This window comes from Aulonocara sp. 'chitande type north' Nkhata Bay, linkage group LG18, assembly GCF_057382095.1.
Source record: "Aulonocara sp. 'chitande type north' Nkhata Bay isolate Kocher_YH1m ecotype deep benthic linkage group LG18, A_spYH_male_GT1.1, whole genome shotgun sequence".
In the NCBI taxonomy this organism is placed as follows: Eukaryota; Metazoa; Chordata; class Actinopteri; order Cichliformes; family Cichlidae; genus Aulonocara; species Aulonocara sp. 'chitande type north' Nkhata Bay.
The window spans coordinates 38,353,942-38,494,355 of NC_141361.1; the positions used below are offsets into that span (position 1 = coordinate 38,353,942).

At 41.0% G+C, this 140,414-nt stretch overlaps 5 protein-coding genes and 1 long non-coding RNA gene across 8 annotated transcripts; 4 read left to right on the forward strand and 2 right to left on the reverse strand.

Moving 5' to 3' along the window:
• The first annotated feature begins 10,838 nt into the window (after positions 1 to 10,838).
• On the forward strand, positions 10,839 to 36,074 carry LOC147309143 (uncharacterized). Its single transcript, XR_015126113.1, has 6 exons — positions 10,839 to 10,972; positions 28,392 to 28,501; positions 33,260 to 34,314; positions 34,403 to 34,553; positions 34,968 to 35,060; positions 35,265 to 36,074. It is a non-coding gene; the product is annotated as an uncharacterized LOC147309143 (long non-coding RNA).
• Positions 36,075 to 38,025: 1,951 nt separating this feature from the next.
• On the reverse strand, positions 38,026 to 51,114 carry LOC147309144 (cysteine-rich secretory protein LCCL domain-containing 1-like). Its single transcript, XM_086271126.1, has 14 exons — positions 50,824 to 51,114; positions 44,627 to 44,745; positions 44,005 to 44,137; positions 43,540 to 43,655; positions 43,075 to 43,175; positions 41,025 to 41,192; positions 40,881 to 40,941; positions 40,700 to 40,766; positions 40,484 to 40,614; positions 40,325 to 40,368; positions 40,169 to 40,241; positions 39,847 to 39,916; positions 39,430 to 39,563; positions 38,026 to 39,308 (listed from the first exon to the last, which is right to left on the reverse strand). Exons 1-14 carry the CDS (start codon positions 51,088 to 51,090, stop codon positions 39,257 to 39,259), a joined length of 1,536 nt encoding a protein of 511 aa, XP_086127252.1. The 5' UTR covers positions 51,091 to 51,114; the 3' UTR covers positions 38,026 to 39,256.
• Positions 51,115 to 65,176: 14,062 nt separating this feature from the next.
• On the forward strand, positions 65,177 to 102,699 carry LOC147309145 (glutamate decarboxylase 1-like). The gene is made up of 16 exons (XM_086271584.1): positions 65,177 to 65,370; positions 66,775 to 66,879; positions 72,161 to 72,267; positions 75,154 to 75,289; positions 77,391 to 77,481; positions 83,881 to 83,993; positions 84,331 to 84,446; positions 85,537 to 85,616; positions 85,971 to 86,025; positions 86,102 to 86,218; positions 86,967 to 87,031; positions 89,047 to 89,125; positions 94,864 to 95,013; positions 95,299 to 95,406; positions 100,194 to 100,283; positions 100,616 to 102,699. Exons 1-16 carry the CDS (start codon positions 65,349 to 65,351, stop codon positions 100,787 to 100,789), a joined length of 1,608 nt encoding a protein of 535 aa, XP_086127710.1. The 5' UTR covers positions 65,177 to 65,348; the 3' UTR covers positions 100,790 to 102,699.
• LOC147309146 (uncharacterized) lies at positions 79,807 to 81,247 on the forward strand. The gene has a single exon (XM_086271368.1). The coding sequence runs from the start codon at positions 79,945 to 79,947 to the stop codon at positions 80,551 to 80,553; it is 609 nt and encodes a 202-aa protein (XP_086127494.1). The 5' UTR covers positions 79,807 to 79,944; the 3' UTR covers positions 80,554 to 81,247.
• Positions 102,700 to 107,552: 4,853 nt separating the features above from the next.
• On the reverse strand, positions 107,553 to 114,316 carry LOC147309147 (uncharacterized). Of its 3 annotated transcripts, none has more exons than XM_086272863.1 (7): positions 114,249 to 114,316; positions 113,218 to 113,499; positions 110,016 to 110,813; positions 108,891 to 109,895; positions 108,721 to 108,810; positions 108,245 to 108,307; positions 107,553 to 107,687 (listed from the first exon to the last, which is right to left on the reverse strand). In XM_086272863.1, the coding sequence occupies exons 2-7, from the start codon at positions 113,486 to 113,488 to the stop codon at positions 107,659 to 107,661; spliced, it is 2,256 nt and encodes a 751-aa protein (XP_086128989.1). In that variant the 5' UTR covers positions 113,489 to 113,499; positions 114,249 to 114,316; the 3' UTR covers positions 107,553 to 107,658. The 3 variants fall into 3 exon arrangements, with proteins under 3 accessions (XP_086128989.1, XP_086128988.1, XP_086128987.1); XM_086272862.1 differs by adding an exon at positions 113,692 to 113,755 and having other exon boundaries at positions 108,891 to 110,813; positions 114,249 to 114,272; XM_086272861.1 differs by having other exon boundaries at positions 108,891 to 110,813.
• Positions 114,317 to 121,344: 7,028 nt separating this feature from the next.
• On the forward strand, positions 121,345 to 123,506 carry LOC147309148 (uncharacterized). Its single transcript, XM_086270670.1, has 2 exons — positions 121,345 to 121,950; positions 122,218 to 123,506. Exons 1-2 carry the CDS (start codon positions 121,471 to 121,473, stop codon positions 123,499 to 123,501), a joined length of 1,764 nt encoding a protein of 587 aa, XP_086126796.1. The 5' UTR covers positions 121,345 to 121,470; the 3' UTR covers positions 123,502 to 123,506.
• The last annotated feature ends 16,908 nt before the right edge of the window (positions 123,507 to 140,414 follow it).

The following is a 140,414-nucleotide window of genomic DNA, read 5'->3' on the forward strand; positions in this document are numbered from 1 at the left end:
TGCATCGATCGCTAGCAGTGTGACTCTGAAGTGCAGTGCTTTATGTCCACGATGTCCACCAAACGTTTTGCACCGTCAAAAAATAAAATCGGCTACTTGATTTCACCTATCCTGGTTATTTTTAGAACATAACACCCGCGATAAACGAGGGACAGCTGAGAAATATAACATTTGAATCCCTTTTCTCTTTTGCTCTGAGGCGCAGGAAAAAATATAAACAAGTCGATGAACATCATTTACAGATATATTGGGTAAATGCCCGAGACATCTATAGAAATGTAAATCGCCACTTGATTCATTCATTTGCTAAACTTGTTTTGGACCGTAAACCAGGCGCAAATAGGACACCGGAAACAAAGCTCCCCACAGGAGTTTCCGCACCGGAAGTAGCATATGCTAACGTGCACACAGTCAATTAACCCACTAAATGTTGTAGTTGGATTGCCAGTGAGCATAATATATGTCAAAATAAAGTAATAAAATGTAAATCAACACAGTAACATCAATAAGGAACAAAATTAAATAAAATTATGTTTTGAAATCCACTCCTGTGGATTCAAAAAGGTGAAAGGGGAGCACCATCTCAGAATCGAAGAGGGGGCCTGAGAGTACATCTTTTCATCTTATAATGCTGTGACCACCCATGGTACTCATGGCTATTTGTCACTGGTCATGACGATTTTCATTTTAATGATAATATGAATCAAATTGACCTCATCGTCCAAAGTCATGCTTTCCCCAGGCAGTATCACTTAGAAGGCATAGCGTGTATTTTTTGACTGCTATGCAGATGATACCCAGCTTTCTCTATCCATGAGGCCAGATAACAAACACACTTAAACTACAGAAATGCCTTCAAGATACAAAGACCTGGATAACCTCTAATTTCCTACTTAATTCATATAAAACTGAGGTTATTGTACTTGGCCCTAATAATCTTAGAAATATAGTTTCTAACCACATGCTTACTCTTACTGGTATTGCATTTAAAATCCTTCTTATCACATACAAGATCTTGAATAATCAGTCCACCCACACATGCAGGGCCTTGGAGTAGGGGTATGTCACCAGGGTGCAGAGGAGGCTATGGTGCAATAGGCCCATAATTAATGGGCCTAATGCAATACCTTCCCACTGTTGCCAAAGCACTTTCTCACAGGGGTTCATCTGATTGTTGGGATTTTGTTTGTATTATTGTAGGGTTTTTACCTTAGAATATAAAGCCTTTACAACAACAGTTGCCTTGAGTCAACGTTATTTTTATTTGTTGCTATATAAATAAAATTTAATTGAGTTGGTGCCATTGTTAGTCTCTTCAAAGTCATCAAATGATAAGTACTAAGGTCACACCATATAATGCCAGCAGAGGGTGCTGCAGGTTCATGAGGCCTTGAACCTGCAGCGCTGACAGTGAAGTGCGAAGAGATGGCAACTCAGTGTCCAAGTCACAGGGAATGATATTTATAATTTGCAAGCAGCCAGTGGTGGACTAGCTGCACATATGCTTTGGTTCACAGGAGGATGGCGCAAAGAGCACCTGAATCTGAACAGAGCTGTAGAAAATGATATACAGTTATTTAAGATAAGTCCTGCTTGTTTAATGAGGTGAGATGCAAATTTTGTATCTACAAAACCCCATTTTTTCCTTCATATCATTTGTGTGTGATATTGCTATGCCTATGCCTGAACCAGCACAGATTCTCCTTCCTGGACAAAACTGCCATTTTATCCTCAGATGGCTCATGTGTGAATGTTGAAAAAAAGGTAAAACCTAGAGAAGTAGAGGTGAAATCAAATCCCTTTAGCAAACAGTAAAAAGGTCAGTGCTGACGCAGACCTGGGAGCAGGCTGTCCTCCCTCAAGACTATATTCTTAAGTGGCTATAGATTCTATTTGTAGCATTTTACCTGTTTACTGACTCCCCCACTCCAAAACCAGGTAGCTGCACAAACATACTGCAGGGTTTGGATGACCTCTTGTGACATCACACAAGGTATAAATTTCAATTGCCTGCACTGTGCTGTCAGACCACAAAATGCAACATCAAGAGCAACAGAACTCGTGTTTGTCCAAGTTTTCATATAGTCAGAGTATTTGACGAAATCCAGAGATATTGAATATATGAACAATGCTTCTAATTATATACACACACACCCAATGAAAAGTAATTCCTTCTATATTAAACAAAAGTGTTGCTGAGATTGTGTTAAATGCTAAATACACTCACCAGTTATTTTATTAGGTACATCTTGTAAGTACCAGAACTGTCTTAATTCTTTGCAGCATAGATTCTATAAGACATTGGAAACATTAATCAGAGATTCAGGTCTATATTGACATGACAGCATCACTCAGTTGCTGCAGAGTTGTAGGTTGCAAATCCGTGAGGTAAATCTCCTATTGCACCACATCCCAAAGGTGCTCTATTAGATTGAGATCCGCCTGTGGAGGCCGAGTACAGTGAACTCATTGTCATGTTCAAGTGTGCACTCTATCATGCAAATGTCAGAGCAGAAACTGAGACTCATCAGACCAGTCAACACGCTTCCAATCTTTTATTGTCCAGTTTAAGCCTGTGCTAATTGTTGCCTCATTTTCTTGTTTTTACCAGGTTTAAGCACCCGATGTGGTCGTCTGCTGTTTCTTCTCTGATCTCTGGCATGAATAGAGATCAGAGAAGATCTTCTCTGATCAGAGATCTTCAACAAGGGAACTGCCAATGGTGCATACAGATTTTCTATTGTTTGGACCATTCTCCATACACCCTTCTCTGATGTCTTCATACTTGAGGAACAAAGAAAATAATAATTCCAACTGACAAACATAAAAAACCATTGACATTTTTTCCAAAAAAGTTTATCTTCCTCTAACATGTAAGGTTAGGATAGGGTTACCACCAACAGTGACTTAGACTGTAAACTGTTAAAGAAACAACCACACATCATGGTGATGCCTAACTTTGAATTATACTATTAAATAAACTCAACTAAAGTTTCTGAACCAAAAATCTTTTTGGAACTGCTATACTGTATAGTAGCATTGAAGATCATATAATGCCTCCCTTGTCCGCATCACTCTTCTCCTTTTAGAGACATGACCACTTGCTCAACATGCAGCAATCTCCAGAACACCCAAGAATAACCCGCTCGGTCCTTCTTCACACTTTAACTTAAACACCGAGTTCTCCTTCGTTATGGAAAAAACCAAAAATGAATATCTTAACTATTAGGATTCACTGTGTGTACTCAGCCTACCGTAACCAACAGGGGGGCTCCAGGCAAGCATGGGCAGCAGTCAGACAACTATTTTTGGTATAAGTGGAAAATTTTGTTTTTGAATGGGGACCAACAGCAAAGGATCAGGAGAAAGTCTGTGACTCCTGGGGGACTGTGGGAAACAGTGACCCTCTGCAACACTCTGCTGGCGCTGAAATTCTGCATGTGGGTTACCAACAAAACAGCAGGCGAGGGAGGGTTGCCAAGCCCATAATTTGACTTTGGGATCAGTATGTGTGTGCGAGTGTGTTTGGCTGGTGGGAGGTGCAGAGCCAGAATTCATCATCCTTAAAATGCTTTCCACCTGCAGATGAAAAAAAAAAGTCCAAAATCAAGTCAGTTTTCTTCTTTGTGTCAGCATTTTACACGAAAACAGATGAGGTGAACCACTCCTTAAGCTAGAAACACTGCAGAGGAAACCGGTGGGAGGAAAATGTAAAATGTGGAGAAACGAAAAAAAGGCAAATGATTAAATGAGTGGGTGATAACTAAAACTGACAGACTAGCAACAAAATGTGGGTCTGGAATCTGCTCAAAAATTCGCTGAATTTTTGGAGGGACTTTAGCACAGGAGGCCAAGAGCAGTTGTAGTTTCAATCAGTAAAAGCAGGACAAGGAGACTCTTGCCAAACATGAGGCAAGATTTCAGACCAATTAATTTCTTTGAAGTGTGACTGCTTACTGTACATAGTCCAGTAGACATGTTTGCTTAAGGGAGTTTAGAAACAGTCTGACTGAGTGATATATCGCTCTCGCCCATATTTCTGCCACTTGTCATCGCCCACTCCCTTTCCTCCAGAGTGGGCAGAGCATTGGCACCAACCCTCTTTCCAGCTGGTGCAACCTGTAGGGTGTGCATTCGAAACCACTCATGGTGTTTTTGGCCACTGATTTAGCTAAAATAAATAGATATGTCAGCAACTCAAATAGAAAATATAGAACATAAAAACAAACAAAAAGAAAATTCATATAATCTGTAAATCAGGATTTAAAATATAATTTGGTACCCCAAGAGTGCCTCTTTGATGTACGCAAGATGTATCCCAAATAAACTGAAAATGCTAAAGGCTTTGTGGGGAAGGCTTTGCCACATTGCAGCTGAGGAGGTAGAACAGGTCATTAACAAACTGGAAGGTTGGTGGTTCGATCCCTGGCTGCTCCAGTCCACATGCCAAAGTATCCTTGGGTAAGAGACCAACCCCAAGCTGCTGTGCAGTGTGCTTATGAGATACAGTGTGAATGTTGAACAGAAAAGCAGAAGCATAGAAAAAAGTGTTTGTGTGAGTGAGAACCCGTCCATTTACTAATCACTTACTTGTTTCTAGCAAAATACATTCAGCATCCAACATCCTCAGAATGTGTTCTCTGACACAAGAGGCTTGTAAAAACACAACTGCTCACTGTACCCTTTGGGCTGGGGACCCTGGTCAGTGCCTGAGAAGCTGTCCTTTGGTAAAATTTCTTATAGGTATGGTTCTGGGGAAAATTCATTTTCTAATTCTGTAAAGTAGATGACCTGAGAGGAGGATGCTACCAAAGTCAGGAACCAACAGTGTTGGTCAAGTTACTTGAAAAAAGTAATCAGTAACTAATTACTGATTACTTCCCGAAAAAAGTAATCCCGTTATTTTACTGATTACTTATTTTCAAAAGTAATTAGTTACTTAGTTACTTTTTAAAACATGATTTATCCCCTAAATAGGTAATAAAGCGATAGATCTTTCAGCCAAATTCTACTTTTCCTGCATAATCCATCATATAAAATGTAATCAAATGAAAAAGTCTCTTTTAAAAATTGTTTTATTAGTTTTAATCTTTTAACTTTATGCATCAGGCAAACATTAAATTATCTGCAACATTCTCTGACTGGAAGAAATTTGTTTAACATTTAAACCTATTTTCTGCATATTCCAGCATATAAAATAAAATCGTTTATGCTTACGGGAAAATAAAGGTAATCGAATTACCTTTTTTGCAATAGTAATTCCTTACTGTACTCGTTACTCGGAAAAAGTAATCTGATTACAGTAACCCATCTCTGGGAACCAACAGCATAAACAACGAACCTAGCCATCTTGATGTCACCCACTGGTTTCAAGAGCCTGCATTTTGAGGCTTCGGTGTTAGTGTTCTTCCTGCAGCCACGTTTGTTTATGGAACCAGAAGGTACCTTGTTTGGATGAAAGCATGGAGTGCAAAGTTATATTTGGGTTGATTTGTACCATGCAACAAACCACAATATTAGCCAGATAATGATGAATGATGAATTAAAATGATGAAAATGACAATGACACCAGTCAGCTCCAGCTGCCTGTATCAGGATACTTGGCAGTCCACAAGGTGGATGGATGGGTACAGGTGGATGAGTTATGACTTGTTACCAGGGAGGATACTATCTATAGAGACCAAAACTGATGGAGATTTTAACATGGGAGTCTAAGGGGATTTACTGACTTCTGAAGCTTACCTTGAGTGGTCACTTCACTCCTGAGGTTGTCCTTTGGAGTTAACCAGTAAAAAGAAAAGTCACCAAAACATAACAGAAATACAATTTATTTTATGATGATGGCAAATTTTAAAAAAAAAAGAACCCAAGTGAGAATAACTATTAAAAGAACGCTGAGTTCAGTGTGTCACAGTTCACTGAGGACTCACATGCAGGACTCTTTGGTTTGAGGAGACCAGTGGGGTTTATTTCACATTCACCAGGTGTACAGACAGTGAAGGGAATTGTGCTACATACAAATGTGACAGGGGTCCGGGCTCCAGGGAATCCAAGGTGGGGAGGACAGGGGAAAACACTCGCTCGAGCTGAGATACACTGATGCGAGTCACGCAATGATCCAGTGATGAATGGCTGCCATCCCTCTGCTTAAATGCAGTGAGACTCAGGTGTTTCCATTTCACGGGTGCCGTGAAACTGCAACGAGTTCCACCCCGGCACAAGAGAGAGAACAATAATGCAGATCAGCTACCTGCTGATCCACCGGGCCGTGACACGATTATTTTTGGCATTAGAAACATACACATCTCTGTGACGAACATTAAAAGTTCTTTTTTCCAGGACCAACTCTTCCTGTACATTTACACTGAAATTGAAGCATAACCGACATATTAATGTAGTTTAATGATTTGCCCCTAATGATTCTTTCAGGCTTAATAGATTGACACAAAGGCTAACCGAGTATGACTTTGAGAAGCTTCCAGATCTGTGTTGTGTCATGAGAAAGAAGACTGAAACTCCCCACCGTTATAAATACACCTCAGCCATCAGAAAGCCCTGCGGCCGTGAGATGATTACCATGTTTCGCCACCAAAACACAGCTGCTAACTATGTTAAAATAATAACAACGTCTAAATCTATGAGTGGTGGAGGGCTGAGAGGAGGAAGTCCAACCGCACACTCACACAGCAGCGTGCACACACACACACACACACACACACACACACACACACACACACACACACACACACACACACACACACACACACACACACACACACACACACGCCTCTCATCCTGTCACGCAGTGATTGTTAGCCCACATGCTTGGTGTGTGTCCACCCAGGAGTCAACCGCCAGCAGCGACGGGCTATAAAGCATGCGAGTGATTGCACGAGTCATATTTAGAAAGTGCCTGACTTTTACACACGCACAGTTACCCATTTGTACGTAGATGTGGACACACACAAACACACACACACATTTTACCCATGCACTTCAGTGTTATTCAGGCATGACCAGATGTGTCCAAATTTCAAACATATCTCACAAAGCCTCATAATTGCTATGTCTATTTGATGTTTCTGTATTTTTTTGACCAACACACACAATCAAAAAGGTTTTATTGCTAAAACGGGCAACACAGGAGTATGTTGTTAGACTTACACAAATACAAGCTGGGACTATTTATTCATTTGCCATGAAAAGACTCATACTTTTCTTTACAGTTCAGTTTTGTGGATTAAATGTTCCAGGTCTCTGTCTATCATTATTTAAAGATTCATGAGATGGCAGTTATGATTACAAGGGGTAACTAAGTTTAGCACGAGGGGAGAGTGAACACTGTGAAGGCTTTGAGTCTGATGCAGATTGACTGAAGCATTTGACGTATGCAGTTCCTAGCTGAGAAGTGTGGCACACAGAGTGGAGAATATGTCCTCCATGTCTGTGGGGCCCTTCTCAATGGGGGCAGGTTAGATTGTGCTAAGCTCAGCATATCCTAGTCAAAAACCTAGATTTCTTACCAGTGCACCTGGGTCCATTTAAATGCTGCAAAGTCGCCATGTTTTATGGAGATATGCTGGAGGCACGGTAAATGGTAAACGGACTGGTTCTTGTATAAAAGCCCTCTTCTACTCTAACTGAGGACTCGAAGTTCTTTATGCATTTACAAAAGCACTTTTTACTCTTTCTGTGTAAGTGCTTTCTATCTAACATTCACACACATTCATATTCGGGTGGATGTACTGGAGAGCGTTTGGGGTTCTTGGGTATGTTGCCCAAAGATATTTGGCATGCAGACTGGAGCAGACGGGGATCGAACCAACCTACCGATTGGTAGGTGAGCTGCTCTATCTGTGGAGCTACAGCCACCCCACATACAGGTTAATAAGCATATGTGTGTGTTTTATAAATACATGTCACTGTCAGTCGCTGCACACAATAAATAATAAAAAAGAAAACAACCCCCCCCCCCCCCCCCCCCCCCACACACAAAATATTCATATTAAATAAACCTGTGCATTTTTTGTTGATGAAACATGATTGAAACATGTTTAGATGAAGTAAGTTCAGCTCTTGGAATATTTTAATCCTTCACAATTTTGTAATTTTATTCCAACACTATTCAATAATTTTTACCCCAATACTACTTGGTCACTTTAATACTACATGTTGTCTTCATATTACATAATATTCAACAAAGTGTAGAGTGTGGTTAACATAAAAAGTAAATGGATTTACAACTACCATCCTGTCTTTATCCGGGTTGCAGAGGGGCTGGGGCATGTCCCCAAAGAGATAGGTTAAGAGGCAGGGTACTCCCTGGACAGTTTACCAGTCTGTCACATAGAGACAAACAACCATTTGCGCTCACATTCACGGGTAATTTAGAATCACCAATTGACCTAACTCTAATTGCATGAGTTCTTACTGTAGGAGGAAACCAGAATACCCAGAGAGAAACCACTGCAAATGTCAATAGAAAATTGTGCTTAGTCTGCATATGATAGAATACTGCATGATGACCTTTTGATGACTCAGACTGTTGTTCACTACAAGACTTGTTCTGTTCCCTCTTATCATACAAAGAAGGAGCAGTTTCTTCTTCTAGCGATAATAAGAGCTGAACAAGCACACGGTTCCAAAAAATAGTAATGTCAAAGTATCTTACTGTATATTTTACAGCTTTGTACTGTCTTTCTAGAATATCATGAAATTTACATAAGTAGACGGTGATTTTACATGTCAAAGGTAAAATAACATAACATCACTGTAAATATAGTAAAACACAATTTACTTGTTTTTAAATATATTTTTTGTACATATGCGTATTTAGATTGTAAAAATACATTCAGAAATGTATCATCATTTCACAAATATTTGTCTGTTATGTGAGAGAATGATCTGTTAAATTCAAATGTAATACTATGGAAAAATATATAAAATGATCGAAAATTAATGAGAATAATCAATAATTAAAGGAGTATTTGAATTATAATTGTGCTGAACATGTCATGTCATCTAGGTCTGATTCAATAATTCAGAGGTAACAAGTGAAAATATAATTAATAGGAATAAAAACAAAAAAAAAACATATAAAACATTGCACGGCCACGCTGTGCTAATTATATATTTTAAAAAATAAATGTAGAGGTAGGAATTGCAATTAATATAAATCTCAAAGTATTCACAACATTCCTGAACAGAAATAGGCCTCTGCACCTGGGGTTAGGGTGTGGCCATGAAAACAATGTGACATGCCATTAGATGTTGGGACACATGACGCTAAGCATCGGCCAATGAATGTGAACTAACAACCACAAGCTCGCGGGTATGGCTGCACTGTAGGAAAACATCCTAATATGAAAGTATTTTACTGCATTTTACAGTTTTGTTCTTCTAGAATATCATTAAAGTTACGTAAATAGACTGATTTCACATTTCAAATGTAAATTAACGTTAAATCACTGTAATGTAATAAAACATAATTTTCACGATTATTAAATGTATTTGTCTGTACATATGCATATTTAGATTGTTAAAATACATTCACAAATGTATCATGATTTCACAAATATCTGTCCGTTATTTGAAAGATTGAACTGTTGAATTCAAATGTAATGCTATGGAAAAGTATATAACATGAGTCCTATAAGCTTGTGTTACATCACATAAGTATTATTATTATTGCTGTGCGATATGGCAGCCTCGCCTCTGTCAGTCTGTCCCAGGGCATGCAATCCATTATTATTTAAACCAACTGTTAACTGTATATTTCTGTACATTTACGTACTATGATTCATATTGCCACATTCATTGACCTTGTTTATAGGTAATTTCATTGTTTGATCACGTTAAAATGTTCCTAATTTAATGTCTAAAAGCACTTGGAAAAGGCAGAATCCCATGTAAAATTAGTGCAACAAACTGTATTTTCATTACTGAAAATGACTGTATTTTCATGAGGAAGTTATTTTCTGTTATTTTATGATAGTATTTTGGCGCCCAGCTGCCGGAATATTACTGTGTTTTTAAGATTTGTTTTTTTCCCCTATTTATAGATAATTTCATTGTTTAATCACATTAACATGTTCCTAATTTAATGTTTAAAATCACTTTAAAAGGCAAGATCGCATGTAAAATTAGCACAACAAACTGTATTGTCATTACTGGAAATAAACGTATTTTTATGAGGAAGTTATTTTCTGTTATTTTACGGTAGTATTTTGGCGCCCCAGCTGCCGGAATATTACAGTTTTTTTAAGATGTTTTTTTAACAGTGCAGTTTCACTCCCTACCAGGAAGAGGAGCCGCCTCTTACAGAAACACACACATACGCACATACTTAAGCACCAATATTCCTCTGTCATGAACAAACGTACTTACTGTTGTATTACCCTTGTATATAAATAAAGACCAGAGTAGAAACAGAGTGCAAGTCCCTGAGCCCCCGCTCTCGTGCGGGTGCTCTGTGACTGCCCTTGCTGCAAGTACTCCCCCCCCCCCCCCCCAATTTATCTAACTCGAAACTTAAAAAGCTTGGATGGATAGTGTGGAGTTTTTGTGTTTGGAATAAAAATGCCCAGAAAATTTAAGAAAAAGGACGTAAGGTAACGTAGTGAAGTGGAAGAAGATGCTTTGTCGCAAGCTAGTAGTAATATGGAGGACGACCAGCAATCCGATGCTAATGCTAGTGCAAAAGACTACCCAGCTACGATGGATATGATATTAAAAGAATTCTGTGCTTTCAGAAAAGACACAAATGAGCAGTTTAATACCATAAGGGAGAATGTGGACGGCATTGGTAAAAGACTCGATGAAGCAGAGGGACGCATAGACGTTGTGGAGACTCGAATTCAGGTTTCGGAGGAGATGCTAATGGAATTAGCAAATCAAGGAGCGTCTCCAGGTATTTAGGAACCAAGATGACCGTGGATAACCAGGCTGTTTGTGACGGAGCATCATATTAGAGGTAAACTCAAGAGTATAGAGACTTAAGATGAACTGAGACTACGAACTTTATTTTGATAAAGATGTTTTTGTTATATAATTAAGTAATTCCATAAAGAGGGCATATAAAAGTACATTAAAGTCGGGTCATTTATATGCATAGTAAGATGGACCCTACAGACCACTGGGCTTCCGGCCTGTGTGCCGAAGAGGGCGCTCTTCCACAAGTGGACAGAAGAGTTTTTCCCTCACTAATTACAGCTAATAGAGCGTTTATGTTTCTGGAAGTCAATATGATTGTATGTTTTTGTTGTATAATGTTTTTTTTTCTCTTTTTTTTCTCATCGGGGTGTACTTTTCGATTTCTGGTCATGTGCAGAGATTAAAATCATATAAGGCCGTATAATAATGCCTCGCAAGGTAACTAAAGTAGTGTCATTTAATGTAAATGGTTTGGGGAATCATATTAAAAGAAGCAAAATTATGTCAAAAATAAAAAGAGAAGGAATAGAAGTTGCCTTTCTACAGGGATCTCACTTACCACAGTTTGAGCATGAAAAACTTAAGAAATGGAAATTCTACCAGTATTCTTCTTCTTGTCCTCAGAGTTCAAAAAGGGGTGTGGTAATTTTAATTTTGAGTAGGTTAAATTTTGAATGCATTCAAGAAATAGGCGATAAGGAGGGGAGGTTTGTGTTAGTAAAGGGGTATCTGGAGGGTATACTGACTACTCTTATAAATGTATATGCTCCCCCAGGATCAGAGTTAAATTTTTTTAAACAGGTTTTTGAAATAATTGTTGTAGAGGCACAAGGTATTCTAATTTTGGGAGGAGATTTGAATGCTCGACTCAATCCGTCTTATTAAATTAATGTTAAAGGATTTAGGGCTTATAGATGTTTGGAGAGAGTTAAACCCCCAAAAAAGGACTATACCTTTTTCTCTCACCCACATTCATTTTATTCTAGATTGGACTATTTCTTTATGTTTCAAAAAGACTTTAACAGTGTGGTCAATTGCAGGATAGGAGTGATGGATTTATCGTATCATGCCCCACTGCATCTGGAAGTAGTGCTAGGATACGAAAGAAGAGATACATCTTGGAGATTAAATACAAGTATTCTATGTCTGTTGAAAGAGCAAATTAGCCAAGATATAATAGATTATGTAGCTGAAAATGATAATGAAGAAGTCTCTCCGAGTATTTTATGGGATGCCCTAAAAGCGGGAGTATGGGGTGTCTGGCCCATTGCTACGGGCCATTCGATCCCTATACAACCGTTGCAAGAGCTTGGTTCGCATTGCCAGCAATAAGTCGGACTCATTCCCGGTGGGTGATGGGCTCTGCCAGGGCTGCCCTTTGTCTCCGGTTCTGTTCATAATTTTTATGGACAGGATTTCTAGGTGCAGCCAAGTGGCGGAGGGCTTTCGCTTTGGTGGCCTCAGAATCTCATCTCTGCTTTTCGCGGATGATGTGGTTCTGTTGGCTTCATCGGGTGAGGGCCTCCAGCTTGCACTGGAACGGTTCGCAGCCGAGTGTGAAGCAGCGGGAATGAGGATCAGCACCTCCAAATCTGAGGCCATGGTTCTCAGCCGGAAAAGGGTGGAGTGCCCACTCCGGGTTGGGCATGAGTTCCTGCCCCAAGTGGAGGAGTTCAAGTATCTCGGGGTCTTGTTCGCGAGTGATGGGAGAAGGGAGCCGGAGATCGACAGACGGATTGGGGCTGCAGCTGCAGTAATGCAGACGCTGCACCGGTCCGTCGTGGTGAAGAGGGAGCTGAGTGTAAAAGCGAAGCTCTCAATTTACCGGTCGATCTACATCCCTACCCTCACCTATGGCCACGAGCTGTGGGTAGTGACCGAAAGAACGAGATCGCGGATACAAGCGACGGAAATAAGCTTCCTCCGAAGGGTGGCTGGCCTCTCCCTTAGAGATAGGGTGAGAAGTTCGGCCATCCGGGAGGGGCTCAGAGTAGAGCCGCTGCTGCTCCACATTGAAAAGAGCCAGCTGAGGTGGTTCGGGCATCTGACAAGGATGCCCCCTGGGCGCCTCCTGGGTAGGGATGGGTATCGTTTAGGTTTTATCCGATATCGGTACTTTTGAAACGGTGCCGGTGCTTAAACGGTGCTCAAACCGGTGCTTAAAGAATGGAGAACACAAAATTGGTCCAAAAACCTCTCATGTTCAGCTGTTTTTTGTAAAGCTTTTTCTGCAGCTATGGGGCATATATGGTATCACTCTTGGCTGGAAGCAGTGCTTAAACAATGGAAAAAACACAAACTTTGTCCAAAAACCTCTCATGTTCAGCTGTTTCCCTCTTTTTCTTTGGTCATTTTAGCCTTTTTGGCCAGGGTGAAGGGAGTATCTGCCATCAAACAAGAAGACAGCTGCATGTAGCTATGATGGTGTTTGCTAGTTCACCTTACATGCATTAATGTAATAATGTGGTTAGCCTACTCCACGTAAATTACACACGAACAACATTAAGATACTCACGCAGAGAAGAACGGCTGCTGCTGCCATCATCATCCGTCATCATTTCTGCTACACTGGCAGGGCTAGGGGCCAGGACTCTCCTCTTTGGGTTTTTGGGTATGTTGCTAACTCCGGGTCTGATAACAGGCAACCCACCCGCAGTAGATGTGCTCGGTGTGAGGTCTCGCAGCAAGCTATCAAATACGGCGCATTTCTCGGCTTTTAATAAAAAAAACGCCATGCGTCGCCAGGTGTTTCATCGGATTTGAGGTGTTACCTCCTTTGACAGTTAAAGCACTTGTTGCTGCTGAGTTTGCATCTTTTGCTGTGAAGTACAGCCAGACTTTTGACCGCTTCGCCTTGAGCATTTTTAATCTGTAGCTCTGCTCTAAAAGAACGTACGTACCTGGGCCCGCCTACTATCCTCGGAAACGTAAAATGATTGGCTAGAAGTGTATCACAGCTCAGGAAAAAAAAGCACCGAAATAAAGCACCGAAATGTGCGCTGCTTTTCGGTCTGGTTACTACCGTTTATGTCAGAACCGGTGCCATCATGGCACCGGACACCGGTACCCATCCCTACTCCTGGGTGAGGTGTTCCAGGCATGTCCCACCGGGAGGAGGCCCCGGGGCAGACCCAGGACATGCTGGAGAGATTATATCTCTCGGCTGGCCTGGGAATGCCTTGGTGTTCCCCTGGATAAGCTGGAGGAGGTGGCTGGGGAGAGGGAGGTCTGGGCCTCTTTGCTTAGGCTGCTGCCCCCACGACCCGGCCTCGGATAAAGCGGATGAGGATGGATGGATGGATGGATGGCCCTGAAAGCGGTTATACGAGGAAAACTTATAGGCTACAGCACCAACTTAAAAAAAGAAGAGAAATGAGCACTTAAGAAAACTCCAGGCGCAATTACAATATCTTGAAGATGTCCATAAAACAACACAAATCTGTTTTGGGTTATGTCAAGGGCATCGGGCGTAAAACAAACACATGGAGATACCTGCTTTTGGTGACCCCTTTTGGCAAGGGAGCAGCCAAATGTAGCTTAATGGCACTCTTTCTCTGTTTTCAACGCTCGGTGTCAAGTACATTCCTGTGTAACAGTATCAAATCTGAAATTAATATTCAGGTAGTGTGACAACTCTAGTCCTTACTCATTTTAAAATGCTAACACAACGTTGTCTAGTTCAGCGCATGGTTATTCTAATAGTATTTTTAAGCTGTTTCCACAAATCATATTGTTTGGTGGTCTACATGATTCCATGTCATCGCTAAACTGCATTTAATACCAACATGTCTCCATTTGGCCTGAAATACTTTTAAATTCTTTTTTCTTTTTTTTTTACCCAAATGTTTCCAGCTGTCATCATGACCTACTGTTACTAAGACACTGCAGAGGTTCTGAAATATAGGAGTTTGAAAGGACATTTAGCCAGTCGACTTATGTAAAATGCTGAATGTGTCACAGCTAGAATTACAGCAAAACCCCAGCCATGGCTATAGTCATTATCTCACTGTTATGTCATCCCAAGGCTGAAGTCCATGTCTAATCTATAGTTTAACTTGTCAGACATTGGTGAAAGAACCAGTGAACTATCTCCTTTAGTGCAGACTTGTGTCTGACAAATTTAAAAAACTTTACAAAACTTGGTGAGCTAATACAAAAACAGTCCTCAGAAAAGTCCTATCACGAACTTTAACGGGATCAATAGGTAAGTAAGAAAATGTCTTATTTGGATGAATCGACCCCTTGAAGGTCAGTTTGGCTCATTCGTTCAGCAGAATCTTTGTTTGCTGCCTCCCAGGCCTGATATTTAGTCAACTGGCACATGAAAGCTAGTTAATAATCGGTCAGCTAATTTGTTCTCCTTGAATGAGCACCATTTCTAATAAGTACCACTGATGGAAAAGTTTGGGGGAAAAAGTTACCCACAACTGACACTTTAGCCCATTGCGAGGTGAATCGTTACAGCAATTAATTTCATGGATCTGTGTTTCTGCCACATCAACTGGGGATTAAAGAACAAAGGGTGGAATAAAGGAAAGCGAGTGCGGGGTTTAAAGGACGACATGTCACTGCAGCGGTGTCTTAAATTCTGACGAGGAACAGAATATGACAGGCACCATCTCCCTGACACTAGAGAGGTTTAATCATCTCTCATGGTTTCACACATCATCACTCATTCCTCCAGATTAGATAAATCACTCCTTTTAATAAAGCTTTTCTGGGAGTTTGCAGACTCTAAGAAGAAATTGTGATCTATAGTGTCTCAGACTGCGGTAATGTCAAATATATACATAAGCTCCTTACCAATAATACACTCATGTACCGTTATTACCTTGTTGGTGACAGGAGGTCACAGCACTGATGACTGTTACCATTTTTTTTTCTGCAAAAATGAGGCTGGTGGTAGAATCAGACTGGCAGCTCTGACACACAGACTGCGTGGAGTCATCAAACCCCACCTGCTTGCATTTAGGAAAAGCCACTGGTGGAGTTATTAGTTCACGTACTCTTTGTAATCAATGAGGTGACAGGAACCTGTCAGGTGGATTGAAAAGGAAGTCCTGTTTAAGTTCATACTGTTTGCATTGAACTTTTTCTGCCCCAAATCCCATTATAACTCTAACAATGCAACGAGACTGCAAACCGTAAGTGTGCTGTCAGGTAAAGGATATCGGTGTAAGCTCTCATTTTGCTCTAACTCGTGTCTCTTGTTCATGGAAGGTCATATTCAGGTCAACTGAGTTCCTAGTCAGTTACAATTCATCCATCCATTGTATGACACCATACATAGATGGTTTGGCAACAGCTTGTCCAAATGTCCTTTATTTAAGCTGCAACCTCCAGGATCCCTCAGGAAATCCCAAGATCCCCCATCCCTGGATTTTCATACATTATCCCGCTGTTTTCAGTTCCATCCACTTGTCTCCTACTAGATACCAAACCACCACATTCAAGTTTAGATAAGCTGCACGGATACTCTGAGCTCCCCATGGATGAGAGCACATAATCTACAACTCAAACAAGTTTTGGCCTTTTACATTTTACAATTTCACTCTGTTTGTTTGAAGCCAGAGTCAGTGCAGAACAGATACTGATAAATTGAGACTTTCCACTTGAGCTCTCCACTCACAAACACACTTTGGTACACCACATTCATCACTGCAGACATGGCACCAATTGTTTAGCAAGAGTAATTCATTCAACAGAATGTCAAAACAAGGGCAGGGCAGCCAAGCTGCAAGAAGTTCAACAATTTGAACACCGGTGTAAAAGTTTCACTCTGTGTCTGCAATAGCTGCTCTTCCAGGCAATATCCTTCCCCTTTGGATTTGGAAACGGGATCAATTGTCTTGCAAAGTTCGAGTTCAAATCAAATCAAAAAGAAAATAGAAGAAAGAAAAAAAAGAGAGAGAAAAAAAAAAGAAGATGTCCATAAAATAAGCGCAGATATACATTTGAAATTAGAAATACAAAAGAAGAAAAATGAAATTGATCAATCAATCAATCTTTATTTATAAAGCACTTTTCATACAAAAAAAAATGTAGCACAAAGTGCTTTACATAGTTAAAAGCAGCCCACCCCACCCTCCAACTCACTCCCCACACTCTCATTAACATAAATGATGTGAATACACACATATCTCCCCCCCCCCCCCCCCCCCCCACACACACACACACACACACACATACACACACGTGCACACTTAAAGAGTAAAAATTGGGCTGGGCTCGCATGAGCCAAGTGAGGAAACACTATAACAGGGAGCCGTCTGCACCGGGAGCCGGTCACAGACCGCAGCCTCCGGGCTGGGCACACAGCAGGAGGGAGGCCAAGGAGCCCCCCAGCCAGGCTGAGAGGACCCCCAGAGACCCAGCAGCCACGGTCAATAACAGCCCCGGTGCAGAGAGCGCCCTCTGAGGAAACACTGGAGATATGACACAAAAGGATATATACAGGGTAAAATGATAAAATAAATAAGAACAGGATACAATATAAATATAAATAGAGTAAGAAGGTTAAAAAATGAATAAGAATAAAATCAATAAATATTAGGTAAAGCCTAAATTAATAATAGAATAACAGGATAGAATAAATAAGCATAAAATAAATAAACGCTAAGTAAAAGCTAAATTAAAAAGGTAGGTCTTGAGCCTGTTCTTAAAAACATGTACGTTCTCTGCGGCCCTGAGCTCCTCCGGCAGGCTGTTCCACAGACGAGGACCATACCACTGAAAAGCTGCCTCTCCGTGAGTATGTGTCCTGACTTTAGGGACAATTAAAAGGCCAGCACCAGAGGACCTCAGGGTCCGCGAGGGTTCGTATGGTAAAAGCAGATCTGAGAGATAAGAAGGCCCAAGACCATTAAGACATTTAAAAACCAATAAAAGAACTTTAAAATCGATCCTGAAACACACGGGGAGCCAATGCAGCGATTCTAAAACCGGTGTAATGTGGGCCCGCCCTCTGGTCTTCGTCAGCACACGAGATGATGAAAGTTTTTCATGTGAAATACAAAATAATATGGCTTTTTTACAACAAAGATACTATGAGGTAGGAGGCAAATCCGCAAAATTACTGGCCTATAAATTAAAAAAACAACAATTAGAAAATACAATTCACAAAATAAAGGATTGTCAAACAAATAACATCGTGTACAAATTGTAAGACATTCAGCTAGCTTTTCTAAAATTCTACAAAGATCTATACACACAACCTAGAATGGATGATAAAGGTATGATATCCTTCCTGGACTCACTTTGCTTACCAAAGCTGACTGAAAACCAAAATATAACCTTAATTATTATTAACCTTTATTTAACCAGGAAAAGTCCCATTGAGATTAAAAACCTCTTTTTCAAGGGAGTCCTGGCCAAGAGGCGACAACATGTTAAAATTACAAAGTTACATACATATTATAAGTAACAATTACATTTTAAAAACATTTTTCTCTGGCTCTCTCAATCTGGACTTAAAAGCAAGGACAAAGGACATATCCGAAATTGAAATTAAAAAAGCTATTTCAAAATTAAAACCCAATAAATCTCCAGGCCCAGATGGATTTCCATCAGATTGGTATAAGGAAATGAAAGAGTTATTGATCCCCTTGATGAAAACAGCATTCAATTATATCTTAAAGACGGGAGTAATTCCCCCATCTTGGAATGAGGCTTCTATTTCCTTAATAGCTAAAGAAGGAAAGGACAGGCTTGACTGTGGAAATTACCGCCCTATTATTAGTGTTCTTAACCAGGACTATAAGATACACTCAACAAAAATATAAACGCAACACCTTTGTTACTGCTCCCATTCCCCATGGGATGGACGTAGAGACCTAAAATTCATTCCAGATACACAATATAACCATCCCTCCCAAACAGTGGTCACAAATCAGTCCAAATGTGTGGTAGTGGGCACATCTGCTATATTGAGATAATCCATCCCACCTCACAGGTGTGCCACATCAGGATGCTGATCTGACATCATGAGTAGTGCACAGGTGTACCTCAGACTGCCCACAACAAAAGGCCACCCTGGAATGTGCAGTTTTTGCGCTATTGGGGGTCTGGGGACCCAGAACCGGTCAGTATCTGGTGTGACCACCATTTGCCTCATGCAGTGCAACACATCGTCGCATGGAGTCTATCAGATTGTCAATTGTGGCCTGTGGAATGTTGGTCCACTCCACTTCAATGGCTGTGCGAGGTTGTTGGATATTCGTGGGAACTGGTACACGCTGTCGTATACGCCGGTCAAGCACATCCCGAACATGCTCAATGGGTGACATGTCCGGTGAGTATGCTGGCCATGCAAGAACTGGGACATTCTCAGCTGCCATCTGCCCTGAACAATGTGAACCATGATTCATCCGTGAAGCGCACACCTCTCCAACGTGCCAGACGCCATCGAATGTGAGCATTTGCCCACACAAGTCTGTTACGGCGACGAGCTGGAGTCAGGTCAAGACCCCGATGAGGACGACGGGCATGCAGTTGAGCGTCCCTGAGACGGTTTCTGACAGTTTGTGCAGAAATTGTTTGGTTGTGCAAACCAATTGTTCCAACAGCTGTCTGGGTGGCTGGTCTCAGACGATCTTGGAGGTGAACCTGCTGGATGTGGAGGTCCTGGGCTGGTGTGGTTACACGAGGTCTGCGGTTGTGAGGCCGGTTGGATGTGCTGCCATATTCTCTGAAACGCCTGTGGAGACGGCTTATGGTTGAGAAATGAACATTCAATGCACGGGCGACAGATCTGGTTGACATTCCTGCTGTCAGCATGCCAATTGCACGCTCCCTCATTGCTTGTGGCATCTGTGGCATTTTGCTGTGAGACAAAACTGCAGATTCCAGGGTGGCCTTTTGTTGTGGGCAGTCTGAGGTACACCTGTGCACTACTCATGAAGTCAGATCAGCATCCTGATGTGGCACACCTGTGAGGTGGGATGGATTATCTCAATATGGCAGATGTGCCCACTACCACACATTTGGACTGATTTGTGACCACTGTTTGGGAGGGATGGTTATATTGTGTATCTGGAATGAATTTTAGGTCTCTACGTCCATCCCATGGGAAATGGGAGCAGTAACAAAGGTGTTGCGTTTATATTTTTGTTGAGTGTATTTACATACATCTTTGCCAAAATGGTAAATGGACTGGTTCTTATATAGCACTTTTCTACTCTTCTGAGCACTCAAAGTGCTTTACACAACTTGTGCATTCACCCAAGCACATTTTTCCTAGGTGCTTTCTAACTGACATTCACACACATACTCCGATGGACTCATCGGAGAGCAATTTGGGGTTAGTATCTTGCCCAAGGATATTTGGAATGCAGAATAGGGGAAGCCAGGAATCGAACCTTCCGATCAGTAAATGACCTGCTCTACCACCTGAGCTACAGCCACCCCAAAGAATTGAAAATATTCTTGTTCAGATAATTAGCTTGGATCAAACTGGTTTTATTAAGCAGAGACAAACGCAAGATAATGTTCGCTGAACATTACATGTTATTGATTATGGTGGTAAAAATAAAACTCAGATGGTCCTTATGAGCTTAGATGCTGAAAAGGCTTTCGATCGGGTTAATTGGGAATTTCTATACAAAGTTATGGGTAAGTTTGGATTTCATCAATCGTTTATCATGATCATTCAAGCATTATATAAATCACCAAGGGCAAGAATCAAAGTCAACGGGGCGCTTTCTAATGTTTTCAATCTACAGAGAGGGACATGGCAGGGTTGCCCACTTAGTCCTTCACTCTTTGCCCTTTCATAGAGGCCATGAGTCAAAGTGTTATACAAAGCATTGATATTACTGGAGTCAAGATCATGGGTCGAGAACATAAGATTTCCTTGGTTGCTGATGATATTTTGATTTACTTGACAAATCCAAATATTACTTTCCCCAAGCTGTTATCACTTCTGGAGACCTTTAGCTCACTATCAGGTTATAAACTAAATATATCGAAGACTCAGATTTTAACTTTTAATTATAAGCCAAATCAGGAAATTAAGTCTAAAGTTAGTCTTGGAGTAAATATCACTAAAGATCTCTCTAAAATATATCATGTGAATTTTAAATCTTTGTGTTTTCACTGTTCCTAACACTCCCAGTTGAAATAACTGATAAACAATTTCAGGAATGGGATAAAATAATCTCTAGGTTCATATGGCAGGGTAAAGACCATGGATTAAGTACCAAACTATCCAGTTGGCTAAAGATAAAGGGGGGTTGGGGATCCCATGTTTGAAAGATTACTATATTTCAGCTCAACTGAGGATCCTAGCGTGTTGGTGCAACGTAGACTACCAAGCAAGATGGAAAGAAATAGAAACAGTTGTCTCAAGAGATTTTCTGATTCAGGCAAGCTTAGGAGACATGACACTTATTAAAAAACAAATTAATCAAGGAAACCAATGGATTAACCTGCCTTTAAAACTCTGGTTACAATTTCTTAATTAGAATGATTGGAATGAAGAGGCCAGGATCTTAAGATGATGCGCTTATGATCTTGATTTTTTACCCAATAAGTTAGACGCAAGATATAAAAAATGGGCAGGGCAAGGCTTAATGGCATATTGTATGTTTTATGATAAGGGAACTCTTAGGGACTTCCAATCAGTAAAAGATCAATACCAGTTAAGCAATACGGATTTTTTCAGGTTTCTTCAAATCAGGCATTATCTACATAACTTTATACCTAAGAGAACAGATCTTTTCTCTCTTCCCGTTTTGAATATATTTGTCAAGGCTTGCCATGCAGATCCTGGCCTCAAGGTGATTTCTAGACTGTACAAGGGTTTACAAGAGGTTAAGAAGTTGAACACTATCTACATTAAACAAAAATGGGAAAGGGAAACAAATATAGCAATTTCAAATGACATCTGGTATCAGCAGTGTGCCTTTCAGTGGAAAATTTCTAGTTCTAATATATGGAGATGTTTTGGTTGGAAGAGTCTCTGTAGGTTTTTTATTACACCTGCACAAAGTAAACACTATTCTAATCACTCTAGCTGCTGGAGAAACTGTGGGGCCCAAGGAATAAAACACTTCCACTTGTTTTGGTCTTGGCCATTGATCAACACTTTTTGGGTATCGATTCACTCGGAGTTACAGACCATTTTTAGTATGCAACTCCCCTTTAATTGGGATGAACTTTTGTCTGGATATTTATACTCAGTGAATGTAGATAAAATGTCCAAGCTGTTATATGGTATTCTGAGTCTGGCTGCCCGAAAGACTATTACTAAGAAATGGAAGTGTGAAAATTCCATCACTAAATGACTGGCATGAGACTGTTTATGGGTTGTTTAAAATGGAAAGAATTACCTTCTTTAACAGATTTCAATATGACATATTCATTGAGATTTGGGATAAATGGAAACATTATATTTCGTCAAGGAGACCCGATTTTGTTTGAATCTCTGTAATTCTGTATGCCATATTTTTGAACTGCTATGTGTATATATGTGTATGTCTGTATGTATGTAAGTATGTATAGGCGTATATGTATGCATGTAGGTATATGTGTGTATATGTATGTATATGTAAATCACGTGCGGTGTTGCAAGGTTGAACATTGCTATATTATTGACTTACTTCACTCAAACATGATATGAACTATTTAATCTACACTCTCTGCATATCAAGTAGTTTCTACACTATATAGTTACACTTAACTTTAAAGCATAAGGCATTTGTGTTGAATACACGCAAGATGCTTACATAAATCCAAGAGATGGCCATTCTCTTTTTTTCAGTGTGTGACCAGCACTTGGTAACAGTAGGAAGGAAAACTCTCTTTTAACAAGAAGAAACCTCCAGCAGATCCAGAACTGGCTGTATGGTTAGGTGCTTGATTTTATACGCCTGTGGCAACAGGGCTGAAAACATCTCAAATCAAACATAACTTGTTTTCAAGGTGTGCATTACCTACATGTAGATTGAGAACTGCCCCAACAATACCTCATATTTACACAGGGTGAATAATATATAATAGCGCATGCAAATGGTAATTTTTGAAGTGATGAGCTATTACACTTTACTTGTATTGCTTAGGTCTGTGTAATGCACCATTACTTGAAATGAAACTTTGAATCTGTTGCTGTCTGTTAACTGTCTAGACAACTGCCAGTAAGTTGCAATGAAATGTGTTCGTGGTGTGCTTTTTATCAGTCAGCATGCATGACCAGTCCCGGACTGGTAATCGGAACACTGAGGTCGTGTCCAAATTCATGGGCTGAATCCTCCTGAGGGCCCGGCCTTCGCGGGCTATGTGGGCCGGGTCCTCAGAAGGTCGGGTAGGCCGGATGTAAACCTATGTTTAACCTGAGTAGCGAAAGACAGCGGTGATCTGAAAATGATGTGCCGGGAGTTGTGCCGTTCTCGGCGGCTCTAGTGACCCTCGAGCTCCCGGCTAGCTGTCGAGCTGTTGGGTAACAGACGTCTCCGAAAACGTCGAAGCACTTTTGCAAATATGCAATATCTTGATAAAACGAGCAGATATTTGAAGTTTACACACCCACATTCTCGCCTGAAAATATGTTAAAAGTTTATTATATGACCCAGAAAGAATAATAAGAGTAATTTTAAAACTTAGTAGCGGCCGCCATTGCCGGAAACTGAGTTTGGCTGGGCCGCGCTATGAATTCTGGGATATGGTGGGCCACGAAGGACACACCCGACCCATCCTTCAAATTTGGGGAAAAGGAGGACGCATTGATCAGCCTTTGTCGTGTCGCTGTGACGTAATCGGTCTACAAATGCGTCCCCGGGAGGATGCAGCCCATGAATTTGGACACCCCCAATAATTACAATCACGGTCTTTGCAAACTACTTTCCTGCCTTGATGGAAAAGAAAATGGATGTCAGACGATTTTTAATTATTATTTTTTTTGAGAAATGAGAGCGGCAATCCTTAAGTTGTGGTGGCTCTGCTTCTGGGTCAACACATAAAGCAGGTAAACAAACTTAAATCCGGTATGTCTTTGAGATTCTATGAACACTGGTAAATGGACTGATTCTTCAGCAGCGCTTTTCTATTCTCCCGGAGTACTCAAAGCGCTCTATACAACATGCCTCATTGCCATCAAACACGACTGTTGGGCAGATTATTCCCAACAGTCGTGTTTTAAAACTCTTAAAAAACAGCTGTTGCATCCGTCTGCGTCTCCCCATTGATCTTCACTGTAGCTCATCATCCCGGAGAGCTCACTGAAAGCTTTCTCCCAGCTGTAACTGGCGCCTTTGTTTTAGCAGCACCAGAACTTTCTGAAAAAGCTCTGAAGCATGTTTGCTTGTATTTAAAAATGTGTGCGGCAGTAGTCGCTTGTTCTGTCATGCAGATACTGCTTTGCTCCCGTATCTGCTTCATAATCCGCTCAGCTGTTCGCACTGCGGGGAAACACTGGGACACAGCAGCATCATGAACTCCAGCTATAGGGAGATTTTTCAGCAGCAAAACAAATAAAGCCAACGTGAAACAATCAGTAAAAAACAAAGACTGCTCTGAGAGTTTGAATTATTAACTGTATTTATTAATGTGTGGTTAAAGAGTATCTTACTCTTTAAGTAGGGGCAGGTCCCGACTTCCTCACCTCTGATTGGATAGAAAGTCTCTCCTACTTACTGATGATTAAGATACTCGCTCACGGGGCGGGACAAGTGTGTCTGAGAGAGGGAGGGCATCTCATGAGACCATCAGTGTTGCCAACGGTCTCTGACAGAAAGTAGCTGAAGTTCCCCAGGGTGTCACACCAAAATAAAAGCAGGGGGGGTAAAGCTCCCAGCCTGAAATGTTGTCCCAGTCCAGGCCTGTGCATGACTGTCTGACTGCTTGTTTTAAGTTTAAAAATTAGTTAATGCTAGCTTTTTCTAAAATATTGAAACAGCAGATGTTTCAATATTCAATAAAATATAGTTTCAATAAAAAATAAAACAAAGTACTACTGTATCCCACTAGTATGTGTGAAAATACCCACTGTTGCTGCACCTACGTTTTGTTTTGTGGGATCAAGTAAAATATTTTTGAATTGATTTAATATTGTATTGGGTAGTGTTAGAACATCAGTGCTTAATCATTGTTTTCATAATCATACGTCCCCAATTATTCAGCGGGCCACATAAAGCAACATGGTTCTTTTAAACACCTGGGGTCCAAATTAATTTTGCATATTATATGTCTGGGCTATAATTTGGAGAAATACGGCATGTTCTGTGAAGCATATTACATCTATGAATATGATCTATGAAGCTAATTCCATGAAGCATGAATATTAATTTATGCAATTGCAAATGCCTTTATTTTAGTGAGGTAAGTACACAATCTGTTATTTCTGCATAACAGACCCTTGTTAAAATCCAGTGGCACCAAGGTATCATACAATAAAATAATCTGATTAATACATAAGTAAAAGAAATTCCTATACATGCCCCTTCCTGATTTCTTATGTTTTAACATGTTTGTTACACTTACATGTTTCCAATTTCAAATGTTAACACAGATGTTCAGAGTAAATACAGATTGTAGTTTTTTAAATGATGATTTCATTTAGTTTGGGGAAACAGCTCCAACTTTACCTCATGTAGAAAAAGTCATTTCCTTCTAAACCTAATAAGTGGTTTTGTCATCTAGCAAGAACTGCGATCAAGCATTTGCAATAACTAATAAAAAAGCACTTGGGACAATTGTGTTGGTGACAGCTTTTGTTATAATATCAATAATATTCATATGAATATGGGATACTGTTACATGTTTGCACAGACTTTTGTGGAATATGGAGACACTCCTGGCATTATATGAGCAAAGTGAGACTCCTTTTTTAGGGTTGGTGGAGATGAGTGTGAAGATCCAAACAATCCCTGTCAGTGATGGAGAAGCTTTGATGAAAATATTTGGTAAAAAGTTCACCAGCATGAAGGAAATGAAGTTTCAAACTTTCCTTAGGAGGAGCCCAGCACGCCTGCTTAAAGAAAAGTGAGTGTGGCGATGTGGATGCTTGCAGCGACTGCTGTATAGAGGCCATCCTGCTACACATGAAACACATCAGAGTCATAATTGTTATTTTAGTCACGTTGTTTATTATCCTTATTGTTTTATCTGGGACTGTTTGCAGACATCTCAGAGAGAGGAGACACCAGCATCTGAACAGAGACTCAAACCAGCAACCTGCAGCTCCCTGCTTGGCTGCTCCAGTTTTCTCCTCACTCATGTTGCCCACCAGTGATTTCTAGCTGCCCACCCACACAGCAGGCTAGAATATGTGCTGAGCCTCAGCACCCAATACTTGGACATGTTGTCTTTATTAAATAATGAACCAGACCCCAAAAAGTAAACAGCTGTTATTGCTAGGCAACAGCATTTGGCGATGCAGCACCTGACATTCCTGACCATGTGGGTGGAGCATGCATGAAATGGAATGTTCAGTAGAACTGTGCAACACAAGCACTTAGTTCCAGCATGTTTCATTGTATCCAGACACAGCTAGAGACACATCTACAGCAGCATCTCTGTGCAGGACAAACGACAGTTGACGAAGAAACATCGAAAACTTCACTTCACTCCTCTACAAAACGTTGGCTCCTTTGTTTAAAAGGCCAAAATGAATCGAGGGAGAACGAGAAGAGGATCGGCGAGTGCTTCACCTCACAATTCAGTACAGCTGATTAACCTGCAAGAAGAATTTCAAATGATACAGGCTGAAAATATCAAATTAAAAGAAGAGGCAGAAAAATCAAGAGGAGAAGCTAAAGATTCAAAGTTTGAAACTGATGTAGTATTGCAGGAATTACTGCATGTGGGTCTCAAACTTAAAGGAGAGAAAATGGGAAAACAACAGGCAGAAAACGAGAATGAAAACATGAAGAAAGAACTGTTGGAAGCTCAAAAAGCATTGGAGGAAGAGAAAAGCACAGCACAAGAAGCCAAAAATAAATATCAAACTGCAAAGAAGGAGGCAGGAAATGTGATTCAGGAAGTACAGGAGGTGCAGGAAGCTTTTGAAGAGGAAAAAAGGAAAATGCAGTTGGCAACACAAGAAGCTGCAAATGCAATGGCTGAAGCTGAAAAACTAAGGAAGGAATTACTGCATGTGAAGCAACAACTTGAAGAGGAGAAAAAATGTAAGCATGAGGCAGAAAATGAGATTGAAAATTTGAAGAAAGAATTGTTAGAAGTTCAAAAAGTGTTGGAGGAAGAGAAAATTAAAATACAGGAAGCAAAGAAAGAAATGGAAGATACAAAGAGTCACAATGAAAACATGAAGAAGGAACTGATGAAAGTGCAAGAAGAACTTGCAGAAGAGAAAATTGAGGTGAAGGTATTCAAGAAAGAAATGACGGTGACCAAGAAAGACTGCAAAGACGCACTGAAAGAAATGCGAAAGCACAAAAAGGAAGCTAAAGAGCTCCTCAAACACAAAGTGAAACTGGCCAAACAGCAGCTGAAAGACAAATTTAAAGATGCCGAGGAGCAGCTCAACAAAACCTTAAAAGAACTGAAGGCAAAAGAAAAAGAAAAGCAAGCTGAGGACAGGAGGGGATTCTGGAGCAGACTGCTGAGAAAGAACTGACTCAGCAGCATCAATAGTTTCTTCCTCCTTCCCCCTCTCTCCACCTTTCTTTCACCCCATCCTTCTTCTTGGGACGTTTGTTTGTTTTTTAAAAACTCTAATCTAAATACATGCACTGAAATACACAAATAAAATTGCCATAACTTGACCTCATGTTGCCTGCTTCTTTTCTTGTGTGTCTGTGGATGTAAAACAGTAACACACTTCCTGCTCTGTGTCTTTAATTGTAAATAAATGCAATATGTTCTCATTTTAAAATGCAGTGCAAAAAACTTCTGCTCTAAATCTTTTTTTTTAGCAAAAAGCTTTTTTTGCCTGTTGTGGAAGTTTTTCCATTTAAATAAAGCCTGCAGACGAGCGGTGAGCGGTAGCTAACATTCTTTAATCAAACACACAAAGAACAGACAACCAAGCTTGATGAAGTCCCTGCATGATCGCGGGACAGACGGTCAGCAGAGTCTGAGCCCAGCATGGCTCTCAGTTAAATATCTTCTCCAGGAACAAAAGGCAGTACACAGCTGTTTCACACTTTAAGGTTCACACTCCCTTGCTACCTACCAGAGTCCTCAAAGAGACAAAAGACTCTTCCTGTGGAGTTTTCTGCTTCCCTCAACTTCCTTACTACACCCCCACCATTTGTCTTCAGTATGGGTGTCAGACATGTTAAGTATAACAGACAGACAGACTTCTCAGATAAGAGGAGCAAAGAAAAACTGATGATATTCACCTAATTTCTACCTTCATTAAAGAGACTCAGAGAAATTTTGAGGTTAGATAAATAACTTGTAACCAGGTACATATCTGAAAATTTCCTTTGTGTAATGTATTTTCTTATTTTTGTTGCATGAAGAATCTGTGTATGTGGACACTCACTATTTGCCCTCTTTTTCAGGTCCTCACGTGTGTCCTTTACAAGCAGAGACTCACTGATAGACGACTCTGTTACCAGTTCTAGGGCTGACGCACCCACCCACGTCCCCACCCCCAGTGTATCCCTTATAGGTATGCAAGTTTCTAAATGAAATAAATAGGGATGGGTATCGTTTAGGTTTTATCCGATACCGGTGCCAAATCGGTACTTTTGAAACGGTGCCGGTGCTTAAACGGTGCTCGAACTGGTGCTTAAAGAATGGAGAACACAAACTTTGTCCAAAAACCTCTCATGTTCAGCTGTTTTTTGTAAAAAGATAACAATGTTAGCCTTTTCTGCAGCTATGGGGCATATATGGTATCACTCTTGGCTGGAAGCAGTGCTTAAACAATGGAAAAAAAACACAAACTTTGTCCAAAAACCTCTCATGTTTAACTGTTTTCCACTTTTTCTTTGGTCATTTTAGCCTTTTTGGCCAGGGTGAAGGGAGTATCTGCCATCAAACAAGAGGACAGCCGCATGTAGCTATGATGATGTTTGCTGGTTCACCTTACATGCATTAATGTAATAACGTGGTTAGCCTACTCAACGTAAATTACACTCGAACAACATTAAGCGACTCACACAGAGAAGAACGGCTGCTCATCATTTCTGCTACACTGGCAGGGCTAGGGGCCAGGACTCTATTCTTCGGGTTTTTGGGGGATGTTGCTCCGGGTCCGATAACTGGCAACCCACCCAACGTGCACAGTGTGAGGTCTCGCAGCAAGCTATCAAATACGGCGCATTTCTCGGCTTTTAAAAAAAACGCTATGCGTCGCCAGGTGTTTCATCGGATTCGAGGTGTTACCTCCTTTGACAGTATCACAGTATCAGCTTAAAGCACTTGTTGCAGGCTGCTGAGTTTGCATATTTTGCTGTGAAGTACAGCCAGACTTTTGACCGCTTCGCCTTGGACATTTTTAATCTGTAGCTCTGCTCTAACTGAACGTACGTACCTGGCCCCGCCTACTATCCTGGGAAACGTAAAATGATTGGCTAGAAGTGTATCACAGCTCAGGAAAAAAAAAAGCACTGAAATAAAGCACCGAAATGTGCGCTGCTTTTCGGTCTGGTTACTACCGTTTATGTCAGAACCGGTGCCATCATGGCACCGGACACCGGTACCCATCCCTGTGGTTAATCTTAACCAAAGTGTTACGGCCGAGAGGGCCAGGCTGTGGGTGTGGACTCAAATGCAGACACAGAGGGAGGCAAACGGGCGTGAACACAGTGCTTTATTTACAAGTGCCTAGTGAACTTACAAAACAGGAAACTATGAATGCTATGAACTGTGAACTGTGAGGCCAAACTGTGAACATGAAACTCTGAGTGCTATGGCTAGGTGCTAGATTTCACGGATGGATCCGGGGAATGGAAAAAAGGGGCAGCGGCTTGGATGGAGGTACGCAGTCAGCGTTGCAGGTTTAAAGTGTCATGCGAGGAGGGGGTGTCCAGGGGGTTCCGGGTGAGGAGTGTCCAGAGAGGATCCAGAATATGCTTGGAGTGAGGGACTTGGCAGGGAGGCAGGCAGGTGTAGTCCGATGATGGAAAGGAAGAAACCAGATGACAGAACCAGCGTCCAGGCGGAGATGTGAGTAGTTTGGGAAACGCGACTGCCAGGTGGGTCATGAGTTAGCAGAAGATCTGGCAGAGGTCTGTTGTGAATGCTGGTCTTATATGCTGGTGACTTGATTGGAACCAGGTGTGGAAGCTGATTGGAGTCTCTGCCTGAAGGTGGAGCCCAGCGGAGTGGAAAAACCCTGTACTCACCCGGACCATGACACAAAGCCCTCAGTTATGGGAAAATGAACTGGAAATGCAAGTTGTGCAACTTCACAACCACAAAAAGATTAGACCTGCTGAAACACGTCAGGCTAATACATGGGCATTTTGGTCGAGTCCACTCCATACCCTGCCTTCATGCAGACTGCCCTTGCACTGTCAAGACATGGGGTGCATTAAGGACACAATTGTCAAGGCATCATTCACAGTCATCCCAGCCAGGCAACATCCTTTCATTCACGTGCATTGTCTGTAATTCATGCTCTTTCGACAGTGAGAGGCAGTTTTTTGAACATCTTGGTGGCCATCTAAAAAAGTTTGAAACTGTGCCATGTGATTTTGAGGATTGTGATTATAAGGTTAACAAATACACAACATTCCACAGCCACAAGAGTAGAAAACACAACCCACATTCCTTGGAAGATTTCAAGACTAATGTTCTTCATCAATACCAAAAGAACCCGGATGAAGAATGTGACATTGTTGACGATGACAATGAATGTGGCTCAGTCCTTGAGGAGGATGAGGACACAATTATTACTAAGAAAGTGGGGCTACTCCTCCTGAAAATGGAGAGCATTTTCAATGTCTCCAATTCATGCATTGACGAACTAGTAGAGGAACTTCATTTCCTTACAGCATCTGCATCTGGTCCCGTCATTAAAGAAATAATTCTGAGCACTTTGAGAAAACATGGCTGTACATTGAAAGACTCAGTGATTTCAGAACTGGTCAAAGACCTTTGCCGGCTAAGCCCTGTCTGTGCTGCTTTAAGAGTGGAAGGGCCTTTAAGCAGTCAGTTCAGGAGAGAGCAATTTAGAAAGGAGCATCTCTCATTGACTGAACCTGTTGAGTACATACTTGATAGTACAGATAATAAAACATTTCAGTATATACCAATCCTCCCATTATTATCTCAATTTGTGGACAACAGACACATTCAAAACACAATATTACAAAACAAAAGGCCATCTTATGTCTCTTCGGAATACAAATCATTTAATGATGGATCTTTGCTAAGAGAAAACAGCTTTTTATGTGAAGACGAACTTAAACTCCCACTCTGTCACGGGTTGCTCTGAGGATCCACTCGCAGGACTCCGGAGTGTGTTGTAACAGAGACAGTTTATTCACAAATATCTTCACCAAGTGTATTTACAGGCAGTGCGAGGACAGTGCTATATACAAGATGTGCGAGGACGGGTTCCAGGGCTCCAGGGAAAACAAGGGGATCACACACACGCTCACGCCAACCTCTCTCCGCTAGTGACCAGCCACCTCATACACGCTCCACACGGGGAAACACGGGGACGGGTCCGGGGAATCTAGAACAGAGAGACAAGTGTTACTTTCTGAGGCGGAAGTGTGGGAAACTAGGGCTCGACGTGTACTGACAGGAGTCTTCACAACAATCCAGCGTTGAACAGCTGATCTCCTCCTTCTGATATACCAGCTGGTCTGATGAGGCCCAGGTGTGCATGATCCGGGAGGGCGTGGGCCGAGGGCGTGAACCCGCCATGAGTTCCGCCCCGGCAAAACAGGGGAGGGGGAGAGAGATTGCTGATCAGTGCCTTGCCGACCCCGCAGGTCGTGACACACTCATCCTTTATATAGATGACTTTGAGATATGCAACCCTCTGGGAGCATCCCGCAAGAAGCATAAAGTCACAGCTGTGTATTGGGTGTTTGCAGACATACCTGCCGCATTGAAATCGACACTGACTTCCATCTACTTAACCATTTTATGCAAGGCAAATGATGTCAACCAGTTTGGCTATGCAAAAGTTTTGGACCCACTGCTCAAAGATTTGAAGTCCTTTGAAAATAATGGTATTTTTGTTTCAAGTCTGGGCAAAGTGGTCAAGGGTCGCTGACAATCTTGGCGCTCACTCAATAGGCGGGTTTGTTGAAAGCTTTTCAGCTTCACATTTCTGTCGCTTTTGCATTGGCGAAAGGTCACAGATCCAGGAGCATGAAGTAGGAGAAGGACTGTTTCCTCTACGGACTAAGTCCAACTATGCCATCCATGTCAAAGCAGCACTGTCTGAGCTTGCAAAAGCTCACCACTGTGGAGTTAAAAGACAAGTGTCCAATCTCAGACAGACTCAGTCACTTTCATGCTTCATCAGGTTATCCCCCAGATGCTTTGCATGATTTGCTTGAAGGGATTATACCTGTTGAAATTTCACTCTGTCTTGATGGAAGACAGAGTAATCAGGAAGAAATACATATCTCTTGAGCAGCTCAACCGTTCCATCCGTTGCTTTCCTTACAAATGGAGTGACAAAACAAACTGTCCACAACCCATTGCCCCAAATTTCACAGCGTGAAAAAGTGTAGGAGGTAATGCACACGAAAACTGGTGTTTGTTGAGAATGATACCACTCATGATTGGTGACAAAGTACCAGAAGATTAGCCTGCTTGGGAGGTTTTGTTGACCCTGAAAGATGTTGTTGAGCTTGTCATGGCTCCTCTCCACACAGATCACACAATAGGATACATGCAAAGTAAGATCTCAGAACACCGTTACAGATATTTAGAAGTGTTCCCAGAGGAGAAACTGAGACCAAAACATCACTTTCTCGAGCACTATCCTTTGCTTACAACTGTTTACGGGCCACTTGTACATTTCTGGACTATGCGATTTGAAGCCAAACATCGATTCATTAAAAGGATTGTGAGGCAGACTGGGTGTAGAAACATCCTCATGACAATGGCAAGAAAACACCAATCGATGATTGCGTATCATACCCACGATTACAACCACCAAAGGCCAACACTGTCAGTACTGGCCTTTGGTGTGAAGACGAACTTAAACTCCCACTCATCCTTTATATAGATGACTTTGAGGGTTAAGTATGTGATGCATACTCAACTCTCCCCTATTCTATTGCCCTTATTTCCCTCTTCTTAAAATGACAATCAAAAATTATTTATTCAAAATTCTACTGAACTAAATCTCTGCTTTTATTTCTCTGGCAGAAGATAATGAAGAAAATATATGCATGTAAGCTTATCAGCTATTAATAACCTGTCTCAATTTCTTTTCTTTCTGTCTCTACAGCTGAGGAAACACAAACCAAACAACAATGGCAGTCCAGTTAAGAGTCGTTTTAGAAGAACACAGCATTCATAAGTTGACACTTCCAACAGGAATTCCTAATACAGTGGACGGGGATACACGGGGAATTTGGACTGTTATACCAAGACAAAGACTTTGACAATCAGTTTTTCAGTGTCATCTCAACTGCTGACTTGTATGACAAGGCCACTGAGCCAGTAATCACCCTTGACTTACAACCAGTATGTGAATCAGGATCATCGTCTGCATTGAACTCTTCGACTTCAGTGAGCACCCATCCTGCAAGTACTACTGAAACGGACATCTGCCCTGCCAGTCATGATGCACTCTCACAGGTGTTCGACTGCGCATCGTCAAGGTCCAGTGACACCATCATTCTCCCTGATTCATGTCGCCCTGCTGCGTGGCCAGTGCCATTTCAAGTACCGGAGTTTTCCCGAGACATACAACTAATCCTCGCTGAGGCAAACAACTCATATCGCAACACTGGAAGACCTTTCATGGATGCCAGTGTTAAATCAGCAACAATGCAAGACCTTGCAAAAGTAATTTTTTCGTACACTGCTTACCCAACCAATCAGCAGATCCTCTCAGTGCCTGAAGCCTTGGTTTTAAAGTTTGCGTGTCTTAAGGAGCCAGGATCATTTGCCGGCTTATATGGCTGGCAGCAGCGCATAAAAAACAAGATGCACAATTACAGTGCCAAGCTAAGATCTCGAAAATGTTCTTACCCGGAAATTGAAATTAATGCCTTAAAAAGGAAGCATCCAGCTGATGCAGTGCCATCAAAGAATGTAAAAAAGCCAAAAAAAGCAGAGGTTAATTATCTCCCTCCGCATCCTACTGGAGAAACCCAAGAGACACTGGAGAAAGAGAGGCTGGAATTAATTTATGAAATAACAAAGAAAAACAACGCAAAGATAATTGCAGAAAAAATTAATAAAACGTTCTCTAGCCGAAGACTTGGAGTGGTCAGCCTCTGCCCCTCTGTGGGTGAATTAAAAGAAAGGTGGCCAGCATTATTCACTGAGGCTCAGGTGAGTATGTGAGATAACTATTCCTATCCACCAAAAAACAAATGTCAACAAATTGAAATGTCTTTTTTTTTGTCCCCTTACTTCTTAGCTCATCGAAGAGTTCAGACGCATCACCACAGTTTCTTTGGTGGAGACATTCATGCTGAAATGAGTACACACCAGGTCTTTTGCAGCTTATGCCTGCCAAAGGAGGAGCTGCTGGTTCCAAGATGAGACCTCTGCTGGACACTTTGAATGACGTATGTTATTTGACTTTTTTCACAAATATGTAATTATGGAGGGCTGCAGTGGGTAGCAAGAAGGTCCTGGGTTCAAATCCCGGCCCAGGGTCTTTATGCATGGAGTTTGCATGTTCTCCCTGTGCATGTGTGGGTTCCCCCGGGTACTCCGGCTTCCTCCCACAGTCAGAGAGCATGGCTATTAGGTTAACTGGTCTCTCCAAATTGTCCTTAGGTTTGAGTGTGTGCGTGCATGGTTGTTTATCCTGTCTGTCTCTATGTTTCCTTGTGATTGGCTGTCCAGGGTGTACCCAGCCTCTCACCTGTTGAAAGCTGGAGAGAGGCATCAGCCACGTTTTCGTTTTTAAGTAATTCAGTCTTAATGTAAGTAAATCACTCGACTTAGTCTTTTCACTAAATTGTATCTCCCTACAGACACAGAGCATCGAGAAGAAAAGGGATCTCCTTATCTGCTGCCTCATTAGCTACCTCGGGGAAAGACAAGACGATCTTTTTCATGACTGCCAGGTTTGTCATATTGATAACAGTTTACTTATTAACTCAAGGGATCCTAATGTTCTTCTCTCCTGTCCTCCCCTATCCCCTGTTCTCCCCTTCTCCATTCATCTTCTGTCCACTCCCCTCTTTAGATCAACTGAAATATATTGAAAAAGCATCTTAAATAAAATAAAACGTGTGCATGCTTTTTGTTTCTTTCTTTTTAACACGTAGGAATGTGAGGATTACACAGACAATATGATGAAGGTGATCGTGATCCACAACATCATGGCTGAGGAGGATCCATCAGATGTGTCCGTTGTGATTGAGGGAAACCAAGTGATGGAGGGATGTGGAAGCTGAACAAAGGCATGTGTACTGCTGATGGGACTGATATATGCCCTCAACCTCGAATATCCGAAGGAGCTGAAGAACACATCTGACACTTTTCAAAAACTGCTTTTGGAACTTGACGGGGCCAAACTACTGAACAACAAAAATAAGCTTATGCAATGCACACACCTTTCCCCTCTTGTTCCCAGAGGACATAGCTTGATGGAGCTGTAATTTTTCTTCTGACAGCAAGCACAGAAACTATTGCATGTTGGTGTTAGTGTTCTGTTCTATCTATCCATATGTTTGATAACGTACATGCACAGAAACAACCTTGTAGAGTTTCTGTGCTTTTGGCTTTTAAAATGGACTGAGTGGCCTTTGAAAGTGTTGTCTGCATTAGCTTTTGTGTTGCACTTTATTCTGTATTTTGAGATGAGGAACCATTTGAATATCTTTTTTGGGGAGGTACATTTTACCTTATATGAATAGGTAATGTTTATCAACTGATAATAAATAAATTTTATTACTAATTATCAGGTATTACCAACTAGCAAACAAGAGATAATTTTACCTAATTTCAATGAGTAAGTAGCTGTTGAATGTATGCATAAATATGGGGTAAATTTTACCCAATTTAATTAAGTATTTCATAGCTTTTTATTGAAGTTATTTTATACACAATATATTGAACTAAATCTACCCCAAAAAGTCAATGCAAACTGTTACCTCAGATTTATTGGGTAGATTCTATAGATGACTTCTTACAGTGAAGCAGTCAGACAGTTTTTGTTTGTTTTTGGCAGTAACTCAAACACCGATTGGTTCTAATTACACTGACAAAGCAAAATGATCCCTCTTTATATATTGGTACTCTACATATTATGTTAGACATGTACAAATGCAGTGAAGTTAATGTGTGTGAGTTGGCTGAAATGTTTGCCACTTCATACTGAATGCTCCCTAAACATTTCTAAACACTATAGTAGGCCTTTAAAGGCTAAACCATGATGTAATAGCCAGAAAATTACCCTTTTTGGGGGAAAATTGAGTGTTTATTGAACCATTTATTGAATAAAACAAATAGGTAAAAAAAATCATATCATTTAATTTTTGAGGGGTTTAATTTTTTTTGTTCAATTTCTTTCCTTTTTGGTGGGGGTATCACATCGCTGATGCAGGAGTCTGAAATCTCGAAAATATTTCAAATATGATGCACTTGGCTTTAAAGAACCAGATGTCCAACCTTTGCTTAATTGACAGTCTGGTTGACTGTCTAAAAAGCCTCTCTACTGCTTAATAGACTGCTTGGCTAAACGGTGGCTATTTGTCTGACCCAAATAAGCATCTATTTGACTGGCACAGTGGATGACTGACTGAATGGCCTGTTTTTGACTGACAAGCTGAGTAACCGACTCGAGCAGTTCACCGAGGTCCTACACCAGCGGCCACCTCTGCAACAGAGTCCTGTGAATTTTAACAGCACTGTGATGCTTGGCTTTTCTCTCCAGGATACCTGGACCAAACCCAGTAAGCAGGTTATAATCTTGCTTCATAGCTGTTTCATGTAATTATACATTCTGAAAGAGGTCATGTCTACTTCTAGGTGCAGCTCGCAGCAGTTCTGTTGTACCCAGTCTGTGTGCATGATTTAAAACTTTTGTTGTAAAGCAGTGTTTTGCGTGTTTTCCTCATATAATTGTGCATCTTTGTCTATATGAGTGCAGTGTGTGTTGCTTTTTAGGAGTTTTAAGAGGTTGCTTTAGAGCCTTAAAACCCAGCGCCAGTCCAGAGGAAGGAGCGGAAATGCACTCTGGGAAGTGAACCGATCGAGATCAACAAAACACAAAGTTGGTCTTTGTGCATGTGGCTGCTAGCACAGCGAGGGGGCCTGAGTACATTGACATCACAGAGCTGAGATCAAACACTCTAAAAACCAGAAGTGATAAAGAACCGCGAGCGAAAGATAAAACCTTTAACACGAGCTAAATGCCAGACTTCCTCTGTGGCATTTGGAAATGGGATATTTTTGATTTCTCTTTTCATTCTTCAAATGAATCCAAAATTAACTTAAAAAAAACCACACAAAACAATTTCAAGTATCAACAAAAATAATATTTTATGGGTTTATTCTTTTTTGCACACACCCTCTTTCACCAAAACCTGTCAGATTGACAGGTTGTTGTTAATTCTGTATTTCAGTAAGTGCTTTTCTTATGTTTAAAACACGCATAAGCCAGCCGGTGGATAAGATCTACTGGCTGGAACTGAAACAAGCACTTTTCTCTTCCTCCGTGTTCCCTTCAGTACCCGGAAACACCCACAATTTGCGAGAAAGAAACTTCTCTCAAGTTTTCTCAGCAGCTGAATTTGAGATGATGTTGAAATGTTAATGCCTGCATTCCTCAGGCTATCTGGAAGCTGAAGGGACTGATATTAAAATAATGTGGCCACTCAGCCACATGTTCACAACCATATGTGCGCAAGAACTGAAAACATGTGTAATGTAATACAATGTAAACCCAGGAGCAGATTTAACTTGGGGTTAGCAGGATTTACACACTACAAGGTTGCTGAGTCATTCAAGCTGAATGTTTTTTAAGCACAAAAGTGTCTAATAAAGTCAGAGAATGACACAATATATACTTTTGTACATTTTTAATACTTTTTAAGAATTTTTGGGAATTAAGATTATGCCATGCGCATTCCTGGCCAGCCAGGTCCACTTATAAAAATGTAAAAAACAAAACAAAACCAAGAGCTAGGAATGCGGAATAAAATATAAAAATATCTGTTACACATGCACACATACAATATTTACAGTCATATCAACATATTCACTCTATGGCGAATATAAAAGCTTGAGGGGCAGATGCATGTTCTGCATACAGAAGCTGTTGTGGCAATTACTGTGCATTGACTTGCATGGCTGTTAAATTGTACATTAAAAAGAGGAGAATAGCAAGCGTGTTTTCAGTATTATTTACAACATTATATACAAAAATATGTAATATCCATGTTAAGTGTGTATATTAACACTATAACCAGACAGAATATTTGGAGACCCCAACCAGACGTATCAGAAAACCGAAACGAATAATAATTTCTGTGCCAGTGATGAATGACTCTCAAAGTATTGTGTCTTTATGTAAACTCTACGATTCTCTGATGTTAATTCAAAATTGTATCATTATTTAAAATTCCTTTCTGTGCATGTTAAACTGACAATATGACTTCAGCATTGTGATAAACTGATACATTTATGCCATGAGGAACCCACTTTGCATATTTGAAGGACTCTGTATTTAAGATTTGTAGACAGTATGTGTAATAACATATATATGTTTTGGATTTTCTTTTGTCATTTTATACTTCATTATCTTATATTATGTTAATATGGCCAATTTGTTCCTCCATAGACACACCTAGGACTGACTAAATTGAAACAGTGTTTTACCTTCCTTTTTTCTATATAGATGTGATGCGTGCGCTTTTTAAATTAGTCAGCAAACACAGCTGATTTTAGTCTTTTTAAAATGTCAAGCTGCTGGAAAGGTAATAAATCTGATGCTTTAAACACAGCTTTGAAAGCTAAAAGCAGCTTGTCGTGGTATCATGTCTATGGTCAGCTCAAGATGTTCAGGGAAAGATATGAGACAGAAGACATCATTTGCCAAACATCCTTTGCTACATTATTACTGGACAGTGATTCAGTCATGGCCAAAGATAGAAGCAAAGCCTTGAGTTACACTTTTAGTGACAGTATCAGTAACACTGATGTGCTCACTGTAGGAATGTACATAATTATAGGTTGTAAATTGATAATGAGTAGGTTTGCTGGATTTGAAGTGGATGAAGCTGGATTTGAGGGTACTTTGTCTTTTGAGTGGTTTTCAGATGACTGCAAACACTCTGAAGGCTTTTCCTCCTGTGGGGTTTGTTAGGCTGGAAGAGGAAAAGCAAAAAGGACACGTTACATGAAAAGCATGGACCTTTAAAACAAAACATCTCTCTACATGCCAATCAAATACGCACAATAAAATTCCACGCTTGCATGAGATGTTACCTTTCTGAGGTGATGCCATTCTGATAGCTGCCGCTATAATGCCTCTTCTTGTCCACTGGCATCACATCAAGGTAACCTCCTGACTCGTTCTTGATCACTCCAGCGTGAATGGCCGCTCTGCAGATACTCGACTTCTGGATGGGCCAAGACAATGAGTCGTTAGGCAGAAAAGCACCTCTAACCTATCAGCATTATACTGTGGCACTCTGTGTGTTCACATTATCAAATGCAGCTGCTTGTGTTGTTAAAAACTGAGCAGAGGTTTGAATTGCAACAGTAATTAAGGCTGCATTAACTTCAGGCCTTACAGATGCAATGCATTTGATATCTGAGTGTGAAGTCTTCTGGTTTATCTTATAAGTTAAGTAACAAATTACTATTGTTACCCAAAGTGAGGACAATAATGCAAAAACTTACATCTGAGTAGTATTTTGTCCCAATAACTCGTGCTTGGCTCTCACGCAAACAGTTCCTAGGACAATACAACCTGGGAAAAGCCAGAGCTAAGGTAAGGTCAAAGAGCCCGTTGTTTCCAGACAAAACTTGACTAATCAGCTCAAATTTAAACCAGTTTTTGAAAAGAAAAGAAAAGAGGAAGAAAACTATAAATGATAAAGTACGCACCAGTTGTTAAGACAGAAATTCAAAGATGCACAAAAATGTATGTATACAGACAGTAGTGACACCACTTTTACCTTTGGTGGTCATAAAGGTCATAGCTGTAATCAACACACGTTACCTGGGACAGTGTCGTACAGGTTTCTTGAAAGGACAGAAAAGCGCCACAGTGGTATCACATCTTACTGCCTTGACTGGGAAAAAAAAACAGCTGATGAAGCACAGCAAAACAAATATGCTGCAGTATTTCTGTGGCTATGAGAAATGAACTTCTTACCAGGCACAGACTCAACTTTAAAAGAATTTGCACTTCTGTTTTTCCTGTAAAGTTGACAAAAATGGCAGTAAGCCTGATGTCTTATAGCCATCCATCACAATTAAACAGCCAAAGTATGAAGCTTAATAAATAGACATAAATACAGAGGCCGAGTCATACCCAATGGATTGAATACCATTCTTGTATGACTTGGTGAAATGTTGTTTTCTGCCCAGTCTGGTCACATCGATCCATCCTCCATCATTGTCAATAACACCAAAGTGTAGCGCAGCTCCACACACACTGGATTGCTGGATCAATCACGCAAAGATTGGTTTATACAAAATAATAATAAATGAAAGAATACATCGAGTGCTGTTACTTGTGAGTTTTTACCATATCATAGTATCCAGTCCCAACTACTTTTCCAGGCCTTTCAAGGCAACCGGGTGGGCACTCATATCTATGGACAGAAACCACAGTAAAGTGAAGATCATAGTGGTACTGAAGCCAAGTCTGTTTCTACTAATCATCTGTGTTAATGATAATAAGTTCATCTATACACATCATCTTCTACCTGTTACAGGTTGTTCCCTTGCACTGATCCCTCAGCTTGGTCTCACAGTCCACCTGTTGGCCTTAAGTACACAAACTCGTCAGTATTAATATTGTATTCATATCTGTTACTCAGGGAGCTATAGTAATAGGAGTTCATCCTTACACATCTGCTCTGTGCTGACAACCATGTCTCTTTCCAGGTTGTCACTGGGCGAGGTGCTTGGTGCCTGGGCCCTGGGTCGGGGCTCTCCGTCTCTTACTGGTTCTGGTTCGGGTTCAATGTAATTGGTCTCCTCAATCTCAGGAGCCGGACGCCTGTCAACACCTCCGTCTGAAAACACAGTCCGTTGCAGTTATTCAATTTTTAGGAGCTGAATAAATTTTTCTGTGCACTTTTCTGATTGTATTAGTAGTAGTAGGATGTCCTAGGATGCTAAAGGCGTGTGCTGCTGAACTTGAGGAGCCGCTACAACGAGTCTTCAATCTCAGTCTGCGACTGGGGAGAGTGCCCGCCCTATAGAAGACATCTTCCCAAAAGGAAACGGCCCGATGAGCTGAATGACTTCCAACCGGTGGCACTGACGTCGCATCTTATGAAGATTCTAGAGCGGCTCTTCCTCAACCTCCTCCGACCACAGGTACAACATGCCCAGGACCCACTACAGTTTGCATACAAGGCGGGTGTCGGAGTGGAGGATGCCATCCTGTACCTCCTACACAGAGCCCACTCACACCTGGATGGGGGAAAAGGCACGGTCAGGATCCTGTTTCTTGACTTTTCCAGTGCCTTTAATACCATCCGGCCCTGTATGCTTCAGGAAAAACTGAACAGGATGGAGGTGGACCCCTGCCTGGTGGCTTGGATCTCCGACTACCTCACCGACAGACCACAGTACGTCAGGCTGAAGGACATCACGTCTGACACTGTGGTCAGCAGCACAGGAGCACCACAGGGAACTGTGCTGTCCCCTCTTCTCTTCACCCTGTACACCTCTGACTTCTGCTACAACTCTGAATTATGCCACATTCAGAAGTTTGCAGATGACACGGCCATCATGGGGTGTATCTGGGATGATCAGGAAGAGGAGTACAGAAGTCTGGTGAGGAACTTTGTCGCATGGAGTCACACAAACCACCTGCAACTCAACACCTCAAAGACTAAGGAACTGGTTGTGGATTTCGGGAGGTCCAGAGCAGGTCCACTGCCGGTTCAGATAGAGGGGGAGGAGGTGGAGGTGGTCAACAAGTACAAGTACCTCGGGCTGTGGGTGGACAATAAACTGGACTGGTCATGCAACACAGAGCACCTGTATAAAAAAGCCCAAAGCCGACTGTACTTCCTCAGGAGGCTGAGGTCTTTTAACATCTGCAGGAAGCTCCTGAGGATGTTTTACCAGTCGGTGGTTGCTGGAGTACTTTTCTATGCTGTGGTGTGCTGGGGGAGCAGCACAGCAAAGAAGGACTCATCCAGGCTGGAGAAACTGATCAGGAGGGCTAGCTCTGTGGTCGGCATGAAGCTGGACACTCTGGTGACAGTGGCAGAGAAAAGGACATTAAAGAAACTGATGGACATTATGAACAATGCTGGGCATCCTCTGCACACGGCCATAAACAACCAGAAGAGTCTGTTCAGTGACAGGTTGCTTCTCCCAAAGACAAGAACTAACAGACTTAAAAACTCCTTTGTCCCACACGCCATCAGACTGTTTAACTCCTCTCTGGAGGGGAGAGGGAGGGGAAACAGGAGGACAAAGGAGGGGGGAACAACTAAGCTGTAGTGCCTCTTCACTGTGCAATACTTTTTGTTCACATCCAACGGTGCAATAGACTCACAATACTTGAAATGTGCAATTCCCTTGTATTCTTATTCCCATTTATTCTATTTATCCCTTTTGTATGCTCCATATTTATATATGTGTGTATATATGGTATATTTCTGCTCACATTCTGTAACTTCTGTCGGTGCTGTGCTATTGGAAACCGAATTTCCCGGAGGAACCCACCCGAGGGATTAATAAAGTTTTATCTAATCTCTAATCTACCTATCTAGTTCTTCTTGATTTAACTGTGCAAACATACATTGGCTCAGTATAAATGGTCAAAATCATGGGAAACCTCCACAGTGATATAAATGACTAAAATACAATAAAGATAATAATAAACATGTGAATAACACATGAGTTATGTACAAAAATAAATAGGCAATAACCCACGTTTATAGCAGAGGTTGTCCCTGCATCCCCCACCATAGCTCGCTGGACAAGCAGAGCAGGGAGTCCCATATTTGTATGGAGCATGACCCCACCAGTTGCCTCTGGAAAAACAAACAAACAAGAAAACAAACGAAAGAAATGATAATACTGTTTTTTTTTATCACAGTTGTAACCTGCCAGGAAGTGCAGAACCTTTTGTTGTATATTTCTTAGCTTTTCTTCCATGTAAAGAAATTAAAATATGTACGCAGTAGGAACAAAAATCTAATAAAGTAACTGCATGCCTTCTGGCCTTTGTAAATTTCTGTTATTGCTTAATCATTTTTGTGATTGCTGATGACAGACCTGTGTCGTGAGCGACTCACTCATTACAAATGATGATGTTTACCTCTGACTCCTCTCTTCTTTCACTGAAGCAGCATGGAAACATTTTCTAATGTGTTCATGTCCTGGGTGAAAACTTACGGCGGGGAGTAGTTGCAGACCAGATAGACTGCTTTGGCCCAGATCATTCCCCACACATTCATGTTGTAACACACGTTGATGGCACAGCCAATGCGATTACTGGTCGCCCACACCAACTAAACAAAAAACAAAACACACACACAAAAACAGACGATGTGAACAGAGTTGTATCATGTAACAGAAAAGGCAGTGGTAATTATGGGTTGTAGTATGCATTCACAGTTATATAATGTCATATTTTACTCAGTTTTGTGAGTAGTTATCAATAAATATTCATTTTAAAGCAAATAAACAACCTAGTTGCACAAATTTTCTTGGTTAAATTTAGCTCATTCCTCAAATTGTAATTGCAATTAAATAGAAGAACTTTTGATATCCCAGATATTTATATACCAGTAAATATGATTTTGTTAAATAAAAGAAACATATGATCACTAGTGACTGTATAACTTCTAAGACAATTACCTGAGTATAATGAGTACAAACAGGTCCCGAACACCTGAATGGACAGTGTGGGTTGCACTCCTGGGCGTAGGGATAGCTATAATACCTCACCTCATCATACCAGGCCTGGACATGGTAGGTTGGGGGCCGGTCCCTGATGTGATAGAAAAAGTGTTAAAAGTATAATAGATGGATGAAGCTACTGTCACATCATCCACTCCTGAAGTCCGTTCTGAACTTGAGATGAAAGATTTCTTGGTTTGACATTGGGGGTCTGACTGAAACCACCTGATTGGCTTAAAGCTGGTCAATCCCAAGTCATTAGCTAACGAACATCCTCCTGTCTTAAATAAAATTTACAGAGGTTTACAAACAGATTTCAATTTTTACTCATTATGACACAAAATAAATGACTGAATAAACTGAGTAGGAAATTGTTTACAGATGTCAAGACAGAACTGACTCTACTTTACCACTTTTTAGCACTGGAGGGTTAAGATGTGAGCTGTTAAACTGCATTTAAAAGTGTACATTTAACTTTAAATACACTGTATTGGAGACAAAGATGCGTTAGTTCAGAGCTGTCAAACATGTGACACAGAAAGGACAGAATATTTTAATTGCTACACTTCCCTGCACGCACCTGCCCCAGTGTGCTCCGAGGTTTTGGCCTATTTGTGTCAGCATGTGACTCGGTCCATGTTCCCATCTGCAGGTGTGAGCCCAGTGCTCTGCACTTCTCTCCAACTCGTAATCCCATACCTGAGGAGCACACGCATTTTTCACCACAAAGATTTCAAGAAACACACACACACACACACACACACACACACACACACACACACACACACACACAGGTTGTTGGATAAAAACGTTACTGCATTTGAAAAAAATGTACTTAGAAGTTTTCCTTTTAAAGTTAGGGCCGCTAATATTTTATTGCTATTATGATTTGAAAGAAATAACGTAATATGTGTTTCATCTGACCACAGAGGTTTTCCATTTCCTGCAGCCTAATTTACATGGATTTACATTTTGGGGGGGATTTGATTTGTTCTGGGTTTATAGTCTCCTGTTAGTGGTTTGATTTTAAAGTCTCTGTATTTATGACTTTTTGTTATTTCATGCCTTTCGCCCCTTGTTTTGTTGATGACATGTTTCTAAGTTCCCTTTTGTGTTCCCTTCTCTTCCTCCAGTCTTGTCTCTGTGTCCGTCTTTAGTGTTTGTCAAGTTTGCACGTTTAATTCTGTCTCAGAGTTAATTGTATTTCCTGTTTTATTTTGATAGTCTCTTGTCTGCCTTCCCCTCTCTTGTTAGTCCTGATTTGTTTCTGCTGTGTTTCCCACCCGTTTCGTCTCGACTTTTATTGTCCTGATTCTACTCTTGCATTCTGGCTGTATGTTTCCCTGATTCATGTTTTCTAGTTATCTGTGTCCCTGGTCCTGCTCTGCAGTCAGGAATACTATGTAGCCTTGCACGTAAGAGCAGTAAAGCTGCTTTTTTAATTCATTCCTGCCTTCCAAGTCTTGCATTTGGGTGGACACACTGCTTGCCACACAGCAGTTTCATGACATAATTAGTTACACAATGTTCTCCAGCAGTTTTCTTAAGTACCACTTACATTTTCCAGCCTTTTCTTGACCTGTCCCACTTTTTGGAGATATGTTGCTGTTATCAAATTAAAAATGATCAAATACTTCTTTCTTCGGTTCAACCATTTGATATGTTTTCTATGCTCAATTGTGAATAAAATATGGCTTTATGACATTTGTAAATCATTGCATTAAATGATTTACACTTTCCAAAAGGGCCCATTTTTTGAGATTTGAGGCTGCCATAAAAAAAAAGATCTAAAATTAACCACACAAACTTCATGTGAAGTGTTATTTCATTTCACCTCAAACATTGACCTGGTCTTTACTTGAAAGCACTGTGGCTGTATGCATGCCTCTTGCAAATTTGACACCATATGGTCAAAACGAGGCCTATACACTCTCTAACACACACAGACACACACATGAGAGACCACCACATCAACTGACAGCTTTGTGCTACTATTCAGTGCAGTTGTTTCAGCTTGTTTCCAGTAAGTTCTGGCCTCATAAAACAATCTGAGAGTTAGAAAAAGCAAAGACCCCCCCAAAAAAGAAAGTAACTAACAAACACAGGAGCACAGAGACTTTTTGTTTTAAGGACTGATGCCATCTTTTCCAGAGAAGCTTAAGAAAATCAGCTGAAAATACCTGAAACTTACTCCCATACCTCTTATTTTAAAGAGAGCAGACTGGGGGCTGCGCAATTTTAATGTCGCGGCAAAGTTAATTTACTGTTGACTCTGTTGGGGAGGGAGAAGAATAGGTGCAGTGTGCAGTCTGCTGGCATACTGTTTAGTTGCATTAGAGCTATCGCGCGTCAAAACTAATAGGATAATGTTTAAGTGTTGAGTTGTAACTGCTTTGACCACCATAATACGTTCCATATGTTTAGACTAAGGCTAACACACTGTTGCACACTGTAGTGCTAGTTGTTGTTCATGCCTGAGTGGAAAAGTGATATTTGGACTGGAGATTTTTGGCCACAGTCCAGCTTTGGCTGATAGATATACAACATAGAGAATTCTTTAATATTACCTGTGTGGCATCGTTTTCAAAGTTTTCTTAACATGATGCTGTAAATGTTAGAATTCTCATGTATTTTCAGTTCAAATTAAGTATTCATATTGTATTCATACAATATTAAAACTCCATGTTGAGAGCATGTTGCAGTAATGTGTGATAAGACATGATATGGAATAATGCACAAAAGTCGTTAGCCACCTCGTTTTGTTTTTTTAACTAGAAAATGAGAGATAGATGCAGCACCATCTATCCACCCAGCCAACCAGCAGAGAAGCCCACACTTCCCTAACCTGGCCACCTCCTGCAGATATAATGGGGGTGGAGGGGTGGGAAACCTAATCGTTTGCAAGCCAGCTGACAAATATAATCTCTCCATGTCCTGAGTAGGCCCCGGGGATAAACCCAGTGATTTATTGAAATGTGCAAAAACAAATAAAAATACAATATATAAGGCAAGAATCTTCATTTGACTGGCTTTTCAGAATTTTACAAACTTGAAAAATAAATATTAGGTTTGCCCTTTTATTCTTTAACACAGCTTCAAAGCTCTTCTTGTAATTCCTTCAAATAGTTTTTGGAATAGTTTACTAGGCTTGAAGGAGGTTATAAAGCTCTTCTTTGAAGGTTGTCTACCTTTTGTTCCGTCAAAATGATCCCACAATGCTTCATTTAGTTTAATTTGATGATTTAAGAGAGAGCAACATATGGTGTGCTCAGATACTGTTGTATCTTGATCTCAAACTTGTACATGCTTTAATGTTTCCCTTCATACTCTTTGCACTATTTGAACTATCCTTCTGTCCCCATTAAGGAGCTTTTCTCTTGTTTATCACTTCTTGTAAGGAGGACCAATATTGTTGAGTTTTGTAGATGAAACTTCTTTGTTCCATACACGTGTGTGGAACAGCACAGGCACGCAGCTCTGATAGACAAGCTTTATACTGCAAGGATTTTAGAAAAATAGAGCATTGTTTCAGTGAGGTGTAAGGGTTCCACGACTTTTTTCATCTGTACCATTAATGTAACAGCAGAATGCAGTCTGCACGTATTTGGCTGCCAGTGCCACATTGTTGTCTTCTCACAGCCACAGTGCACAGATGGAAATAAGGTACTTAGATCATTTAAACCTAAAAAATAAATACTTTTATTTAATGGTTAACAAACACATAACACTGAATCAGACAAGCTGTAGGAGGTCTGGGAAATTTTGACTATCAGGCACTTCTGCCCTGCATTGATCTTAGACATCAACAACGCACAAATCTCAACCTTTTCTGTTTTCTGCTGCAGAGAGTAATGGTCTGTGTCGCTTCATTATTCTCCCCATTTGTTATTTTCCCCCCTTGATTATCCAGCAGAGGAGAAGATAGACTGCTGGCCTTTGGAGAAAGGTCACCGTAAAAATGAGCAGTCTTCTTTTGCATTCCAAAGAGCATTAAGCTTCTCAGCTACAGCCCCATTTCCAGACATTGGCCAGCACCACCTCTGCAACAGAGTGCAAGTGCAAGATCTGCATTCTTACAGCAGTACATTTGGGAGAAAGAATACTGCTGCAGAGAATATTACTGAAGAAGAAAACAAAAATAGATCCTGTTCTATTTAAAGGTATGCGTAGCAGTATGCTTGTTATACAACCTACTATATAAAGTCTCTTTGATTGGGGGAACGTTTAGGAAGTTTCAAAAAAGCACCAAAATCCTGCAGTTGAAAAACTAAATACTTGGCTTTCATCAGTCCTCTTTCTTACAACGACATCACCACAAGTAACAATATCCACTGCTAAAGAAACATTGGATTAGTCCACGTAAAACATTCACTGTATCGCCAAAAGTTTCCTTTCACTCATCACATTCACTGAATTCAGATATTCCAGTCACTCTCTAAGTGGTAGGCCAACTAAAAGACACAGAGCAGGTCCAGTGGATGTTGAGGCACAGTGTGCAGGGGTCACCAACGTTCTGCAGTCAATCGCCACAGGCCTCCAAACTTAACGTGGCCTTCAGATTAACTCACCAACAGTGCACGGAGAGCTTCATGGAATGGGTCACCATGACCAAGTAGCAGCGTCCAAGCCTGACAAGCACAATACAAAGTGTTTGATGCAGTGATGTAAAGCATGTCGCTACTGGACTGTAGAGCAGTGGAAGCTTGTTCTCTGGAGTGGCAAAACATGCTCTTCCATTTGGCAATTTGATGGATGAGTCTCAGTTTGGCGGTTGCTAGGAGACAATACTTGGCTAAGCGAGCTGAGTCAAGTGGAGAGTTTGGTGGACAGGGATTATGGTGTGGGGTTGTTTTTCAGAAGGTGGGCTCACCTCCTTGAAGAAACTCTTAATGCTTCAGCGTACCAAGACGTTTTGCTCCTAGCTTCATGGGAACAGCTTGGGGATGACCCTGTCCTGTTCCAACATGACTGCACACCAGTGCACAAAACAAGGTCCATAAAGACATGGAGGAGTGGGCTTGGTGTGGAAGAACCTGACTGGCCTGCACAGAATTTTGACCTCAACACCTTTGAGATGAAGCCTTCCAAGAAGATTTGAAGCATTTATAGCTGCAAAGGGTGGGCCGACATGATATTAAACCCTAACCTTAACCCTTCGAAAGCGTGTGAAGACGGATGACTAAATACTTTTGGCAAAATAGTGTACACTGGCACCACCGTGCACTATGAGATATGCGAAGGCTCAAATAAAAACTAATACTGGCTTGGGATTGCGTGAGGTGCGATGAAAGAAAGAGGAGGTGATGAGTTTGTGAGACAGAGTGGAGGATGCTAAAGAAAAGCCTGAGAGAGAACTTGTGAGGCTGACGATCAAGTGAGTAGGACTGAGAAAAAGACTCAGCAAGAGGAGAAATGGAGGGATGGAGCAAGGAGAGGCTCAGTAGGAAGAGGAGGGAGGGAGGGCAGGATAGTTGAGGTAGAGGGCAGGAAAACACTGCGGGGGTGAGAGCTGGACCTGGGCCAGGGTCAGCAAGGGCGGGCAAACAGGAGACAGGAGGTGGAGCAAGCCAGACGGTGGCTTTGGCCTGCAAAGCTCGTTTTCTCTCTTTCATTCCCTAATCTGATGTCTTTAGCTGGCAGAGTCAGGAAAGTGCCTTTTTATGAAAAACACTTTAGTGTAACTAGAAAGAATAGCTGGAAAGAGACCTTGCTTCTAATCTATTCTATAAAGATGCATCATTTATATGGTGTGCTACTTGTAAATACAGACTATATGTAACTTAAGCAAGCTTGCTTAGTGATGTCCATCCACAGACTAACTGTACAGGTGCATCACACATACCCACATACCTGCAAATCTGTACAAGAATATCACTCAACAAAACTGATGCACAGAATTCTAGAAGTGGATAGACGCACCAGTCCACCATGTAGATTTCATGCTTTGGCTCTCCAAAACATGAAATGAATGCAGAAGTTGCAGTAACAGCAGGGGGAGATATTTTATTTCAAGCCAACACGAAAATAATCATCATTTACATTTATATGTATATAATATATGTTAGCCTCCCAGCTTTATAGTAAGGACTCATACATTTGTTACTCAGTACCAACTTTGTGGCTTTAAATATTTTATCTCTCCCTGCTGGTAATGCAATTTCTGCATGCATGTATATTTCACATTTTGAAGAAGCAAAGTTGTACAGTTAAGTGATTAAAACTTCCTGTTAAACAGGAGTTTTTCCTTCCCACTGTCGCCAAAGTGCTTGCTCATAGGGGCTCATTGTTAGGGTTTTTTCTGTATGCATTATTGCAGGGTCTACCTTACAATAAAAAGAGCCTTGAGGCAACTGTTGTTGGGATTTAAATAAAATTGAACTGAACCACTGCACTTATCAAGAAGGTAAGAAATAAATCTACATAGACTATCAAGCTATAAACGTAAGCTATAGAGCTATGGAGTTTTTAGCTTCAGAAAAGCAACAATGAAAAGTTTAATTGCAGTCTACCTTAATGTCCTGTCATACATCACACAGCATATTGACACATTTACAAATCCAAAACGTAACCACATTTCTTTCATTAGCGATTACTGTAAGGAGGGACAGCATGCTTGTTATCAGTACTAAATTTAATCACGACCCCATATTCATGATAGAGTTCTAACTTCAAAGTGTAATTAATATTAGTACTATTTATCCTTTTAAGCAGTAGAAAGAACTGTTAAATATTCCACAGTGCACTTGGCCTACAGATAGCTGTGTGCTCGGTGCTCACCATGTACTCCATGTTGGAAGCAGGAGGGTAGACCTGACCCCGCAGTTTGTTGTGCAGGTCCAGGATGAGGTGCATGTCTCCCTCGCTGATGGCCCTCCTCCCTCTAGGCTTGGCCCTCCACCACTCCTCATCTTTGTTTGTATACTTGTTCAGGATGGACTCGAGCCGGGTGGAGTTGGTGAGGGCCAGGGCCTGGATGGTCGTGTTCAGGCAAAGGAACAAGATCGCTACTCTCAGCAAGCCAGGGAAAACAATAGACCTCCTCATGATGGGGAAAACACTGATGCTGCGAGGAATACTGCAGGACAGACAGTGCAGGTTATTAGCCTGCCTCAGACTGTGAGAGCAAAGCCTGAGGGCTCAATCAAAATGTTTGTTTTAGCTCTTATATCACAGCTCCTATTAATAACATTCCTTTACTTATTAATGGGATTGCCATTACTAAAAAGCTACAGTACTACTGCATGTGCTAATATACCCAAAAGAAAAAAATATTAACTGTTTATTTAGATAACATATTTTAACATAAGAAGAGAAGTACTAAAGAATAATAAACACATATTCTCTAGGTATTCTCTGCCATGGGAATATAAATAAAAAGTGTTTTTTTTTAAATAGCTAAGTGTAGTGCCAGTGTACCTCTAAATTGCGCCAACCTTTCTCCCAGGTGTAATATTCCTAGAGTTAAGCCGTCTGTCGTTCACTGGATAATGACAGTTTTCCAATCCAAGGAGCCTTTAAATCCATCCATCACACGGACTGAGCGCAAGCAGTCCGGTCTACAGCTCTGCAACATCCACTCAGGACAGAGAGCTCACAAGTGTGTTCAGCTACCTGTTGGATACCGTTAGCAGCGGGCTGCACCGGACTGCTGCGCATTTTGCGCTTATATGCCAAATTTGCTCTTAGCAACGTGCAACGCAACGGACCACGCCTCTGCGCACCCACTCGCTCACACTCACACAGACCCTCACATGCACATCCACACGCCGGCAGGGGCGTGCTGGAACTCCAGGAACGATCTATTTGAGGAGGCACCTGATCGTATCAGCAGTGACGTGAAGGTGACACGAAGGACGTTAGGAGAACGGCCCACTCACATGTTATGCACATTTTGAAACTGTATCGATGAAAAACAATAATTATCATGTGGTAAAAGTGTGCTGTGAGGCATTTAAGGATTTTCAGTCATGGCTTCCTATATAAGAAGATACCGACCATCCTTTGTATCTGTGTCCAGCAAAGAAAAACAGATGCTGATTATGTGCACTCTGCATAAACTTTGAATTGAGCGGTGTTTGAGCGGGAGGCTTCACTGCTATGTTTAAGAACGGCATCGGCAGTAGCAGCCAGCAGGGTGGCCTCTATTCCCCTGCGACACGACCATAAAAGCACTGATTCATCTGCCTGAACACACACACTAGAACAGCTGTGAACGTTTGTGCGCTGCGTATGTGTGCGCGCGCTTCCTTTAAGCAGACATTCTCTGTTCCCGATGTTCATCATTTGATAAATTATTATAATTTTTAAAATGTGGCAATAATGAGGCAACAAAGGCCACGCCTCCTTCGTTGATAGACGGGTAAAATGATGCTAATTATTTAGGCATTTAGCTTGAAATATGGTACCCGCACTGCAACTAGAAGACCCAGGATCCACTATTTTTGTATCTCTTTTTTATATTACGTGCTACATGATATGCTGCAACACATGTCGATGCAACATGAAGACTGTAGTTGGTTTATTTAAAATTGCCCACATGCCAGGCCAAGGTAAATAGGATCTAATGACTTTTCTGTTTATTGGCCATCATTCTCACAAGTCTACATCTGAAGTTGTTACCATAAAATGATTCATTTCTTATTATACAAACACTATATATCGTGTAAACGGGGCTTTGACTTCAGTTAAATCCAGCCAAAAATAAACATGACATCACTACAAAGGTTTATATCAACAAGTGTACAGTTTAAGTTTCGCTGAGATTTCAGGCATTTTGTTATCCTGTGCTTGTATCTGCTGCCCCCTCCTGGATATAGCGGAGCGTTTAAGACCTGAAAAAGATCCAGAGATCTCGAACAGCTGACTTATTTTAACAGTGATAATAATTTTTGCACATCAGGTCATCTCACATATAAAACACGCACATTAAGCTCATAGCTCTTGTGCACATATATCTATTTAATACTTATATTTTTTGTCCCCATTTATTTATTCATGTTATTTGTATTTATCTATTTGTACATCTGTGTGTGGACAGCAGAAAAAGAATTAGCTTGTACAGAGAAATGCTTTTCTTTGTACACATGACAATAAACGCTTTGAATCTTGAATTTTGAAAAGCCTCTGTTACAGTATGTAGTGACTTATTGAGAACTTCAAGTTTCTTGCCATTAGGCAATGGCAGTATAAACAAACTCCTTATATGGTTCTTGTGAAGTAACTCTCCAAGCAGCTCTCTTTGGCCCTATACTAAAGATTCAGAGAACGAGAGAACATTGATGCAACCTGAATTTACAAGATTTTGGATGATACATTTTTTGTAATTTTGCCTCTACACCAGTTACTGTTGTGGGTTTTAAATCAAATAATCAACATGTGATTGAAGTGCAGATTTTCAGCTTTACTTTGAGGGATTTGGCAAAAGTATTGCATTGACTGTTTCAGTAGTTGAGCCATTTTTAAACACAGCCCCACATTTTGAGCTGCTCAAAAGTAATTGAACAAACTAATATGACTGTAAATATTAGGATTCTTTTAAACACTTTGATGGAAATCCTTTGCAGTTAATGACCGCCTGAAATCTAGAACCCACGGGCAGCACTACTTGCTTTGTTTCCTTACTGCTAAGCCTTTCTGCATCCAGTTGCTTTGCTTTGGGTCATTATCTGATAGTAGAAAAAACTATCATAGATAAATTGTTACTTTGTACACCTCACTAATGACAACAAGTTTTACTTTTTGTATATAAATAGTATACATAATGAATTAACACACTGAAATGTTGATTTATTTTCTTTTGTAGTTTTGCTGCTGTGGTTCAGTCTTAATGGATGTAAGCTCAACTACATGCGAGCTAAGAACTGCACATCCTGTTATTGAGATTTACACTATGTCGAACTTCCAGTAAATTTTACTTCCAGTAAAGCCACACTAAAAGCAAACCATCCCTTTGTTAGACCCCCCCCCCCCTCCAAAAAAAAAAAAAAAAAAAAGGTTTTCTACAAAATGTGCAGCCATTTAATTTGTTTATTCTATTATTATTATCTATTATTTATTCTTTTTGGTGATGGTCTGTGGGATCTGCTGGATAGCCATGTGAGTGAGGACAGTCACAGTGGAAGTACAGAGATACATGATACATCCTTTAATTCCCTGGACAGAGGATCCACTCCAGGACAACTAATGGCTTTTAAAGACCATATGCCCGCACCTCTACCAACTTGCAGTGCAGTTTCTATGCACTCCAGCCTCTTCAGTTTCATGCAAGAGGATTCTCTCTGAGCCAGGAGACATGACCTACAAGAAGAGAAACATACACGGCCCTCGATGTTGGCACAGTGGAACAACTTCTCTTCTTAAATAAAAAACAAACAGGATAACCTTAAATGCATAATGGTTTATGTCATAAGTTCATAAGAACTTCTTACCTGTTTATAATCAGTTCTACCCCCAGGTCAAAAACATATGGAAATTTGGCCAATATATTATTTATAAACATGTAACTGGACAGTTTGACACAGGTATGAGTATGTGGAGGGAGGACCTCACAGCACAAGCACGTTTGATCAATAAATCAAGTTTATTAAACACATGCAGGAGCAGGAGACGCTCAACCTGGAAATCAGTGACCTGAAATCCCAGCTCTGCTCCAACAAGGCCCTCCATGATTTGAAGGTTGAGTCTCTTAACCAAGAGCTGAAAGAGGCCAAAGCGTCCTACCTTAAAATCACACAGGAGCCAAAAGAACAAAATTCCACTGATGCAAATGAATTGCAAACATCTGAGCCTCTGAAAGAAAAAGTAACTGGAGAACAGATGAAGATGGAAAAAGAGGACTCGCTGCCATCCACTGCAATGTCTCTGCAGGAGCCTCTGAAAGAAAAAGACACCAGGCAACAAGAAAAAGAAGAAAAAGAGGAGCCGCCTGCATTGTCTGTGCAGGAATCTTTGCAAAGTCTACGAGACAAACAGAAAATGCTCACTGTGAAGGTGGCTGAACTCGAAACTGAGGTTAAGAGCCTGCCAGAGATTCCGCCAAGTAAGAAGAAGAAGAAGAAGAAGAAGAAGAAGAAGAAGAAGAAGAAGAAGAAGAAGAAGAAGAAGAAGAAGCAGAAGCAGAACTGGCTGCTTCGGCTTTTCAACTAATCGGTCTCAACATCATGTTGATGTTTCCGCAGGAGGGACACTACTTTTTCCTCACTTGAACTTACTTTGTGTTCCTCCACCTTGGTTCCATCTTAATCCCCTCCTCTCCCCCATCTCCCTCTCTTTAACTCCTAACACCTCTCCCATATCGCTCCCCTCTCTCCTTCTCTCTCTCTCTTTTTCAGCCTCACCCCCCAACCAGTCCCGGCAGTTGACTGCTCCCTCTTTAGCCTGGTTCTGCCATAGGTTTCTTCCTTTAAAGGGAGTTTCTCCTATCCAGAGGAGATTGTTAGGGTTTTCTCTCCTCTATCTCTTTCCTCCTTTCCATCCCCCTTTTACCTATTTTTTCTTCTTCTTTACCCCTTTCTTTACAACCACCATTTCCTCCATCATCTCCCTAACCTGAACACAGGTTAAGCAGATGGAGTGGAACAATAAATAAAATTGGCTACATTTTACATGTGACAGATCGGTGTCTTCATTCAAGAAAAAGTTGTCTTAAGTATAAAAAGAAGAAACGGGTAATAGCTGCATGTGTGTTTGTGTGTGTGCATAATCTGTAAAAAAACCCAATTCTTTGATCTTCGGGCTGAAGGAAGAACAACACTCGGTGTTTAATGCCCAATCAACTATCACTTTAATCAATACAATTTTCTTTATTCCATACAACACTTTGAGCATTACAAACGTCCGGACGGGACACAAACTCTTTATAGCCTCGGCCCCCACAAAAGTCACAAACATTCACATTCTTCAGGCTTCCTGTTTTTTCTCCTCCTGTGTGAAATGAGGCAGTATGTTCTTTTCTCTTTACAATCAGAAAAGCAAGGCCATGATTCTATGCAAACAGTATTTCTTTATAAATCAGCAATATAAGGTATCATAAAACATAAAACAGTGTAATTCATTCGCAATAATAAATCAGCAGTATAGTGTAATACAAATCAGTGTGCTAATTTCACAACTTCTAAATCAGAAGTATAATGCAAGATGCTTGGAGAAGGGAGATCCAAGAGGACATAGATGAAAATGACTGGAACCAGGCTTGCTTAAAATCACAAAAACAAACAATAAACACACGCTTTAAACTACTGCAATATAAATGGCTCATGAGAACCTATATAACACCTGTCAAGCTTCATCATATGTCCGATGATTTTCCAGACATCTGTACTAAATTTTTGGTGAAAAAAGAAAATCTTCTTCATTGTCTGGAATGTCCTAAAATCCAGGAATTTTGGAAAGACATGATCAAATATCTGTCTGAAGTGTTTAAGGTAAAAATCCCTTTAAAAGGTAAACTCTGTGTACTTGGAATATACCCAAGGGAATTTAAGCAATCGGAAAAAAGAAAATTACTGGACTATGGATTACTTCAAGCCAGAAGAGCCATTGCGCTATGTTGGAAGAGTATGGATGCTCCCTCCATGGGACTCTGGAAGAAGGAAATTGCAGACTTTCTAGGCCAGGAAAGACTAACATATATTCACAATGGGACTTTGTGAATATGTGGAAGCCATATATGGATATTTTAGGGAGTGGAGGTGAAGGACGTTTATGAAAAAGAAGGAAAAGAAGAAGGGAAGGAAGGGAGAATCTTGTTTATCCTAATTCCTTGTATTTTTGTATTACTGTGAAAACTATGCCAATTTCTACATTTGAATATGATGTAGGCAGGTTTGATGTATGGATGGGTGTGTGAATGTGAGGGTGTTCAAATATTTGTTTGTAAATGGCCTGCATTTGTATAGTGCTTTTCTAGTCCATAGGACCCCAAAGCGCTTTACACTACATTCAGTCATTCACCCATTCACACACACATTCACACACTGGCAATGGCAAGCTACATTGTAGCCACAGCCACCCTGGGGCGCACTGACAGAGGCTAATACAGACCCTGTATTGTATAACAGAAAATTTCAGTAAAAATATATTGGGGGGGGGGGGAAGAAGTATAATGCAACATAAAACAGGGTAATGACTCTACAACACAGAGATCAACAACCACTGTCTCTCAAAACTAGGTGCCTGCTGATCCCTCTCTATCCCCAGCCTCCCTATTTCAAGTCCTTGCTGCCCACTTCTTCACACTCTGTGTTCTCCTTGAAGGAATTCAATAAAAAAAAGAAGAGAAACAAAAACAAAACAAAAACTTTATTTCTCTCCCTTCCCAGGTCAGGAATCAGGATGAGGAAGAAATTAGGCCAGATCAGTGCAGGTTTCCGCACTGCTCACATAAATAAATATATATATGTATTATATATATATATATATATATATATATATATATATATATATATATATATATATATATATATATATATATATATATATATAAAGATGCAACATATGAATTCAGCTAACTGCAATAATTTCATGAGTAAAGCTGCTGAGATGATTTAATTGCACTTTTAGTAAGTGTTGAACTTTCTTTGCAATTTCTGTTTTTAGAATCAATAGCCCACATTCTGATTTATTTATTATTATTTTTGCAAGTTGCTGATTTCACACAGATCCACTGCTGAAACGTGCCTTTGAGTTTTTCATCATTTAACAAGAACAGTCTCAGGCAATAATTAGGCTTAATTTATGCGACAGTACATAAATGCAAGCGACAGCACAAAATGACTTTCATGTATCTAAATCCAACCCGTTTTCACTCCCGACGCGTAAAATACTGACGATTTGTCACGTCCCTTAACTTCCCATGCTGATGGTAAAGGTACCTTCCACGTTTCTATGAGACGCTGTGGGTTGTCAATTCATTCCAATATGAACCCGCTCGCGGCGATAGGAGACGCTTCGAGCAGAGGCTCCAGCCATCCATTTACTCCAATAATAACCCTGTCAACGCGAAACATGACGCTGTGAAGTACAATCTAACTGGAGAACCGGGTACCCTCTCCCCCGACGTGTTTTTCTCCCTAATTTAAAGCTTTCTTTTAATGACATCGTTAACATTTCTCAACAAAAACATGAAAGTATCACTGATAATTCAACAATAAAATCGCTTCATGTTGTGGCCATCACACAGTGTTTTCCAAAGTGATTCACAATCTGAAAGTGCGCAGATTTAACGTACATAATCCTTTGTTAGGTTTATTATTTTTATTTCATAGTTTTATTCACCACTCCTGTTAGTTTTGGATGCGCTCAGCTCTAACCAATCAGACGCAACATGTGTAAGCAAAGGATGATGGGAGAACAGAGAGACCCATTTATATGTCGTGTCCAAATTCATGGGCTGCATCCTCCTGAGGATGTAGACCGATTACGTCACAGCGACGCGCCGAAGGCTGTCTCCTCCGAATGCAGCCGACAAATGCGTCCTCCTTTTCCCCGAATTTGAAGGATGGGTCGGGTGTGTCCTTCGTGGCCTACCATATCCCAGAATTCATAGCGCGGCCCAGCCAGATGTCGTGTCCAAATTCATGGGCTGCATCCTCCTGAGGACCCAGCCTTCGCGGTCTACGTGGGCCGGGTCCTCAGAAGGTCGGGTAGGCCGGAAGGCTGAGGAAATTGGACGGTCTAGCCTTCTGATTAGCGTCACCGCTGTCTCGGTGGAGTTTAATAAACTCGGCCGTCTGCTCCTTGCTGTCTAAAATATAACCAGACACTGGCGTAAATTCTCGACCGTCTCACACTTCTGTTTAATAAGTTTTCTGTTTGATGTTTAGTCAGCTGTGTAAAAACCAAGGAGGAACCCACCCCGGGGATTAATAAAGTTTTATTTTATCTAATGTAATAATTTTAAACTCAGCCAAACCGATTTACTCACGAACAAACAAAACACTGAAAAAAGCCCAACAATAACATTTTTAGGTTGTCTAAGTGACTTATATATTACGTTTAACCCGAGTAACGAAAGTTAGTAACGGCCGCCACTGTTGGAAACTGGAGTTTGGCTGGGCTGCGCTATGAATTCTGGGATATGGTAGGCCATGAAGGACACACCTGACCCATCCTTCAAATTCGGGGAAAAGGAGGACGCATTTGTCGGCTGCATTCGGAGGAGTCTACGAATTTGGACAGCCTTCGGCGCGTCGCTGTGAAGTAATCGGTCTACAAATGCGGCCTCAGGAGGAAACTCCAGTTTCCAATAATGACGGCCGCTACTAAGTTTTAAAATTACTCTTACTAATCTTTCTGGTTCACAAAATAAACTTTTAACATATTTTCATCAAACATCAAATAGCTGCTCGGTTTATCAAGATATCGCATATTTGCAAAAGTGCTTCGACGTTTTCGGAGACGTCTGCTACCCACCAGCTCGACAGCTAGCCGGGAGCTCGAGGGTCACTGAAGCCGCCGAGAACGGCACAACTCCCGGTACATCATTTTCAGATCACCGCGGACTTTTGCTTTGAGTTGACGTGACGGCGTAATGCATTGTTGGAGCGCGGCGCCATTTTCGGGGTCTATAAATCAAAACAAACACAGTGTTGGAACGACGACTACAAGAAAGATGCTTAAAAGCAGCTCAAAAGAGAATGGACTGTATTGCGTTCAGAGGTGAAGCAGCGGTACTTGCAGAAATAGCGTGCATTGGAAATGTGGACCCGTATGACATACGGCCGTGGAGTAGAAACCCCGAACACCTAGCGCTATTGACGTAGCCTGACATATTTTCGTACCTTGTCTGTGGAGTCAGCGCGTACAAGTTGTCATTCAAACAAAGGCAAGTCAGCTCGGGTACTGCGAGTGAAATGCGTTTGATTTCCCTCCAAACATTCAGATTAGTGCAGCATAAATTCATTCATGAGGGGAAATTACAGTGAGAACATGTGGAGGCTGTTAGAGAGATAACAGTGAGTTCAGTGCATTGATGTGACATTGCCTGAAGGATTTAGTTATTCTTTATGGTTAAAGAAATTGCAATAATTTATTCAGATTTATTATAAATAATTCTAATTATACATCTTGCTTCAATATTTGTATCTTGTGTCACTAACAATACATTTTATTTTAACTGTATATGTAACCCAACCAGTGCAGGGGCCTCCCTACACCCCGGACTCTGCGTTGTGTAAGTTTGTGTTGGATTGGGGTGCACAGTAGAGAGACCAGTCGGACACAGGCGTTCAATTTGTGGCTCGGACCGTGCCGTTTATTCAGATGCTGGGGCAAACACCACTCCAACTCTGCTGCTGGCCCTTTTCAAATCACAGTAAACACTGAACCAAGATGGCGCCCGCGCGAACGAGAAATCTGAACTACGGTGTCCTGCAGAGGACAAATAGTCAAAATTGCTTAGATCTACCATACATATGCAGCTCAACAGTGACACCTTGTGACTTATTCCAGTCACTGCCTTACATATACATTGATTAATGACCTGCAGAATCTCCTTATCATATTAAGTGATTCATAATGGTCACTTTATGCTTTCTCCATTTTGAAAGTGAAGACATCCTTGCATTACATACTTTAGGTTTATTTTCTGCAGGCAGGTTTCTGAGAGAGAACAGGCAGATTTACACTATAACATGCAGCGTTCTATAGATGGATGCATAATAAAATGAAAAATTACATGTATGTACATTTATGATAAAGTAGATAAAACACATTTGTGTCGGCCTTGGCTCATTAGTTCTTGTCTTTAAATGAAGTTTGTGTGTGTTTCAGGTCCTGCACTCTCAAAGACTGAATGAACCAGCATTGCAGCCATGGGTCACTGTGAGCATCACAGGGAAGGTTGAAGCCGCCCACTGCAGCTGCATGGCCGGAGTCGCAGAGACCTGCACCCACGTCGCTGCTCTTCTGTTTAATGTAGAAGCAACAGTGTTGATCTGTGGCACAAGGACTGTTACAGATGAACCTGCATACTGGGTTTTGCTGGGTAATATGACCAAGATACAGCCAGAGGTTGGCCATAAGACAGACTTCTCCTCTTCAGCTGCCCAAAAAAAGGCTCTTGATCAAAACATAAACAGACCATCTGTAGTGACAGGTAAAAGGAGCCGTCCTCAAAAAAGAAACCTCCCACCTGCTACTGTGGAGGAGTTGTCACTGCTATAATGCCATCATGTTTTATCTATAGGGGTCTAGATTTATGCCTGTAGTGCACTGCCGTGTAAATAATTTGCATTTACTGAATATGTACTGACTGAGTCCCACTGTTCAAAAGTTGAATAAAGAAACAAACTAATTTTTGCCTCTTTTTTATTTTATTAAAACCACTTTATAGAACATCACATCAGTAACAGTGTAGAATCCATGTCATTTATAGTTTACAAATGACAAAATGTTTACACCAAATCATGACAGTGTTTACATGATATCACCCACTACTAACATTACTTATTTACTGTATCTTTTGGGGGAAAAAATACCGCTATTTATACAGCAAAAGACTTAAGAATATTTAACAGGAGCAAGTTTAATTTTTCCCTGGTGTTACTACCACACTGTTCAACAAACCTTCACCATCTTATCCAGAAGGGTCACCTCTTCACCCTCACATGGAAGAAGTAATCTGATTGGCATGGTGGTTTGTTTGAAGCAGGTCCCTTGTGTAGCGCTGGAACTCAGCCACGATTTCATCCATTTCATAGGCTGGTTTTCTGCAATAATGCCAAATAATTAGCAACTCTAGAAATAGAAGGTAGTTCTGCAAAATCACTCAGTAGGATGTTTGTTCTAATTTGCTATGACCTCGGAGTGCATCGAACATGAAACTAATAGGCTATAAAGAGTGATATGAACTAGAGCAGGGAGATATGGCCAAAAATATTTATCACGATATATATTTGAAAATTTGCGATAACGATATAACTGACGATATAATTGATGCGAGACAAAATACAACTCCACAACTTTACTAGCGCAAAAAAACACCATCCATTTATTTTCACTTAAGCAAGAAGCTGGTTTTATGGGGGAGGCTAGTGGATGAACAGAGGTTGGTGAGTCTAAGGCTGGCGGATCTACGGGCAGAGCTAAAGATGGTGACAACGCTGCAGCCTGGGCTAGTAAAGCTGGTGCCTGAGCAGGGGACAGGTCAGCTAGCCTAACTAGGGATAGTCCTAGTGCATGAAAGGCAGGATCAGGAGGTGGATGAAGTGGTGGAGTGACAGGTGGAGAGGCTAGCTCTTCCGAGCCTCTAGCGAGGTCAGGCTGGGTTCCGGCTGCCCTCAGCCTGGGCGCTGGGACAGGCACGGGAGGTGGCTGGACACCAGTCACCCCCACCCGAGAAACAGGAACAGGTGTGGAGACAGACTGGGTCACAGCTGCTCTCGTCCTGGGAGCTGGCACAGGTTGGGGTGTTACACGGACAGGCTGAGCCTTAGCTGCCTTCACCTGAGAAGGTGAAACAGGTGAAGGGGAAGGCCGAATCTGGGCCACCGTGCTGGCAGGAAATGGCTGAGCGATGGGTGAGGAAATAATGAGGGAATGGGAGAAACTATCAGGTTTAGCGGGGATAATGCCTTTAGCAGTGGCTTGTGATGGTGGAATAGTCTCTTTGGAGGCAGGATGGTGAGTATTAATTGGGTAGTCCAGAATATAATCATAGTACACAGTCTTTGGCTTAGGTGGATGGTGAACAGTCTCTGGATTATGGCGAGGTGAAAGAAAAAAGTCAGTTTCGCTCACCACCGGATGCTGCTGCTCCGAACAGGAAACGTGGTGGCGGCGTGAACCTCGCCTACTCTTAGATGTAGTAGCAGGCGCGGCGAGCGACAGAGCCTCCATCGAGGCGAGATGGGAGGCAGATTTGCGGCGCCCTGGCGACGTGGAAAGTGCGATGAATGGGGCAGGCGGTGGGTGAGCGAGGAGCGGAGTGGCGAGAGAGGGAGCGGCCGAAGCGTGGCGAGAGACACCCACTCTCTGAGGCGAATACTCCGGTGCAGGTGAGGCAGCAGATGGGAAAACGCCATTTGAACTGAAGAAGCTTCTCGGATGAGAGGTGAAACGTCTTCAATAACTTAAAGAAGTCCAGACGCTTTTCTTTGCAAGCTCGTTTGAATAATCTGACTAATGACACAAGCTGACATTAATGTAGATGGGCTCAGCAGGTAACACAGCCCTTTGTGTGGTATAGATGGCTTCAGAGAAAGGACAGGCCCTGGTGTGCTTTAGATGGCTTAGTCAGAAGCACAGGCCTTGGTGAAATGTACATGGCCTCATCCGGCAGCATGGGCCCTGGTGTAACGTTGGTGGCCTCCGTCAGCAGGACAGACCCTGGTGTCGTGAAGATGGCCTCACCCAGCAGCACAGACCCTGGTGAGGCTCTGTTTACTATTTGCTGGAAGCCCAGGTCCTGGTGTAATTAAAATGGCCTCAGCAAGCAGGAAAGTCCCTGGTGTAATGTAGATAACCTCAACCAGGAGCACAGACAGTGGTTAGCTTTAGATGACTTCATCCAGCAGCACAGGCCCTGGTTAAATGTGGATGGCCTCATCCAGCGTGCAGTAAAGGCTCTGGTGTGGTGTAGATTGCCTCAGCCAGCAGCCCAGGTCCTGGTGTACTGAAGATGGCCTAAGCATGCAGCACAAGCCCCCTTGTAAAGTAGCCCCCATCACTGGCTGGTGATGTTGCTGACATCACCAGCCAGTGTGGAGGAGAGGAGGCTTGACGACATCACCAGCCAGGGCAGAGGAGAGTGGTTTCCTGACATCAGGGTAAAGGAAAATTCGCTTGCTGAACTCATCAGCCAGGCCAGAACCGAAATCACCAGCCAGGGCAGAGGAGAGTAAATTACTGACATCACAAGCTACGACAGAGGAGAGTTGATGGCTTACATCTCTAACCAGGGCAGAGAGGAGGAGGCCTGCTGACATCACCAAATAGGGCAGAAGAGAGTGGCTTGCTGACCAGTCAGGAGGAACTGAAAACATCAGAAAGGGCAGAGGAAAGTGGCTTGCTTACATTACCTGTGAGACTAGCGCTGAAATCACCGGCTAAACATGCCTCTACTGCTCTGATTGCGTAGGGGCTCAGAGAAAACTATAGATGGTAACAGATGACTAATATGTGACATCGTCTACCAGCATCACTTTGCAGTCATCCTATAGACTACCATTTTAGTAGCTTAGAGACATTCCCTCGTACCACCATTCTGCAATTCAGTTCAGTTTAGTTCAGTTCAATTTTATTTCTATTTCGCCATATCACTACCGCAGTTGCCTCGAGACTCTTTATTTTGTAAGGTAAAGACTACAACAATCTGCAGGCTCCTCTTTACTTCACATTCCACCTCTATAGGACTACGAACGTGTGTAAATGTTGGATAGATAGCACTTACTTAGAAAAAAACATTTTTAAAAAGTGCTTGGGCAGATTGTATAAAGTGCTTTGTGAAGAGAAAAGGGTTTACAAGAGCCAGTACATTAATCACCTGAGTGCACAGTGAATCTACCTCCGGTGCTCCTGGCCTTACTTCTCTTCAACCTGGCTTCATCCACATACATTATATCTACCTTCCTTCTCTCCTTCATATCAACCAGCTCTCATAGTCTCCACTTTTAAAATCCCTAGTCTCACCTCCAAAGTCCATGTCTCATTGCTTCTGAACCACCTTTCCCTTCTTTGTTTTATTTTGGCGAGCAGTAGCACAGTTTCCTCCAGGACATTTTTGGCCAGCAGCACTGGAGGGCAGCCATTGTTAACCCATGCCCTGAACTATCTGCTATGGACATGTCATTCTAGATAATTCATGTTTAATATAGCAAAGATTTTATGCCAGATACTCTTCCTGATGCAACACCCGTGGCTTGGTTAAATGTGAATCAGAAATTGCATACACCTAATGATAATCAAATGTGCATCACAAATACTAAAAATCTGCTCATTCAAGTTTCAAGCAAATATTTATCCAAGCCTTTTTATGTTTTATAATCAAAACCACACGCAGGTGTGCTTGTTTGAAACTATTTACTCACACTCATAGTAGCATTGTGTGGGCCACACCTTATTTTGCCTGCAGTCCTTTAAATGCAGTACACTGACTAGCACAGTGTTTGTATGTCTTAGGTTGTATGAACTTAGAACTAAGTAACCGTATTGTTTGTTTATCCAGTTTATATTCTCGCTAAGAAAAAGTGAAACTGGAAATATGTTTCTGAGGATCTCTCATCGGACTGCTTTTTAATTTATAGTGGGATGCAACCAAGTTACTTTGAAACATATTTCAGCAGTTGACTCTGATTTGTACGGATATGAATTTCCTAAAGCTGTCAGGTAAGAGACATTGCTTTCCAAATACATGTTTATTAGATATGTTGGACTTTAAGATTTTTGTTTTTGAAATATGCAGTTTCACTTGAAGAGTTTGTCATGTTAGCTGCAGAGATATACACTCTGTTCAGAAAGTATTTTTAGTGAAAATACCATGTGTAGCTGTCATATACATATGTCTCTCTCTCTCTCTCTCTCTCTCTCTATATATATATATATATATATATGTATATATATATATATATATACATATGTGTGTATATATATATATGTATATATATATATATATGTATTAGGGGTGCAACAATACACAAAATTCATGTTTCAGTTCGGTTCGATACTTTGGTGTCACGGTTTGATATTCTTTCAATACAAAAAAAAGTTCATGCCATTTATTAAAATTATAAATATATATTTTAACTCAGAAGTACAGTTTTTAAATTTAATGTTGCTGAAACAACAAAATAATAAATCTAAGATCGAGAAATCACTCATCTTTGGAAAAGAGAGTTTATTACAGAGAAATGTCTCTTTCCAAAATAAAAGCTATACTATCCGCTTCTTCTGGGCTATATTCTCAGCAGCATATTAAACATATCAGGTCCCCACAAGGAGAATCCTGTGCTAACGGCTGTCTAAATGACTCGGGTAAAGTTTGTAACATGCGTGCTTGTTGTTTTTGTCTGCTTCCACTTGTCTTTGCACCAGGATGATGTCGGAGTAAATGTGCAGTCATATTCGTTGTGTTCCCACTAGTGCTGTCATCGTTAATCTCGTTAAAATGACATTAATGCCATAACGCGGCAAATCTCCGTTAACGAGTTACCGCGGATCGCCCCGTGTGTGGGGCTGGACGGCGTCAACACGTTAACGAGCTAACTGCGCTAACGCACTAGTTCCCACCAATTGAGCATTGCATGGCACATCCAACATACTGTTTTACTTTTGTCCATGATGCGCTTACCTTCAGGGTCATACTTCACATGAAAACCAAAATAGTTCCAAACGCCAGATCTGAATGAGGGTGGGGGAGGTTCAGTTTCGGGTAGCGTTGAGGCAGTAGCCATGTTGCAACGAGCTTAGCTTCTGTCTTGCTAGCTTGCGCTGCGCTCAGTGGATCTGCGCTCAACGGTGCAGCCTAGGCGGAGTAGTCGAACGCAGATCCACTGAGCGCTCAACACAAAATTTTGTATTGTTCGATACATATATGTACCGAACCGAAAGCACTGTATCGAACGGTTCAATATCGATACGAGTATTGTTGCACCCCTAATAAATATATATATATATCTATATCTACACACACACACACACACACACACACACACACACACACACACACACACACAGTTTCAGTCAGTTATAAGGAAAGTCCTCCAGGGATCATCTTCCATATTGTGATTTCAGACAGGGACTTTGGTGAAACAGCTAGCACGGACAAACCAAAGCGGAGCTCAGAATTTAGTGAAAGAAAACTGGCACCACCTGACTTCAGTGGCATCTACAGCAATGGTGAGAACACAGATTCGTACAGGTCTGGTTTTTATCATCACAGGAAGAGCAAGTGAAGATTCCAGTTAGCAACATTTTAATAAATAAATGATGGGTGGTGCTGTCACTTGGTGTTGGCTCTCTCTGCTGTACAGTCTCATTTACTCTTTCTGTTACATCTCACAGTGGTGTAGCCCATTTAATAAAAATGTTTAGATAATGTCCTATTACACAAATCTGGCCAAATTTATTAAATCCCCTGCAAAATAATTGTCCATGGTTGAGACCAGAAGGCAGAGTTGCAGTCTTATACGCCTCTCTGCAGCTTCTCTCCTCCTGTTATACTCCCAAAACCCCATTCCTATAAAGACTGTGTTTGACCACTTAAAAACAAACCAAATATCATCAAACGTTTATTTCAACATTAAAGAAATAACAAAGAAAGTAGAATATGATTTAATAATTCATCAATATATTGATTTATTCTGCCTTACAGAAACCTGGTTACAGCAGAAGGATTATATTATTTGACATGAATCAACACCCCAAGTCATACTAACTGTTAGAATCCTCGAAGCGCAGGCAGAGGAGGAAAAGTGTAAACAACTTTATTAATCAATCATAAAGACCCAGACATATGGAGAGAAATTTACCTCAAAAGTGTTATGAATTCATACAATATGAACATAAACAAAGATTTATCAATCTGTACTGTGATTTGTGTGTAATTTTTGAGGACTCGCATATGCATGCTCAAATCCACGCACAAATACACAGATATGTGACAACGTGTTTGACCACAACTATAATAAATAGTGATCATTTACACACAAATGATTAAGTTCTGCTTTACTTCAGGAGGCCCAGATACCCCAGGTTTACACTGGGACAGGAACACGGCCTACATTTGTGTATCTGTGTGAAGTTGACAGTGTGATATTTCTCTCAAAACCCCACATGGACATTCAATGTGATCTGTGTGTTCTGTGAAGTTTTTATTTATCATTCACCTGGTCCTTATACAGAGTTTCTGTCTAATTTCTCAAACTTATATTGTACTGATGTAGTGGATTCAGTGATTTAGTACATCTATGTAGATACTGAAAATGACATCCTCAACATGGCATTTAATCTATTACTACTCAACTGGCTCTCTTAAAATGTTAAAGAACCCACTTACTACTTTAATCATACTCTGGATCTTATTCTCACATATGGCATAGAAAGTGAACATTTCTAAGTATTTACTGAAACCCCGTTTTGTCTGATGATTTCTTTGGTTTTCATTGGAAGGTTGGTGGTTTGATCTTTGGCTGGTGCAGTCATCATGCCAAATATCCTTGGGCAATATACTAACCCAAGTTGCATCCACCAAAGTGTGAATGTGTGTTAATGTTAGATAGAAAACACTTAAAAGCATAGAAAAATGTGTTTGAATGAATAGGTGAGTGAGGCCAGTTATGTAAAGCAAATTGTGTAAAGTAGGTAAAATACTCGATTTAACACAGTGCAGAGCAGCTACCTGAACACTGCTCGGACAGAGGCCAATTATCTTTTTTAACAGTATTAGATCTTCACATCATACAACTCTGGATACTGTGGCTCCTCTGATAAAGAAAGCATCAATTCAGATGCTTTCTTCCCTGGTAAAACTCTCAAATGCACATGCAGTCTGTTAGTAAGATGGCACCAGTGGGGATGGCTGCCATCACTCGATGTTCTCCTCAGTTTTGCATTTTTCTCGTGTAGCGCTATTTTTTTAGCATGCAATGCACTGGTCACCTATGACAGATACTCTTTTAGATGTCCTCAAATATTCACAATCAGGAACCACACCAATTGACTGTACGTGGGTATGGAAAAACCGCCGGAGGAAAGGGTTGAAAAGACCTCGAGTCCTGGTCAAACTGAGGAACAGACAACACCGTTCCCCACTTCCCAGCATTCTTCTAGCTAATGCCAAGCTAGACGAACTACGTCCTGTTAAGGACTGTAATGTCTTTCATTTTACAGAGACATGGGTGGATCCCATTGACCATTGTTCCAATGGACCTTTCTGTTCTTTCAATAACCGTTAGGACTGTACAAAGTTGGGTAAGTGCAGGGGAATTGATGTGTGCATAAAACAGTGGTGTGTGGATGTACAAGCAGTTTCATAAGGGTTCTCTCCTGATCATGAACACCTCGTCTTACCGTTTTATCTGCCCAGAGAGTTTACAGCGGTGTTCTGCACCACTGCTTGCATTGCCCCTCCACACCATGATACCATGCTGCTGACGTAGTGGCAGATGTCTTCACAGACATCTTTAACCTCTCCCTGCTGGTGTCTGTAGTCCCCTCATGCTTCAAGAATAACATTATCATCCCTGTTCTGAAGAAACCCAGTGTGAGCTCCCTCAATCATGATTGCCCAGTAGCACTCACCTCCATGGTTATAAGCATACAGTCAAAGCTCATATCACATATTCACTGCCTGCTACCCTTGACCCTTTTTAGGTTGCCTACAGGCCAGATAGATCCACAGATTATACAACAGTGCTGGCTCTGCACACCATTTCCTACCTGGACCATAAGAACAGTGGACTCATCTCTGTGCTTGTCCTGCTAGACCTCAGCGCAGCGTTCGATACTGTCGACCATAATATCCTATTAGAGCGATTAGAACATGCTGTAGGTATTACAGGTACTGCACTGCAGTGGTTTGTATCATATCTATCTAATAGACTCCAGTTTGTGCATGTAAATGGAGAGTCCTCTTCACACACTAAGATTAATGGTTGGACCAGTTCTGTTTAATGCTCGTTTTGCACTAGAGGTGTCAAACTAATTTTACATCACAGGCCACATACTGCCCACTTTGATCTTTAGTGGCCTGAACCAGTGAAACTCCTCTTTCTGTCAGTGTAAAGAAGTTACATTTGAACTGTTTTTCTGCATAATAAAAAAAAAGTTGCTGTGACAAAGAAGAAATCTGTCAGCAAGACTTTGAACTTCAATAAATAAATCTGTAAAATTACAGAAAAGTTTCTGGTAGCTCATTGCCCAGACTGCCCTTTTCTTAACTGTAGTCATAAAAAAAGGAAATTTCTATAATAGTAAGTGAAACCTTTCTGCCATTTCATTGTTTATGGCTTAGTTACTTAGTGTTTTATGAACGGCCATAAGGGAGGTTTTTATCATTAGGAAAAGCTGTAAAACTTGTAAAAATACAGTCAAAAGTCCAAAGTTTCTGTTGGTGCTTATTTGTGGTGAGCAGCAGATCAAACAAGTTAACAATTATAAACGGCTTCAAACACACATTCAGGCCTGTGAGACTCATTTAGACACTCAGACAATGAGCCATGGCTCAGTCTGAAACCTGAAGCCTTTTGTCCTCCACGGTGGAAAATGGCTGAAGATAAAAATGGGTATCACTTTAGCCAGCTCCTAATTTGATAAATTCTGCACTTAGGTTTGCAGTCTCCAACGTCATTGAAATTCGTTTCTTTACTTTTTCCCAACACGCTTCCATTTAAATCTGACTCCCCCGTCTCTCTGTGTAGCTGTCTTCAAAATGTCTGCCCCCCTTTCTTTTACATAATGGTATGATCCCATCTATATTTGTATTGGCCACATGGTGTGCCCATCAAAATAAAGTCCGGCTCCTGTCTGCATGAATTTGGCTCCCAAATACCAATAAAAATCATATTTTGCATGTGTTGGGTTGTATGGAAGCCCCAAACGCAATTTCATTGTTCTTGACAATGACAATAAAATAAATACTATATAATTGTGGAAATTTTTCCATTTAAATAAAGCCTGCAGACGAGCGGTGAGCGGTAGCTAACATTCTTTGATCCAAACACACAAAGAACAGACAACCAAGCTTGATGAAGTCCCTGCATGACCGCGGGACAGACGGTCAGCAGAGTCTCACTGAGCCCAGCGTGGCTCTCAGTTAAATACCTTCTCCAGGAACAAAAGGCAGCACACAGCTGTTTCACACCTTAAGGTTCACACTCCCTTGCTACCTACCAGAGTCCTCAAAGAGACAAAAGACTGGTCCTCTGGAGTTCCTGTTTCCCCCAACATCCTTACTACACCCCCTACCATTTGTCTTACGTATGAGTGTCAGACATGTTAAAATCCAGTGGCACCAAGGCATTACAATAACATGATTAATACATAAGTGAAAGAAATTCCTATACAATCGGTTGGTTACAAGTATAGCGCTTCAACATGCAACAAGAAGAAATGGGAGTGAGACAAAATATTTTCTGAGCATGTAATTTATTGAAAACAACATTTATACTTAAACTACAGCTTTTTGTTTATGATTTGTTGTTCAGTTATTAACTCATGTGCTGTAACAGTCTACACTACCTTCGACTGCACCGGCTACAGGGCCTGTCTAGCTACAGATATTTCAAGGGCACGCAGCTGGGTCTCCAATTCAGTGATCCTGGCCTCCAGAGCTGCCATCTTGTCTCAGAGTGATGCTAAAAAAATATTTTGTGCATTTATTATGTCTAAGCTGGAAGATTGTAATTCATTATCAGCATGTCCTAGTAACTCCCTGAAAAAAGTCTTCAATTTAACCAAACTGCTTCAGCGAGAGTACTGACAGGGACTAGAAGGAGGAAGCATATATTATTTCCATATTAACTTTACAAGGTATTGAATAATCAAACCCCATATCGCCCTAATAGAGCACTTGCTTTTTAGACAGCTGGTTTACTTGTTGTTCCTAGGATATTTAAAAGTGTAATGGGAGGCAGATCCTCCGGCTTTCAAGCCCCACTTCTGTGGAATCAGTTCCTAATTTGGATTCGTGAGACAGACACCCTCTCTACTTTAAGATTAGGATTAAAAACTTTCCTTTTTCAGGCGGCCCTGAGCCAGCACTTAGTTATGCTGGGATAGGCCTAATATACTGGGGGCTTCCCACAACTTGTCCACAAAGATGGACTGTTGTTGTGATTGGGAATTATATAAATAAAATTGAATTAAACTGAATTTAATTGATGTCTGACTATTTTGTATAGAATATTTAATCAATTTCTTTTTCTAATGACCCACATTCCATTAACCAAGACTTTTCATACCTATAGTGGTGCTAAGGCATCACATTGTTTGATTGGAAACACTGGCTTTGGTGCATGCTTCATCTTACAAGTAACAAATAGTATTTAGGCACCTGACATTTATGAAAGGATTGTGTGTGTGTGTGTGTGTGTGTGTGTGTGTGTGTGTGTGTGTGTATGACTGTGTGTGTGTGTGTGCGTATGACTGTGTGTGTGTGTGTGTGTGTGTCTGTGCGCAGACCTGCTCCCAGCTTCAGGCGGTGAGGAGATGACCAGAGGATTTCTGCAGGAACTGGTTGGCATCTTGTTGGGTTTTATATGCAAGTCCAATCAGAGGAGCTCTAAGGTACTGTTTCTATTATTACTTTAAACAGTTGTACTTTGATCAAAGTAGCTTTCTCTGTACGTGATTCAGAATACAGCAGTACCCCTATTCACAAGTGCTTGCCAGATCAGGCACATGATTAATTTGCCAAACTTTTTTTTGTTTCTTTTGTCAAATACTCTTCCTGGTGCAACCCTAAAGGGATTGTGTCTTCTCCTGGAATACAACTCGTGATCTTTCCCTTGATAGACTAATATGTAAACTAGGGCCGAACAGTTTTAGAAATGATCTAATTATGATTTCAATTCAATTCATGATATTCTTCAAATTAAGCTTCAGCACAAAATTCACAATGTACAGTAAGATTTACAAACAAGATTTACAAACATCACAGAAGATGACATCATACCATCAGAGCATTAAAAGCTATTAATATGATGTAAGGATGAAAACTAAAGGTAAGAAGTGCTTTCAAATGTATTTATTAACAAGAAACATGCATGTGCATTCTTACTCTACATTTTTCAGCTCTGTTACTACTTTTTCTTTACACTCTGCATATAGCTGTGGGATGGCAACCTGGCTGAAGTAGATGCGGGAGGGTATCACATATCTTCTGTCCAACATGCAAAGGAGGTTTTTAAATCTGTATTTAGTGACCGTGTTAACAAACACCATGTCCCTGACAATGTAATATGTTATGGCATTTGTTATGGCCTGATATCTTTTGCTGCTCTCATCAAACAGAGTTCAGCTGTCAAAAGATGCAGTAATTATAGACTGTTTGCTACAATGAACCTGAGCGCCACTTTCACTAGACTTTTCAGCAGACTTTTTTGTCATGCACTCCTCATGCAAATGCCTGTGGTGATTTTTCAAGTGTCAGTATAAGTTGGTTATGTTTCCGCTACATGTTGCAACTTTAATGCAACAGGTGTTGCACAGTACCTGTTTCTGGTGCACATCTGCAGCCTCAAACGCGCAATACTCCCAAATGACCAACATCCTGGTTTTTGAGAGGCCAAACGGACTGTAACTTAAAAAAAACACCAGCAATAAGAAAAACGCTGAAAAAGCACACAGAACACAATGGAAATGGGAAAAATTACAACAGAAATAAGAAAAAACTGATTTCCAAAAGCACAAGGGAAGTGTTTCTGGGAGATAATAACCTGATGGACCTGTTCCAGGAACCCAAAACATGATAGGTGTGTTTTATCATGATTCATATAATACTGATGACCAAAATATGCTAAGAATTGCGATGGGAGACACTTAAGAGAAGTGGAGGATCTATCGGTTTTGTGAGGAAAGAAAAGATGAGAGGTAAGTGTGTTAGCCTAACTATTAGCCTAAAAATCTGTCATTAGTATTATATGAATCATTATAAAGCACACCTACCGTGTTTTGGGTTCCTGCAACTGGTCCGCCGGGTTATTGTCTCCCAGAAACACTTCCCTTGTGCTTTTGGAAATCTGTTTTTTCCTATTCCTATTTCCGTTGTCGTTTTTCCTATTTCCATTGTGTTCTGTGTGCTTTTGCAGCGTTTTTCTTATTGCTGGTGTTTTCTTAAGTTGCAGTCCGTTTGGCCTCTCAGGGCCACCGTAGAAATCTCCTAACTGCGCTTCTGGTTCGGCTGAAGCCATCATCACATGTTCAGATTTCAAAGCGTAAGGGGCCAGCTAGTTTTGATTGGTTAGCGTGACCTGTCCAGTAGCATGCCACTTCTGATTGGTGAGCTTGGCAGGATGGTAGAGAGATGACATGTGTGTGTTAAAAAAAAAACATAAAAAACCTACAGATCCTGGGTCAGTTAGGAGTGCTACAAAAAACGCAGCTTTGGTGATCACGTGATAACTTTGTCTGAAATCGCAATTTTGATCAGAAAACGATAAATCGTTCAGCCTTAGTGTAAACCATTAGTGTCCTAATATTCTTCTTAGTAGTGTAATGCCAGTCTGGAGTCCACTGTGACAACTTTCCAGCAGTGTGTTTGACTGTAAAACATGGACTTTCTGTTTTGCACACTCCTGTTGTCACCAAGTCTGTGAGGAGGTGGAGTCAGGAAGCCAGCAAGGCTCTGCATAACTCCTGACTGGGACACGCTCTGTGATCCAAATGGTGAATATGTCAACAGCATCACAGACTGCATAATTAACCTATATGCATTTCTGTGGGGATCTTCCCAACTAGAACTGTACACTGTTTTCCCAGTAACAAGCACTGGATCAACATTACTTAATTGCCTTTTTCTCACCATTTTTGTAGCAACACACTACAACTACACTACACACTACAACAAACCTGTAGGAATTAGTAGAACCAGCTTTCAAGGCTTAATCAACCTCCACTACTGCAGAACAGCTTTAAATTGTTGACTCACGTTGTTTTCACTGAAAAAGGCCTTTTTGTATAATTCTGAAATGTACATTCTTTTTTGGTTTTGGGTAACCTTACCTTTTTTTTAAACCTCTGGCAGTTCATCACTTACCTTTGTACCATTTCAAGCTATTCATTGGACTTGAACGACTTGAATTGCAATAAATAACTCAAAAAATTGGGGTGTTCTAAAAACCTTTGGCCAGTAGTGTATATACAGTAGTTTTACAGGTTATTCTGTGTTTATAGAATTACTTTAATATCTAAAAAACTAAAATAATAGTCATTAATTTCAAATTACTTTGTCTATTTGTAATATATGTAAAGCACATGTATGCTGTTAATCCTGTTTTTCACTTTTCACTTCTACCTACTGGCAAAAAATGTAATTCTTAATAAAATGATAGAGGAATGAGTCCCCATATTAAAATCCCAGCGAAACTGACATGATTGAAAATGTTTTTATGTATGTGTAGGATTTAAAATGTGTATGATTTTAAAATGTAAAAAATAGTATCTACCATGTAGGTGCTGGACTTCCATCATCCTCATCAGCTAAAGGAGGGACTGGAGGGCTTCAGTCTTGACCTGCCAGTACAACCAGAAACTCTGGAGCAGTTACTAGTGGACTGTAGAGACACCCTCAAATATGGTGTTAGTACAGGTATGGGAAGTACTAAAATATGTTTATTGTGTCAGGTCTGAGTTCTTACCTACAGATGTGTGTTTCTTTTGCAACTTAAAAAACAAAGAAGTTCTGTTCCACTCAACAATGGAGGATTTGTCTCTATGCAAATTACGTTACCTGGATCACTTGAGATTCAGATGTGCTCAGTGTACCATGCAATCTGCTGAAGTGCTTCTGCAGGTCCTTGTTATTAATACTTAATTGTTTATGTATTTATTTTGAAAAATATAATTGGTTTTTAGCACACTAAACAGCAGTGAATAAGCCTAGTTTTGTCCAAGTGCTCCAGCGAATGTAGAACCAAGTCAGGTTTTGAGTCACAATGTAGAACCATAACTTCTTTATGCAGTCTACATTTTCCTAATGAACCTTGGCTGCAAATATTTGCTTTCCCCACTGATTAGTACAAAGAACCTTTTCTAAAACATTTGATGGCAGGAAGTGCGTTGGAAAATATATTACTTGTACTTTCTGACCTTGTTCTCTGTCATTTGTGGAAAATGCAAGGAACAATTTGTTTTTCAGTGTCTTATGGAGTAGTTTGTGGCATAGCAGCATTATAAATTAACCACAAGCTAAAAGAAAAAACATTTATAAAAAAAACTTTCATATTTTCCAACACTGCCCTTACCTTTAATATCTCAGCTGCCATCACTTTATCAGTGTAAACAGAAGGAGTAATAAAATACTTAATAATATTCACCACTGATGCTGCTTCTATGGCTAAGGAAAATTTCACCATGAGATTTCCTCTTCCAATCAGCACCGTTATCCTCAGTCCTGTGTATGATAGTGACATTGAGTTTTTAAGATCTCACCAGACTAGACTGAAAATGTTTTTGCTTGATTGAAACTCTCTTTATTAGCGAAGCATTCCTGGTCCAAGTTCTCCCGTGTTTTTCGTATACAGCAGATAAAGTAATTATTGAGCATGTCACAAGTTTTCTAAGAAAATATATTCCCACTGCCTCGAAATTCTGACCAGATGTGGGTAACGAGCCAGGGGGGCAGGTTCGTCAACAACAAAGTCGTCAATCCTAAATTTGAAATCCAGGTTCAATTTTTCTTCTAATGGAGATGATATGTTTTAACTGAAGAGACTTGCAAGGAGACATGAGTGGAGAAGGTCCAGTAAAAGAAAATTGTGTCTGTAACCCTTGGATCAAAAATGGTCCCTAGGTGAATGGCAAACAAGCATATGGGAATCCCGAGGACACCACTACACCACTCTAATCAACCTTATGCATTTTATCTATGCTGTCTAAAAAATTGCCACTGCATTATTCATCGGGAAACTGAATTTACTTTACCCAACCCACTCACCAAGAGCCAAACATTTAAAAGTCAGAGGCACCTTCGTGGGATGCTGGCAAGTCAGCCACTCCAAACCCAATGCACTCAAGCACACATGCACGCACGCGCACACCCAAGCACAGCTGCCGAAATACTGTAAAATGATGCATGCACCAAAGTTACTCTTTTTATGCCAGTGTTTCCAAACAAACAATCTGATGCCTTAAGAGCACCACTATAGGTATAAAAAGTATTGGTTAACAGAATGTGGGTTGTTAGAAAGAAATTGATTAAATATTCTTTAGACAATAGTCAGACATCAAATACATTCAGTTTCATTCAGTTTTATTTATATAGCCCCAAATCACAACAACACTTGCCTCAAGGTGCATTATACTGTAAGGTGAAGAGCCTAAAAGAATACAGGGAAAACCTCAACAATCATGTGACCCCTCTGAGCACGTCCTTTGGTGACAGTGGGAAGGAAAAAACCCTTTTAACCGGAACTGCTGGTGGAACAAGGCTTCCCTGTTACAGGGAATAATGAAGGACATTTCTGTTACTGTACATCTTTAATCACATTCTTTGTTGTCTTTATTTTATTGGAGATGTATAAATGCACACAAGAAATGTCAAACCTTAGTAGTAAAGTATTATGTATTATTTTATAACACACACACACATGCACTCATAAGCATAAAAACACATATATAAACCCCAAACAGAAAAAACCCACACTATAAAACTATATATACACTAATTCTTCTTTACTTATGTTTTTCAGGTCATCCACGTTTTTTCAATCAGCTCTCTTCAGGTTTGGATGTGATTGGTGTGGCTGGCGAGTGGTTGACCTCAACAGCCAACACGAACATGTAAGATCTCAAAAAAGTCACATTATACAAAAGTTATACATTGATTTGCATGTCATTGAGAAAAAATATTGAGGGAAATAAGTATTTGATCTCCAATCAAAACATGACTTAGTACTTGGTGGAGAAACCCTTGTTGGGAAGCACAGTAGAATACATCTCAGAAAATCCTTTAGGCTTCCTGGCTGCCTAATGGACAGATTTTCTATCCGGTCGTTAAGTCTGACGTCACTAGCCGTGTCGGGGCCTAAACTCCGCTGCAGGTCCATATATCAAACGATCACTGTGGCATTACTGAGAGTTGAAAAACTGTCTAAAGTCTTTCATCTTTAATAAAATGATCAGTGTTCTGCTCTACCAGGTGTAACAATTGAGTTTAACATCCAGGCATCCATGAAAACGGAATTTATGACATTTAACGGAGTTAGAAGTTAGCAGGAAGTTAGCTCGCTAGCTTCCATCTAAATACAATATAGCATGTCCTGACTGCGGGGTTTTGGAAACAAATTCAAACGTACAGCTCTGTTATCACTTCCAGCATAAATGAAGACAGAAAACTAAACAGCAGTGACGTTTGTAGGGTTACTGAAGTTGAGCTACCTGGTATATAATGATGTGCTACGTGACCGCTAGCGACACAGCTATGTTAGCGTAATATAAACAAGCTAACTTTTTTTCCACTCGATAAAAGTTAACATGAGTGTTCTAGGTGGTCAGGAACAAATGTAATCGCATGGCAGGATGCTGTAAAAGGACCAAACTTCAGCCAGGAGAACAACTGAGATAATCCATCCACAATACGAGGTTAGTCATTCATATACTGCTGCATGGGCTGGGCTGTAGTTACATCCTAAGGTTTTAAAAACTGAGCCTAAATAAATGATTAGCGGTAATAAAAGCCGAGGGAGGTCAACAGTGATCACTGACTGTTTTAGGGGCTTTTTGAGATTAAATAGAAGAAAATACAAAACATTAAACATGTTAACAACACAAAAGCCATATTAAACGCAGACTACTTTAGGCCCGGAAGTAGGATTCGTCGCGTCATCACTTAACGACCGGATAGAACTAAGGTGTGTTGTGCGAGTGTTTTAGTGTGAGTGGGTTTATCTATTGCTTTGTTCTTGTACAACGCTTTGGGAAAACTTTTTAAAGTTTTTAAATGTGCTATATAAATAAATTGGATTTGGATTTGGAACTTGTTAAATGTAGAAAGCTGTCTATAAAATCAGTTTGTTCCATTCCAACCTGGGCAATTCTAAAAAATTGTGAAGGAACATCAGTGACAAGCTTATAAACCTGCACAAGGCTGGAATTTGTTATAAGACCATCAGTGAAAAGCTTGGTGAGAAGGTGGAAATGGAGGAAATATAAAATTACCTTTGACCTTTGCTTGTTAATGATCTGAAGGCAGCTGGAACCACGCTCACCAAGAACACTATTGGTGACACACTAAGCTGTAATGGATTGAAATCTTGCTGCAACTGCAAGGTCCTCCTGCTCTTGAATAATCAAGACCCTTCTTATCTTAAAGACCTCATAGTGCGACGAATCCTACTTCCGGGTCTAAAGTAGTCTGCGTTTAATATGGCTTTTGTGTTGTTAACATGTTTAATGTTATGTATTTTCTTCTATTTGATCTCAAAAAGCTCCTAAAACAGTCAGTGATCACTGTGACCTCCCTCGGCTTTTATTACCGCTAATCATTTATTTAAGCTCAGTTTTTAAAACCTTAGGATGTAACTACAGCCCAGCCCATGCAGCAGTATATGAATGACTAACCTCGTATTGTGGATGGATTATCTCAGTTGTTCTCCTGGCTGAAGTTTGGTCCTTTTACAGCATCCTGCCATGCGATTACATTTGTTCCTGACCACCGAGAACACTCACGGTAACTTTTATCGAGTGGAAAAAAAGTTAGCTTGTTTATATTATGCTAACATAGCTGTGTCGCTAGCGGTCACGTAGCACATCATTATATACCAGGTAGCTCAACTTCAGTAACCCTACAAACGTCACTGCTGTTTAGTTTTCTGTCTTCATTTATGCTGGAAGTGATAACAGAGCTGTACGTTTGAATTTGTTTCCAAAACCCCGCAGTCAGGACATGCTATATTGTATTTAGATGGAAGCTAGCAAGCTAACTCCCTGCTAACTTCTAACTCCGTTAAATGTCATAAATTCCATTTTCATGGATGCCTGAATGTTAAACTCAATTGTTACACCTGGTAGAGCAGAACGCTGATCATTTTATTAAAGATGAAAGACTTTAGACAGTTTTTCAACTCTCAGTAATGCCATAGTGATCATTTCTTCTTGAGCTCTCAGCGAAGGCGGTCGCACTTTCTCCTCTCCTCCTCACCCTTATCTTCCCTGCTTCGCCTCTATGTCCTTGTCTTGTCTTGTGTGAATTTACTTTCCCTGGAACAGTCTCTCACTGTCGTTCTCTAAACCTAAAAGAGAATTATGGATTTGATCAACTGGTCTCTGAGTGCTATTGACACCCTTTTCTCAACGAGAAGTCGGGGCTCGGGAGAGCCTGAGTGCCCTGGAGGGACTTTCCCTGCCGGTTACACGATGGACGGGTGGCAGAACTGGAGGACCGTGTGCCTGGCGGGACTGTCGATCGAGGACGCTGAAGATATCTACCTATTCGGAACCATGATAACAGGGTTCATGCTGATCGGCGTTGGCTTAGCCCTGGTTTATCAGAGAAATAAGAAAGCGGAACCGGCTGTTCAAACCCCCACAAGGCTGCCCGCTGGATTCGAAGCGACGGGACGAGGTGCGACCTCTCACAACGAACGTAATATGGTCAACACCTTGGAGACGCTTACAGCTGCTGTGAAGGCTCAAAACAACACCATTGAGCGTATGAGGGGAAACATCAGAGAGAGGCCTGCTCAAAATGAGACCCTTGAGCGACAGTTGGAAAACATCGCGGAACGGATCACTGCAGTTGTGAGGTCTCAGAATCAAAAGACTGACAACACCACGGAACAGAAGTTTGATACCATCATGGGGAGGCTCGCAGCTCTTCAACGGGAGATCGAGAGACCAGCCTCGGAGTGCTAGAATTCGAGCTGCTCACAAAGGAGAAATCAACAATATTCAACATTTGGACACCACGGCCCCAGCTGCAGGCCCAAGGCTGGAGCCCACCAAAACAACTCCCTGATAACGACTGTGTGATGACTATTCTTCCCGCCCCATGAAGGACACCTGGATTGGCTGGAGGACTGTTTACTTAGCCTGATAGGCCGAAGGACACTGTCTCAGCTAAACTATGGACACGCACACACACACACTTACACTGATAAGCACTCACTCATCCCCCTCCCTTTCCAACGCCTTCGATGCTTGTGCCCTACCGGGGATGATAGCAGTCAACTGGACCAGCACAGATGCTGCAGGACTGGATGCGCTGTCTACGCCGGCTCTCTCTTACCCTTTACCCGCCCCTGTTGCTTGTCTCGTGTTTCTATGGTGTATTGATAGTCATGTGCTTTTGTGCTGAGGTGTTTTTTCTTTTATCAAACTGTTCTCCCACTAGGAGCTCAGTCTGAGTGGAGTTTTTTTCTCCTCCTCTTACCTCATGTAGTGTATTTTCGTTGTTTTTTTCCTATCAGCCTACCTTCTGACATGTCTGCCCAATGTGATGTTTGTGTAAAGTTGGTCAGAAGGTTCCTTTGTGAGTGCGCATGCGCCATTAGCGTGCTGCCTGCTGTAACCCCTAATTTCCCTCGGGATGAATAAAGTATTCTGATTCTGATTCTGATTGATATATGGACCTGCAGCGGAGTTTAGGCCCAGACACGGCTAGTGACGTCAGACTGAACAACCGGATAGGAGCCAGAGCCTCCAGCTTTCAGGCCCCTCCTCTGTGATTTGAATTTTTAATTCATTAAATAAATATGGACAATCATTTCAACCAGGAAAAAGAACTGTTTAAAGAAATAATTGAAATTACCATTACACCGATGCCGATGAGTGTGTGTAAACCAGGGGTAGGCAACCTTTCTGATGACGAGTGCCATTTAGAATTTCTTCAGAAGTCAGTGTGCCATATGATTGCATTAGCAATCAATTTTAGAACGCTCTATATTAACAGTTACAAACTATATAGAAAAACTTTATAGAATTATATTTGTGCACAGATGTTGGCAGCTATCAGCGAATAGTTATCAGCTATTTTGAAACAAAAAATACTTTTTATCCATAACAGCAAATGAACTGTACAACAGAAAATGCAAATGCTATTTACGGTCTCCTCACAACAATAATAAGAAAAATAAACTGGGCCAATATGGCATGTTTGTTAATACAGAGACACACATGTTAATGTGATCTCTGGTCTCCCACTCAGAGACACAGGTCTCCGAGTGTCCAGCATTCAGAGGCTACCTGAGGACTCATGTGAGAGAAAATCTGCTCACACAGATATGTAGAGCCAAATACTGTCAATAAGGCCTCTGCAATGTTCTGAAGACAGTTAACTTTGTCAGGTAGTGATGTCCAGCAGGTGAAAATGCAGCTCCATGAACACGCACAGCTATGGATTCCAGCTGCTTCAATGTTATATGTATGATTTCTATACATTTTACGTCAGATAAAAACTTTGGTTGTAAGCTTCAGATAATTATTTAATAAAAGCGAGACATTTTAAATGAGAATAAGAAAGTGTTTCTTTGTGCCCCCCTTTCCCTGTTAATGCCCTACCTGGACCCCTGGCAAAACTTTGCTAGGCCCGCCCCTGCACAGTTACCAGCTGTCAGCTGCTTAGAAAAGGATCCTGGTGTTATTTGTCTCTCAGAAACAGTTCATAACTTCCCTTCAACTCATTCATGTCACCTAAAAGGTAAACCTGTTTCTCCATCACCTGTTCAGCTCTGATGGTTCAGTAAGGACATCTCCTGGTTTCATCTTCATGTTTCCCTCTCACCACATATCCAAACCGACATCATGACCAGCAGCTTTACAGCTGTGGCTCCAGCAAACATCAGCTGATACTAGAAATTAATATTAAATAAATTCTAACAACAGCTGATCAAGCTTAAACGTGCTGCTGTTGTTTAGCGCGACATCCGCTGGTTTCCTCTTTCTGGAGCAAAGTGGGCGATAAATAAACAAGAGAGAAAAGCCGATCAGCTGATCATTGATCAGTTTCATGACTGAAGTAGCAACAGGAGAGAGAGGGGAGAGAATGAGAGAAGAAGAGGAAGCTGTGCAGCGTAAACACAGAGTAACTCCAGCTTTGTGTCTTTTTCCATTCTAGCTGAAGTTCGGGACAAACTGTTCTTTTTCAGCTCAACATGAAACGCGTAATATTTTCGCTCAATACGAGACGATTCCATCTTTTTACGGGACGGTTGGCAACTCTACTAACTAACCTTATGAATAAAATAAATTTCACTATCAGTAACATCATAGCACCCACCCAGCTGTATAGAAACTCCGTCATGCTAGCTAGCACGCAGCACGAGTTATTGTAACTGACTGTAAAAAGTCAGCACAACGAAAACAAACTCCACCTAAACTTGGTTTATATCTGACCCAGATAGACTGCAGGTCATAACTTCTTACCTGAAGTTCAGTTCACCTGACACTCGGACCTGCAGCTGCCTCGGGGCTCTCCTCCTGCCTCCCCTTTCTCTCATCCACCTGCTGGCCTCCACCACTTGCTAATGTTACTGAATCTGAGGAAGCACCGCCATAGCCACCACCAAACAACTGAGTTATTTTTACACACTGACCAGCATCTGGCCAATCCACCACCTTTCATTGTTTATACCGTTACAAAGAAAAAAAAAGTCACCGGGCCACCGAGCAAATGCCCGGTATGCCCGATGGCCAGTCCAGCTATGGTCGTGCCATCAGTTAACCCTTCGCGTGCCAGCTGTGGCATGCGTGCCTAGGGTTGCCGACCCCTGGTGTAAACTTACATATTAATGTATGTATAGTCCAAAAAAATGGATGAACACTTTGAAAATGCATACTCTTGCCACAGAAGGCATATGAGGCATTGTTGTGCACCATGAGGAACCCAGGACCCACTGCACCAGCGTAGGCTCTGACAATCCAAGGATTTCTTTCTGATGCCTAATGGCAGTCAGGGTGCTGTTGTATTCATGTATCCACCTTGAGGAATCACCAGTAAAACACTTCTTTCTTCAATTATTATTTATTAAGACATAGACATAGAATGATTAAATATTATCATGTGCATGAATCTCTTTTGTTCAGAAAACCACAGGCTGTAAACCAGTTAGCGGAGTTCACAGAGTTTTATATGAGAATGTGCAACTATCTAAAACTGGCTGGGAGATGCTGCTTGTTTTACAGGCTTTATTTGTAATAGAATTACATTTCTATGTAATTCTAGAATGTACATTTCTTTACCAGGTTCACATATGAAGTTTCGCCTGTTTTCCTCCTCATTGAGGAGGCTCTGCTGAAAAAAATGCGAAGCATTGTGGGGTGGGCTGATGATGAGGGTGACGGACTCTTCTGTCCAGGTAAAAAAAGATATGACAAAAATCTGCTTCAAGAAGTTAAAAGTAAACACCTTTAGATATGGATAACTGACTAATTAAAGAAAAAACCTGAACCTTTGACCTCTATGAATGATAAAGCTATTTTTTTATATATTATGGTCATTTTATGCACTAAGGGGAATTTTTACTGCCATGGATTTTGTCAAAATGCATGCACACCATGATTTACACTCTTTACAAATCAGTACAAAATTGATTTGACTTTGAGTTTAGATTGAGTAAATTGAGTTTAGAGTATCAGTAGTTAAAGAAAGGTATACAATGGACTAACTTTCTACTTGCATTCTATTTTCTATAGGAGGCACGATATCCAATCTGTACAGCATCCTCTTGGCCAGGTATCACTTCTACCCAGAGGTGAAGACCAGAGGGATGGGAGCTCTGCCTCGGCTGGCCATGTTCACGTCAGAACATGTAATCATAACTCGCACACTCTTTCAATCTATGGGCGTAAGCCCTGCAGCTCCACATGAAAGTGGCATTATTTTGACTTCTTGCATTGTTTCTGGTCTAACATGTCTGATGTACATTTTTGTGTTTAATAAGACCTTCAAAAGAAGTTACAGTACTTCAGTCCAATTACAATCCAAGTTTCAAGCCACCCCCCCCCCCCCCACCCCCCATTTCTTTGTATTTTGCTAGGAAAGTTGTAAATAGGTTCAGTGAAGCATGTGCAAACATAAAGGGAAATATATATGTAAAATGATATAAGAAAAACCAGAGTTTCTACAATTCTAAAAACTAAAAAAGAATATCACTATTTTTTATGAGTACCTTTATTTTTCAGCACAGCCTGAACAGGAAGGCATTCTTCAGATGTCTTTAAGTAGTCTTCAGAAATCCATTCAAAGGTCTACTTTTAATATTCTCCATCTTTTGTTCTGTTCTCTGTCAAGATGATCCCAAACTGCCTCAAAAATAAGATCAGGGTTATTGGGAAGCCTGCTCATCACTGATAGTCTTCCCATTGTGTGTTTCCAGATATGCTGTTATCATTTGAGATTATTGTTATGTTAAACATGCAGACTGGCTGTCAAGAAGGTGGCTTCTTGGTTCATCTGCTGAACTAGGTGCCCTGTTTGGGCTTGAATGGTACATATGCCAGCATCAAGTAGTGTGATGCACTAGCTAAAACTTTGAAAAACTCTCAGAAAGCTGAGCTGCTCAAGATGAGCTCTTTTAAGAATTTCAGGAAAGTTTGGTTCTTTGGAAGCAAAGTGAAAATACATAACTAGGCCAATGAAAAAGAAGGGTGGCACTGGCTCAAAACCTTTGCACTGTGCTGTTTATGGTTGGCTGTTTTTGTCAGTGCAATATCCTAAAATGGCTTGTGTGCAGCACGAGTGAAACACAATTACAGAATAATAAATATAAACGAGCACCTGCAAATGCCTTAATGGAACCACTATGAGCACTTCTTTCAGTTGAATCAAAGGGTTAAGTCTTTTTCTTGATATTGAAGTGAGACAAATACAGATGAAAGGCTTTCTCTCCTTCTATTCAGAGTCATTATTCAATAAAGAAATCTGCAGCTGTGCTGGGCATAGGCACTGAGAATGTGGTTGTGGTGAAATGTGATGAAAGGTGAGTAAGGTGCATGCTAACCACACCTGACATTAACACGGCCTAATCAAACATGTTTGCTCACCTGTCCCAGTTTGTCTGTATTCATTTATATGTTTTGCTAAAATTGTTCCAATAGGAGAAGATATTTGATATTATGTTTCATAGATATTAAAAAACAAAAGACAATAAAAATATTTTTATAGTGATGTGTGTCATACATTATATTACATAATTTCCTCTGATTCTGATCCACTATATTACAATATATTGCATATATTTGGCATAAATAGATTTGATTTTCATGTGTTATAGATTAATGAAAGGGAATAGCACATTTCTATTTACTGAACATGTATACACTTTTTGTTTAAGAGGGAAAATTATTCCTGCAGCACTTGAGACTTCCATTGCCACAGCTAAAGAAAAGGTATGAATGAAAGGTTTTTTAAAAAATACATCAGTAAAAACAATCCTTGTCAGTACAAATCCCTGCCTCTCTCTAGGGTTTGGTTCCTTTCTATGTGAACGCCACAGCAGGAACTACTGTGTATGGAGCCTTTGATCCCCTTAATGCCATTGCAGACATCTGCGACACACACACACTCTGGATGCACGTTGATGTAAGTGCTCTCTACACCTCTCCCTGCTTTCACACAGAGGACATTATTTACAGTGTAACCTTTGACCTACACCAAAATGTTTTCCTAAAATCAAATGGATTACAGTGCGCATACTTGCTTTTTGTTTTCAGTATCATGTTTGGACTATGTAAATAATTTATGCACCTACTTCAGGAGTAATACAATATACACTCAAACCAGTCTCTCTTTGTGCATAATTGCATATTATTACATTTGAGTTGAGTCTTTCATGCACCAGTTTTATTTTCCGTTTTGTGTGTTTGAGAAAAGAGAATCTGAAATCTAAAATCAGGAAGTACAGATTGCCGAGTGTTGTGTGCACACCACTAGCATCATGCAAATAAATTTGATGTTGTGCAAGTTTTCAAATTACTGCTACTTATAACATTTAAAGTACTTTTTGAGACAGTTTAATTAAATTTTATTTACATAGCCCCAATTCACAACAACATTTATCTGATAAAGCATCCAAATGCGACTTAGAGTCACATTTGACTCATATTCATCTTGCCATAACCAATTTTGTAAGGAAGACTGAATCAATATGTTGATCATTTACTAACAAGGACCTAATATTTGGTAGTCCACAGTCCTGTAATTTACTCTTCCTGCTCCCAAATCTAAATAGTCAATTTTTAAGGGGTGTGTAATAAATTCTAGAAACACATTTGTAGAAACATAGATGGTCTATCTAAAGTGCCTGTATTCTTTGATTCTGTCCCTCCAGGCAGCTTGGGGTGGAGGCCTGCTGATGTCAGACAGACACAGAATGAAAATGGAGGGCATTGAACGGTAACTATCCAAATATTCCCAGTGAGTTCACACAGCATATTTCCACTGGAACAGCACTATTAAGAGCCAACAAGCAATTTGAGAGCCAGCTCAACAATAAAGCAAAGCAAGGTTTCAAATGACACTGAACATAATGATTAGTTGAACTGAAAAGAAAATAACATACCCACCATCCAGCTTGACCACAGGAAGCATTTATGTTATATTGCATCGTGTTAGTACAGAACGTTTAAAGTGCATCATTTTTTTTATTATCTAACACACAATGAAACCCCTCCTTTATTAAATGTCCTGCCAGATGGAAAAGCCATCTGTGTTTATCACTGAGCCTCTCTTTGAGGCCCTCCCAAAATTTAATTGAAGGTAAACTCAGTGTGTGTGCATTGCACAAACTGAGAAAAGAAATTTACTGGTAAAGGTAATGTTGTGTATCTAATGTCAAACTTCAAAATAAAAAAAAAGATATTAGCAGATTCAACAAGCTTGTGACAATTTACATCCTATTGCAAGATCTTCTTCATATGTTTTTCACATGTATCCACAAGCAAACACATCTTTTCCAATGCCTCCCGGGGCCAGGGGTGAAAGGGAGAACATCTGGTTTAATTGGCTGTACCACCAAATCTGTTATTTAAATATAGACATGTGTGGTATCCATAGAAACGTCAGAATCTCTGTGCAGGAAGTGTACTTCGATACCAGTTTACAAAAAATCTTTATTTTCTCTCTCTATTGTAAGGTCGACCCACTATTCTGCCTTTTTTGTTTGCTTATTACACACCAGTCTACCGTTGTGTATAGTATTTTTGGCCACTTGTTTTCTTTTTCCCCCAAAAAATGACCTCTGACAAGAAAGCCTAATTTTTGCTATTGAATACCAGATTGCTTCACCGCAGCAGCATTGATCTTTGCACAGGTAATGTCCATATGTTGATTCATTGTTTTCTTCAGTTTTTGATCTACAGTAGCATATTTTCAAGGGAGCTATATGCTATAAAAAGACCAGGCCAAGAAAAATTCCTATATATTTTTCTGTTTTATCCAGTGGCATCTGCTCTGATGCGCACACCTCTGGTTAAGTCTCACAAGTACCAAGATGGTTTTGGCACCAAGATGGTTTACACACAGTTTGTAATTGAAGAGAACTAGTCAATTATTTTTGGGCAGTTGCAGCTGTGGGGAAAAGATCTCAGAAGAAAAAACAACAACAAACAAACAAAAACAACATCAAATTACAGTAACAACAACCTTGAGTAGAGGCCTATTCCAAGAGACATTCACAACACAAACACAAACTCTAAGTTGATTAACTCATAGATCGGCAACTCTGAGATTTCTGTTCCAGAAGACCTGATCAGAACTCAGTCAACTCATTGAATTAGTTCACTGAGTTTGTCCATGCAGAGCACATGTGCGAATACACAAAGAAAGCCATCATCAGTGGAGCTCACATACCATGGGTATGGGACAAATAAGCCATTCTAAATGGATCCAGAACAGATCTGGATTGGATGATGGAATGAAATGACAGAGTTGAATTAGAGTCAGCTTAGCCTCATCCAGAATCGATTTTAGATCTGTCCTGTTGTGCAAGTGGACCCAGACACAGACCCAGTTTGCTGATCCATTATGGAGTCTGATACGTTCGGGTAGTTCTGGTCCTGAGTTACTGGTACCTGGGTAGATTCACTGAAACTGCTTTACGTTACCTCATTTACTGGTTAAGTTAACCATTTTTCTGGAACAGAAAACCAGTTGTTAGTTTAACCTGCTTGGAATACAGCTCAGGTTGGTTGGGCCACTAAGTCCTGATCAAGAATGCACACCTCCACCTGCTGCATAGTACATGGGAACAGACATGACGGAGAGGAAAAATAAAAATATGAATATGATATGAACCATACACATTGCAGTATAATACTAAAAATTACTACCCTTGTGAGTTTTATATCTACCACAACTATGTGCCGCATATTTTTGTTTTCTTTTGTGTTTGTTTTTTGTTTCATTTTCAGAGCATGTTCAGTGACATGGAATCCACACAAGATGATGGGTGTCCCTCTGCAGTGCTCTGCCATACTGGTCAAGAAAAGAGTAAGAGATTTGCTTTAATCTGGAGTCAAGACTGCTATTGTCAGTCTGTATTTTCCTCTGTTTACCACTTTAATGAAGCAGATGTGTGGGCTTCAGTTTTTCTGAGACAGTTTGATTAATTGCTATAAAATGTTGTTAGAACATTAAGAAATAGGTATGTTTGTGGTGTTTTATACAATTTTTAGTTTTTTGTTAACTACTGTAGTAAGTAGCATATTGTAAATAATTTTTGAAACTATTTGAAAACTGTTTCAAAATAAATTATGCATCAGATTAAGTACACACACATGATTTATGTGCATGGTTATGTAAAATTAGGTGTCCACTTTCCGTTTTTGAGCTTTTGACGATTTTTCCCTAACCTTAAAATTTGAGGAGGTTCAAAACTTTGAGTTTTTGCTGCAACACTATACTTGTCTTGTTAATTGTCTTATAACAAGTGCACATGACATGGGCTATAATATATTGGATTGTGACTCAAGAACAAAGAACCGCTCTGCTGTTAATATCTTTGAGCCTACAGGGGCCTATTAGATTTCTAACCCTGCCCACCTAGAATGCCGAGTATATTCCTAAACTTTGAATAACATGGCGAATTCCCTGGTCCTCCAGGCAGGTCAAAAATCTGGCCACTTGTAGACTGAAAAATTGTTTCAGTAGATGTAGGTACATTTGATAACAGGTGCAGCTCAGGTTCACAGTAAAACAGAGCTACACTAGAGCATAAACTCAGCTTCAGGACCAATATCTCTTCCTTTGTGTATAAGGAGGAACAGAAATACACTGCCAGAGTCCCACAAAATGACTTCCAGCAGGCTTTTTATGCATGTTTCTAAACAAACTGTCAGACTTCACGAGGGTGTGGGCCCAAAAACTTGGGCAGTACACTAAGGAAAACAATGGTTGAGGATGTTTGGGCAAGACCAAAATCATTGTGACTGTGTGCAATCAACTTGCAATCTCTTCATCCATGCTCAATCATACAGGAAATTACTAAAAAGTTGATTCTGTTCATCTGGAAGTTGCATTTTCAGTGGGAGAAATTTTTTTTTTTTATCCAAGAGAGCACTTAATGCACAGCTAACTGCAGTTTTTCCTAACCTTATAAATAGTACATTTGTACAGAGAGTGCAGAATTATTAGGCAAATGAGTATTTTGTCCACATCATCCTCTTCATGCATGTCGTCTTGCTCCAAGCTGTATAGGCTCGAAAGCTTACTACCAATTAAGCATATTAGGTGATGTGCATCTCTGTAATGAGAAGGGGTGTGGTCTAATGACATCAACACCCTATATCAGGTGTGCATAATTATTAGGCAACGTCCTTTCCTTTGGCAAAATGGGTCAACAGAAGGACTTGACAGGCTCAGAAAAGTCAAAAATAGTGAGATATCTTGCAGAGGGATGCAGCAGTCTCAAAATTGCAAAGCTTCTGAAGCGTGATCATCGAACAATCAAGCGTTTCATTCAAAATAGTCAACAGGGTCGCAAGAAGCGTGTGGAAAAACCAAGGCGCAAAATAACTGCCCATGAACTGAGAAAAGTCAAGCGTGCAGCTGCCAAGATGCCACTTGCCACCAGTTTGGCCATATTTCAGAACTGCAACATCACTGGAGTGCCCAAAAGCACAAGGTGTGCAATACTCAGAGACATGGCCAAGGTAAGAAAGGCTGAAAGACGACCACCACTGAACAAGACACACAAGCTGAAACGTCAAGACTGGGCCAAGAAATATCTCAAGACTGGTTTTTCTAAGGTTTTATGGACTGATGAAATGAGAGTGAGTCTTGATGGGCCAGATGGATGGGCCCGTGGCTGGATTGGTAAAGGGCAGAGAGCTCCAGTCCCACTCAGACGCCAGCAAGGTGGAGGTGGAGTACTGGTTTGGGCTGGTATCATCAAAGATGAGCTTGTGGGGCCTTTTCGGGTTGAGGATGGAGTCAAGCTCAACTCCCAGTCCTACTGCCAGTTTCTGGAAGACACCTTCTTCAAGCAGTGGTACAGGAAGAAGTCTGCATCCTTCAAGAAAAACATGATTTTCATGCAGGACAATGCTCCATCACACGTGTCCAAGTACTCCACAGCGTGGCTGGCAAGAAAGGGTATAAAAGAAGAAAAACTAATGACATGGCCACCTTGTTCACCTGATCTGAACCCCATTGAGAACCTGTGGTCCATCATCAAATGTGAGATTTACAAGGAGGGAAAACAGTACACCTCTCTGAACAGTGTCTGGGAGGCTGTGGTTGCTGCTGCACACAATGTTGATGGTGAACAGATCAAAACACTGACAGAATCCATGGATGGCAGGCTTTTGAGTGTCCTTGCAAAGAAAGGTGGCTATATTGGTCGCTGATTTGTTTTTGTTTTGTTTTTGAATGTCAGAAATGTATATTTGTGAATGTGGAGATGTTATATTGGTTTCACTGGTAAAAATAAATAATTGAAATGGGTATATATTTGTTTTTTGTTAAGTTGCCTAATAATTCTGCACAGTAATAGTCACCTGCACACACAGATATCCCCCTAAAATAGCTAAAACTAAAAACAAACTAAAAACTACTTCCAAAAACATTCAGCTTTGATATTAATGAGTTTTTTGGGTTCATTGAGAACATGGTTGTTGTTCAATAATAACATTATTCCTCAAAAATACAACTTGCCTAATAATTCTGCACTCCCTGTATTCCTTACTGTTGGGGTGAAGGGAGCGCCATGCATCGCAAAGGCCAAAGTCACTCATATACTCCTTTGATTATATTTGCGGACTGCCAATTACGCTGAGTTCCTGTTGTGTTGAGCCTATCCATTTCTTCATTTAGTCCAAGGCTGAGGTCGCCTCCAAGAACCAGTGTGGCATCTAAGTGTTCAGAGAGTGCTCTGAAAAAACCGTGAAAGAATGAGGGATCATCAACATTTGGACCATATACACTTGCAATACATAGCTTTTTATCACGTATAGATAGTTTAATGATTAAGAATCTGCCCTCTGGATCTATAACTGTATCGAGTACTGTGAAATTAATATTTTTATGTATTAAAATTGCTGCTCCCCTTTGTCTAGAATTATAACAAGCTGAGAACACGTTAGGAAACTCAAGTGTTTTAAGTTCTTTTAAACCTCTAAGAGGTCTGTGGGTCTCTTGTAAAAGGACAACATCTGCCTGTAGTTTTTAAAATATTTTTAACCTCTTTTCTCTGGAGCCAGCTCCATTTAGATTCCATGTAACATACCTTAGCGCGCCCATAGATGTCTGTGTATAACTAGGGGTGTGTCGCTTAGACAGGTGGAGAGAATACATCACTTGTTCGTAAATAAAGAGAAGAAGAGAGAGAAAGAATGTGTGACGAGATGCTCCCTGAGTCTGACTATGTGTGTGCATATTTACTAATATGAGTAGGCTTGGCTTAAGTGTGTGTATCCTATATGACTGTGTGCGCTGTCTGACTGATGTAAATGTGCTGCTGTTGAGCGCATGATTGTGCATGATCGTGCTGTGCGTATGTGTCAAAATAAAGGATGTTGTTTGTGGATGTGTGTGGAAGTGTGGAAGCAGGTGATCGAAGCAGTGAAAGAAATTAAGAAAGAAACCAAGGACAAGGGTGAGCAGCATAAAAACAAGAGGGGAAAAAAACGAGAAGAAAAAAATTCTGCTATGATATCACACTTAAGATGCAATTTGATATTGGTAAGTTAAACAGATGTTAATGCAAGTTTGTGTGAGTGGATAGGAGAAGAGTGTAGCGGATTCTTATCTGGTGTGAAGTTAATACACAGGATCTCTTTGGGGAACTGGTCGTTTACGCTGAAGTCCGTTCTTTTTAATTCCCTGCCGCGACTTTTCACCTGTTCCTTTTGTTTGAAGTGGCTGAATTTGGCCACAATAGGACGTGGTCTCCCGGCCGCTGACCGCATGGGGCCGATGCAATGCACTCCATCAAATACAATATTCTTTACGGTGTCCTCTGGCAGCTTCAGGTGGGTTTTGATTAAGCTTTTTACTGTAGTCTCCGAGTCTTCTCCAGCAGCTTCTGGAATACCAGAAAATACCAGATTATCACGCATGCTACGAGCTTGTAGATCGATAACTGTTTCTTTTATTTTTTTATTTTCTCTATTTGGCTGAGTAACATTGTCTGTGAGACATTTCACCGACTCCCTTAGCGTTGCATTTTCAGCAGCGAGCGTTTCCACCTGCTGCTGGCTGAACTCCAGGGATTCTCGCAAGGATTTAAATTCTCGGTGAAGAATCTCCACCAAGGACAGCCTCGCATCGAAACTGGACAATCGTTGGTCGATTGACTCCAGTATGTCGGCAATATCTTTGCCGGTTGGGGATGTTGTGCCGGGGGAATCTGCCGGGTGACATCTTTTCGACGACGGCATCTCAGATTTGGCCAGGGAAGATGCACTCTGCGCCTTCTTCATTACGAGATCCTGGAAGCACTGATCAATGTAATCTTGGAGAGCCTCTAAACTCCAGGGTGTTGGAGATGATTTAGACAAATGTTGTTAGTTATAAGACAATTGATAAGTGTATTTGGTAAAACTGAAACTTAAAGGAATTTGTTCAATTCTAAACTACCATTCGCTTTAATTTTCCACCAAAATCTCCGGCGTCTGACGTCAGTTACAACATGAGTCGCTTACCTTGCCCGTCACTTCCGTCACTTCCGTCACTTACCTGCCCACATTGGCTCTTGGCTGTTGTTTAGCGCGACCTCCGCTGGTTTCCTCTTTCTGGCGTAAAGTGGGCAATAAACAAGCAAGAGAGAAAAGCAGATCAGTTTCATGATTGAAGTAGCAACAGGTAGCTAATAATGGTCAGCTCCCCAAATTACAGTTTATTTAATAATTAAACTGTGTTTACAAACATACCCATACCCTAAACTCTAAATAGAAAATGCAAACAAAAGCTATCACAAACTGTACTTTTTTTATTTACACAAATACAATAACCTTAAATATTTAACAGTAATAACAATATATCACACCTCAAATTGGTAGTCAAGATTCTAAATCACTGAGCAAAGGCCAGGAAATGTACCAATATATTTTGATTTCATGGCCATCTAAAGAAATGAATAAGTAAATTCAAGCAAGCAATAACACCTCTGAAAAACAGGTAGCCAGTGATAATTAGTGTTACTAGCCTCCTGGACAAATGACTAGTTTCCAAGACAAAGCTGCCACTAGTGCTAAAAATGGTAAATGGCCTGTATTTGTGTAGCGCTTTACTAGTCCCTAAGGACCCCAAAGCACTTTACACATCCAGTCATCCACACACTGGTGATGGCAGCTACATTGTAGCCACAGCCACCCTGGGGCGCACTGACAGAGGAGAGGCTGCAGGACACTGGCGCCACCGGGCCCTCTGACCACCACCAGTAAGCAACAGGTGAAGTGTCTTGCCCAAAGACACAACGACCGAGACTGTCCAAGCCGGGGCTCGAACCGGCAATCTTCCATTTACAAGGCAAACTTCCAACTCTTGAGCCACGATCGCCCTGTAAGCCAGACAAAGGCCTAGTGCAGGCTAATGCCAGTTGCCTATTCAAACAAAAAATGTGATGAATGCAGTCTAACTGTATGCAAATGCAATTTATAGGAAACATAGCTCAGAGCTGAGACCTTAGCAAGCTTCTGGTAGGCAGGCAGGTAGTCAGGATGTAGTGGCCCATCTGTGTAGTTTCCGCTTTAGTTTGTATGAATGATTTCTGCCTCTTTCATCTTCAGGGTCTCTTACAGGAGTGTAATAAGTTGGGGGCCCAGTACCTTTTTCAGACGGACAAACCATACGATGTGAGCTATGACACTGGAGATAAAAGCATCCAGTGTGGCCGACACGTTGATGTGTTTAAACTCTGGCTGATGTGGAAGGCAAAGGTATATTTTAAAGTACAACTAAAACCGCAATGTTGGTGTGGGTGTGTGTGCGATAGTGTCAGTAACATAACCTCTCTAACATAACCTTTAAGTATAAGCATATCAAACATTTAGTAAACAAGAGTAAAATTATTGAAATACAATAGAATATCGTGAATTATTTTTTGTAGTAATTTGTTTTTTGCAAATGGTTTCAATTCCCTCCCTAAACAAAACCAGGTTATGAGATGTCTTTATGCCCTTTTAACAATAACTATTTGTCTCTCTCACTATTTAATATGTGAGGGCTCAGACGGCTTTGGATCTCAAGTCAACAAATGTCTGGAGAATGCTGAGTATCTCTATGATCAGCTGCAGAAAAGGACAGAATTTGAACTAGTCTTCAAAAACAAAGTGAGTGTGCTCTTCACAGATATTTTTCCAGAAATATTGATTCTTTGATAGTACTATATGCCAAACCAATTTTCTGTTCAGTTTGCACTGCAACATGACCTTATGTTGGAGACTGGGTGTACGTGGTACATGGCCATTTAAAATGATGAATGTTTCTTCTATGTAAGTTGAGTTCAGATATTATATTAGAGGTGACAAAGAAGGTTGGACTAAACCTCCACTTTATAACAGTATCTACTGTTACTTTAGCAAAATACTTTTCCTGTCCAGAACACATCATACCAAAAATGCTGGAATGATCGCGAATTCAACATCAAATTTAAAATAATCCTAATGTTGTGTTTGCACAGTATCATGGTTGCCAAACCACTCCATGTCTACAGGTGAAAGATTAATTTCACATCACTCAGAGATCAGAGATCCCACACAACAGGTACCAGATGGTCCTGGAAAAGTTTGTGGCGGGGCTCTCCAAGGGGACAGCATGGTGGGTTTGATGCCACCAGCCAGCAAGCTTGGAGGCAGCCATTACACTGATGGAGGACAACCTCGCTGGGCGGCCAGAGAAGGCGGAGGGTCACGGCCAGCCGGTCCCTGCTCTGAGGACGATGCCACACCTCCTTGTGTTGTGGTTCTTGTGTCGCGGTTCCTCACCCCACGGATAAAAGGAGGGACGCGAGAAAACTCAGAGATCCGCGTACAATTATGCTTCTATACCACCTCCTTTTTGAGTTACATGACGTTTTGTAACACCAAAAAACTGTGTTTTTCACCTCTCACCGCGATCTAATTCTGACTGCTCATGACTCTGTTTTCTAGGCCCCCACTCCCATTCCAGGTGGTGCAATTGGTAATGACACGGGTCTGCAGCCCAAAGGTCATGGGTTCAATTCCACCTTGTTTAACATTTTTTTTCACTATAAATTAATACACTATCACAGTCCTGTAATTACAAGTACACAGCCTGATGAAGCAGACAGAAGCAGCACCTCTGATTGGTGGACTGAAATTGAGCACAAATCTCAGCCTCTTCTGCTGTTTTTATCAGAATTTTCAGATTTTTCACCTTTTTTCAGTTACGTGAGAACCAGTTTGGCTCAATGAGTAGCTGAAAATTTTCAGCCTCTTCTGCTCTTTCAGAAGAATTTTAGCTTTTTCACCTCTTTTAAGCACAATTTTAGCTCTTTAACTTGTTTCTAGCATACAGTTCTGCTTCTTCACCTCTTTTCACAACAATTCAGCTTCTTGGGCCCCCTGCATATTTTTTCTCTCGTCATATCTTTTGTTGGGACAAGAACTGCTTTGGCTCAGTGAGATGAGCAGCTGCTGTGAGATCTGTTGGTGCAGGTTTGAATCCTACTTGTGGCTGTTAGCACACTTCTGCTCTGCTTGAATGCACTCTGCTTTACACTTCAACTGTTTAAACTCTTTTGCATGCAAATTTCAGCTTTATCACCTTTTTTTGCAGAATTTTCAGTTTTTCACTACTTTTCAGCACAATCCATCTTCTTCAGCCTTTTTAACACAAATTTTAGCTTCTTTTCAGCAGAATCGTTTGTTTCGTGGTGTCGCAAAATAAACTGTTTACGGCAATATTTTTTCATCGTTTTGATGGTCACTGTAGTGGCTATATTAATTTCTTAAAGTTCTCTCTTTCTCTTATATTTTATATAACCACACTACGGACGGACAAGCGCCTGTTTTTATGTGTTGTGGTTAGCAACAACGACGGTAACAGCATCGCGTGTCCGCTTGTTTATGTTCCACATAAACCTTTCACAATAAAGCTCAAGATCCTGTTGAGACTTTTCAAAATAAACGGAATCACGTGAAAGAGCAGAGTATTTACGGATGAGAAGTAAAAACGAGCCGCCAGGTGCTAAAAAATAAACCTTAGACTCAAACGTTAGAACAGGCTGTTCCCCGCAGCACGCCGTGTAATAAATACTCACAAAGAAAACGGCGGCTGTTACAACTTATGTCTAAAAATGTATCGTTTCATGCATCGGTTAATCCAGCTACATGACACACAGCTGGAAACACTTCCCGCAAGACGAGCTTCCCGAGATTCACAGAATCTACAGAAAATGTTACATTTATGTGATTTATATCGTTATCGGACGATAGAATTCTTATATCGGGATATGAGATTTTGGTCATATCACACAGCCCTACGTGAGAACCAGTTTGGCTCAATGAGTAGCTGAAAACTTTCAGCCTCTTCTGCTCTTTCAGAAGAATTTCAGCTTTTTCACCTCTTTTCAGCACAATTTTCAGGTTTCTTATCTTTTTTTTTCTGAACGTTCAGCATTTTTTTTACCTCTTTTTAGCACCATTTAGCTTCTTCTTTACAGTGAACATTTTTTCTCTCATTATATCTTTGTTTGAGACCAGAGCTGGTTTGGCTCAATGGGAAGAGCAACCGCTGTAAGATCTAGTGGCACAGGTTCGAATCGAACATGTGACATTTGCTGCACATCTTCCGTACTTGCATGCACTCTGCTTTATTGACACTGCATAGTGTACCCTTTCACATACAGCCATCTTCAGCGAGCACTTCAGCTTCTAAATCTCATTTCAGCACATAATTCTGTTTTATCAGTTGTTTTGCTGAATAGGACCACATTATCAGTGTGATCACCAGTTTTGCTTGCCAGGCTGAGCCATGTTTTAGCTCAGTGAGATGAGCAGCCGTTCTCGGAGCAGGAGGCCCGGGTTCGATTCCCGCTTATGACAAAAAAAATTTCAGTTAACAGTTCAACCGTTTACACTCTTCTCCACTCAAATTTCAGCTTTATCACTTCTTTTTAGCAGAATTTTCACTTTTTCACTACTTTTCAGCACAAATTCTAGCTTCTTCAGCTGTTTTTAGCACAAACTTCAGCTTCTTTACCTCTTTTCAGCAGAAATTCTGCTGATTCACGTCTTTTCAGCAGAATTTTTTACCTTGTTGGTCTGTTTTCAGCGGAATTTTCAGTTTCTTCATCTATTTTCAGCAGAATGTTCAGCTTTTTCACCTGTTTTCAGCACAAAACTCAGCCTCTTCTGCTCTTTTCAGCAGAATTTTCAGTTTCTTTACCTCTTTTCTGCACAATTTTCTGTTTCTTCATCTATTTTCATCAGAAAGTTCAAAAATTTCACCTCTTTTCAGTGGAATTTTCAGCTTTTTCACCTGTTATCAGCACAAATCTCAACCTCTTCTGCCCTTTTCAATAGAATTTTTAGCATCTTCACCTCTTTTTCAGGACAATTTTCAGTTTCATCTCTTTTTAGTGACCTGAGAACCAATTTGGCTCAGTGAGATGAGCAGCCGCCTTAAGACCATATAGCGCAGGTTGAAATCCTACCTCTGGCTCTGGCTGCACATCTTCCCTGCTTTCTTGACACTCTTCAGTGTAGTCTTTCAAATAAAGGAGTTTTCAGCAGAGTTCAGCTTCTACACAGTGTTTTGAGCAGATAGTTCTCCTTCGGCTTTTTTCAGATTCCACTACACGGCATTCACACTGCATTTTCGCAGGAAATGCAGCTTTTTCTAGTTTTTGTTTGTTTGTTTGTTTGTTTTTTACAGCGCATCATGTTCTGCGTCCTGATTGGCTATAGATTGTCAATCAATCTTGTGCCGTGTATCTTGTACAGTACAGAATGCGTTCAGCTTGTCAAATTTACATAAATCTTCGATCGCTAGCAGTGTGACTGAAGTGCTGTAAATTTGTAGGTTTTCTCCACAACAAACACAACAATGTCGATGAAACGTTTTGCACCGTCAAAGGCAGCCGCGGGTGCCTTTGGCTTCACTCTATAATACTGGACTTATTTTTCTACGAAGGTTTGGACTGTGAGAGTGTTTAAACATGAAAACAAAAGTGTGAAAACGTTCATGCTTGTCTGAGAAAAGTTTATAAAGTTTGTAGTGAGGACTTTTACAGCCTTAAAACATCTATAATAATTGTAAAAAAAAAGAAAAAAAAAAGAAAAAACATAAAATAAAGTTGATTTCACCTATCGCGGGTTATTTTTAGAACGTAACTCCCGCGATAAACGGGGGACCACTGTATTGCTTAATGTTCAAGATGTGTTAAAAAGAAAAAACAAACAAAAAAGACTCATAACAGCAAGTGTGAGTGTGTGCATTGGGATTCTAGCAATTATAACAAAATACAGACATTTAAACCTGTCAACAAACTGCTGCTCAGTGTGCCGTAAACATGTAACTGCAAACATTACCACCGGATGGGTGGATGGATAATTGACCAACCAGAAACAGCTCTTTAATATTGCTTTTGCTAATTACCTTATGAAAACTAGTGCAGTGTGCTTTAATTTTGTACGGTAAATAAAGAAATGTATCAAACTAAAATTAAAAAGAATTTAAAGAAAATTGTGCAAGAAATATTTCAGCAGTGACAAATTGTTGGCTGGTTAGCTGAACGGTGATAACAACAAAACATAAAAATTAAGCACACCTAGCACGCAGCAGCACAGATTGTTTAGAGACAAATGTGTGACATGGACAGAATTCCACAGTGCTCTGTAATGCGGCAGTAATAAGCAAAGTGACAACCCATCTGAACCTGAACCAGGTCTAACTTACATGTAACCAGGAACTGTTGTAGGACATACATGTTTTGGTTTGTTTGTTTTACCTTTAACTAGTTTAACTAGTATCTAACTAGTTAGATATTATTTGTTTTTTTTCTTCTCTTTTTCTCTTTACTTTATTTAGCTCTTTGGTTTCTCATCTTTTGAAATGAACAAACATGGTCTGTCCCTTTTCCTCCTTCAAACAGCCAGAGCACAGTAATGTGTGTTTCTGGTACATCCCTCCCAGTCTGAGAAGCTTGCCACCTGGACCTGACAGAGATAGAAGACTCCATCAGGTCAGTGCACATCATTACAGTGATTAAGTTCTGGTTAAGCTTTGTGTTATTGTTGTAGTAGATATTTCTTGGTTTATTTCTTTGATTATTTTCTTATTTTTATCCTTAGGTTTCTGAGTTAGCTTTGGTACCTTTTAAAAGTAAGGCTATTATTATTAGTGACTGTTATGATTAGGCGGTTGTCGTCTTTGTGTTAGATATTTGTGTCATGTTACTTCCTGTGTTATTTTGATAACGATTTGTCTTTTTAGTCTGCATCTGGGACCTCTTCTGTCTCAGTTTCTTCATGTGTTCATACTACCAATGATGATCTTTAATATATTTCTCTGCAGGTTGCTCCTCGGATCAAAGGCAGGATGATGGAAAAGGGCTCTGTTCTGATTGGCTATCAGCCGTTGGGAACCAAAGTCAATTTCTTCAGGTGTGTGTTTTCCAATCCTGCCACTCAACAAGAGGACATCGACTTTCTGCTGGATGAGATTTGCCAGCTGGGTGCTGACCTTTAAAATGTTTAAGTTAACAGGTTTTTGATATTTATACAAGCATAAAGTAATTTTAGTTTTCCATTAGCCTACATAATATGCATTGAAGTAAAGCCTGATGATAGTGTAGAAGCTTAAGGAAACTTTCTTGATTTATATTCCAGCTTTCCACAGATTTAATAGTTCAGTATTGACTGTTATTGTCTTTTTCTACTATGGATTTTTTTGTCTAATCAACAGGCCCTTTAACTTTCAGAAACCATCTGAAATAACCAAATGATCAAATGATCTTCATTGTTCTCAACATTTTTTATGTATTGTTATGATGTGTAAGAAACAATAGTGGAAGATGTGTTCTGTCGAGAGAGGCAGTCCCCTGGCTTACCTCTCATTACATCTGAGACAGCGTAAAAGGACAACATTCAGGACTTGACATTTATATTAAAAATTATACGGAGTGCATAAGAATAGTCTATCTACATGTGGTTTTGTTATCTTAAATAAATCATCTTTATTCTTAATCAAAGACATGAATTAAAATATAAGTCTGATAAATCTGGGGTGGCTGTAACTCAGGTGGCAGAGCAGGTCAGCCACTAACCAGAAGGTTGGTGGTTCGATCCCAGGTTCCAGTTTGCATGCCAAATATCCTTGGGCAAGATACTAACCCCTTGTTGTTTTCTGATGCATCCATCGGAGTGTGAATGCATATGAATGTTAGATAGAGCACTTAAGAGCTTAGAAGAAGTGCTTGTGTGATTGGGTGAATGAATTAGTTGTATGAAGCGTGTAGAAAAGCGTTATATAAGAACCAGTCCATTTACCATTAATGAGTTGAGTAATGAAAACGTTTCTAATTTGTGGATTTTGTATGCATAGATGTGATCTGGTTTCAACAGACAGATTAGTCTCTGTGTGTGTCTGTGTTGCCAGCCCATCATTATACATAATTCTGAAAAAGAGAAAGGGTATTAAGTGTTGTAACTGTGTGTGTGTGTGGACAAGAAGGATGGGAGGAGTGAGTAAGTGAGAAGCACTGAGCAGCAAAAGAACGTCTGGCTATGAACGGCATGTCTTATTAAAAGAAATTGCATTATTTTGTGATTGACAAACAGCGTTTGAAGAGAAAATGTTTTCCTATATATGTGAATTAAAAGCAGTTATGTTTAAATGAATGTTCATGTGAGAATGAGCTAACGATAAATTAAGTAAGATTGCATAATTAATGTAACATGAAGCATATTCATATGTGACTGAGTGTTCATATGTAGTGCAGCTTTCTATGTTAAGAATAACACAGAAAATAAGAAAATGTAATAAATTGATTTTAAAGTTAAAGATTTCAAACTTTAACTGTGTTAAATCAAGTATGTGTTAACGTTAGAGAGAGGATGATAAGGTGTGGCTGGACGTTGGGTGATTAAATGTTAACAATGGTGATTGGATGTCACCGTGGGTGAGACCAGATGTCATCTCATAAGATGCAACATACAGTAAGAAAGGGAGGAGAAAGGATGACCGGGTATAAAAGTGTTGTGCAGAAGAGATAAGTTGTTCTTCCCTTTGTCTTCTGTGGGATGAGCAGTACAGAAGATTGGATCTCAGAAATTCACAGTTGGATAACCCAACAGAGATATGAGAGGGATGTACCACTGCCCCAACTTTTAAATTGGTTTTGTATTGCTCCGCTTTTTCTATGCTTACTTTTGTGTTGTTAGATTATAAAATCAAGAGGATTTCCACTAAGCATGGAGCACTAGATAAGCACATCCTCAGGCTTGGTGTTCTCTCTCCAACCTTTCTCCTCACAAAGATCAGAACAAAGCGAGCATTAGCTCAGAGTAGGTTAATTGAATAAACATAAGTGATTTGATTCTCTTTTTATCATTATTTGATTCTGCTTTCCTTTGCTCCTGCTAAATTCATTTAATAAAACATGCAATTAAAAAGTCTCAATTGTGGACATTCCCTTTTTCGCCCTTTGTGAAAAAGGAAAGGTAGAAATCTGAGTATTAATCTACATTAGTACAAATAGCTCTTACACATTACCCCAGCCTTTAAAAGTAACAGACCCTTGGAGCTTAGTTTAGCAAGCCGCTAAGCTAAGCCCAGTTATAGTTCAAGAGCACTGACCTACTAGTTGGGGACCTGCTGTTAACGAGTGTGGCTGGTAGGACCAGGCCTGCAAGTCTAATGAAAGTTCCTGTGTTGTTGTTTTTTTTATATAAATATATATATATTTATATATACCAGGGAAGGCAGGGTGGACACCTGGGGGCTTTGAGGCAGTTAGTACTGGGTGAATCCCTTCACCCATCAACTCCATCTAAGCCCTGTATTGGCTATTGGTAAGACCCACATGATCAAAGATTCAGATTAGTTAGACAGAGAGCTGATCCACACTTCCTGTGCAGGGGTGCTGGGGTCCCCCAGATCAATACTTCACTGGTTTAAATAGCATGACTACTGATGCATGAAATACACGTCCTAGGTAACACACCTCCTGCTGGAAGAAGGCACACTTGGCCTGCTTTACCTTGCGACCCTCTTTATGCAGCCTCCCCAGCACTACCTCCAACCTTTCCATGTGCTGCTTATCATGGATGTTTTAAAATAACCGGCACACACACCTCGTGAGCAAAGTGAAGTGAATTTAATAAACACATTGCAACGTGGAGAGAAACACTGTAGCCAAACTCCAGGGTGCTCTCTGACGATGGTCGCCTCCCTCACATCTTCTATACACACACAGACACTTTCAAACAAAGAAAATTCCACAACACATCACGTGAGTCTATACCTTCAGCTCAGCTCATCCTGGGAACCTTCTCTTCAGAGACAGAGAACTATGACCTTGTTTTCTGCTTAGCTGTCACCTAGAAATTTACATCCCTGATAAGCAGAAGGAGTCCCACTACCTGCTTAACATCTCCCATGAACTTACAATGGCCCCACTGTTTATGTGTATGTGAGTGATAGAGTATAAGACCAATTTGTGGTGCTATTCTACATGCATACAACTGGTGACAATATGAGTCTACAATTACTAAAGTGATATGGTTAAAATATGTGATCAATATATCAGAAAAGAAATCTTCCACCACATGCTCAACAGTAGAAGAGAAGACCACAATGTCATCCAGATATAGGAGCAGTGACTGACACAGACAGGTCTGCTGCATCAGGAGCATCACTAAGGCCAAAAGGCATGCGTGTCCATTCAAAGAGACAAAAAACAGTTTTTGGATGATCTACCTCAGCAACTGGAACCTGGTTGTAACCACTAGCCAAATCCAATGTGGAAGACCAACATGCGCCTGTAAGAATATCTAAAGACTCCTCAATAGGGCTTTGGAGCGTGGTGTCGCGCCCCCTCCCGCCATGACAGTAGGCCAAACAAAGCACACGGAAGCGTCAGCTATGGTTCGTACGTGCTGTGTTGTCGGTTGCAACGTTAGATCACACGATAGGGAAGGCAAGAAGCTGGAAAATGGGCTCTCTTTTCATTGTTTCCCCTCCTGGAGGCAACGGGAGGGATCTCATGTATCCGATATTACTAAACGTCAGGCTTGGATCGCAGCGGTCCTACGAGCAGATATCGACTTCTCTGCCATCCCCATTTTTTTGTTGGTTTGCTCGCAGCATTTTCTTTCCGGTGAGTTCTAAATAAATTCATATCTCGCTTAATAGGGTTTTAGTGTTATTTTGAATGCACTGAGGTCATAGATCATTAGATAAAACATCCTAATGTGCGATGCTGCAGAACCACGTCATGTTGACAGAGTAGCTTATTATTTGGCATTATTGCAGGCAAACCAGCATATGAAATATGAAACAGAAAAGAAAAGTATGTTTATCTTTTTTTATTCAAGATCTATTCACATGTACTTAGCAAGTGCATACACATGAAATGCAAACTATTTACATGGCAACGCACAGCTGGCAACCTCTGGCTGTATCTTGGTCATATGGTCAACATACTCACAACGTGGAGGCTTAAAAACGGCCAAATCTTGTACCCAACAGTTTGTGAATTAGATGTGCGCCTCCAGGAATTTATAATTTCGAAAATGATTCGCCGTGTATGCGCTGACTCCACAGACAAGGTACATGAAGATATCGGGATAGGACAACTACCGCCGTCTGGGTTTCCACTCCACTGCCTTTTTTCACACGGGTCCACATTACCGATGCACGCTATTTTTTCCAAGTACCGTCTCTTGGCGTCTGGGCGCAATCAGTCGCGATACAGCCCTTTTGATTTTAAGTAGAGATGGACCGATCCGATATTACGTATCAGTATCGGTCTGATACTGACGTAAATTTCTGGATCGGATATCGGAGAAAAATAAAAAAATGTAATCCGATCCATTAAATATCAAAAAAGCACCTCACAAAACTTGCAACATGGCGTACCTCGGCTCATAACCGTAGCACGTTGCAGCAGTACGTGTCACGTGATAGAGCGGCTGTGTGTATTTGTAGCCTCGCTAGCCTTTGCTAGTGCAATCATATGGCACACTGACTTCTGAGGAAATTTTAAATGGCACTCGCCATCAGAAAGGTTGCCTACCCCTGCCATAGAGCTTGTTCTCAAGAAGGTGTAGGGGATGTACCACCTCACTTCCGGTGACTACTTGGCGGGTGCCTGTTGCTCAGTCAGGCCTGTTCCGGGGCAAAGGGGCCAGCGGCTCGGTTCACTCTGGCACAGCTGGCTGCCGGCAGAGCCGGCGGGCGCCCCCTCTGGCTTCTGCTGCGTGGCTACTGGGTGACCCCTCATCTGGGGCTCTCCTCAGCTCTTCCCATGAGGGTGGCACGATGCCCCTCCGGTGGTCCTCCTTGGGCTCTCGCACTCTGGGGCCTCTGGATGTCTGGGGCCTGGATCTCCTCCATGCCAGCTTCATGCCCTGGGAGACGGGGCTATGGCTCTCTACACCCTCTAGCAGACCGTTACATGGGGAAACCTTTTGAATACAAGCGCGCTGATTCACACAGGTGTTCACTGTTCATAGACATAAACTACACCTTTATTGGCTGCTATTTCCAAGCACATTGTGTGCTGTCGGTCCTCCTTGCTGCACAACAACATTGAATGTTTAGTATTTACTGCTGTTTACACTTAGCTAGATTAACGTGATGGTGTCGTGTTTAGTATGTTGCTTTGTTTGTTTTGCTGGTTTTCTCTTTTTCTCTCAACAGGTGATCCAGGAGATTTTTTTCCCTCTCTTTTTAAGTTTCCTTTCTCACTGTCCCTCTTCACTCCTGTTTTTCTTTACCTTCATCTGTCTTTCTATGTTTCCTATCCCTCAGTCATGTCTGTCCCATCTGTAACAACTGAAAATAAAATAAACAATAACAACAAAGGTTGATCAAATGGACCAATATGGCAAGACCGTGATGATCCATTTGGCAAAGTAAATCCATTGGGTATCCTTGTTGGTCTTCAGACAACAATTCTGATGGCTAAAGAACCAAATGGGACAGAAGAAAAGAAAAAAAAGGGGTGTAGGAGTTGCCTGACATGGGACAAATTTTCATGGATAGACTTGGAGAAAATCAGGATGTCATCCAAATAAACAAAGAAAATTATTAAGGAAGGCCCAGAGGAAGATCTAAAGACATGGAGGGAGAGTCCAAGTTAACAGAAGGGGAGGCCGATTTCAAACAATGGTGATGACACCAGATAATCCAGCCAAGGTTACCGTTTTTGCTCAAGTCTGTGTTTGGGTTATGGAGGCTTAACCAGGGGTGACCAAGAACCAGAGGAGTGCAAGGTGTCTTTAAAGAGTATCAAAAAAATCTACTTAAAAGTCTGCTACACTCCTGTAACCTTGTTTCGACGTAAAATGTCTATGAACAGCCAGATCAGGGTTCATGCCCTTAAACACTTTTGAATTTGGTGATCAAATTATCAAAAGATTTGGGTCAGTCTTTAACCTTGACACCATATCAGCTCCAGAGCAACTCCACAAAGTAATTTTTGGACTGTCTAATTCATAGATTTTAGTTTACTGCCAGAACACTTGGAAACTAAGATAAACACCGCATTTCTTTCTCAAATCCTCTGTAGGACTGGTGATGTTGTCAAAGGCTTCTCTAGAGGCTGCTGTGGTTCTAGTTGGGGGGGGGGGGGGGGGGGGGGGGTGACGCTATCTTTTGGTTCTGATCCAGATGACTTTATCATACCTTTTAATTCCACAAGCCAATGAATGATTGCGATTTAACTGGATTAAGATTTAACGTATTAAACAACTATAGATATGATGGATCTTGAATAAAACACTGTATAAAGGAGATCTTTATACAAAGGTCTATAGTTTTGTTTTCTGTAGTGACTGTTTAAATACTTTATATATTTTCCTCTTACTGTTGCTAGCGGCTCCATGAACAAAGCAAAGAGGAGGACATCCTTGCTTGGCCCCACTGAGAAGTGGGAAAATTTGTGAAAGTAAATGAGGGTAACTAGGTTTTGGTTAAGTTTATAGTGCCAATTAATAAATTGGTGTTAAAAGTAATTTCCAATTAACCCTAACATTTAATGATTGCATCAAGTGTGAATTCCAATTCTGGAGGGGGGGGGAGAAAAAAAAAAAAAAAAGTTCTCACCTTTCTAAGCACCCAATTTCACCGCTGTGAAATTATCACCGACTTGGGGTGAATGTTGTTAAGTAACCATTGTCATTTACCTGAAGAACTGGTTAAGTTTGCTATACCAGTCAGAAACCTGTGCATCCAAAGTAATGTCTGACAAGCAAGATGGCGTAAAACAAAAAACAAAACACTTAAATCATGTTTAATACAAGGCTTTTATTGAAAAGTAAGAAACTTTTTAATGACTCAATTTAAATTAAAAACAAAAACCAAGTGTTGACTTGTGTGAAGTGTGGTCACTGTCAGTACCGTGGGTACCTTCCACTCCCACCTGAAGGAGGAATAACCAATGCAAACTTCAGTAAGATGTGAAATTGTGGTAAACTGACACAAAACACTTTTCTACTTCTTTTCTTATGCAAAGATGCTTTGTTTTCATTCAAGCACCCCTTTCTTTTTCTAAAGACTTAACCTTCACAATTTCATAAAGTACTTTTATCTATGCCTAAATACTTTCCAACATTCACAACCATGCCGAGGATACTTGGACATGCAGACCAGAGGATCTGGGGATCAAACCATCAACTTCCCGACCTGGTCTACTAACCAGGTCCAACCTTTGTTAGCTTCCAAGATCAGATGCCATCAGCCCACCATTAAGGATATCAAGTTAATGATCTTGTGATATAGAACTGTAGTGAAACGTTATTTTATACACAATATTTACCTCAGTTTGAGTTGTGGAGTTACTGCATAATTATTGATAATGTTACTTGATCAGCTAAACAAACCAAAATGACCAATTGGTACTCAATTTTAAAATCAGATCTGCCCCATGTGAGCACAATTTTCCATCCAATGACAAGCCAGGATCATTTAGTGACTCACCTTTCAACTTCCCAGGTCTGCTTCCGTATCCATTGCAGTCTTCCTGCTGGCCGTTATGCTTTTCTGTCAACAAAGAAGTAGTGTTGTCTCTAACTTAATACGAATGACTGGTCCTACATGGCCACTCTTTCATTCAATGGCCCAGATGCATTCGGCTGCAATTTTTCATCAGGTTATTAAAGTACAGTGCGTCAGTTCTAGGTACAGTATACAACAGTGCATTCCCAAATTAAGGAGTCTCGTCTGGCCGTCAAATATATAAATCAAAGACTTGAAGCTAAGGCCATCTGAGAATAAAGTTAGCCTTGCACGTGTGCAGCAAACTTGCTCACCATGGGCATGAAGCTACGCAAGTCACTGTAGGACTGAACAAGTTTGCACTAGAAAAATGTGACAGCAAAGATACAGCGAGTCTTTTTTGGGCAGGCCTTCAGATGACCCATGATTATTTTAATGTGACGCTTGCATCTCATTACCTGGACCTCTGTTTCGCCACTGACCATTCCTCTTTGAATTTTTCTGATTGCAGAATACTTCAGCTTTTCCATCATTTGCCTTTTTCCAGTCTATGGAGATAAATTACAATTAGAGCACTATACCCGCATGAAAGGAAAAAACAATTTAAAAACTAAATAAATCAGACCACCTGGATATTTATGAGGTTTTCTGTTTGATCCCACGCCTCCCTTTAACTCCTCACATAAACACTTTAGACCCTGTAGTTCAGTACACTGGATTGCACAGTCTACTAAATTTCCCTTTGATGGTGTCACTTGAGCCGTCTTCTGGTCAGTTGTTGGCACGCCCAGTTCCACATTTCTCATTTGACCATCTACTTTTTGTGCGCCAGTCGCCACCTCCATTTGTGTGTCATTTTGGAGAGTCATTTGGGAAGTGGATGAGACTTTGTCCTCTGCTGCAGAGTTAATGGGGCAGGTTTCCTTTCTCTCAACTGAGCTTTTCTCCTCTTGCTCATATATAAGAGTTCCCTGGTTTGGGCTTTGGTTAGCCTCAGGATTTGAAGACCCATGGTCATTCATCTCTTCATCACTGGAGGCAGTTAAAATTGTACCCTGCGGGGTAGTAAGTGAAGTTAAAGGATACTTTTCTGAAGGAACTGTGCTTTGGCTTTCTTCAGTTCCTTTTGTTTCAGAGACTTCAGTTTCACACACCATGTCTGGGGTCGTTGGAGGACTTTGCTTCTTAGCTGGGGTACTAAAAGTAAGAACACTTTCTGACACCAGAACAGAGTCCGGAGAAGAAAATCTTGAAGATTGCCTTCTTTCTTTAGCAAATGTACCAATTAGGTCATCTTTTTTGGTTAACCATTTACCATTGTCAGCCCTCTCCATCTCTACAATGACTTCAGGTTCAAATACACCATTCTGCTGTAGCCACTCCTTAGTAGGAATGAAAGGAGCTAGAGACTCCACAGACCAAACTGATTCATTAATATTTCTATTCATCTGACATCTACTTAAAAATGCGTGCTTTGGAGTGGTCTCTGTAGACTCTTCATGCGTCTCACTGCCATTTTCTGTCCCCTCGCGGAGTGCATTTAGTGCCTGCAGAATTTCATCTCCATTAGACAGGCAAGGTCTAACAAGTAGTTCCACAGAATCTGCATCTCTTGTTGACAGTGAAAAGGGTTCTAAAAGAGAAGGAAGTTTGAGGATCTTAAAGATCATTTCACTGTCCTTAGAACTTGAAATAACTTCGGTATCGACATCATCAGCACTGCTAACCACCACTGCATAATTCTTTGGCTTACTTGGACTTTGATAAAAAGCCTTTTCATGCTCCACTTCATTTTCATAACATGGAATCTCAAGATTATTTTGAAAGAGTGTCTCAGCTGCCATTGTCATCGTTTTCTGTGATGCATCACCTCCCCAGCTTAGAATGTCAGGAACAGAGACGCGCCTCTCTTTGACTTCATCCTCTTTTTGAGAAAAGCTACATACTGGCCCCATGCTATCCTGAGAACTCACTGACCACATGTTGCAATGTGCATTTCTGCAAGGAGGGATAAGAGAGGACTCCTGAACAGCACCATCCTTACATCCCTGCATTTCTTGAGTTGCCCTTCTAGATGACTGAACAGTCATCCCTGTAGGATGCACCATGTGACAGTCCTGTATGACTCTGTTTGTGCCAGCCCCTTTGACCTGTTCTTTTGCCTCAGTACTGGCCAACATATAGGTCTCGACCTCAGCTGAGCCTTGTTTTTGGGAACCAGAGCTTAAGGATGAAGGAGAATTTGAGGCAGTTGCACGTCCAGAGTCTGAGCTGAGAATTGGGCATCCCTCATCATAGCCACCTCCACCTCTGTGTATGGGTTCCGTCTGGACCTCAGAATTCACAGTTTCTCTAACAGGGGTAGTATGAGGCAGGCGAATTCTGCGAGTCTGGTTTAAATTTTGAAACGATCCACAAGGAGCATGACTGTGGACTTGGGGATGAAGCAGGCGTCTATAGTCGACTGGTTGTACCTGAGGGTGTGGTACAATGTAAGCTGGAGACTCCAGGTAAGAGGGAGGGGGAAGTGGGGGCATGACCATACCATATCCTTAAAAAGAAAAAATGAGTGAAGGTGATCATTTTGGAATAATATACAGACAGTACCACCTTACAGTTTAATTACTCTACAAGATATAAACATGTTACTGCTCTGTATGTGATGATAGGAGCTGCAGAGCCATTTCACACATGTTAGAAAGACTGAATCTTGCATGCATACATGTGGAGCGCACAAGGGGTACAGTATGGGCTCCAATTGTGGTCATAAATAATTTGTACTTTTAAATCAAATGCGCATTTGTGAACTGAGTTTTGTAACCTTGTAAACCAAAATATCTGAAAATTTTATGTTTGTGCATCTGTAGATGAGAATATTTGTGTGTGTAAAAATATTTACATAAGTTAAATTTTTTCGTTGAGGTCTAGTTGCACACACAAAGCAAAAAGAAAAATACATGTAAAACTCTGCGCTCAGATTCCCTGGCTGTTTGTTACTCAGCTTACACATACAAAACTTGACCAGATTCCTTTCAGCTGATTGCGATTGACATGACATTGACCAAATTTAACAAGCCAATCAGAGAACAGATGGGTTTGGCTGTTGGAGAGGTGCTTTACTGAGCTTCAGGTCCTGGAAGAATAAATGCCCTTTTACTACTAATGTGCGATACCACCGATTTCCTTTCCGATCCCAAGTAAAATTCAGGGTGGTATCGATGATACTGATCCGATACACTGTACAAAAACTTAATGTTTCATGATACAATATGTAATTGTATCATGAAATTGTAATAATATAGCTTCATAATGATTACAGGACATCAGACTACTTGTTCTTATTGCTTAATAATGCAGAATTATCATATAGAAAAAAAAATCTGAACTTGTGCGCTATTTGAGCATGTTGCCTGCCTGCAGGACTAAAGGACTCCGCGAGAGAAGTCTGTCTCTAGTAGCACCTGTCCCGCTCCTCCTCAACATAATCATTCTGTGATATGATTTACCGTGAGGTGTTTGACGAGGTTAGTGGTGTTGTCACAACACCTCACTGTCCTGCCACATGTATCGCAAACCGTGTCTTGGCTGTTTGTGGAGGTAAAATACGTCCACATATGACTCCGTTTACGCTCAGCCATTGTTGTGAGTGCGCACGCCAGGTAGTGATGTGCCAATCATGACCCAATCGTTCAATACCGCCCCCTGGCTCACAGCTCAGTGGACATTTAGATGAAAATATATATATTTGACACATTTGAGGAAAATACTAATAAAATAAAAGTAAAATAAATGTTCCCTTTAGAAATCTTAAATTTTTTTTGCTCTATAAAAATAGTTGTTTTTCAATCACTCATCTTAGCAGTAGGATTTACATGAAAAGAGAAACATTAAGTTTGAGTGAAAATGTACATTTTTTGCACTCTCTGGGCAACTGACTCAGTGACTCAAACCCGATTCATTTTGGTGAGCGACTCATTCAAACTCGATTCAGTAATAAGAATAATATACTATACTTGGCCACTAAGGCCAGGGGCTGCGACACATTTCTACAGCCGTATTTTGCATATGACTATGAAAGGCAGAAAAGGAAGTAGTTCCTTCCAATTTGGACGATCCGAATGATCGTTTCTTTCCACTGTGTTCCTGTTAATGAAAAACTGCAAATTTATCCCAAAGTACTAAAATATCGATATTTTAATATGAGAATCGATTCTAGAACAAATTACTGGTATCAGAAGAATCGATGTTTCAGTATCGATCCGCACACCACTACCTTTTACATGCCAACCCAGCATTTTCAGTTTTGTGGAAAAAGAGTCTTCACTAGTGGGGATAGTTACAAAGCTTTCTTCGTTATGAATTAGCGATAAACAAATTCTGGATACTTGGCGCTTGTTTAGCATTAGCAGGACATGCTGCATCCACTGTGAAAGGACCTTCATGCTGCGCACACTGACTCACAGCAGTGGTCCCGGGTCAGCCCTGACTTTGTGTTAGACTAATCCTAAAGTACAAATGGTATTTCTAGCCACTGATATAACAAAACTTTACCCTTTCAACAGCTACTGAAAGGCTTGTATGACCCCTATGGGATATTTACAAAGACATCCTCCAGGTTCAAAATGAAGAACAAGATTTGTTCTTGTAACTTTAAACTAGCACGCAAGTGAAGGGACTTTAGCACAGAGTTTTACACGTAGTTTTTTTGCTTTGCATGTGCAACCAGACCCCCCCCCCCCCACACACACACACACACACACACACACACACACACAAATTCTCATCTGCAGATACGCAAACATAAAATGCAGATATTTTGGTTTACAAGGTTACAAAACCCAGTTCACAAATACGCATTTGATTTACAAGTACAAATGATTTATGACCACAATTTGAGTCCATAGGCACAGCACCAATTTAACATATTTATAAACTAATGAAAATTCTCAACTTACCCATGCCTAGGAAGCCTGGAAAGGGATTATAAGGCAAGGGCATGGGCCACTGGTATTGGAGGAATGGGGGTAGCGGTGGAGCATGAACATAAAAGAGAGGTCTAGGAAAGACAGGGTGTTGAGGATGAGATGGTCCAGGATCTTGGCTGGTGCTGTGTAGTCCTGGATCCTGCTGTGCAGAGTTTGCAACGTCAGCGTTAACTTGAACGTGTGGGTTCGCTCCACTTGGCCCTTCAGGAGCCAGAGGAGGCGTGTTAACCGCTGCTGCCATGTTCAGTCAACCTACATGGAAGGGGTGTCAGTTATGAATCTATATTGTATTAATAGGAACAGTTTAAAAAAATAAAGGAAAAGACATTTACTACCTGTAAGACAAATCTTAGAGACATTACACACAGGGAATGAAGGTCATTATTCTTCATTCAGCATATGCCATACAGAAACATGACCACATACAAGGAGAGAGTAAATGACCTGGTTTGGAAAGAGAGAAACCTGCGCTGTGGTCTTCAGCCATCATCTCTCAACCCAGTGGGATCTATGACAGATTTGATACAGCCCAAATCCTTACTATGGCACCAAATTTTCATTTAGTTTGAAGCTGTGTGTTTGTAACTCAAAAAACCTGTACACCATTGTCAATTTAACATTTCTGCAAGGAGCAGCATCAGGTTTAAGTGTTCAGAAGGTTAACAGTTCAAGAAATACATTAAGTTGGCTTGACAGTAGTGTTCATACATCAGCTGATTTCTTGAAAAGAAAAAAAAAAGTGGGCTATAGTGTAAGATTTAGGACCCACCATGGGATGATCAATGAAATGGAACACATTTGCAAAGATAAACAGCATTTTCTATCCAAGCCTAATTAAGAGAATAAATGAGTCAGAAGCAGAAAACCAAAAGGACTGAACCTTGAAACCAGCAGATGGAAAAAGCTCATCAGTCATTGTGATACTAGCACCATTCAAAATCCTGCTTTGATACATTTAAAAAAAATATAATAAAATATACATATATATTTATCAATTTTACCTTGTCAAGGACCTGAATGGTTAACTGACAGAGCAAACACAAATGAAATAGAAGTGGGGATGAACACCTGATCTTAAGTAGCTCCTGATTATACACATGTGTCTACTGTGTGCTGATTTGGAGTTTGCGGCAGGTCTCTAACACTAAGATGTCTTGTTGGACTGACATCTAAACACTAGATGGAGCCAAACTTCAGACAAATGATGAATCTAATGAGGCTGTTCTGGCAGATATATAGATTTCAGTCTTCTATAAAACATTTGCTACAATTACATCTGCATACTTTTTTGCACTGAAGTATCAGAAAACTAACCTGTGCTCATATAAGCCATTTCATCATACACTAACTTGGTGGCAAAAGCCCAAAGTATGATACTGGGACATCGGTTGCACACAGTCCAAAAGTAGCCACCAAAGTGATATTCTACCCCTTAAAATGATAAAGAAACTATAAATATTGACATGCCAGGAAATCTATTTAAACACTCTTCTGCCATGTTAAGGATCCCATATGTGTTGGATTATGTAATTTTAGATTTTAACCCTTCTTTGTACTTAACACAGGATTACCACTGCCCCAGAAAATATCCTCTAATGCTGTCCACAGAAGATAAACTCTGAAAAGGTCCATATCTGATCTCAGCAGACATTTACAGAACAATCAAGCTATCTTGTGAGCTTTCTTTTGCTGTTTTATCAGTGTCAATATTGGTACTTCAAACACAAGGAGAAGGAAAAAGTTTGTACTGTCAATGTGACCTTTGAGAAGGTGCATAAGCCAAGACCCCAAGCACATGGACTAGGGCAGAAAAGATTTGTTTAATACTAAATATCTATGATATCTACTTTAGAGATCTTCACTTTCAAAATAGATTCCTATAAGTGATGCACGGATCATGGGTGGTTTAATGTAACATTTCAAACAGAATGTGCATCACGTCAGAAAACTGCAAACACAATGACCATCTTTTTATATATATATATATATATATATATATATATATATATATATATATATATATATATATATATATATATATATATATATATATATATTTTTTTTTTTATATATATTTTTATATATATTTTTATATATATTTATATATAGATAGATAGATAGATAGATAGATAGATAGAGGAGGTGGCTGATATCCAGAAATCCTACCAGTGGCTGGACAAAGCTGGACTGAAAGACAGCACAGAGGCACTAATCATAGCAGCACAAGAACAAGCTCTGAGTACAAGATCCATAGAGGCTGGGGTCTATCACACCAGGCAAGACCCCAGGTGCAGGCTGTGTAAAGCCTGTGTAAAGTGGGGCGATCGTGGCTCAAGAGTTGGGAGTTCACCTTGTAATCGGAAGGTTGTCGGTTCGAGCCCCGGCTTGGACAGTCTCGGTCGTTGTGTCTTTGGGCAAGACACTTCACCCGTTGCCTACTGGTGGTGGTCAGAGGGCCTGGTGGCGCCAGTGTCCGGCAGCCTCGCCTCTGTCAGTGTGCCCCAGGGTGGCTGTGGCTACAATGTAGCTTGCCATCACCAGTGTGTGAATGTGTGTGTGAATGGGTGGATGACTGGATATGTAAAGCGCTTTGGGGTCCTTAGGGACTAGTAAAGCGCTATATAAATACAGGCCATTTACCATTTAAAGATGCCCCAGAGACAATCCAGCACATAACAGCAGGGTGCAAGATGCTAGCAGGCAAGGCATACATGGAACGCCATAACCAAGTGGCCGGCATAGTGTACAGGAACATCTGTGCCGAGTATAACCTGGAAGTCCCGAGGTCAAAATGGGAGATGCCCCCAAGGGTGGTGGAGAATGACCGAGCTAAGATCCTGTGGGACTTCCAGATACAGACGGACAAAATGGTGGTGGCTAACCAACCGGACATAGTGGTGGTAGACAAACAGAAGAAGATGGCCGTAGTGATCGATGTAGCGGTTCCGAATGACAGCAATATCAGGAAGAAGGAACACGAGAAGCTGGAGAAATACCAAGGGCTCAGAGAAGAGCTCGAGAGGATGTGGAGGGTGAAGGTAACGGTGGTCCCCGTGGTAATCGGAGCACTAGGTGAGGTGACTCCCAAGCTAGGCGGGTGACTCCAGCAGATCCCGGGAACAACATCGGAGATCTCTGTCCAGAAGAGCGCAGTCCTGGGAACAGCTAAGATACTGCGCAGGACCCTCAAGCTCCCAGGCCTCTGGTAGAGGACCCGAGCTTGAAGGATAAACCGCCCGCAGGGGCATGCTGGGTGGTTTTTATGTGTTGTGGTTATGATGTGTTGTATGTATATATATATACATATACATACAACACATCATAACCTATTTGCTTTTTTTCAGTGTTATCCCAAGAAACACAAATGACCAGCACAACAATAATATTATTTAGTAATATTATTTATTATTTGAATACGGAGCAGGATTACTGGCTGTGTAGATATAAACACAAAAACATCAAATGTGCCTGAGTTCATAAGAATTTCTTGCAGGGTGCCACTGTTCTCACTTTATAAACGTGCCTAGAGTAGTATGTTGATAAAACTCTCATCTTAGAACACCCAGCAGATAAGCAGAGAAGCAGATTATGGATCAGCCTAACTTGCCTCCTGACACCTGATATCAATGTCATAATAGCAAATGGAACTACAAATGCCCTTAAAGACTGTTTTCACAAAAAGCTGCAGAGCTGCAGAGAGGAGGATACAGCATGCATTAATACAGATTCCAGTAACACTTTATAACATGACCTGCAAATAAGGCAACAGTTCTTACGCACATTCTGCAGGCAGCGAGTCAGGTTTTTGCAGGAGACAATGAAACAATCACACTGTAAGACCCACCATTAAGGCTCAACAAGTACAACGTACTTTCTGGAATGCGAGGCGTATTATGCAAGATCTGTGAAACAATGAAACAACTACACTGTTGGACCCACAACTAAGACAAAAGTAGCCTGTAAATTCCATGTAATTTTGTGTAACAATTGAAGGTTTTTGAAGGAAGCAATAAAATAATTACACTGTAAGACCACAGGTACCTGTAATTACAGGTAGTTGCTTTTGTACACCAAACAATAGAATAATTGCACTGTAAGTAAAATTAAGTACAGCAACAGTAGTTTTATGTACTGGGTTATTTCATGGTAAATTTCCAGAAAATCAAACAATATTTTCCATCTTACATCTTAAGTACCCTGTACTTTCCGGGGCGCGGGCCATATTATGGAGTGACTTATCCTTGCCTAACATCCAGGTATTTTATATCAAAGGACACTAAGAAAGGATTTCCTGCACCAAATCCAGCCAACACTGTAGCCTGCATTGCAATTAGACATGAAATCTAGGCAACTGGCTAAAAAGAGAGCTGGAAAGGATTTACAGGTCACTATTATGGGGGCGATCGTGGCTCAAGAATTGGGAGTTCGCCTTGTAATCGGAAGGTTGCCGGTTTGAGCCCCGGCTTGGACAGTCTCGGTCGTTGTGTCCTTGGGCAAGACACTTCACCTGTTGCCTATTGGTGGCACCAGTGTCCGGCAGCCTCGGCTCTGTCAGTGCCCCCCAGGGTGGCTGTGGCTGCAATGTAGCTGCCCTCACCAGGGTGTGATGGGTGGATGACTGGATGTGCAAAGTGCTTTGGGGTCCTTAGGGACTAGAAAAGCGCTTTACAAATACAGGCCATTTACTATTATAACAGATAGAGTTATATACGTACTGACATGTAAAGAGTGTGTTGAGAAGCTGGAAGTGCAACATGTGATGTCAAGTCATGGCTTCATGACAAGAAAGAACACTTCAATGTGATGTATAGAGAAGGTCAAATTCATTTAAAAAAAACTGTATTATGAAGTTACAGTTCTATCTTACTGTCTTTTAAAATATTATGTGCAAATGACATGTCTACACTTTTTCATTTTTAATGGGGACACAGTTACCATAGATCATTAAAGCTATGGCATTAAGGAAACAAAGCCATAAAAAACTTACAGTGTTAGATATAAGTCTAGTTTTTTTTATTATTATTATTACTATTTTTATTTTTTTGTTTCTTTTTTCCCCCTTTAAGTCTAGTTTTTACATTAATTTTGTAATGCAGCTTCTAAAATTATTGCAGTTTCATATCACTTGCATGTGTATCCCTTGTAAGAAAGAACATTTAAATGACTCTGATCAGGGCATGGTTGTGCTGATATACTTGGATTTTACCACAGTCTCCTTTAGGGTTACTATGAATGGTCCAAAAAAAGAGAAGCTATCCAGTGAGCAGCAGTTCTCTGTGTGAAAATACCTTGTTGGTGTGGATTGCCAAATCTAGAATCTTAAATAATCGCAAACTGATTCTTAAAACATGAAAATAAGTTCACTGTATTCAAATGGCATCCAAGTCTTGATCCAATAGAGCACCCTTTGAATGTGGTGGAATTAGATATTTGCATCATGGATGTGGAGGTGACAAGTCTCCAGCAATTATGTAATACTATTATGTCAACATGGTGAAATTCTCTGAGGAATGTTTTCTTGTTAAAACTATAATGCAAAGAATTAAGGCACTTGAAGGAAAAAGGGGGTCCTAATGAAGTGGCCAGTAAGTGTAGTATTAACGTCTTGTTTGTAAAAACCATTACATTTGTATTTTGTAAAAAAAAAAGATTTTAGCATTGCACATTGTACTTTTGGGTCTCCAAATGGCCCACTGCAGGGAGAGGTGTGGTGCAGCAGAGTCGAGGGGCAGTACCAGGGAGGCTGATGAGCAGCTGCAGCTTATTTGTGGTCATCAGGTCTCTCCCTTTTCAGTGATGCCAGGAGCTAGTGACAGGAGAGTGAAGTCAGGTGGAAAACTGAACAGTCCAAAGGAACATTGGTGCCAAACCGAAAACATTGTGCAAGCGCAATAAAAGAAAAAGAAACATAACAAGAACACTCTGTGGTCTCAGTTGTGTTTAGGGTCACAATTTCTGGTTGTGCAAAAAGCATACAGTCTTTGTAGGTATGACTGCGTCTCTACAGAAGTTCATGTACTCAGTAAAACAGTCTGACAGGTCAACCTGTCTGTCAGTGTCCATACTGTTCTCCCCTGTTTCCAGCAGCACATTCCAGTCGGCTCAATCAAATCAGTCTCTAAGTTCACACTGCAGGCGAAAGCGCATCAAATCCGATTTTGTTGACCCATATCCGATCATGGTATGACAGTGTGAACGGCACAAATCCGATATTTTCAAATCCGATCTGGGTCACTCTTGTATGTGGTACTGAATCCGATACATATCTGATGTTTTAGAAAGCGACTGCTGTTCGAACGGTCATGTCGCATTAAATCCGTCTTTTACGTCACTGACACAAGACAGACGCCAATTATCAGCGCCGGAGAAGACATCGTGAATGCTTCCTGGCCATCCAGTGTAGATGTTAGTCTATCCTTTGAAGCACCGCTTCTCTAAAACAGCAATAAGGATTATTAGGTTATTTACATTATTATGTAAATAACAAAATAACTTAAAGCAAAAATTGGGAAACGTAAAGTCTGAAGTCTTTATACTAAGGGCCATCAGTCAAACAATACTGTTTGCTCTGGGTCTAAACAGAACGTGTTGTGTGTGATGTCTTCTTTTGTGCATGCGGCCACTTTGAGTGATCACACTAGAGCGCGTTTGCTGTCGCATTTTATTTGTAGTGTGAACAAGCAGACAAAAAAAATTGGATTTGATCAAAAAATCGGAATTGAGCTTTATGACCTGCAGTGTGAACGTGGCTTTAGAGCCTCTGTAACTTTAGTATCAGAATGTCTCGGCAGACAGGATTTGTAATAAGAGGGAAACATAATTGAAGTCTGCTGATATTGTGAATATGTAGGTTTAGTCTATATCCAGTTTCATGGCGAACTTCACACTGAACTTCAGCTGTTGCCTTGGGTGGAACAGAGTTTTGTTATGATATGATTTGACACACAGTTTATAATCAGTCATTTACAGATATTCCTGATCTCAACTTGTTTAAAGCACAGACAGAGAATCAATTTCTTCCATTCTAACCTTTTCACCACAGTGGGCAAGGCCAAAAAGACAGGGACAAGGGACAAGACTGTAGATCAGTACAAGGCTGGAATGGGCTAGAAGAACAATGGTTATAATGATTATTCAGAAATGTAAAAATGTAAAATGAACACCATTATTTTTATACATAAGTCATTTGTGAGAAAAAACATAATCTGAGCAAAGCATTTCATTTCACGGGTTTGAATTAAATTCAATAACTGCAGCATGTCTGCTTTGCATACACTGCTACAGTTTCAGTTTTGTGGGTAGCTCTTTGCACTTAGAGAAGAATCCTGCTTGGATGAATCAACTGACTTTTCACTGTTTGGAGGTCAGGCACAGCATGAAGAAAGGAAACCGTCCTGTGTGCCCAGCACCTGCAGAAGGTGCTGTAAGAGTTGGGTGCATTGTGTGTCAAGTGAAAGCCAAGGGTAGAAACCCAGGCAGACTGATCCCCTGCTACCAAGGCTGGTGATGGAGACATCGAATGTCACCTCTCTGGTGATGGAGCCTGAGCTAGTGCATGGGGTTTGTTAGGATGCCTGGGTCGTCGACCCAGGGTTTTTGAGTTTACGATATTATTTATACTGTCTAGTTTTTGGTTTCTTTAAGTTCTGTCTTATGGCTTAGGTCTCTGTCTTCTTTAGTTGCTCTGTCTCCCCTATCACCTGCATCCCCTTGTCTAGTTCGCGTCTATGTGTATCCTAAGTTCCTATGTCCCCGTGTTCAGTCAGTGTTTGTGTCTGCCCTGTTCCCACGTCTCTGTTCCCTTTGTAGTGCCTGCATATGAGTCTGTGTCTTTGTTCAGTCTGTGTTATGTGTTTCCTGTTTTACTTTGAAAGTCCATGTCTGATGTTAAGGTGTCTGGTTTTGCTTCCTCTTGTCTCGTTAGGCCTGATTTGCCCCAGCTGTGTTTCCCTCCTGTTACTCATTTCCTGATTGCTCCCTCTGTGTATTTTAGCCCAGTGTTTCTCTGTGTTTGTGTTGCGATCTACCGTTTACCAAGCTGTGTGTTCTGTCAGTCCTCCGGTATTAGTTTATTTTTATTTTTTTTTGATCGTTTCCAGTTATGTTATATTTGAGTTTAACATTAAAACGGTTTTTGAGTTTACATCTGTCTCTGGAGTCTGCACCTTGGGTCCTTTTCCTGTCTGCACACAGCCGCACCTAACAGAAGATCGCGACCAGAACATGGACCCTGCAGACTCTTCAGTTTTTGGATTCGATGCTGAGATGGAGCGGATGATGAGGCTCCTTGACCGCATTGCTCAGGCCAATGATTTGAGGACCATGGCAGTTGGGCTAAGTGCTGTGGATGCCATCATTCGGAGCAACCCTCTGCTTACTCAGTTTTCTATGGATACTGTGCTGGGCAGCTCCATAGCTGCCTGTAGGGAGCAAGTCAGGGCTGGCGAGCTTGCTCTCTCTACCTTCACTTCCACTTCTTCACCGCCGCCCCAGGACAACACACACTCACCACCTGCCTCGTCGCTACCTCAGACTGCCTCTCCTTCCTCACACCAGCCAGGACCTTGTTCGCCTGCCCATTCGCCTGCCTTTTTCCTGGCGGCCATGTGGTCGGATGAGGAGGAGGTCTCCGTATCTCCGCCAGTTTCAGTTCCCTCATTTAGAAGGAAGCGACGCCATCGTCACTCCTCTCCTCTGTCATCCGTCCAGCAATCTGCCTCCGCTGGAGGGTCCGAGGGACTGCTTCAGCCGTCTGTTCCCGCTGGAGGGTCTGAGGGGCCCGTTCAGCCTCCTGTCTCCGCTGGAGGGTCCGAGGGGCCCGTTCAGCCTCCTGTCTCCGCTGGAGGGTCCGAGGGGCCCGTTCAGCCTCCTGTCTCCGCTGGAGGGTCCGAGGGGCCCGTTCAGCCTCCTGTCTCCGCTGGAGGGTCCGAGGGGCCCGTTCAGCCTCCTGTCTCCGCTGGAGGGTCCGAGGGGCCCGTTCAGCCACCTGTTTCCGCTGGAGGGTCCGAGGAACCGCTTCAGCCGTCTCTTCCTGCTGGAGGATCCGAGGGGCCAGTTCAGCCACCTGTTTCCGCTGGAGGGTCCGAGGAACCGCTTCAGCCGTCTCTTCCTGCTGGAGGATCCGAGGGGCCAGTTCAGCCACCTGTTTCCGCTGGAGGGTCCGAGGGGCCCGGTCAGCCACTTGTCTCCGCTGGAGGGCCCAAGGGGCCCGTTCAGCCACCTGTCTCCGCTGGAGGGCCCGAGGAGCCCGTTCAGCCACCTGTCTCCGCTGGAGGGCCCGAGGAACCGCTTCAGCCTCCTGTCTCCGCTGGAGGGCCCGAGGAACCGCTTCAGCCTCCTGTCTCCGCTGGAGGGCCCGAGGAACCGCTTCAGCCTCCTGTCTCCGCTGGAGGGTCCGAGGAACCGCTTCAGCCTCCTGTCTCCGCTGGAGGGTCCGAGGGGGCCGTTCAGCCACCACCGGCTCCACCGCCTGGTCCGGCCTCCGAGTCTGCAGCTCCGCCTGGTCCGGCCTCTGCAGCTCCGCCTGGTCCGGCCTCTGCAGCTCCGCCTGGTCCGGCCTCTGCAGCTCCGCCTGGTCCGGCCTCCGAGTGTTCAGCTTCGTCTGCTCCTGAGGTTTCCATGCTGTCTGTTCCTGCACGTCCTGCTCGTCCCGTTCGGCCTGCTCGTCCTGCACGTCCTCTCCGGCCGATGACTGGACGTCATTGCTGTCACGGACAGCCCCCTGAACTACGTCGCCGTCGGTGCCTCCCGCCCGGCCGGCCTCCTGATCTGCTCGGTCGCCGTCGGTGCCTCCCGCCCGGCCGGCCTCCTGATCTGCTCGGTCGCCGTCGGTGCCTCCCGCCCGGCCGGCCTCCTGATCTGCTCGGTCGCCGTCGGTGCCTCCCGCCTGGCCGGCCTCCTGAACTGTTTTCTGGGCTCTTGGGCCGTCAGCCTCCGGGCCGCCCCCCTGAACTGCCCGGGTTTGGACTATTGTGCTGTCAGCCTCCGGGCCGGCCCCCTGAACTTTTTGTGAACTGTTTTTCCTGGCTGCCTGCGCCTGTCATGAGCCTGTTTTTTGTTCTGTTGCTTTCCGGGCTCCAGTGTTTGCACTTTTTTTTTTTTTTTTTTGTTTCTGGCCAATGTGTTTCATTTGTTTCGAGCCCTCATCCTGTTTCCCCCGCCGCCCACCCTGGTTGGGTTGTTTTTGTTTTTTTGATTTTGATGTTTTGGTTTGGGCTGTCTGGAAGCCAGCCCTTAAGGGGGGGGTACTGTTAGGATGCCTGGGTTGTCGACCCAGGGTTTTTGAGTTTACGATATTATTTATACTATCTAGTTTTTGGTTTCTTTAAGTTCTGTTTTATGGCTTAGGTCTCTGTCTTCTTTAGTTGCTCTGTCTCCCCTATCACCTGCATCCCCTTGTCTAGTTCGCGTCTATGTGTATCCTAAGTTCCTATGTCCCCGTGTTCAGTCAGTGTTTGTGTCTGCCCTGTTCCCACGTCTCTGTTCCCTTTGTAGTGCCTGCATAGGAGTCTGTGTCTTTGTTCAGTCTGTGTTATGTGTTTCCTGTTTTACTTTGAAAGTCCATGTCTGATGTTAAGGTGTCTGGTTTTGCTTCCTCTTGTCTCGTTAGGCCTGATTTGCCCCAGCTGTGTTTCCCTCCTGTTACTCATTTCCTGATTGCTCCCTCTGTGTATTTTAGCCCAGTGTTTCTCTGTGTTTGTGTCGCGATCTACCGTTTACCAAGCTGTGTGTTCTGTCAGTCCTCCGGTATTAGTTTATTTATTTTTTTTGATCGTTTCCAGTTATGTTATATTTGAGTTTAACATTAAAACGGTTTTTGAGTTTACATCTGTCTCTGGAGTCTGCACCTTGGGTCCTTTTCCTGTCTGCACACAGCCGCACCTAACAGGGTTGACAGGTACCAGCTAGATATGGACATACCTTTATGCAAGGTTTGGGCTCTGGAACCAGTCTCCTGTAGAGAGGCGGGGCTCTGTGCCTTTGGGTCAGGGAAGGGGCCCTGACTGTTGTCTGTGCTTATGCACCAAATGAAAGTTTGTCCATAACAAACACCCTGTACAACAATGGGTGTCTGTTGGAGTCAAATTATTAAATGTTGTATTTGTGTTACTTAAATTTGTAAGTCTTAGTTCAAACTGTATGATCAAAGACATTCCTTTGTTTCTGACCATCTCCCCAGCCAGTTTGTTGGTGGGGGAGGCTGTAGTGTTTTATTATGAGACATCCTATGTGAAGGTTCTGTTTTCTTGCTTAGTAAACTTCCTGCCTTTATGACCCTTTTGACAAGATACTTGCAAGATGGCAGCCTCCACAAGCGGGGTATTTTGGCTTCATTTTTGCACAATGGTAGGAGGCGGTGCCACGTCGTCCATCTTTTGTACAGTCAATGGCACAGACAAACACATTGACAAAAACATTACAGCAAATGAAGTCAGCAGCTCTTGGTTTCAGCTGGGAAACGTGAAACACATGATGAACTCTGATGTTCTGAGGCTACTTTAAGCCAGCAGACAGGATTAATCATGATATTTATCTCAAACAGACCAATGAAACTGGGAGCAGGTTTCTTCAGACTCACACTCAGAGGGCAATGGTATATTCCTACCAGATGATCAGATACTCTGACCTGAGCGTTATGATAGTGCAGGGGTCTGATGGCAATCAGTCGGCCATTTGTTCTCATGTCTTTAACAGAGTCTCTTGGGTGGAGCTTCAGAGAGGGAGGTAACGATGAAGACGATGGTGCATGGAGGGAACTGAGCGCTCACCTTCAGCTGTGGGGCAGAGTGGAGGTTAATAACAGAGTGAAGATTCAAAGGGGGAGAGTCCAGTGGCTGAAGAGCTCACAGAGCTGTGTGCATACTCCACCATTTATTTATTTAATGATGTCAGCGGTGAGCAGGACTTCTGAGTGGTCAGGTTTAGGCAGAGCCCTGAGTGAAGCTTGATGAAACTTCTGCAGGAAATCTGAACCCAACACCGCAACCTTCCATGCCTTCAAGTCACTGTGTCTCCACCCAACGCGTAGTTAAGTTTGTCAGGAGGTGCATGTCAGGTCACGTGGAAGGTTACGGTGTAAGTTACTCGTATATCATGTTTAACCTTAGTAGCATAAAGACCCCGGGGGGTTGAAAACGATGTGCCGGGAGTCTGCTGTTCTCGCTGATACTCTACCTCCCGGTCTGCTATGGAGCTGGTGGGTAACCGACTTTTCCGAAAACGTCGTAGCACATTTGGAAACATATATCTTTATAAATCGAGCAGATATTTGAAGCTTACACAGCTACATTCTCGCTTGAAAATAACTTAAAAGTTTATTTTGTGACCCAGAAAGAGTAATATTTAAAAGTTTTTAGCCGCACTCGTCCGCCATTTCCGCGTTTGAGTTTTGGACGAAATGCATTCTGGATGACGTCATTCAGCGACTTCTAGCGACTTTTAGGACAGCCAGTAGCGATTTTCCTTATTGAGGAGTTGGCAACACTGGTCCGGTATCATACCTGTGTCCAAATTCAGGAACCGCATCCTCCTGTGCCCGCATTTGTAGGATGATTACGTTACTGCGACACAACGAAGACTTTCCATATTCAAAGACTCGTTCTTCATTTCCACAGATTTGAAGGATGGGTCGCTTTGTGGCCCAATCTATCCCAGAGTTCATAGCACGTCCCTGCTCAGTTTTCAACAATGGCGGCAGCTAGTTAGTTTTAATATTACTCTTATTAATCTTATTACTCTTATTATACCCACCGCTGTCTTTCGCTACTGAGGTTAAACATGATATGTAAGTCACTTAGATAACTTAAAAATGTTATTGTTTGGCTTTTTTCAGTATTTTATTTATTCCCGAGTAAATCGGTTTGGCTGAGATTAAAGTTATAATTTTTACACAGCTAAATAAACGTCAAGCAGACAACTGATTAACAGAAGTGTGAGATGCTCGAGAATATACACCGCTGTCCTGTTATATTTTAGATAGCAAGGAGCAGACAGCTACGTTTATTAAACTCCACCGAAACAATATGCAAGTTAAATTAAATTTTAATAAACTATCATCTTGTCTTTATTTTTTAGTTAGCACATACCTTAGATACCTAAAGCTGTAAGCTAATGATAGTTATATAAGAACAGATGCATGCTGGTGTAAAAAGCTGTACATTTTATGTCCAATGGACGCATGACCTGATTAGTCGACTAATAGCAAAAATACTTGGTGACTAGTCAACTATCAAAATAATCGTTTGTGGCAGCCCTAGTCAGAATACATCATGGTCACATAAATCCTGAGCAGAGCAAAGTGGCCTACTTAGCTAAGCTGCTCACTTTGTAGAAAGCAATGGAAAACACTATTAGCATTAGCTGCTACCCGCTATTTAACTTCATTAACTTCTCCCATCGTTATAACACAAGAGAAAAGGGTATTAGCATTAGCTACTAATGCTTATTCACCTCAAATTAGCATTATATTGTTCATATTGTTAAAAAGTAAGGAAAAACATTGTTAGCATTAGCAGATAATGCTAATTCACGTCAAATTAGCATTATCTAATAACAGCAGCCTACTTAGCATTAGCTGCTCACATTGTTATAAAGCAAGAAAATATGGTATTAGCATTAGCTGCCAGTGCTTATTCACATAAAATTAGCATTAGCCAATATTGGCAGCCTATTTAGCATTAATAATAATGGATTGGATTTATATAGCGCTTTTCAAGACACCCAAAGCGCTTTACAATACCACCATTCATTCACTCTCACATTCATACACTGGTGGAGGCAGCTACAGTTGTAGCCACAGCTGCCCTGGGGCAGACTGACAGAAGCGAGGCTGCCATATCGCGCCATCGGCCCCTCTGGCCAACACCAGTAGGCAAGTAGGGTAAAGTGTCTTGCCCAAGGACACAACGACCAGGACAGAGCAGATCGTTACATGGAGAAACCTTTGGAATACAAGCATGCTGATCCACACAGGTATGCACACAGGTGTACACACGGGTGTTCACAGACGCGGACTACACCTTTCTTGGCTGCTGCCTCAAAGCACATTGTGCGCTGTCGATCTTGCGTGCTGCACAATAGCGTTTATTATTTAGTATCTACTGTTATCTACTGCTAGCTAGTTTATTGTGATGGTGCTGTTTTTTTTATTATGTTGCTCTTTGTTGTTTGCTTTCTCTTCTGTTTTTTTTCTCCATACAGGTGATCCAGGTGTTTTTTTTGTTTTTCTTTTTTGTTTTTTTTTCTTTCTTCCCCCCCTTCTCACCGTCTCTTCTCCCCTTTGGTTTTCTTTCTCTCCCTCTCTTTCTTTCATTCTTTCTCCCTGTCCTATCCCCCAGTCATGTCTGTTCCGTTTGTAGCAACTGAAAATAAAATAAATTCATAATTATAATAAAGGTCAATCAAATGGACCAATATGACAAGGCCATGATGATCCACTTGGTAAAATAAATCCGCTTGGCATCTTTCTTGGCCTTAAGACAACAATTCTGATGGCTAAAGATCCAAACGGGACACAAAAAAAGGAAAGAAAAAAAAAAAAAGAGAATTAGCCGCTCTTGGCAGCCTACTTAGCATTAACTCCTCACATCGTTATAATGTAAGGGAAAAGAGTGTTAGCATTAGCTACTGATATTGTTAAAAAGGAAGGGAAAACATTTTTAGCATTAGCGGATAATGCTTATTCACCTAAAATTAGCGTTAGTCAATACTGGCAGCCTATTTATGATTAACTTCTCACATCATTATAACGCAAGAGAAAAGGGTATTAGCGTTAGCTACTGATGCTTATTTACATCAAATTAGCATTAGCTAATAAGGGCAGCCTACTTAGAATTAGCTCCTCACATCATTATAACACAGGAGAAAAGGGTATTAGCATTAGCTGCTAACATTAGCCTACTTGGCACTAGCTGCTCACATTGTTATAAGGAAAGGGAAAACAGTATTAGCATTAGCTATTAACAAGCATTCACCCCTAATTAGAATTAGCCGCTCTTGGCAGCCTACTTAGCATTAACTCCTCACATCGTTATATTGCAAGGGAAAAGAGTGTTAGCATTAGCTACTGATATTGTTAAAAAGGAAGGGAAAACATTTTTAGCATTAGCAGATAATTCTAATTCACATCAAATTAGCATTTGCTGCCAATGCCTATTCGCCTAAGAATTAGCATTAGCGACTAATGGAAGTCTGCTTAGCTTTAACTCCTCATTAATATAATGCTAATTCACATCAAATTAGCATTAGCTGCTAGTAACAGCCTACTTGGCACTAGCTGCTCACTTTGTTATAAGGAAAGGGAAAACAGTATTTATTCATCCCTAATGAGAATTTGAAGCTAATGGCAGCCTACTTATCGTCAACTCCTCACCCATCATTGTAACACAATGGAAAAGAGTATCAGCATTAACTACATTTGGTGATAAAGCAATATGAGCAAGTATCATTATTAGCATTGGCTAAGTTAATGCCTTAGCATTAAATCCTCACATAATGCAAGGGAAAAGGTTATAAGCGTTAGCTATTCACATAGTTAAAGAAGAAGGGTAAACGTTGTTAGCATTAGCAGATACTGCTAATTCACATAAAATTAGTAATAGCTGCAAACTACGCTAATCAGAGCAGTTAACACTGCTACGGCCTCACAGAGCTGTTCCACAGTAACTGTAGCCCTGACAATACTTCAAATAAAGCCTAGAGTTAAACTGAGAGTGATTGTTGTTGGACAAAATATGTTTTGCTGCTAATCATCCACAGCAAAAAAAAGACACTTTTTATCCATAACAGCAAATGAACCGTACAACAGAAAATGCAAATGCTATCTACAATGATAAGAAAAATAAACTGGGCCAATATGGCATGTTTGTTAATACAGATATACACATGTTGATGTGATCTCTGGTCTCCCACTCAGAGACACAGGTCTCAGTGTCGAGCATTCAAACGGCTACCTGAGGACACTCTTCACGTGAGAGAAAATCTGCTCACACAGATATGTAGAACTAAAAACTGTCAATAAGGCCTCTGCAATGTTCTGAAGACAGTTAAACTTGTCAGGTAGTGATGTCCAGCAGGTGAAAATGCAGCTCCATCAAGCTCCTCTGTGTCCAGCCAGTTAAGGCGAGACAAATCCAGCTGCTCATTAAAGCTTTCTGGTTTGACTGGGACAAAAAAATCAGCCCACCAGGTATTATTGGAAAAGCCATAAAGCCTTTGAATGAAAACGCTGTTGTGACAGTGATGAACACTGTGTTGTTTATATATGTAAGATTTCTATACATTTTATATCAGATAAAAACTTTGGTTGTAAGATTCAGATAATTATTAAAAGCTAGACATTTTAAATGAGAATAAGAAAGTATTTCTTTGTGCCCCCCTTTCCCTGTTAATGCCCTACCTGCCCCCAGGTAACCTTTGCTAGATCTGCACAGTTACCAGCTGTCAGCTACACAGAAAGGATCCTGGTGTTATTTGTCTCTCAGAAACAGTTCATAACTTCCCTTCAACTCATTCATGTCACCTAAAAGGTAAACCTGTTTCTCCATCACCTGTTCAGCTCTGATGATTCAGTAAGGACATCTCCTCGTTTCATCTTCATGTTTCCCTCTCAGCAGATAACCAAACCGACATCATGACCAGCAGCTTTTACAGCTGTGGCTCCAACAAACATCAGTTGATACTAGAAATTAATATTAAATACATTCAACAGCTGATCAAGCTTAAACGTGCTGCTGTTGTTTATCCGCTGGTTTCCTCTGAATCTGTGAATGGATTAGCTCCATCTTATCTCTCTTTAACAAAAATAATCCAAGTAGAGTCCTCAGGTCTGCAGATAAGTACAGTGGGGCAAAAAAGTATTTAGTCAGCCACCGATTGTGCAAGTTCCCCCACTTAAAATGATGACAGAGGTCAGTAATTTGCACCAGAGGTACACTTCAACTGTGAGAGACAGAATGTGAAAAAAAAAATCCATGAATCCACATGGTAGGATTTGTAAAGAATTTATTCGTAAATTAGGGTGGAAAATAAGTATTTGGTCAATAACAAAAATACAACTCAATACTTTGTAACATAACCTTTGTTGGCAATAACAGAGGTCAAACGTTTACTATAGGTCTTTACCAGGTTTGCACACATAGTAGCTGGTATTTTGGCCCATTCCTCCATGCAGATCTTCTCGAGAGCAGTGATGTTTTGGGGCTGTCGCCGAGCAACACGGACTTTCAACTCCCGCCACAGATTTTCTATGGGGTTGAGGTCTGGAGACTGGCTAGGCCACTCCAGGACTTTCAAATGCTTCTTACGGAGCCACTCCTTTGTTGCCCGGGCGGTGTGTTTTGGATCATTGTCATGTTGGAAGACCCAGCCTCGTTTCATCTTCAAAGTTCTCACTGATGGAAGGAGGTTTTGGCTCAAAATCTCACGATACATGGCCCCATTCATTCTGTCCTTAACACGGATCAGTCGTCCTGTCCCCTTGGCAGAAAAACAGCCCCATAGCATGATGTTTCCACCCCCATGCTTCACAGTAGGTATGGTGTTCTTGGGATGCAACTCAGTATTCTTCTTCCTCCAAACACGACGAGTTGAGTTTATACCAAAAGGTTCTACTTTGGTTTCATCTGACCACATGACATTCTCCCAATCCTCTGCTGTATCATCCATGTGCTCTCTGGCAAACTTCAGACGGGCCTGGACATGCACTGGTTTCAGCAGCGGAACACGTCTGGCACTGCGGGATTTGATTCCCTGCCGTTGTAGTGTGTTACTGATGGTGACCTTTGTTTCTTTGGTCCCAGCTCTCTGCAGGTCATTCACCAGGTCCCCCCGTGTGGTTCTGGGATCTTTGCTCACCATTCTCATGATCATTTTGACCCCACGGGATGAGATCTTGCGTGGAGCCCCAGATCGAGGGAGATTATCAGTGGTCTTGTATGTCTTCCATTTTCTGATGATTGCTCCCACAGTTGATTTTTTCACACCAAGCTGCTTGCCTATTGTAGATTCACTCTTCCCAGTCTGGTGCAGGTCTACAATACTCTTCCTGGTGTCCTTCGAAAGCTCTTTGGTCTTGGCCATGGCGGAGTTTGGAGTCTGACTGTTTGAGGCTGTGGACAGGTGTCTTTTATACAGATGATGAGTTCAAACAGGTGCCATTCATACAGGTAACGAGTGGGGGACAGAAAAGCTTCTTACAGAAGACGTTACAGGTCTGTGAGAGCCAGAGATTTTCCTTGTTTGAGGTGACCAAATACTTATTTTCCACCCTAATTTACCAATAAATTCTTTACAAATCCTACCATGTGAATTCATGGATTTTTTTTTCACATTCTGTCTCTCACAGTTGAAGTGTACCTCTGGTGCAAATTACTGACCTCTGTCATCATTTTAAGTGGGGGAACTTGCACAATCGGTGGCTGACTAAATACTTTTTTGCCCCACTGTAGCTTCTGACCAGAACTAGACACAGAGGTGAGCTTTATCGATCGCTGCAGCCAAACTCTGGAACAGTTGCCCTTCACATCAGGTCTTCACCAACACTCGACATTTTTAAAACCCGGTTGGAAACACATTTGTATTCTGTAGCTTTTAATTCTGACGAGTCTTTCATAGGAATTACTGTGTATGTTTCCTATTCTATCTCTACTATGTGCAGCACTTTGGCTCAACCTGTTTTTAAATGTGCTGATAAATAAATGTAGATTTCTTTGAATAAAACAGTGGAGCCGAGCTTTGAGCCATCCTCAGTGTGTAACAGTGTGTGTATGAGAGCCATGTAATGTCCATGTGTGCATGCTGACTGTGCTGCTCTGACCCCCCTCCTCCTTTCAGGGTGGAGCCTGCTGGAGTACGATGGTTGAGACCAGGTCTGAGGAAGTGTAAGTGTGTTTTTAATGAGATTCATGAAAACAAAGCAGCACACATTCAACCATCTTCATCATGTCAGGAATCATCATCAAAGTGTCAATCAATTAACAGATGATGGATCAATAACTGCAGCTGGATTGTGTTTGTTCTCTCCACCAGATTCCTGTCAACTCACAATCAACACAAACACAGTGAACACAGAGCTCCAACTGTCTGACAACAACAGGAAGGTAACACACGTGGAGGAGGTTCAGTCATATCCTGATCATCCAGACAGATTCGATTACTGGTCTCAGCTGCTGTGTAGAAATGGTCTGACTGGTCGCTGTTACTGGGAGATCGAGTGGAGAGGAGACATTTTTATATCAGTGAGTTACAGAAGCATCAGAAGGAAAGGAAACAGTTATGACTGTGTGTTTGGATACAATGATCAGTCCTGGAGTCTGTACTGCTCTGATTATGGTCCTGTTTGTGTCAGGCACAATAAGATAAAAACATTCATCTCCTTCTCCTCCTCCTCCTCCTCTGTCTCTAACAGAGTAGCAGTGTATGTGGACTGTCCTGCTGGCACTCTGTCCTTCTACAGAGTCTCCTCTGACACTCTGATCCACCTCCACACCTTCAACATCACATTCACTCAAACTCTTTATCCTGGGTTTTGGTTCTGGTCTGGTTCCTCAGTGTCCCTGTGCTGAGTGGAGTGTAAAGAGTGTCTCCTGTTAGAGAAACACTCTGACTGTTGAACAGATAGTTCAGTCTGTACATGTCTGTCTCTTTCACTCACAAACACGTTTTCAGATTCATGGATTCAATCAGTTGATGTTTGAAACTCTTCTAAATGATTCCTTGTAAGCCTCTTCCTCTTCAGTCACAAACAAACAGGAAGTGATGTCACATGTGTTCCTGTCCACACAGCAGAATGAGTCTATTGCTGACAATCAGTGATGTACAAACAGAGTGAGCATTTCTGAGTAGAATAATAAACTGAGTAGTTCACTGAATGAACAATGGACTGTGAGCTCAGTTCCTTCATCATTAGTATGGATTATATATGTATATGTATTATATTAGTATCATATATATCAGGCGCTGCTGCTGCTGGTTTCAGTCATTGTGCAAATGTGCTGTTTGTAAGGTTGTAAAGCTGCAGTCAGCTGAGACTGAAGAAGTCACCTGATCAGTGAGCAAACGTTTCTGAAAACGTCCAGATGAACAGAATCAACCTTTTGGGATCAGCCAGCAATGCAGCATCATTGTTGTTCAGCTTCAGAGGTTTGCAGGAATGAACTGATGACCAGAAACAGCTGCAAAGTCCAAGAAAATACCAGCTGGAGTTCAGCTGCATTTGAAGAAGTCAAAGAAAAGTAACGATGGCAAAGGGCGATGTTTTCTTCCAAAGAACTGAAAACATGGTCGACGCCTCATTAGAAGAATAATCTGGACATTTGTGAGGAACTCTAACCAAGAAAGCAAAAAAAGAAAGCAACGTCAAACAGATCCAACAGACAGTTTCCATGACTGGAAGTGTTCAGTGTAAAAATGCTACATTGCATTATTGCATCCTCTCACCACAGGAGGCGCTGTTGGCACCACTGATTGCTGATCAGCTGTTCTCTGATGATCTGATTGATACTGTGAATAACGGGACTCACTGAACTCTGTGACACAGTGAAGATTACAGAGTTTAACTTCAACATCTGACTGACGTAACACAGACAGAAGGATGAACCAGTGAGGCACAGAACACAGTTACTGGAGATACTGGATCAGCTCCATGTGAACCTCTGATGGAGAAGCTGCTGACCCAGAGAAACATCAGGACATGACAGGTAGCTGCACTTATCTAACAACATGTAGCAGAGCTGATCTATGTTAGAGGATCTATCACAGCAGCTGAAGCCAAAGTCCAACACTGGATACCAGCTGAGCCTGTGCTGAGTGTAGTGTTACAGGAAAAGGGCAGAAACACTGAAACTGGTAGCTCACAGTGATGCTGATTGGGGCACAGAGCTGAATGATGCAGCATCAGGACACTGTTTCAGTCTGACTGACAGAGAAACCTGTAGCTGTATCTACATGTGAGACAGAGGCTACACAAGCAGGTTTCTATGTTTCACGGTGACTGAGATCCTCAGTGGGGGTGGACATGCTCCTGTACAGACCTCTGAGGAGAACCAAGGTGCAGTCAAAGAGTCCAGTCTGTCCTCACAGATGTGAACATGTGCTTTCATCAGGTCTGCTGTCAGCTAGCAGGCTCACATCAGAATCACTGTTCCTGAAAAACACAGTCTGTGTGACATCATCAGTCAGCTGATCGTCCCAGATCTGAATGGTTTCTGTCTCTACTGAGGAAGTCAGAGAATATCACTGAGGTGTGGATCAGGTCTGAGTGACCTGTGGAGGGACAGGTTTAAACAGTCCACAGGTCTCACGTCCTGCTCAGACTGGTAGCTACGGTGGCCCCTAGAGACAAAGCACGTAAAAAATCCAAAAGACTTGCAAACTCCAAAACACTTGCAAAATCCAAAACACATGCAAATTCCAAAACACAACGGAAGTGCTCCAGGACGCTAGGGGCAGTGTTGAGCTTTTGTTACCTAGTAACTACACAAGCCAGGAAGTACCAATGACCGGATTTGGGGTCTGAAGCCTTAAAGGCCGCATTTTAAGGCCGATTACATCACAGCGACACGACGAAGGCTGTCCCAATTCAAAGGCTGCTCGAAATGCAGCCCTCAAATGCGTCCTTAATTTCCCTGAATTTTAAGGATGGGTCGGTGTAGCCTTCATGGCCCAACATATCCCAGATTTCATAGCGCAGCGGTGGTGTGGATAATTTTGCCGAAAAAAAGCAAGAGTAAACTTTCAGAAGTAAGTACTGAATTTAATGTCACTTATTTATGCACAAATGTTTTTATAATGAAGAACATTAAAACATTACTGTTGGCCACATGTCGGGAAAGTTATGTGACACTAGAAAGTGCATTTTCTGAAGAAACTGCAGTGTGAATGCTTGAATCTGAATGTATGCACTGAAATGAATTAATTGCTGAATTTTGAGTTAAAAATATTGAATGAGATAAAAAAAAAAAGTCCGAATTTAACCTGAAAACAAAAGTGCTGAACTGCTAAAAGCTGAAGGTTAGACAGAAGAAGAAGTTGGAAAAAAGCTGAAAATGTTTTAATTGTAAATTAGAAAACCCTAAGAAATGAGAAGAGAACATTTAGAGTCAGAAAACATCTGAATGAATATTAAAAGTTCATATTCTTTGAATCACTGAATGACTAAAATGTGATCCCTCTGCTTGGATCCACACAGTTTAAAAAATTTAAAAGTCTGAGCTTTGAAAGACACGGTGTTGGAAAGAGAACAACAATGGCGACGTTTTGAGGGTAAAATGATGGCTTTAACACTGTGGACACAGCAGCAGTTGAAAGAGAAGTGTTTAAGATGAATCTTGGCAGAGTGAGAGAGAGAGCTCGTTAAGCAGGCAGGTGTGAGCCTGGTTGCTATAGTGACTGCACCCAATGGCTCCATACACACGGACACAGACATGCGCCTCACTTTTGCTGCTTAAAATGAACAGAAAAGTCAGCCCCAAACAAATCGCTCCCAAATGAAAAGTTGAATGAGAATTTGAAGGGTCTCCCCATTGAAATACATGGGAAATTTTTGTTGAATAAAGTTGAATAAAATTAAAAATATAAATGTTAAAAATGAGAAAAATAGAAGCAGTCATGTCCAAAATAATAGGAATCTAACGATGTTTGAATGGTTTTTCTAAGTTGAACGGTTTTGAAGGAGTAGGCTTTCAAAAAACGTACGGAAAAATAAAATAAAATAATAATAATAAAGATTAGAAGAACAATACTGTGAATGCTTTTCAAGCATTCACACTAATAATAAAGATTAGAAGAACAATACTGTGAATGCTTTTCAAGCATTCACACTAACTAGAAAAATTTGCATTTCCTGCGAAAATGCAGTGTGGATGCCTTAACGGCTGAAGATATCTGCTGAAAAAAGCTGAAAAAGTTGAAACAAAAAAAAAAAAACCAAAAAAAAGATGCCCTGAGCAGGATTCGAACCTGGCCCTCCTGGTCAAAGGGCAGCTATTTAGCTCACTGAGCCAAACACTTTCTCACAAAGAAAAGGTGGAGAGATTGACAATTGTGCTAGCAGAATTTGGGCAAAAAAAAAGGGGGTGAAAATTCTGCTGAAAAGAGTTCAATCAGCAGAATTTCTGCTGAAAAGAGGTGACTGAGCAGAATTCTGCTGAAAAGAGGTTTTTGCTGAAAAAGAGCTGAAAAAGTTTGGATTTGTGCTGAAAAGGGGTTAAAAAAACTGAAAATTTTGCTGAAAAGGGGTGAAAAAAAAAGAAATTTGTGTTGAAAAGAGTTTAAAAAAAGTTTAACTGTTAAGTGAAAGAAATGTTGCCATAAGCTGGATTTGAACCCAGGCCTCCCAGTCTGAGAACGGATGCTTATCTCACTGAGGTAAAACACAGCTCAGCCCATCATGCAAAATCAGTGACCACATTGATAATGTGTTCCATTCATTTCAATGGTCAAAAGTCATAACACACATCAGCAGAAATAGCAGAATTTTTTAAAGTTTAAACATAGCATTTCTGCTAAAACTTAGTATTTATGCTAAATAATATTTTTTTCCTGCCAAATCATAGCATTTGTGCTGGAACACAGAAAGTTCCACCAAATCATACAATTTGTACTAAAACATTATTTATGATTTAGCAGAAACATTGGGACTTGGTAGAAATACTATGATTTACATGAAATACTTTGACTTAGCAGAAGTACTACAATCTAGGAAAAAAGTACTAAAGCATAGCAGAAATTCTATCATTGAGCAGAATTACTAGGATTTAGAAGAAATACTAAGATTTGGCACAAACACTGATGTGGCTCAAGAACCTTTATTGTGCAGTTATACTATGATTTGGAAGAAATACTATACTTTGGCACAAATACTATGATTTGGAAGAAATACTATGTTTTAGCACAAATACTATGATTTGGCTCAAATACTATAACTATCCTCGGTCGTATTTGTATTACTCAATACAAATACGATGCTTTGGGACAAATACTATGTTTTGGTTCCAATACTATGATGTTCAACAAATACTATGATTTGGCACAAGTACTATGATTTAGTACAAATACTATGATATGGCAGAAATACTATGCCTTAGTAGTAATACTATAACATAAGAGATATACTATGGTTTTGCAGACATACTATGTTTTTGCACAAATACCATGATTTGGCACAAATGCTATGATTTAGCAGAAATACTATGATTGGGTACAAATACTATGATTTGGCAATAATACTGCGTTTTAACAACAACTACTGAGATTTGATTGAAATACTATGATTTAGAAGAAATACTATGACTCCATACAAATACGATGCTTTGGCACAAATACTATGATTTGGCACAAGTACTATGATTTAGTACAAATACTATGATTTGGTACAAATACTCTGATTTGGCAGAAATACTCTGATTTAGCAGAAGTACTATCTTTTGGTAGAAATTCCTGCTAAAAGATTACATTATTTCTGCTAAAACGCAGAAATAATGTAATTTGGCATAAATACTATGATTTGGCATAAATACTATGCCTTAGTAGTAATACTATAACATAACAGAATTATTAATTGGGCACAAATACCACGATTTGGCAAAAATGCCATGATTCAGCACAAATATGATGACATGGCAAAAATACTATGATTGGGTACAAATACTATGATTTGGCAATAATACTGCATTTTAACACAACTACTGAGATTTGATTGAATACTATGATTTTGAAGAAATACTATTACTCCATACAAATACGATTCAATTCAATTCAATTCAATTTTATTTATATAGCGCCAAATCACAACAAAAGTCGCCTCAAGGCGCTTCATAGATACAGAGAAAAACCCAACAATCATATGACCCCCTATGAGCAAGCACTTTGGCGACAGTGGGAAGGAAAAACTCCCTTTTAACAGGAAGAAACCTCCGGCAGAACCAGGCTCAGGGAGGGGCGGCCATCTGCTGCGACCGGTTGGGGTGAGAGAATTGCGATGCTTTGGGACAAATACTATGTTTTGGTTCCAATACTATGATGTGCAACAAATACTATGATTTGGCACAAGTACTATGATTTAGTACAAATACTATGATTTGGCAGAAATACTATGCCTTAGTAGTAATACTATAACATAAGGGATATACTATGGTTTTGCAGACATACTATGTTTTTGCACAAATACCATGATTTGGCACAAATGCTATGATTTAGCAGAAATACTATGAATGGGTACAAATACTATGATTTTGCAATAATACTGCGTTTTAACAACAACTACTGAGATTTGATTGAAATACTATGATTTAGAAGAAATACTATGACTCCATACAAATACGATGCTTTGGCACAAATACTATGATTTGGCACAAGTACTATCATTTAGTACAAATAATATGATTGGGCAGAAGTACTATGTTTCAGTACAAATACTATGATTTGGCAGGAATACTCTGATTTAGCAGAAATACTATGTTTTAACATAAATACTATCTTTTGGCAGAAATTCCTGCTAAAAAGGACTATTTCTGCTTTTTAGCAGAAATACTGTAATTTGGCATAAATACTATAATTTGGTATAAATACTGTGATTTGGCACATATAATATATTCAGCACATATACTATAACATAACAGAAATATTATGATTTGGCCCCAAAACCATGATTTTGCACAAATACCATGATTTGGCAAATATACTATGATTTTTCAAAAAATACTATGATTTAGCAGAAGTACTAAGATGTAGTAGAAGTACTTTGCTTTAGCAGAAATACTATGATTGAGGAGTAATACCTAAACATAGGAGAAATATTGATACACAGACACACATACACAGACAGTAAAGGGAACAGGAGCTGTTGAGAGTCTGGGCTTGGTATATGTAGGTCAGTTAAATTAGCTGCACCTGCTGTAGTCAGCCCTTACACACGCAGACACAGAGAGAGGTGTGAGTTTTCTTCAGTGTATTTCTGACATTCAGGATTCCCCTCGAACAAATGGCCATAATTTCCTAACCGTAGAGGCTAGAACGGTCATTCAGACATTGTTTTGTTCAGAAGAGATGGGGGAATCTTCAGGTCTTCATAATTCAGAGATAAAATATAAATTATTAAAGATATATGACTTGTAATACACTGTAACTGAGTAGAGGCGAAGCAAAAACTGCCTTGACTTGCTCTCAAACAACCTTTGGTAACTCTAAATCTATATGGAGCATCAAAATCATTCTTTCACCGTAAGAAACAGCAGGCTTTGGTGAACAGTCATGGAAATTTTCAGGGCTCTGTGGAAATCCATCAAAAAGATATGATGAGAGAGAAAAAAGTGACTCATTTCCAGAATTTGAAATCTGATGAAATCTGAGCGAGGGACAAATTTCCTACCCTCAAACAAGTCTAACTCATCTCAGAACGGTAATAGGTGAGAAAATAATTCTTGAATTGTGAGCATCAGGAGTGTCTGAAGATATACCGGGACAAGCCTCATGTCTTAACTTCGCTTCGTTAAGGAGATATGACAATTTGAAAATGCCTCTCATTAGAGAAATCCAGCGGTGATTTTGAACAAACTCTCCATTGAGTTTATATGGAGAGTTTTCTGACTTTGTGTTACTCTGAGGAGATTTGCAAAATAACTATGAGTCCCACAACAATGATAGGGACATTTTCTGAAAGCCAGCAAAAATACCTACGTTTTGGTGTATAATCTGTGGGGCTTGAGTGGAAATTGAGCGAGTAGCAAGAAGTTGTTTGGACATGAAGAGAAAATTCACACAGTTTCACTGTCCCCTCTGAGTTAATTGCATAGCAACCATAGCAACGCATGTATTTTCTGAAAAATCACAATTTTGCAACTGAAGACTTAAAGAGAGATAAGATGAAAACAGTAGAAGATCTGAAAAAGCTGAATCATACAGGAATGGCCCAATCATTTGAGAACGTTTTAAAGTTTGAATGGAGTTTCTAGGTGAAAGTATGAGGCAGTAGTTAAGTTTCAAAGACAAGAAAGTTTTAGCAGAATTGTGGAAGTTTCCCATTCATTTCAATGGGACAAATTAAAGGAAAAAAGTGTAATATTTTAAAAAGTATAATAGTAATAAACACCAAAAGTCATAGCCGGCATAAGCAGAAAGAGCAGAACAGTTTAGAGTTTGAACGGTGAAAATAGCACAAAAATTGTGGAAGT

Bases quoted from the DNA above. Each gene is read 5' to 3' on its own strand.
- LOC147309144 (XM_086271126.1), bottom strand. From the start codon at position 51,090: ATGAGGAGGTCTATTGTTTTCCCTGGCTTGCTGAGAGTAGCGATCTTG. The intron at 43,656-44,004 runs GTAATTGTCTTA...TTTTTTGTTTAG, and splicing joins TTTGTACTCATTATACTCAG to TTGGTGTGGGCGACCAGTAA. The intron at 40,242-40,324 runs GTAAGAAGTTCA...TTTTTTTCCCAG, and splicing joins TAAAGTTGAGTCTGTGCCTG to TCAAGGCAGTAAGATGTGAT.
- LOC147309145 (XM_086271584.1), top strand. From the start codon at position 65,349: ATGAATTTCCTAAAGCTGTCAG. The intron at 65,371-66,774 runs GTAAGAGACATT...TTGTGATTTCAG, and splicing joins GAATTTCCTAAAGCTGTCAG to ACAGGGACTTTGGTGAAACA. The intron at 89,126-94,863 runs GTAAGAGATTTG...TTTCATCTTCAG, and splicing joins CCATACTGGTCAAGAAAAGA to GGTCTCTTACAGGAGTGTAA.
- LOC147309146 (XM_086271368.1), top strand. From the start codon at position 79,945: ATGGATTTGATCAACTGGTCTCTGAGTGCTATTGACACCCTTTTCTCA.
- LOC147309147 (XM_086272861.1), bottom strand. From the start codon at position 113,488: ATGGCAGCAGCGGTTAACACGCCTCCTCTGGCTCCTGAAGGGCCAAGT. The intron at 110,814-113,217 runs GTAAGTTGAGAA...TTTCTTTTTAAG, and splicing joins TCCAGGCTTCCTAGGCATGG to GATATGGTATGGTCATGCCC. The intron at 108,811-108,890 runs GTGGTCTGATTT...TTATCTCCATAG, and splicing joins AAAACCTCATAAATATCCAG to ACTGGAAAAAGGCAAATGAT.
- LOC147309148 (XM_086270670.1), top strand. From the start codon at position 121,471: ATGGACCCTGCAGACTCTTCAGTTTTTGGATTCGATGCTGAGATGGAG. The intron at 121,951-122,217 runs GTCCAGCAATCT...GGAGGGTCCGAG, and splicing joins ACTCCTCTCCTCTGTCATCC to GGGCCCGTTCAGCCACCTGT.